This window comes from Rhinopithecus roxellana, chromosome 15 (assembly GCF_007565055.1).
Source record: "Rhinopithecus roxellana isolate Shanxi Qingling chromosome 15, ASM756505v1, whole genome shotgun sequence".
NCBI lineage: Eukaryota > Metazoa > Chordata > Mammalia > Primates > Cercopithecidae > Rhinopithecus > Rhinopithecus roxellana.
In genome coordinates, this window is record NC_044563.1 from 118,926,538 (window position 1) to 119,070,716 (window position 144,179).

A 144,179-nucleotide genomic window follows, 5' to 3' on the forward strand; every position below is an offset into this window, starting at 1 on the left:
CTGAGATCCCCAGTGATTCATATGCACATTAAAACTAGCAAAACATTAAAATGGGTTGTATAGGTTTGTGGTTTTTCCTTCATTAAACAATAGTCAGACCCCATAGGATGGATGAAAGAGCACCGTTTCAGCTTATGAAGGTTTTCACTATGTTGTGCACAGAGAATTTCAAGTCATGCTAAAGATTCGAAGATTTAAATACATAAAATTATGAAGACTTGGCTTTCTGGGTCCACTCAGCTAAGGATTAATTTTATGAGAGATTAAGAGAGAGCTAATCTAGGTCTGTGTTTAAGAGGAAGTAATCACAGAATGTCTGGTTCTGGGATCTGTTTGTATTTCTTTCTGATCATTGGTTTGAATATTTTCTCACTGACCAAACCTGATGTTTTCGTCTAATAACCCCGCGGAGATTTGTGGAAACTGACTTGTTGCTATCAAGCTCTAGAAATTTTTTTTTTCTTTTAAACTTTCCTGGATAGACTCACCCTCTTTTGTAATTGCCCACTCCAAGCTAAGCCCAGGTAGAGTTGGCAGTTGGCTTGTTACTCTTACTTCTCTGGGTTTTTCATAAAGAGTGGAATTATATTTATTTTTTCTTCTCCTCCTTTCACTCAGAGCCCAAGGATGAAAACAGAGAAGTAATTAATGGCAGGTTTCCTTGGGCAAGAAGAATAAATAAGGAATTATCTTACAAACAGGTACTTCCCATTCCCCTGACCAGCTACATAGTCACGTCAGGCGTCATGATTCGAGACCAGCCTGACCTACATGGTGAAATCCCATCTCTACTAAAAATATAAAAATTAGCAGGGCCTGGTGGTGCGTGCCTGTAATCCCAGTTACTCAGGAGGTTGAGGCAGGAGGATTGCTTGAACCTGGGAGGCGGAGGTTGCAGTGAGCTGAGATCACGCCACTGGACTCCAGCCTCGGCAACAGGGTGTGACTCGGTGTCAAAAAAAAAAAAAAAGAAAAGAAAAAAAAAGAAAAATGCTGTTTCTGTCCTTAGATGATTCTTATGAGCAAATTCTCTTTCCAAGTAGTTTGCAAAATTGATTTAATGAAAGTCCATATGCTTCAAACAGACTCCTAAAGCCTCAGATGCCAGGTGGGTGTTGGTCTTTTCTGGGAAAGATGTTTCACAACCGGCTGTAACCTCTCATTCCAGTGTTCCAAATCCTTGCCCCAGCCAAGGGAGGTGACTGTTTTCTTTAGGAACTGAGTGACTGCTTCTGAGGAAACTTGACTGAATGTGAGGTTGGCTTCTGTTCGATAAACACGTGGCACACAATGGGGACTTTTGGGTAGAGGAGACTGCATGGGTCATAGCTGGTGGCCTTCACCAAATCCTGAAGTTAAATTTAGGGAATCAGACCCAAGAACACTCAAAGGATTAGGGGCTCTCCACCTGTCTGCCTTGGTCTTGCTCTCTATGCTCTCAGGTCCTCACCCTTGTGGCCACAGTGATGCTAAAAGGACAAAAATGCTAGGGTAGGGATGGGGCAGGGATAGTGTGAACTGTAGTGGTTTTCAAAATGGGCAACATCAATATAACCTGGGAGCTTCTTAGAAGTGCAGATTCTCAGGCCTGCCGAAGACCGACTGAATCAGAAAATCTAGGGGTGGGACCCAAGACCTCCAGGTAATTTTGATACATGCTAACATACGTGAACTAGCATTCTAGAAAGTTTTTACTACTTAAAGAAAGTCTATGAAGCAACACCTCCTGGGAACTTGTTAGAAATGCAGAATCTCAGGCCCCACCTTCTGAGATTCAGGTTTCATTGGTCTAGGGTGGAGGAGCCCAGTTATTGGTCATTTAAAAAACCTCCCGTGTGATTCTAACTTTGCATCCAGAATAGAGAATTATTGCTCTAAGGAAGAAATTGTTAAATGCATTTTATGTTTTCCAGGAGAAAAGATGGTCCCTTCCACATAGACATTAAAAGATATGAATGGTTTTTCTTTGTAGATTCACTGGAGTTCCAGTAGAATAACTCAGTTATCACATCTTCCTCCAAAGAGGGGTAGATTTCAGAGTTTCAGCAGTAGAAGAAAGCTGGGAGGAATCAAGCAGTGTTGCAACATCAATATCAGTTATATTAGGCTGTTCTTGCATTGCTACAAAGATATGTGAGACAGGGTACTTTTTGTAAAGAAATGAGGTTTAATTGGCTCACGGTTCTGCAGGCTTTACAAGAAACATAGTTCTGGCATCTGCTCAGTTTCTAGGGAGGCCTCAGGAAGCTTACAAGCATGGCAGAAGGCGAAGGGGGAGCAGGGACGTCACATGGCTAGAGCAGGAGCAAGAGAGAGAGAGTGAGAGGAGGGTGGCCGGGGGAGGTGCCACACACTTTTAAACAACCAGATCTTGCACTAACTCATTATCATGAAGACAGCATCAAACTATGAGGATCCGTCCCCATGATCCAAACACCTCCCACCAGGCCCCACCTCAAGTACTGGCGATTACAATTCAACATGAGATTTGGGTGGGGACAAATATCCAAACTATATCATCGGTCAGTGATCCTTTCAATTCCCTCAGGGGAATGCAAGAAAGAGCTAAGAGGAAGTTACTACCAGTGTGATGAGAAAGCCATGAAGCACTGAAATATGGAATAAGAAAAGGAGGGCCCAGCAGTCCAAATTCAAGTCCAACCCAGCCCTGGGTCAACACCTGCAATCAAGGGCTCTGCCTAAATGTTGGGGACCAGGTTAGCCAGTAGGAGAAAGGCCCAGCCTAGGGGAGAGGAAGGCAGTCCCTCCAGGTGAGCTTCAGAACTGGCCCAGCCAGCTGTCTGCCAGTCAGCACTGGGCTGCAGCCACCATAGGACACTGAAAGGAAACTGTGTTGGGCATTCAGGCTCATCAAACTGACTGTGTATATATGATATCCTGAGGAAGCTGCAGCTCTGTGATTGTGTGAATGTCTGCTCCCATGAAGACCTGCTTCTAGTGTCCTATATTCTTTGGAGTGACTGGCTGTTACATCTTTGTGAAATTTTAAATTTACTCAATGTTTCTCTTCTTTGGATTGTGTAAGACAATAGGTTGGATTTTAATATTCTCCAAATTACCACTGGTGCTTTAGGCTTGGGTCTCATGGAATAAATGCAGGGGACATGAAAGCTTGAACAAGATCATGGAAGTATGACCGTGAGATTTTTTAATCTCAATCTCACATATATTCTTTTAGTCCTTGTTGGTATTAAATACTTTACTGAATATCAAGATGCTGAAGACTTGTTCCCATCATTTAAGAAGGGGGTCATAAGGATTAAAACACATAATCTTCAACAATAAAAATGTAAGTTGAAAAGGCAAAGACTGTTATGTAGAAAAGAATACAGGACCAGTAGCCAGGGTATCTAAATATGAATTGCATCTTTTTTCTCAGCTAATTGTATATCTTAGTCTTCTTTTCTATAAATGAATAAAATGAATTTATCACCCCGGTATTTTTTTTCTTATCTTGAAGGATTATCTTGAGAACCAAGTAAGTTCATGGATCTGAAAACAATTAGTGAAATAGGAACTTTTCCATTCTTATAAAAATTTTCATTTTTGAGATGGAGTCTTGTTTCATTTTGAGATGGAGTCACCTAGGCTGGAGTACAATGGTGTAACCTTGGCTCACTGTAGCCTCTGCCTCCCGAGTTCAAGGGATTCTTATGCCTCAGCCTCCCAAGTAGCTGAGACCACAGACACATGCCACCATACCAGACTAAGTTTTGTATTTTTATTAGAAATGGCGTTTTGCCATGTGGGCCAGGCTGGTCTCAAACTCTGGCCTCAAGTGATCCACCTGCCTCGGCCTCCCTAAGTGCTGGGATTACAGGCATGAGGCACTGCACCCAGCCAGTGAAACAGAAACTTTAAATTGTCACTTTTGGCATTCTTTACTCACGTAACTCTATGCAAAATAACTTGCAAGCCAACATTTTAAGTCATTTTTATTACTGTGAAATAAGGGAATCCCAGGCCAAGAGGGTGCAGAGTTACCCAGAGTCTCTGACAGCTGCATTCTGTAGGACTGTCTTCACGAACTGATGCAGGCAGCGTGAGGTCCACCATAACCTGTGTTACCATTGGGTGTCATTTGGTGTGTTGTTGGATTGCTTAATGGGGAATAAACTGCGTTCCTTCTTCTTTCTTTATTGAGAAAATAAACCACAGTAACCATGAAATTAGAACTTCGGTAAAACGTGTTGCAGAAGAACCAGGAAACACATTGCAATTGAGCCTGCTGGGTGCTGCTGCAAGTTTGGGGGTGAACAGGAGAATCAGGTTCTTATAGGTGAGCAGACAAATGTGTAGAAAGGCTTTTTGTTTTGTTTAATTTTGAGTTTTGGCGGTGAGTATGGGGCATGATAGAGTATCAAAATATGAGAGAGTATCAAAATATGAGAAGATGAAAATATAAAAATATAAGACAGAATTTGAATTATAACATTTATCGTGTGACCTTGGGCAACAAATAATCTGTAAGCATCATTTCTCCATTTGTTAAATGGCAACAATGCCCACCCCTTATAGAATTGTCATTAGCATAAATGAGATAGCACAAAGTAACTATAGCATGCTGTGTTTAGTAAATATTATTATGATGATTATTTATAGAACTAGCTTGAAGATAAACTATCTTTCACGGTACAGAGAAGGACTTAACAATAAACAAACTCATTTTTCACTTGAGTGTTTGTCGCAGAGGAGGCATGCCACTCTGAAATATGTTGTTCTTGTCACCAGGGGTGAAGTCTGCAAAGTAGGATGTTTTCCTAATTTGAATACAATGAGTGAGGTGGAAAATGGTCAAGTGAGTTTTTGGAAGAAATACTTTCTCTAATATAAAATTTTGAATCGATTCTTTTTGTTGTTTCTTAAAACAAGTCCTATTCCTACAGAAAAAAGAAAAAATGTCAGTAATGTTTATAATACCCATTAAAATAAAGTCTCAGTAGCCCACAAGGCCCCCAAGAAACTCAGCTCAAAGACCATTTAGAAGAAGGTAAGGCAGCATTCTCCTACATTGTATACAACAGATCTTTCTCAAGATGGCAGGATCAAAGTTTGCTCATTTTGTAAATATTTCTACATTAACAAAAAATGTATAATCTTTTTGTATATTTTCTAAATACAACCATGACCTACATTAATGTCATGAATGATTTCATATGCTTTTGCATGTTCTACTTTTTTAAAACTTTTTTTATTGAGACAGGGCCTTGCTCTGTCACCCAGGCTGGAGTGCAATGGCACCATCTCGGCTCACTGCAACCTCTACCTCCCGGGTTCAAGCAATTCTCATGCCTCAGCCTTCCAAGTACGTGGGATTACAGGTGCCCACCACCATGCCCAGCTATTTTTTTGTATTTTTGGTAGAGACAGTGTTTCACCATGTTGGCCAGGCTGGTCTCAAACTCCTGGCCTCATGTGACCCACTTGCCTTGGCCTACCAAAGTGCTGGGATTGCAGGCATGAGCTGCTATGCCTGGCCTCTACTTATTTAACATATGAAAAGTTAGAGGCTAATTCTTTCCCACCCCTCCATCCCTCATCCTGCAAAATATGCCCATACTCTGGTTTGGAAAATCCGCTAGAAGGATTAAGAGTCCTGGTAAGTCATGCAGAGTGAAATAGTGAGCTCAGTGACACACAGCATGGAGAATGGACACCCAACAGGAAGAATATGCCCATATGCATAAATGGAGTTGCTGTGGGGATTAGGAAATGTACAACAAAATTGATCTTTAATCTGTTAATTAATGATTGGGGGTCAGTTCTCAATTTTCTCGTCTCTATCTGGTCACCACCTAAATGACCTAATCCAATTCTGTATTTCTACATAATGACAACTCCCAAATTTATATCACTATGTTTAGACTCTTCTCTATACTTTAGACTTATCTGTGCAACTGCATATTGGATATCTTGAATTCCTCTTCAAAGTTGTTCCTTCCCCATGCTTTATCACTGCAGTGAACGGACACTCCATTTTTCTACTTGTTCAGGAAAAAAAAGTTGGGTTATATCTGACTCTTCTCTTGATATCACATCACACATACAATCTGTTAGTAAATCTTGTCATCTCTACCTTCAAAATATAACCTCAGACTATTTCTTACTTGCTACCACCGTCATCTGCTGTCTGGATTGTTACAGTAGCCTCCTAACAGATCTCCAGTTCCTACTTTTTTGCTCCTATGGTTTACTGTCCTCAGAGCAATCAGAGTGATTTTTCTGAAATACAAGTCAAATAATATTGTTTCTGCTTAAATCTTTCTAGAGCCAGGCAGAGTGGCTCATGCCTACAATCCCCTAGGAGGGAAGGACAAAGGCATCCATATCACCTGGCCACAGTGGTTGTGGTGGAAGCTGTAGCACTGAAGAGACGCAGCCCCACTACAGATGCTGCCAAGAGAGGGAGACAGAGCTACATCTAGCATCTCCCTTCCTCCTGCCCTGGTGCCTCCCTCCTCCTGTTCTCCTGTCTCCCTTCAGCTTCCCTCTGGATGAAGGAACTGATGCTGAGGCTTGCACTCTACCTCAGGGGCAAGCACCCACCACCCTGTTCCCAGCCCTGGAAGGGCAAGGAATGAATCTGAGGCAAACAGGCCCAGCACTGGCACAGTCTGCTCGATTTTCCCTCAGAGCATTTATCTTCCTTGACATATTTATAATTTTTTGTTTATTTTTGATTTCTCTACCTTGACTAGAATGTAAGATCCACAAAGGCTTGGGCTTTGCTATTTTGTTCACTATGTCCATCGCTCCTATAACAGTGCCTAAAACATAGTAGGCAATCAATAGATACTCTTTGGATAAACAAATATGCCTCAACAGTGAGTCAGACTTATAGCAGACATTGAATAAATATCTATTGAATGAATGAGACTAACAATTTACTACAAAAGCAGGTCTTACGTGAAATATGACAGGGTTGACATCTTAACTGAAATCCATCTTGAGATATATGTTTTTTTAACCCACCAAGACTTCTGAGATCACATTCATTTTAAGAACCTTGTATTTTATGATGCATTTTTATATGTGAATTCTTTGAAACCCTGCTATCTTATTTCCTGAGGGGTTTTAGACTCAGCTATTCTTCATTTCATTTTTATACATTTGTGCAGCTGAAACGCTTCCTACTTTATTCTTTTGGTTTCTAAGTTCCTAAAAATAGTTCAGAAAATCCAAAATTCTGAACTCAATTCATCCAAAAAAATGAAAAAAAATCAAATAACCTTGAAAATAAATGTTTTCACTATTTATTGCTAATAAAATTGGACACTATAATCCAGAAAAACTGAAATATTAAAACCAAATGTTGCTTTATGATTGTATTAGTCCATTTTCACACTGCTATAAAGATACCACCCAAGACTGGGTAATTTATAAACAAAGAAGGTATAATTGACTCACAGTTCTGCAGGGCTGGGGAGGCCTCAGGAAACTTACGATCATGGAGGAATGGAAAGCAAGCGCCGTCTTTACAAGGTGGCAGGAGAGAGGAAGAGGAGGGGAAACCACCACTTATAAAACCATCAGACCTCGTAAGAACTCACTCACTATCGTGAGAATAGCATGGGGAAAAGTGCCCGCATGATCCAGTCACCTCCCACCAAGTCCCTCCGTCGACATGTGGGCCTTATGATTCTGATTACAATTCGAGATGAGGTTTGGGTGGGGACACAGCCAAACCATATTGGTCAATTAAGCGATAAATACTACAAACATTTCTCTGTTTGTAGTCAAACCGAACATTTCTTTGTTTCGGAAACTTTTCACTTTAAGAAAGTCTTAAATTCATTGTTGATTATCTTGTTCACATTTTCTCGATAACTTCTAGAGATCAAATTAGGACTGATTTGTATTGATAAAGTTGGATTTTGATTTCCTGTATGACTTTGGATAGATTTCTGGGTGGTGAGTGAATATAGACTTAAAATTTAAGAAAGTGCCTGTTTCCAGCTTCTGGCTGGAGGCTACACCTCCCAGCCTGTCAGAACAGCCACCCTGAAAACTGCAATCCATTATGAAAAATAAAGCTCTCTTTTTTAAATTTAAAAGAAAAAGGAATTACAGTGTAGGATTTGGTGACCAATTTAAGCATGTTAAAGATATGTTTTGGCTACTGAGCTTCCTCTTTGAGATTCTTTATACTCAAACACAAACAAAGCACTGAATTTCAACTTGAAAATATGTCGTGTTTCAAATAACTTTAAGAACAACAACAACAACAAAAATCTTCTTATTTTCTGGGAAAAATGATTCATTTCAGGTAAAGCCCACGACATATTTTCAGGTCACCAAATCCCACATTTTAATTCCTTTTTCTTTAGGAGAATCTACCCATGATAAATAATACGAAGACTGTAATGAGTTTCTCTCTTTGTCCTCAGGCAAGAAGAAATTCAAATACATTCTTTCTGTGTGAATTCATTTCTTTTCCACCTCAGCTTTTCAAATTTCCAAAATGAATATCTACTGCTAGCACTGTCTTGTTCATGCTTGTTTTCAAAACTGTTTCTTTCTTTTGAGACCTAATCGCAGGCCCTTGAGAAAACCAGAAGGAACAAGGCAAGTGTCAGTTATGTTTGTTGTTCCAGCTAATCTGTTTCTGTAAGTGTATGATATAGGACAGAGAGAATTGACCCATATTTTATTTCAGTTTTGAGAAACTCTGAGCTTAATTTCTAGTTTTTCCAATTGTTTTTACTTAAGAATAAATTGCATAACATATATAATTATAATAATGATGGCTCACATTTACCGCACATTAACTACATCAAGTACTTATTGTAAGCGCCACATGTGACCAGTTGCCAATTGTTCAGGCTCTGAGCTTGGATCTGTTAGCATTCTCATTTAACAAATAGAGAAACTGTGGCACAGAGAAGGAACTTGCCCCAGATTCCATAGCGAATAAGTAGAGGAAGTGCTCAATGAGCCTAACTAATCTGGGTTGAAACCTCACACTCTTACCCAGCCTCCAAGGATAAAAGATATCTTGATAAACTGTTTTTCCAAGGAATGGGAGGCTGTAATGATACGTTTAAAGGAGACAGTAAACATGTTTACATAACTAGTTTACATTTAAAAAGAAAGATAAAGAAACAGGAACTTGGGTTCCTCACAGAGGTCAGAGAAGGGAGGGGTCAGACAGAACAGCAGACGATTGGGATCTGTGGGGAGGTCACTGTGGGGAGATGATTTTGGAGGTGGGTTTGCCAAAGGATGTTAATAAGATTTTTCCCCCTAATTGTTTGATGGGGAGCATTAGAATCCCCATATGATTTTGGAAGTCATGTTTATTTAAATCTCAAAGGATGAGTGATATCACCTTACTTTTGAGTTATAAATCATTAATATAATTCTAATATTCAACATATGCTTTGAAAACTGTGTTTTTAGATTTTCCACTGAATTTGAAATAGGATTATTTTTATAGTTGTATCTTGTCCTCTCCTACAAGTCAATTTTTAAGAATATATATCCTGGAAAAAGTAACTGCCCATAAGCAAACATGAGTGCAATTTCTGGTGCTCTCCTAAGTGTAATATCACAGGTATTTGTGCTACAGAACAAGAATAGGTACAAGGAAAGAAAACAAGCTTGACCAACATTTGAGAATCTACTACATGTTAAGTAGTAAGTCACACTACTTTTAAAAATCCACTTTATTGAAGTAGAGTTAATATATACAATTCACTAATTTTACTGCACAGCCTTAATATACATACAATAGCGTCACCACTGCACTAATCATGGTACAGAACATTTCTATCACCCCAGAAAGTTTACTCATGATCCTTTGTAGTCAATCCCTCCTGCCACTTCCCACCTCTGGCAATCAGTGACCTGCTTTCTGTTACAATAGTTTTGTCTCCTCTAATTTTTCATATAAATGGAATCATATATCATTAAGTCTTTTGTGTCTGGTTTCATTCACTTTCCATATTGCTTTTGGGATTCATCCATATTGTTTCATGTGTCAGTCATTTCTTCCTTTTCGTTGCTGAGTATGGACATTCCAGTTTGTCCATTCGTCAATTGATAGATATTTGGGTTGTTTCTAGATTTGAGCTATCATAAATAAAACTTTCATGAACATTTATGTGCAAATACTTATTTGGGCAGGTTTTCATTCTTCTTGGGTAAACATTTAGAGTAGCATCATTGGGTCACATGGTAAGTCTGGGTTTAATTTTATAATAAATTGCCAAACTGAGTGAGGAAGGAAGAAAGCAGTCAGGCAGTCAGTTAGGGTGGATCCTCCACTAATGTCTTTCAAACAAAAGAACAGCCTGCAAGCACTGATAAGGGAACTTGCACAGGGGGCCTTGCCTAAGATATGCCCACAGCTGCATAGGTAAGAAAGTCTACACAGGAGACTTGCCCAGACATATCTGCAATGGAAAATTCCATCCTTTGACACATGCACAGTAAGGGAAACAAAGCCAATATGGAGTAACTCAAGCTAAGGGCTTGCATGCGCACTAGGAGGACTGGGTGGAGTGACCAGAAATTTGCTCCTTATGCAAATGAGACACCCAGCCCTCACTGGTTTCTTATAAAAGTCTCTGTATTCAACTGGGAAATGGCAAGCCTTTTTTGGGACCCCTTTCTGTGGCAGAGAGCTTTCTTTCTCTCTTTGACTTGTTAAACTTGCAGTGGCATGATCTTGGCTCACTGCAACATCCACCTCCTGGGTTCAAGCGATTCTTCTGCCCCAGCCTTCCAGGTAGCTGGGATTACAGGTGCATGCCACCACGCCTGGCTAATTTTTTGTTTTTAGTAGATACGGGTTTTCACCATGTTGCTCAGGTTGGTCTCCAACTCCCAGCCTCAAGCAATCCACCCACCTCGGCCTCCCAAAGTGCTGGAATTACAGGCATGAGCAACCACACCTGGCCAGTTTTTAAATGTTAACCATCTTATTTATTTACTTATTTTAAAATGCATCATAAACTATTTATTTCAGTGAATGGAAGAGTTTGACAGCAACACACCTTTGAAAGCAAACATTGAGAATATGTTATCAGAGCATGTTTCTTTCTCCATTGAATGGTCACCATTTTACTGGGTATTCAGTAGTATCTCCTTGTGGTTTAGCATTTACCTAATGACTAATGATATTGAAAAATCTTGCTGGGTGCGGTGGCTCACACCTGTAATCCCAGCACTTTGGGAGGCTGAGGTGGGCGGATCACGAGGTCAAGAGATCGAGACCATCTTGACCAACATGGTGAAAACTCTGTCTCTATTAAAAATACAAAAATTTGCTGGGCGTGGTGGCGCGCACCTGTAGTCCCAGCTACTTGGAAGGCTGAGGCAGGAGAATTGCTTGAACCCGGGAGGCAGAGGTTGCAGTGAGCTGAGATTGCACCACTGCATTCCAGCCTGGGCGACAGAGAGAGACTCCATCTCCAAAAGAAAAATCTTTTCATGTACTTATTTACTACTCATATGGTGAATATTTTGGGCATTAAAAAAAATTTGAGGTTGTGTGCGGTGTCTCATGCCTTTGGTCCCAGCACTTTGGCAGGCCTAGAGGAGTGGATCACTTGAGATCAGGAGTTCGAGACCAGCCTGGCCAATATGGCAAAACCCCATCTCCACTAAAAATACAAAAATTAGGTGTGGTGGTGTACACCTGTAATCCCAGCTGGTCAGGAGGCTGAGGCATGAGAATCACTTGAACCTGGGAGGTGGAGGTTGCAGTGAGCAGAGATGGCGCCAGTGCACTCCAGCCTGGGAGGCAGAGTGAGATTGTGTCTCAAAATAAATAAATAAGGCCGGGCGCAGTGGCTTACGCCTGTAATCCTAGCACTTTGGGAGGCCAAGGTGGGCAGATCACTTGAGGTCAGGAGTTCGAGACCAGCCTGGCCAACATGGTGAAACTCCGTCTCTACTAAAAATACAAAAATTAGCTGGGCACGGTGGCAGGTGCTGTAATCCCAGCTACTGGGAAGGCTGAGACGGCAGAATCGCTTGAATCTGGGAGGTGAAGGTTGCAGTGAGCCAAGATCGCACCACTGCTCTCCAGCCTGGGCAACAGAATAAGACTTTTTCTCAAAAATAAATAAGTAAATAATTTAAAATATAAACATTCATTAATTTTTTTAAAAAAATTGAGGGGATGACAGGGGTAGTGCCTCATGCTTGTAACCCCAGCACTTTGGAGGCTGAGGTGGGCGGATCACTTGAGTCCAGGAGTTGCCAGCCTGGGCAACATGGTGAAATGCCATCTCTGTGAAAAATAGAAAAACTAACCTGGCATGGTGGTGTGTCCCTGTAATCCCAGCTACTTAGGAGGCTGAGGTGGGAGAATTGCTTGAGCCCAGGAGGGAGAGGTTGCAGTGAGCTGAGATTGCACCACTGCACTCCAACCTGGGCAACAGAGTGAGACCCTGTCTCAAAAAACAAAAGAAAATAGAATGAGCTGTTTGTCTTATTTTTGAGTTGTAAGAATTCTTTATATATTTAAGATACAAGTCCTTTATCAGATATATGTTTTGAAAATATTTTTTTCCCCAGTGTATAGCTTGACTTTTGATCCTTTTAATTTTTTTTTTTTTTAGACTGAGTCTCACTCTGTTGCCCAGGCTGGAGTGCAGTGGCGTGATCTCAGCTGACTGCAACCTCTGCCCCCTGGGTTCAAGTGATTCTCCTGCCTCAGCCTCCCAAGTAGCTGGGATTACAGGTGCCTGCCACCAAACCTTGCTAATTATTTTTTGCATTGTTAGTAGACACAGGGTTTCACCATCTTGGCTAGGCTGGTCTTGAACTCCTGACCTTGTGATTCACCTGCCTCGGCTTCCCAAAGTGCTAGGATTACAGGCATGAGCCACTGCACTCAGTCCAGCAGTTTTTTTTTTTTTTTTTTTTTGATGGAGTCTCACTCTGTCACCAGGCTGGAATGCAGTGACACAATTTCGGCTCACTACAACTTCCACCTCCCTGGTTCAAGCGATTCTCCTGCCTCAGCCTCCCGAGTACTGGGACTACAGGCGCGCGTCACCAAGCCCAGTTAATTTTCGTATTTTTAGTAGACAGGGTTTCACCATGTTAGCCAGGATGGTCTCAATCTCCTGACCTCGTGATCTGCCCAACTCAGCCTCCCAAAGTGCTGGGATTACAGGTGTGAGCCACCACGCCTGAAAAAAAATTTTTTATTTAATTATTTATTTTATATAGCGATAGGGTCTTGCTATGTTGGCTAGGCTAGTCTTGAACTTCTGGCCTAACGCAATCCTCCTGTCTTGGCCTCCCAAAGTGCTGGGATTACAGACATGAGCCACTGTGCCCAGCCAACTTTTTATTCTTTTAATATTGTTTTTTGAAAGCAAAGGTTTTAAATGTTAAAGTTTAATTCATTGATTTTTTAAATAGTTAACAGTTTTTATGTTCTACCTAAGAAATCTTTGCTTAGTCCAAAGTCCCAAAATTAAAAACAAATTTTTTTGCAAGTTTTGTAATTTTATTTCTTATATTTAGAGGTCTGTGGCCCATTTTTATTAATTTTTGTGAATAGTGTGAGGTAGGGGTCAACATTCTTTTTTCATGCATATGGATATTCGATTATTCCAACACTATATATTTTTTTCACACAGACTACTATCTACTACTTGCTGAGTGTTAAGCTGTACTTCTTAAAATTTGTGTTTCAAACATACAATAACTCTTTTACGCACCCCTTCTTTTAGGAAACTGGAAACACTGAACTCCAGGGAAGTGGGGACCAACTGTAGGAATTTGTGTGATTTTCTATGCCTATTTTCTATCAGTTGACATATACTCAATATATCACCTCATCAGAAGCAAGTTCAACTGACAATCTCCCATTTTCTGGATCAAAAATTGTATTAAGAACTTTGCTAAGCACTTAAGTTTGAGGGTATAAAATAAAATCAAGCCATAAGCATTTAGGAAGTCAACAAATCCATGATGGAACAAAGAGTACAGAAACTTCCTACCCATAGGCTCAGATGATGCACATATACCACAAACACAGGATGAAAATCCCCACATTTCTTGTGGCTGAAATCAGTGTGTAGAAAACTTAATTTTGTATCCCTAAGGAATGTTTAACTGCATTGGTCAATGTTTGTCAGGCTGTGGGAACACTTCTCTCCTACTTCTGCTAGTTCCTTACTTGTCAGAGAATCACCTCTAACGTAACTCACCCTGCATCTATCCAGGCTGTCACCCTTCTCTTTGGGAGGTGGAGTAACTTATTTGATAGATGGATTCAGAACATGCATAGGGATGAGGACTATAGTTTATTTGGGCTCTTAAACTCCAAAGGTCCAGACAAAATAGAATGCTAAAGATTGGTTTAATAAATATTTTAGTATTTAGTTGTAAGACATGTCTTCTCCAAGTCCACAAAGCATGAAATAGGCTTAAGGTACAGTCACAGATTTTTGTTTCTACATAATAACTTCCTATTAAAAGAATCAGGCAGCTCAAAATGGCTATTGAATTTGGATATTTAGAACTAGGACTAGCAACTTGTTAAATAATGGTTCTATTCTATTTTGAAGCAGAATTTATATTAAAAGACCTGTTGAGGTTTATTTTAGGTCTATGAATTTATTGATAAATAGTGTTTTTCAGCAAATGAACAATACTTAAAATAAACAAGCTTAAACTCTTATGATGCGATATCTTTACACCTCCTGAATGTGCTTTTTCCTTGTTGATATCAAAACCAAATGATGAGTTTAATGGTTCTTTGCATTGAAACCAAGTATTAGTTCTCATGATTCGGGTAATATTCTTTGTCTTAATGTCATATTCAAATTGCTTTGATCCACGGCTGAAATAGAAGAATCCTAGAGACAGAGAATCAGGATTAGTTATCTTTCATAACTATATAATACTTCCATACTTTTAAATTTTATAAAAGTGGAAAAAAATAACATTATGGAGAGCAAAGAAATTTGTGGAATCACATACATACATTTTAGTTTTCTACTGTCATGTGGGAAATCCTATTGTTTTTATTTCCCTAAGGAGGAAGTCAATGTTATAAAGTGTGAGTTTCAAGGGACTTTTTACCTTTCTAGCCAGACTGCGGTCTATGCCAGAGGTTCTCAAACAAGGCTTCAACAAAGTGTTTCAGCAAAGGGGAGAGGTCCCTGTGGATATGGCCTTGGTCTCTATATCCTCGTTTTCTTAGAGCTGTTCTACTTTGCTCTGTTTTAGGTTACGAGGTTCTGTGTTAGATTTCATTGTAGTAATAGATCGTGTCACTCAAAAATATTTCTAGACATCTGATTACTCCACGGTCTAGGTCATTGTCTTTGATGATAGAGTTGCTGAATTGTATGCATTACATTGCCTGAGGTTCTTTTAAAACTACAGGTTCCTAGGTATCACTCACAATTCTGCCTCAAATACTTTGTTTCACACACAAACCCCAAGCTATGTACATTAAGCTACATACATTAAAGTTTGAGAATCATTGTTTTGTTCATGTGCTTACTTTGTACACTTTAGGGAATATCTTTACTTATCAATGATGAGTAAAATGGATTTGGTACTTTTTACATAGATTTGAGATAGTATAACAGAGAGTATAATTCAGGATTTATGAATTCAGTTTGTGATAATGCTTGTGGGGTTAATGTTTATTATTGTATATACTTAAGAGTAGTAAAATTGCATTAAAATAGAAGCATTTAAGTTTTTGTGCTGTCTTTTTTCACAGTCAACACAGTCTCACAGCTATCCCAATCAGTGAGGCATCCATGCTTACCTTTGTACTGGAAAGCAGCATCAACACGGATACTGATTCCAGGAAAGTGTTTTACCACCCTCTGCGGGAACCCTTTGTCCATGGTTTGGGTCATTTCATCAAACCTGCATACAAGGATATGAAAGGATACCAGAGGATCTTTGGTTTGGGGAGCTTAATTTGTCCGCTATGCAACTTAGAGTCAAGCAGGGATGTGGGGAATACATAGGCCTAGTAGAGGAAAACTAATTGGATCTATAGTAAAAATATAGTAAAGATTATGTTTGGTTGAATCACTGATAGAATCTTCCAAACAAGAAATGATCAGGGAAAAAGGCCACAGCATTTGCTAGATTGGTGCTATTCAGAGAAATTGTTACATCAGATTAAAGGCTGAGCTTGGAGCGTTCAAAAATTTTCACTAGATATGTTTGTGTCATTGGCAATCTGGTTGGGGTCATCAACTTTTTCTTTTATCTTATCTTTATTTTTGAAGTTGAAGGAAAGTCATTAGACTCATTGCAATCTCTTTCGGCTTGATAAATGTCATTCTCTGCCTTCATTATTCACTTTAAGAAGACTATGGGCTGGGCGTGGCGACCCATATCTGTAATCCCAGCACTTTGAGAGGCCAAAGCGGGTGGATCACTTGAGCCTAGGAGTTCAAGACCAGACTGAGACTCATGGTGAAACCCCATCTCTACAAAAAGTACAAAAATTAGCCAGGTGTGGTGGCACATGCCTGTAGTCCCAGTTACTTGGGGGGTGCTGAGGCAGGAGGATCGCTTGAATGCGGGAGGTTGAGGCTGCAGGGAGCAGAGATTGCAGCACTGCACTCTAGCCTGGGAGACAGAGCAAGACTCCATCTCAAAAATAATAATAATAATAATAAATAGAAAGTATTATGGATTCATTTTATTTTTGTCTGTGTCAAAGTGATGCTATTGTGAATATTTTTCTCCATAATAAAACAAAGGGTCAATCGTCTATAAACTTACCTCCAGCACCAAATACCCACAAAGAAGTAGGTTTTTCTTGTGGTCTTATCACAGACGGCTGCATCTACTTTCTTCACACGTCCTGGAAAACCTAATGTATGGATGGATTTGGGATAATCTGGCAAGATAGCATATCCTCTGATCATCCAGAAGTTTTCATCTATTAAGAGAGAGAGTGATTGCTTAGAGATTTAATAATCTTATGTCCACATTCATTCTTACCACTTTCTTTAGCTGCTCATATTATTTATATTACACAAATAATACATACCGGTAAAAGTCAATAGTGTGCAGACCTTTGTCAATTGGTTTCATTGTATTGATTGCTTTTAATTGGCTAACTGTCAAAACAACCAAGTAAGCAATGCATATATGTATTAAAACAACACGTTGTACCCCATAAATATGTACAATTATTGTCAATTGAAATTTTTAAAATGAATTATGTTTGAACAAGTTCTGCTAAGTTTCAGCCTCCAAGTGCTCTCAAAAGGCTAGTAATCTGATAACATCATATAAAAAGCGGGGTTGCTAGGTTAAACATAAAATGTCAGTTAAATTTGAATTTCAAGTGAACAATGACTAACTTTGGGTATAAATAAATACAAAATATTTTAATACACCAAAAAGTTATTTGTTGTTTATCTGAAATGTATAGTATCCTATATTTTTATTTGCCAAATCTGGCAATCTTAGTAGAAAGTGAACATTAAAGAGAGATTAATTACCTTTATTTGGCAGAAAAAGAGACTTTTTTAGTTCTTATCACACAGGTTTATTTTAGTCCCTGTGCAACTAGGATTGTGTTTATCTTCACAGCCACAGAGAATCCTGGTTTGTTATACTCTTTATGACAGGAACCTAAGATGAGGGCAAAAGCCCTGCGCATTGGCTCAGGCAGGAAGATTTTATTTCTTACACCAAAATACCCACTGGTTAGTTCAGGCAGCCAGAGGGAGAAGAGGAATCAGGATGGGCAAGGTTACCTTTGAAAACCAGAATCTTATCTCTGGGGTTCTCATATGCAGCTTGCAGATCAGCTGGCAGAGATGGCCAGAATGAAGCAATTAATTCAAACTCAACATCCGTGATATCATAATAGATTCTCCATAGGTGCCTGTGTTAAACAAAAAACACTTTACACATGCAGCCTATTTCCATGTCAATGAAAACTTCGCAATCTTACGCTTGCCTTTTATCTAATTGGTTGGTATCTTCCTTAAATAACTGAGATAATTAGCATAATTTTCCTCAGCAAATTTAGGTGGCTGTGAGTTCAGTTCAGTTTGGGACTCCCAAGTTCAGGACATGCCTTTGTGCCCACTCTCTTGGGTCCGTAGAGTGCAAACTCTTCATGGAATTCTTATTCTGAGTTCCGAGTGCTAAATGGTTTTGTTTTTGCCAAAGCAGCAACACCCAACATTTTAAGCCAACACCAAGCATTCCTAAGGAGAACTTTTTGAAGCAGATGCTCGCTGGAATGAAGAAATGTAATCATTGATGAGCCAAAACACTTCCTCAGTATTTCCCTTCTGGCTGCAAAATTCCCAGTCTATGAATGAGACGTTAAAAGTCCTTATATTCCATTTTCCTCCACATACACGCCACTCCTCTCTGACATTCAAGATGGGTAGCCTCTCAGCCTCTGCTGATCAGAGAATGGTGGTGATAACATGGATCGTAACATGATATATTCATGGGTGAAAGGAGTCCAATTTTAAATACCTATATCTTTGTCAATGGTGTATGTCTTGATATTTTGCTATAAAAATATGGTCATGGTCTACATAACTGACACATCATACTGCAAGTTAAGTTCAATAAATTTTAGTGAGAGAAGGGATTTCCCACTACAGCTAACACTTTAATGATGCAACTTTAAGAAATGTTCAGTAAGGTGCTGACCCGTATTTAACAACTGGCTCTCCAGGTGGGAAGAAGACATGACTTTAATCATTTGCTGATTTTCAGACATAAATACTCCAACCATGGCCAGTTTCAAGCTGCCTATGTGATGTGAACTGGTTTGCAAAATTCCTGAAAATGTAACAGTAGGCTCCTGTAATGGAGTGTAAGTTGGCTTCATTAGGCCACTGGGATTGGTGGACTCTTCTGGCCAAGAAGTCACTGAAAGTAGACTCTATTTCCCCTTCTTATGCAATGGCAATTTTAAAAATTCCTTAAAGACTTTCAAAAATTTATCAAACAACTACAAGACACACGCATATGGTAAAGCATTCAAACAGTATGTTCAGCTATAAAATGAAGATAAAAGGCACACATTTTCATTAGCTCCATGACTACCTCTTTATCTTCAAATCCCTTGAAAAGAAAAATCTTCATAGGAAGTTGAGGTGTTTCGGGAAATGAGTTTACCTGCCTTTAAAGAACATTACTTCTCTGCGGAAAGTGGTGATAGCATCAAAAGTCAACTCAGGGTCACAGGCATGGGGTATAGTGGGTTCCTTTGGCTTAGCAGGTACCTTAGGCAGACCTCCTTTGATGAGAAAAAAAATACCACAATGGATTAAGAGGGCATGAAGAAATATGCCTACACAAGGGTCTTACGTAAGTGAATATTTGCTTCATGATAATATTTCAAGAAGTGATTTTCTTAACTTCCTTTCTGAAAAGCTTCCTATTTAGTTCACATATATTGAGATTTATAATTTTGCTCACCATAGATGGATTGGATTCCATTGATATCATCCTGAGAAAGTGGGTATTTTCTGGGATCCAGGGAGACATAATTTGGGAACATCAAGGCTGTTTGATCACTGGAGTGAGAGAGCCCCAGTGCATGACCAAATTCATGAGCAGCCACAAGAAACAAGTTGAATCCTTGATAACAACAGGGAAAACACGAGCACATGACTTAATAAAAAAGAGAATGGTTGCATCTAAGATTCGAAAGTAACTAAGGGGAATGAAATAAAGGCTTGCTATACAGCAGATAATTCTCATATGTACCACCATTTATCTGGGAAATATTTCAATACTAATAAAGTCATGTGTTGCTTAATGATGGGGATATGTTCTGAGAAATGCATCATTGTGCAAACATTATAGGTGCACTTACACAAACCTGGATGGCACAGCGCACTACACACCAAGGTTACATGGTATAGCCTCTTGCTCCCAGGTTACAAACCTGTATTGCACATTACTGTACTGAATATTATAGGTAATCATAGCACAATGGTAAGCAATTATTTAGCGCAATGGGAAGTATTTGTCTATCTAAACATATCTGAACATGGAGAAGGTACAGTAAAAATATGGTATAAAAGATAAAAAGTAGTACAGATACGTAGGACACTTACCGTGAATGGAGCTTGCAGGACTGGAAGTTGCTCTAGGTGAGTCAGTGAGTGAGTGAGTGGCGAGTGAATGTGAAAGCCTAGGACATTATGTAGACTGTATAAACACTGGACACTTAAGCTACACCAAATTAAAAATTATCTTTTTCTTCAATAATAACCTTCGCTTACCGTAACTTTTTTATTTTGTAATTTTTTTTGAGGCAGGGTCTTGCTCTGTTGCCCAGGCTGGAGTGGTGTGATCACAGCTCACTGCAGCCTCAAACTCCTAGGCTCAGGCAATCCTCCTGCCTCAGCCTCCTGAGCAGCTGGGACTACAGGTGCATGCCACCATGTCCAGCTAATTTTCTTATTTGTTTTTGTAGAGATGGGGAGCTCACTGTGTTGCCCAGGCTGATCTTGAACTCCTGGGCTAAAGCAATCCTCCAGCTTGGTCTTTCAGAGTGCTGGGATTACAGGTGTGAGCCACCACGCCTGGCCTAAACTTTTAAATTTTTAAAATTTTGGACATTTTTGTGACTTAGCTTAAAACACAAACTTGTTATACAGCTGTTCAAAAATATTTCCTTCCTTCAATCAGAATCATCTGTATTACTGTCTTCCACCTCCACATCTTGTCCCACTGGAAAGTCTTCAGGGACAATAACATGCATGGAGCTGTTATCTCCTATGGTAACAATGACTTCTTCTGGAAGCCCTCCTGAAGGGCCTACCTGAGGCCGTTTTACAGTTACCTGTTTCTTTCTTTCTTTCTTTCCTTCTTTCTTTCTTTCTTTCTTTCTTTCTTTCTTTCTTTCTTTCTTTCTTTCTTTCTTTCTTTCTTTCTTTCTTTCTTTCTTTCTTCTTTCTTTCTTTCTCTCTCTCTCACTCTCTCTTTCTTTTTTTTTTTTTTTTTTTAACAAGTAGGAGTATATTCTAAAATAACCATAAAAGGTATAGTACATTAAATACATAAACCAGTAACATGGTTGTTTAATATCAAGTATTATGTACTTCACACAATTGTATGTGCTGAACTTTTATATGACTGGCAGTACGGTAGGTTTGTTTATATCAGCATCACCACAAACATGTGAGTAACGTGTTGTGCTATGACATCACTAGGTGATAGGAAATTTTCAGCTCCATCATAATCGAATGGGACTACTGTCATATACATAGTCCATAGTTGACTGAAATATGATTAAATGGCACATGACTTTAATTGGTATTAGTCACATCATGGAAAAATATAGCCTAGGATAAGCAAATGGCTTGAAACTGGTGTCTCAGAAATGGATAATATTTTTTAAAAAATAGAAGTCACCAGTTTGGGGTTGTTGCTAGACTATACTATATGTGAGCATGTTGCTCCTACTTTTATTCTTCAGAGGTTCTGTTTTGGCTATAGGATAAAGTCCAAACACCTTCACATGACCCTTCACAGTCTAGTCCCTGCCTTTTTTCAGCCTCATATTTTATTTTCGTATTCCGTGAGCTAACTATATTAAATCACTGGCATTTTTCTTCTGTGCCAGGTTCTTTCTAATCTCTATGTCTTCATACCTTCATCTCTTTGCTAAGAATATATCTCTTCTGCTTTCTCTTGGCTTAACTACCCTATTTATTCCCCAGGACTTCCCTCTAAAGTCATTTCCTTCATGTAACCCTTATCCCTCCAGCTCTTATCCAGGTTGAGTTAAATGCACGGCTCCGGCTTCCGCAGACTCAGCATTTGATTCTGTCATAGCCCGTAAGGACTGCATTGTTTATTTCTGTCACCCTGGGTACAGGAACCATGTCTTAATTATCTTTTATACCTAGAGACTGTGACTGCTTAATAACGATGAGTGGATGTCCAGGTGTTGTCTGAATGAAAAAATGGTTAGATGTGCTTCCTAGACATGACCATAGTGCCCTTTCCAGAAGTCTTACCAGGCATGTTAGAATTGCCTTTGTCTTTGTCCGCCTCTCCCACTAGTCTGTAAGGCTCTAAGTATAGGAGACCGCCCCCTTGGGCCTGGCATGGTGGTTCACTCCTCTAATCCCAGCACTTTGGGAGGCCAAGGTGGGTGGATACCTTGAGCTCAGGAGTTCAAGAGCAGCCTGGGCAAAAAGGAGAAACCCCGTCTCTATTAAAGAAAAAAAAAAGTAGCTCGGTAAGGGGACCTGTGCCTGTGGTCCCAGCTATTTGGGAGGCTGAGGTAGGAGAATTGCTTGAGTCCGAGAGGCATAGGTTGCAGTGAGCCGAGATTGTGCCACTGCACTCCAGCCTGGGCGACAGAGTGAGACCTGGTCTCAAAAACTAAATAAATGATAAATAAATAAATAAATAAATAAAACAAAAAAAATAAAAAAAGTCCATCCCTGGATTTGCAACTAAGTGTATGGAGCCTAAGGGAAGCCTCAGCTTCCCTGATGGAAACTTGCCAAGTGATGTTTGCACTAAGCAAACATAAAAGGGCAAAGAATTATGTCATGGTCTTTGACACTTCTCTACTCTTGTCTTTGCTCCTGCCCCTTGCCTGGCTGGCTATGTCACTGTGTGTGCTTTTGGACAAGGAACTGGAAAAATGGATATTGGGAAAAATAATTCAAGCTCGGGTTTTCTAAATGAAGTCCAGACCTTTATTCTGGCTTTCAAGACCCTCTGCAATCTGAATCCTATTTGCCATTTCAGCCTTGTCTTCTACAATTCTATTCCTTATGTTGGATTGAACTATTCTGTTCAGAACACTCCTATTCACCCTCTTTACCCTACTTTGTCTTCTTAGTTCCTGCTGAGCCTCCAGTTCTCAGGTTTGACATAGCTTCCTCTGCTGACCTGTGGGTCTGGATTGGAATTTCTTCTGTGTGGACCTATTACATTGCCATAGTTTCCTTTATCTCAGTCTGATACTGCTGATTTTAGTTGCCATTTAATTGTCTGTGTGTCCCTTAGACTGTAAACCCCTGGAGGGCAGCTTCTGTGTCTTATATACTAGGGTATATTTCATTTCTATGAGAGAGCTTGAGTCATAGTGGATGTTCAACAAATGATCGTTGAGTGACTTTATTTACCAATGATTTGTAGAGTATTTCTCATGTGCCAACAGTGTTATCGGCCATATGACACTAGTAAAAGATGACAAAAGTCTCTGTCTCATGGAGACATGACTAAATAGATAAATTTGTGCATTATACATTCATAGCTTTGTAAATATTTTTTCTTATGTCTAGAATGTAATTCCACTCTAGTTATCATTATCATGGTCAATACTAATAATTGTCAACAGAATCTTTAATGTCAAGCATTTCTGAGTGTTCACTATGGACAACTGCTCTGAAAGGTGTTTTCACCTTTATTAACCTAGTTAGGGTAAGGGTAATTTATTTCACCCTCCTAAAAGAAGAGCATTATAATTATTTTACAGGCAAAGAAATAGAGAGTAAGAAAATTACTTGACTTGACCCGGGTCCCTCAGCTGGTAAATGGGAAGCCCTTAAAGGAACCAGTGTCTGCCAAGCTACAAACCATTGCTTTTTCTCTTTCCCAACACTGCATCTGTAGCAGTCTCTAAGGCCTGTTCAGTTGTCTGGTCCACACATGTCTGCCACACACACACTCACAATAGGCTTGGCACTGGCTTTGCCTTGAGAGACTCTCAGGAAAATCTCTGTATGTGCTTAAAGTCCTCTAACATCCCCATGCGATGACTCCGAGGAAGCAGCCTAATGGCATCATTGGCAGATGCTGTGTCTGTTGCACTTAAGCAAGTTACACCAAGACTTTTGCCACCCTTTCATAGAACAGAGCCTCCAAATTGCAATGAAAGAGGTGATCATATAGGCTATTGCTGAATTTCCTATTTTTAAAAATTACAATTTTATTGGAGATTATGTTTGCTTGATGTTTTTTGTTTCCATTGGAGAACAAGAAGATATTTTCCCCTTTAGTGTCAGTGAACTAAGAGTTATACAATTGGATCACAGAGGGCCCACAATTTCTACTCTGAGTGAATGTAGTAGTAAAGTAGTCAGAAGACAATCCTTTTTGGAACTGCTGCCTGGTTGCCCACCCAGAACTTGGTTGAGGACTGTATTTATCTCCTGCCTTGCTCAAGCAAGCCATACCAATGTGGAACCCAGATACACTGGACTTAAAAAAAAAATAACTTACCCCACACATCCCCTTTGGCAGAGGGCTTAAAGCAGTATGGGTAAGAGTAACTGCTACTTAGTATTGGATTTAAGAGACAAAAGGATAGTGAAATCTTTGATCTCTGCCTCTAGATATGAAAGTAAAGCCTGGCTGAGCAAGGGGAATCATTCTGATTTTGGCAAGTGCTAGGATATTTCCTGTAACTGTTTGATGAAACATATCCTCAGTGTCTTCAGACTAGTACCAAACAAATATTGAAACATATCTCAGGAGAAGATACACAACAAGCTTGGTTCATTCCTCTCCTCTCTTGCTTGGGTGACAATGTTATCTTACCTCCTTCAATTTCTTGTCTGCTTGTGATAGTAAGTCATGTGGCAATGGCAGCAGCCAATCCTAGATTTTGCATGCTGCTGCCTGAACCTCAGCCAGTACTGACTTTCGCCCTTTTCACTGGCACTTGGAAGAACAGTTGCATCACCTGTTCTGACTGAGCAGTGAGTGGCCATGGACTATTTTGTGTCACAGGCTTTCAGTTTCACAGACAGTGCAAAGCTGACCTATACCGATTATCTGGAGATACATGGTCAGGAATGACCTGTATCCTTGTATACTATCCATCAGGACCACTACAACCTGTGCTTTCCTGTGACTCTGGAAGCTAGACACCAGACCCAAGGTGACTATTGCCAATGACAGAAAAAAAGAATGGGGGGCTCAAAAATCTACTGAGCTTACTCTTTTATTTGAGGCATACACTGCTACCTGTTAATATAGTATAGTTTGATATTTTTGTCAGAACAGTAGTAAAACACCTCGAATGCCAGGCAGACCCATTGAAAAAATAAACTTAACTTGGTTTGAAGAAATAAGTCAAATATAAGCATTAAGGTCTGATTCCTTTGTAGCTGGGCAAGAGTTAGAAAAGGAAGTTCATGCTTTGAAATAGAGCCTCTATGGGCTATGAATCCATACACTGTCCTTTAATTGCTAACTCAAAATTACCACCTCCCTAGAGTCTTCTTTCAATCCTCAAGCGACAGATGACTTCTACCACTGGTACAACACAAAACATATTCTGCCTTATATGGCACGTATGTGGGCTGGCCTTGTGTACCACACAGGATCATGAACCTCTGAAGGCTTACACTTTTCCAATACAACTTTGGGGTCCATAGGACACCTTGTATAGTTCTAGGCACACAGTGGCCCCTAGGACGTTATGGGTGTATGGATGAATGTATGAATAATGAAGAATGCTCTGATCATAATAGAATTAGCAAATTTATGAGGGTGTATTGAACACTTCCATCAATGTCATCTTGGAATATGGAAAATTGTGGGGACATTGGGAACTTTAGAGTTAAAAAGCGACTAGTTATTCTTTTCAGGGATTCTTTAGAGTAATAAAATTTTGTTCATAAAGAAAATTAGACTCACCTGCTCCATCCTTGGTCCAGTTTTCATCCTCATCAAAATGAGTGTCACCACCCAGACCCGGACCAGGAGGAAAGGCATGGCCAAGCACTCCCAGGGGACCATCAAAATAGCGAGGACACCGACCATGGACTGAGACACAATTTGTGGGAGGAAAAAAGATCAGTTTCCTCAAAGCTCCTGAGATGAAAATAGCTTTGCTCTCTGTTGAAAACCTTACCTCGAGTCCTGAAGGCAATCATGATGTCTGCAATCCCCTTTGAAATCTTGGTGAATTGTAGTGGAGTAACTTTGCTCCACACTTCTAAACCTTCTTGGATAGCCTCATCCACAGCAGTTCGTGCCATATCTGGAGTATAGTTTATTATTCTTAAAAATTAACAAAAAGGTGTCAATTTCTGGTTTATTCATGCATGCATATACACATATAACTACAAAAAACATTTCTAGCTTATCAATAATGTGCTGCAGTAACTTTGGTGTGGTGCAATTATCTTATAGTTGCATAGCACTTTATTTAAATGAAATACTGTTACATATACTGTACAATTAAATTCCTTTATCTTCCCTATGAATCAGTAGGATTGTAACACTTCAACAAAGGAGGCTCAAAGAGGTTAAATGACTTCCCTAAGATCACATCCCTAGACAGCATTAATCTCATGTACGTGTTGGCTTGTATATGAAAGTATTATAAAGACATTCTTAAAAAGAATTGAGAATCTTTTTTTTTGTATGGCTTTTGGAAATTAGTCTTGTGCATGTATCATATATTAAGAATCTTTTTTTTTTTTTTTTTGAGACAGGGTCTCACTCTATCCCCCAGGCTGGAGTGCAGTGGCGTGACCTCGGCTCACTACAACCTCTGCCTCCCAGGTTCAAGTGATTCTCTTACCTCAGCCTCCTGAGTAGCTGGGACTACAGGTGAATGCCACCACGCCCGGCTAATTTTTGTATTTTTTAGTAGAGATGGGGTTTTGCCATGTTGGCCAGGCTGGTCTCAAACTCCTGACCTCAGGTGATCTGTTTGCCTCAGCCTCCCAAAGTGCTGGGATTACAGGCATGAGCCACTGCACCCGGTCCATATATGAAGAATCTTACATGAGAACCACAAGAATTGCTCAGGAAAAGATCTTTCTCTTGTTTATGTTCCCTATCTTGCTAAACTCATTTTTATCTCAAGTCCTAGCACTCAGTAAGATGAAAGAAGAACTATCAGAAAGGCTCTAGAGTGGTGGTCAAGGTGACTGCCTCTGTCTCAGATCGAGGGCATACCTCCTCCTCTTCCTGCCAATGAGCCAGCCAGCCCCCTTTTCCTTGAGATGTCTGAGGGAAACACCTTACTTTGCTCTGGGGGGCTCATCTGAGATTTGGCAACTATCTCTCTCACACACACATGTCTCTGACATAAACTGGTTGTGTTCCAGGATCTCCCCATTTTCTCTTCAGCACCCTTCATCCATGCTGTCAAGTATCTGCAGTCAGATGATAGTATTTGCTCAGAGCTTAGATGATGGTGGCAGAGGCTAGAGATGAGAGCATGTCTGCTAGAGCCAGTAAGAGCTGTGTGAGCTCAGCCATGGTAAATAAACTTTTGTTTCAGTTTCTCTGTATTTAATGTGGTGGTAGCAGCAGAGCCTATAGCACAGGTTTGTTGGGAAGATACCATAAATGGAGCCTATGATGTGCTGTGCACACAGGAAGTGCTCAGTCAAATGAATGAATGTTATTCTGTTCCTCGGAAATTATCTTTATGTTCCTTTGGATTAGGTGGAAATGAGCTGACAGAAGCATTACCTGTAGGTGAGGTTGTATTTTCTCCACCCAGGAAGGGTGTAGCCATACTGGCCCACATCAGGCACCCCACACCTGGGTGTCTTCATGATCTCAAGGGTGTTTGAGTCCAGTTTTCCAGTCACTGTCAATCCAAAAAATGCTTGCATTTCCCGAATTTTGTCATCTATGAGACTCCTGTTCTTGCTTTGAACAAGATGATTCCCTTCTATTTCAAGAGAGTAGAACTGGTTGAGATATGCCTGACCAAAAAGATAAGAAAAAAAAAAAAAAAAAAGAGGCACAGACTACAGGAGAGCAAATCTCCATCTCAGGATAAAGCAAAATTGCCTAAAATTTCTTTTGGCAATAGGAAGGGGGGGGGGGGAAGAAGTAGTGAGAGAAAGAGAGGAGTGAAGGAGGAAAGAAGGACACAAAGAGGAAAATAACAAGTCACTCTGCTCTTTCAATTTCCAAGACTTGGTTGACTTACGAGTGCCCAGAATTAGCCAAAGCACACAGCTCATAAACCTTCGTAGAAGAGAATGAAGCTTCGTCTATCTGTTAAATGATGACATATCTTACATATTTTTGCTGTTACTTTCATTTTAGTGTTTCTTTGAAACAAATTCTAGAAGAAATAAGTGGTTATCCACTTTGCACATGTATTTGATTTAACCAAATATAAAAAGTTAACTGAACTGATTTTTAGAGGGAATCTGTAAAGCAATGTATTATTTTCATACAAATAGGGATTAGGGCTCCAAATTGTAGACTGGGTCCACCTGGTAGTCTTGGAATGCTTCTATAGCGATCTCCATGCCTTGCAGGGCTCTCTCCTTTCTCCTCTCACTGAACATCCCTTCATTTGTGACCATTGCTAAAAGTTATAGCAGATCCTTTCCCCCTCCCTGGCCCAGCCCCCACCCCAACACAATTTCTTGATATCCTTAGAGCTAGACAAATTAAAAGCAGCTCCTTCTCACAAAAAAGTTCAGGACTCTTTTGCAGGAATGTGTTTTCTTTTTAAGTCCCAAGAGAATCAATAAAATAAGCTTTATATCAATAGTCATCGATATCATTTATTAAGACAGTACCTGAGCCAGTTGCGTGTTTTCTTCATTTTCCATCATTCGGACTGTGGGAAATGCAGAAGAAAATGTTATAAAGAACAAAAATAGAAGCAGAAGGCGCTTCATTCCTCTTTTTCTTCAGCTGAAGCCGGTTCTGTTAGCAGAGAATTTAGAAAGTAATAGTGAGACGTGGCATGAATTGGCTTGTATCATCATTTAATTAATAACAGAAAAGGACACTTGCCATCAAGTGTGTCATGATTTGCTTTTTTTTTTTTTTTTTTTTTTTTTGACTGAGCTGATTTTGTAATCTTGGTCTGCAGTTATTTAGTAAACACAGTTAGCACTTATTACTGAATTGAATAGACTGGGAAGTGAGCCTCCACATTATTTTTTTTCTTGCAAAGTTTTCTTTTGAAGGCAATCTCAAAATATCTTGGTAGGATGTTATCATAAAAAGACAAATGAATCAGGAATCAGATTACCCTTATTAATTAAGGTAATCTTCAAATGTTTATTGAATTCCTACTGTTTCCTTGCCCCTGTGAATGCAATCTTGTTGGAGAATTCAGACACATGCAGAAATTAATGTAGTGGAAGCAAGTGGGCAAACACACAGTACAGATTATAAAGACTAAGAAGGGCCAAAGGCAGATCACTGCTTATGAGTGTGGCCTTGAGGTTTTACACAAGTTAAATACAGCCTGCACTGGGGCTTGCACTAGTGCTTGCTCTGGGTTTTGGAGAATGGGTAGAATTTGGTTTTACAGAGGAAGAAAGAAGGAGTGTGAGTGCAAAGAGGCCATGGGAAGGAGGTAACACAGGAGAAATGAGCCATAGGAAATCTGGTCTGACTGGAACAAAATCTATATGTAGACAGCTATGGAAGATGGGATGGAGGGTCTCATGGACAAGACAGCTGACTGGGAAGATGAAGAATCATAGAGGTCATGGATGATGAAAGCCAAAATTAACATCAGAAGTGAGAGTATAGTCAGTGAGAGCCTTTTGGATTAATTTTGATATATTCTTCTTTACTTGGGCTACTTTTAGATGAAGGAACACTATTAGTTACAGCAATGTCCTCCCTCACTTATCCTCCTCTTTTCTTCTACCAGTTATTAAATTTTTCTTCCCTTTCTTCCCAAATGTTAACTCGTCAATTGATAGACCTTTCCAAATCTTCCTTGTCCATATCCTAAACAAAATGTCCATGACATAGCTGTAGAACTTATAGGCTGTACGTAGATACATACTTTCTTTGCATTTAAAGCTCATCCAAATTATAAATCCTGTTTCAAAAATATTATTATTCACTGTTTTAATATATGTGTATAGTTTAAATAGTTTAATTGGTCTCTGGAGAGATGGGATGAAGTGGAGTAGGCAGGCATGATCAAGATTTGTGTTATAATGGTATTAAGTACAAGTATGCTAAGTACAAGTATGCTCACTGTATTGTTCTTTTTTGTTTTTTAAACTCTAAAATATTTCAGAACAAAATTTTAAAAAATAATAGTCAACAAAAAATGGGAAGTCAAATGGTGCTATCTTGTTATAATGAAAAAGCATCTCTCTGCCCCAATCTTTCACTCCTTTAAGTCCAGCTCCCCAAAGGTAACTTCTTTAAATTATTTTTATAACTTTTTATCTTTATGTTTAGCTCCACATTTGTAAATAACATGCTTATGCTACTATTTTTTGAGTTTTCAAAGTTAAATGTTATTATTAACATCTTCCTATGGAAGAGAAGGACTCAACACTCCTTCCGCTTTCCTAATTTGGTTATAGGAATGTTTAAGCCAGTAATCAGCGTTCATACAATTATGACCATGAAAATATTATTCACAAGAGAATCATGTAGTATGCTATGATTATATCTCCTTTTTTTTTTTTTGAGACAGAGTCTTACTTTGTCACCCAGGCTAGAGTGCAATGGCACAATCTCGGCTCTCTGAGACCTCTGCCTCCCGGGTTCAAGCAATTCTGCCTCAGCCTCCCATGTAGCTGGGACTACAGGCATGTGCCACCATGCCTGGCTAATTGTTGTATTTTTAGTAGAGACGGGGTTTCACCATGTTAACCAGGCTGGTCTCGAACTCCTGACCTCAGGTAATCCACCCCCCCCTCCAGCCTCCCAAAGTGCTGGGATTACAGGCATGAGGCACCATGTCCAGCCTTACATCTCCTTTCTTATATAGCCTTTTTCCTCTGTAGTTGATAGTTGAATTGATTTTTACATGCTAATTCTTTACCAAATTCTTCCATAGAACTCTTAAACTCTTCTCAGAATAACCAAACATGACAGGAAATCTAGCAGCAGTTTTTTTTCCCTTGAACTCATCCATCTGAGACGCCTTGCTTGCCTTCTCCAGTCTGGGTCTGTCGTAGAACTGTCATCCTCTCATCAACCAGAAAATTTGTGTTGTGTCTCTGTGTTAGATCTCTGGCTACTGGGTTTCATTTCTAGCTATGTCTTGATTTACTCCCTTGTTTTGATGCAACATATCTCTCAGTAGTTTTCTAAGAAAGAATATAAGGAAAATAAATATTCTGATTTTTTCATGCCTAAGAATGCCCTTTATTTCATCCTCACACTTGATTGAGTGTATGACTGGGTACAGAATTTCAGCCTAAAATAAATTTCTCTGAGAAGTTTGAACAATAATGAAGATTCCATTATTTTCCAGACTCTAGTGCTGCTGTTGAAAAGCTTTATACTCTGATTCTTGATGTTTTTCTTTTGAAAGGTTTTGGAAATCTTCTGTTTACCTAGATATTTATAAATTTTATAATTATGTCTCTTGATGTAGGTCTTTGGTATTAACAGTTTTGGGCAGTAAGTGGGCCTTTTTGTCATGGAAACTTCAATTAACGTAACTTTCTAATATAGTTTTGTTTATAATTTCTTCTCATTCATTTTATCTTTTTCTTTCCAAAATGTATATCCATTGGACCTCCTAAATTGAGTCTTTATGCTTCTGATATATCCTATTTTCTACCAACTTAACTTTCCAGCCCACCTATTGAGTGTTTAATTTCAGCTATGATATTTAATTTCCAAGAACTCATTCCAGTTCTGAGTATTCTTTGACATTTTTAACCTTTTTTTTTTTTGCATTTCATTAGTGTTTTTGGATGTAAAATATGTCTTATTTATTTATTTAAATAAATTACTAAATAATTAATAGTACATAATTCATAACTAAATAAATAAGAAATTATTAAATAAATAAGACATATTTTCCATCCAAAATTATATTCTTATATTTAATTCTTATATTTTTTTTGTTTAAATAAATAAAATAAGGCATACTCTGTCATCCAAGCTTGAGTGTGGTGGCACAATCATGACTCAGTGCAGCCTCAAACTCCCGGGTTTGAGTGATCCTCCTGCCGCAGCCTCCCAAGTAGCTGGGACTATAGGTGCATGCCTATAGTAGCTGGACTATATTACCCCAGCTAATATTTTTATTTTTATTTTTTGTAGGGACAGGGTCTCACTATGTTGCCCAGGCTGGTCTTGAATGCCTAACCTCAAGCAGTCCTTCTGCCTCAGCCTCCAAAACTGTTGGGATTACAGGCACAAACCAACGTACCCAGTCTCTTCTTATTTTTAAATAAGGTTAATGTTTATTATGCTTAATAAACTTAATATTATAAGTTTATTATAAAATAATAAACTTAATGTTAAGTATGCTTTAGTGTATTTTGACATTTTCTTTTGCTCCTACAAGTGTCTCTAGTTCCTCAAAGTCTCTCTTTTGGTCTCTGTTTTTCACACTGCAATCTTTTCAAAAATATTTGGTGACTTTGTGTTGTCTGCTTAAGAATGAGAGGCAAGAAAGCAGACTGACTAGAAGCTCTCATGTGTATAGGCAGGGCTGGTGAATTGATGACCTTCACTGCAGGGAGGTGGGGCACTTCCCACACCCTTCATGTGATGTATTAGTCAGGATGAAATTTGGTTGAATGTAATACAAAAACCCAAAATAACAGATGCTTAGTTAAATACAAATTTATTTTTGCCTCACATGAAAAAAAAGTACCCAGATTTGTAAGCCTAGGTTTTATATGACAGCTCCATATCATCAGGGGTAGGCAGCATCTACCTTGCTATACCACTCTCACTGTCCAATGCCTCATGAGTCAGGTGCTTTCTCAACCTCTAGCCATTATATCTGCATTACAGGCAGAAAGAAGGAGGATGGAAGAGAAAAAGTAATTTTCCAATCTCTTTCCAGAAGCCCCACACAACATTCTGCTCAGACATTTTGGCTATAAATAAACACATGGCCATATCTAGCTGTAAGCGTAGCTGTAAGCAAGGCTACAAAATAGGATGCATTGCTACCTCAAATGAAATTGGAGTCTCGTTGCAGAAGAATTGCAGAGTGGAGGTCAAGATAGGTCATTAGCAGCCCTGCCACAATGAGATTTCTCCAATGTTGGTATCTGTAAATTTTTTTTTTCTGGGGTTGGTAAGTTACTCCAGAGAAAGCTCATCCAATTTGCCATCATTTAAATCTCCAAGGAACAAAGCTGTAGGAGATTCTTCTGATGTCCTCTGTCACATACCCACAGCATTAATTTAGTTGCAGAAGGCGTGGACTGGTTTGTGTAACTCACTTTGCTCTGACAAAGTGCAAAAGTAATTGTGGTTAATTTTGCACCACCCTAATACACACAGGCTGTGTGTGTTTTTGCTTTCCGCCCAGAGCATTGAGATGCCATCAAGCCTGCCAGGTCAGCATGAGAGTACAGCCTGGAAGTGTAAAGAAGTTAACACTCTCAGGGACCATCTTCATCCAATGGGGAATGGAAACTGAAGGATGAATGTTCCAGCCTCCTGCTCACTGGAGATGTGAACAACTGGAAGTTGGTCTGCGGGCTTCTCAGAGGCCGCTGGTGGAATTGAGCTTCAATTGCCCATAGCAGAAACCTTGGTAACACATAATTGTATTGGCTTTTCCTCCTTCCCTGCCTCACTCTGCTTGCTACCTCACTCTTGCTTCCTGGGACTGTGTCCTAAAAAAAATAATTGCACCAATGTCTTCACTTAGGCTTTGCTTTTGAAGAAACTCAGCCTAAGATAAATGGGGACCTCATTGTTTAAATTCTAGCTTAGGCAGGGTGGCATGGTGGCTCAAGCCTGTAATCCCAGTACTTTGGGAGGCTGAGGGAGGTGGATCACCTGAGGTCAGGAGTTCGAGATCAGCCTGGTCAACATGGCGAAACCCCCTCTCTACTAAGGCAGGAGGATCACTTGAGCCCAGGAGTTTGAGACAAGCCTGGGAAAGCAGTGGGACCCCACCTTTACAAAAGAAAATAACTGAGTGTGGTGGTGTGTGCCTGTAGTCCCAGCTACTTGAAAGGCTAAGGTGGGAGCATTGCTTGAGGCCAGGGGTTGAGGCTGCAGTGAGCTGTGATTTCACCACTGTACGCCAGACTGGGTGACAGAGCAAGACCCTGCCTCAAAAATAAATAAATAAACAAAAAATAAATGAATACATTCTAAGCTTAGGTCTTTATATCTCTTGTGCTCATTCAAAATATCAGTGTAACAGCTGGAAAATACTACATGTTGTCAACAAGATAATTTTTTTTTTTTGTTTGTTTGAGACAGAGTCTCGCTCTGTCGCCCAGGCTGGAGTGCAGTGGTGCGATCTCGGCTCACTGCAAGCTCCGCCTCCCGGGTTCACGCCATTCTCCTGCCTCAGCCTCCCGAGTAGCTGGGACTACAGGCGCCGGCCATTTCGCCTGGCTAGTTTTTTGTATTTTTTAGTAGAGACGGGGTTTCACCGTGTAGACCAGGATGGTCTTGATCTCCTGACCTCGTGATCCACCCGTCTCGGCCTCCCAAAGTGCTGGGATTACAGGCTTGAGCCACCGCACCCGGCCGATAATTTTTTTAAAAGGAATAACTCTTTGAATTCTTTATTACACTTCATATTATAGTTCACTGTCTGTGACTCTGTCAAATGTGGTTAAAAAATAGTATGAGATCAGTTCTCATCTCAAAGATGTATAGATGAGGTTTGAGCCAAGAATCTGTCATACCTAGCACAACTAGCAGGTGTTCTGAGAAGATAAGACTCTCATTTTCATGCCTGCATTTTCCTAAAACTTTCATAACTGATATTATAGAAAGTTTTGGGAAACATCATAGTCTGAAATTGATTCTACTATTAAAAATGGAATATTCAATTCTTATAGGTCCTTTTGTACTTGTTACATTGATATGATGAATTGCTTATACATCTCTCTCATTTTTCTTAGCACAGTCCCTGAAACATAATTCATAGTAGGCAGTTAATTCTTGCTGAATAAATCAAGGAATGGAATGAGAGTATATACTTGTTTCAGTTTTCTTATTTTGTAAAATAAGTTGAGAATAATGTGTTAACACACTTGAGGAAATTTTTGAGGACCTCAAATATTTATAAAATATTTCACATACTCTGAAGCAATATCTAAAGTTTATTATCAATATTATAATAATTCTGACACAGGAATTATATATCTGCAAATACATCTAAAATTTGCTATTCCTTTTTATACTTTAGATGAATTATGTGGTAATATTTTAAGAAATTAAAAGCAAATCACAAATCAGTCATTTAAAATAAAAATCTTTAATATGAACTTATGTAATAGATTATTTTAATTTTTGAACAAGAATAAAGTTGCCAAATTAGTTATCTGTGGGATTTAAAAACTTCAACAGAGAAAGAAAATAGGAGGTACTAGTGAGAAATACATTTTACGGTCCACATATTTATTGTATAATAAGCTATATTATATTCTAGTAACAGCAAATATAACATTATAATGATTTTGACATCTGGACTAGCTAGACATGGTCCCATAAATCCTATAGTTCTTAACAAAAAAAACCCATCAGTTAGCAAACTTATGCATCTAAGCTCAATTTAATGCAACTTAATGAGACATTGAATTTTATGCAGCAAACCCCAGTTATCTATAGTGTGTGCCCTCCTGAGTACCCCAGGAAATAGAAGCAAAGAACTGAGGAACATCAGATCCAACTGGCCCATTTGGGTTTGAACTCTAGGAGAGAGCGAGGAGGAGGCAAGAGAGGAAGTGGTGGTTCTCTTTTGTCTGCTATTCTGGGAAGATGCCCAGTAGTTCTTAGCAAGGGTTCCACTTCCGCATTCTGTGTTGATTCATTTTTGTAAGGGCAGATGTACTGTGTTTAGTACCTCATGTCTAGGGTTGCTGTAACAAAGTACTGCAAATTTGGTGGCTTAAAACAAAGGAAATTTATTCCCTCACAGTTTTGGAGGCTAGAAGTCCGAATTCTGCAGGTGTCAGCAGGTTCACGCTTGAAGGTCACGCTTGAAGGGAATCCTTCCTTGCCTCTTCCAAGTTTCTACTGGTAGCTTACAGTCCTTGAAATTCCTTGGCTTGCAGATGTGTCACTCGAATCTCCGCCTCTGTCTTCACATGGCCTCCTCCCCTAGGTGGCTATGTCTCTCTTCTTAAAAGAACAACAGTCATAAAGGATTTAGGGCCCACCCTAATTCAGTGTGACCTCACCTTAACTTAACTAATTACATCTGCAAAGACCCTGGTAAGCGCAGATTCATAGGTACCTGGGGTTAGAACTTCAACATATCTTTTATGGGGGACACAATTCAACCCACAAAATATATCATCCACATTTCTTTCCAAGGGTAGTAAACAGCACCACACTTTCTGTAAAGGCAAAGGGTATTGCTAGATTGTTTATAACCCTTACTTCTAACCAAAGTGTAGTTCTAAATTGCGTGTAGAAGATATACATAGGACATTTAAAGAGACTAAGGGATGTATGAAGTCAGATAGGCAAGTAATATAACAATAAATTCTAGAAGTCAGATATGTAAGTATTGAAATAGTAAATATTGAGATGACAAAAAGGCTTACTTTCCTTCTCTTTGATGGATGCACTAATTTAAGATGGAATGTGTAAGAACTGAATAAGCCTCTGCAAACAGTGGAATATTCCAAACATATTTTCACTGAGGACAGGCAGAATGGATACAGTGATGGGAAACAATGACTTAATATTGAGAAAAGTATAGGTGGGACACAATGTAATGAAAATGCATGCTGAACTTCCCTTCCACATTCTGAAAATGGATACAGCCACATTTGATTTCGCTTCAGCTATATCTACAGTTAAGCCATTTATTGGCTCTTGCAACTCTGGTAACTCTCTCAGCAATAAGATCAAATGCATAATATCTTGGTCCACTGAAGAAAAGGAAGAAGTCTATAAAAAAAGAGAGATAATTTATTGAATTAGCTTACAGAATATCTCAGATGTCTTCAGTTAGAAAACCTTGCCCTTGTTCCAACATAACATTCCAATGCAAACATGCTATTTAAAAAATTTAAACACCAGTTGCGGTGGCTAACGCCTGTAATCCCAGAACTCTGGGAAGCTGAGGTGGGAGGATTGCTTGAGGCCAGGAGTTTGACACTAGCCTGGTCAGCATAGTAAGACCATGCCTCCTCTATAATAAACAAACAAACAACACATTTATTAGTTTTTTTTTTCCTACTTACGTTCTTGCTGGAAAACTGCATCAACTTTATTCTCTATTCCTGGAAAGGTACCTGATATGCTTTTGGGATAACCTGGTTCCATGAATTGTCTTTGGTTATCATATCTGGTAAAAACAAAATGTCACCAGATTTAACACCAATACAGAATACAACGAAAATATTTTTTAATTGTGTATAATTTACAAAGTCTCCTTACACATATTTCTTCATTCAGTTCTCACAATGCCTTGTTTACTAGTATTAAGAATGGTTAATTTCCCTACCTAAGGGTACACATTTATAAAACATATGGGTATCATTAATTCGAAAACAGGCTTGATGGCTGACACACTGTTATTTCCCAAAGTAAGCTTATATTTTCAAGGCTTTTACTTAATTGGTGTATAGCATAACTCCCTCTGCATGTGTATATATATAAATGTACATAATAGGTTCAACTTGGGAACCAAATTCTGCAGGCTATCTGGATAACATTTGCTTGCATATGTCTGAATTGAACTCATAAGTGAGAATTAGCCTAAATCTTTCTTTGTATCTCACCCTAGTGCTTTGTTAAGGATTTCTGTTTCATGATGCAGAATCCTCAATACTATTGCATAGAGATTTTAATGTTATAAAAATGAAAAATTTCAAAAGCCATGGTAACATCAATCATCCTGTAAAAACAATATATTCTCGGTAAAACCTACTAGAGACTACCTAGATTGTTTTAAACCTTCAAATGCTTGAAGGTTTGTAAGCAGTGTAGAGAAACACAGATTTCAACCTATAATTGAAAAAATAGTTTACATTACCTCCAGAATTGGTCATTTACAAAGAAGTATGTTTTACTTCTGTAGAAAACAGCTGCGTCAATTGCTTGGACACTGCTGGGGAAGCCATAGTTTGATATATCCCTGGGATAACCTTGCTGAATGTCATAGCCACTCACAGCCCAGTACTGGTTGCCTGTCAATGATTCAGGTTAAATGTTAAATAAGACATTTCCATTTTTGCAAAATAATATATATACCACTTCTTGGTCTTGCACATAGACATGAAAATGGAACAAATAGTCTTTAAAAGATGAAGATGATAAAGTTAAGTTCGGGGGGGCTGTGAGAAGCTTAACGGTTCCCCAGCGCCTATAAAAAATTAAAACTTCTGAGGAAGACATTCAAGGCCCCACAATTTGTGTGACTTTTATAGAGAAACCAAATTACAGCCTTGAGGAGTCTTAGAGAATTATATCTGGGATGAGGATGGAAGAATGCGAACGACAGTCTAGTGTGGTCTGATTTTGTTGGTGAGAAAACCGAGGGCTGAAAAGCAAGTAACCCACTCAGGTTCACGCAGTAGTTAGTGGTCCTGATGGGGCCCAACCCTAGGCTTCTGGCAAAAGCCTGCCCAGCTTAATGCTGTCATTAGCTCACCATGAACCTGGAAGGGATCACAAAGAAGTCCTGCCCCCTTCCTTCAGGCAGAATTAACATAAGATGAAAACTTTAGGAAGTTACCTTTGAATAGGAAAATGAGGTCCCTGTCAAAATCCTCATAAGCAGCCTGTATGCCAGTTGGAAGGGATGGCCAGAATAGAGAAATAAAATTCATTTCGACTCTTTGTAGCTGAGGATGCCTTCTCCAGAAGTACCTAACGGGACATAAGGGAACACACATGCACACACTTGCACGTAACAGTCTAAGTAGGCAGTTCCTGTGACTTTTAGGCTAGCGATGGTCCTTGCAGGATTGCTGGGAGAATATAACAATCTAACTACTGCAAAGTTCCTAGCACAGTGACCAGCATATGGCTAAGCTTTACGGTGATATTGTCCATCTGGAGAGTACATCACAGCTTTCAGAGGAGTTTATGGGAGGAGTGATCTTATTTGATTACATTTGGCATTGTCCTGCCTTGGACATTGAAAAATCTTACTTTGCAGTATCTTTCCTTATTGCTCCCACTAAATGCTGAGAACATATTGATAAAAGCAGCAGCACGTACACTCAGCCTGTGATTGCATACTCACAAAATAGCCAATGGACAAATAAAAAATTTTGCTCAGTTAGATGATTTGCTGCACAGCTAGCTAAGCGCAGGTTCCATTTACTTGACTGATTTTGGATGGAACTGAATGGTGCTTTAGTGTTTCAGCTCTGGGGTTCCCAAGCAACTGTAGCCCATGTCTGTTTACATCACCAAAGGCATCTGAATGTTTGTGAATGTTTTCGTGTTTTGTTTTTTTTCCTGGATGTTTTGAGTTACCCAGAAAATACTCGATTGCAAAAATTCAGTATAGACATAAATATGGTACAAATAGTCTTTAAAAGATGAAGATGATGAAGTTAAGCTCAGGGTCTATGATAATCCTAGTGGTGCCCCAGAGCCTATAAAAAATTTCGATGAGAAGCACAAGTGTAGAATTCAAGGAAAAGGTGACTAACGTGTGACCTAATTTGAATCCAGTTTTAAGGTATATCAGTAAGAGGAATCAAAGGAAGAAATATTTCAATTTTATACTCGTCTTTAAAGAAAAGTATTTCTCCACGGAGTGTGGTGATAGCATCAAATGTCAATCTGGGGTCGCAGGATTTGGGTGTGCTTGGTCCAGTAGGTTGGATAGGGTTACTTGAAGTTCCTGAAAAAAAAAAAAAAAAAAGAGTCTTTTTTATGAGCATAAGTCCAGTGTGACTCTTGAGTACATCAGAGACTTCTCAGAAAGGTGAAGGGTCTTCATGTGAGGGTAAGTGCTACAAGACTATCCCATAAAGTATTAAAGTAACTGTATATTTCATCCTTTTAAAGTTTTTGTTTCTTTAATAAGAGTAATGATGGTTTTCAGGGTGAGTTCCAGGTCAAACTGTGAAGTAAAGAAATTTGAATTCTATGCCCCTTCCTTCCCTTTTAATTCTAACTAATTCTTCTCTGACCTCTCAGTTTCTCTTTCTGCTTTTTTGGTTACACAGTATCTATTGCCTCTCTCCTCACCGAAATCCACTTTCAGGAAAGAACGATGTTAGTTTTTTACCCTATAGCATGCATCTAAGTCAAATTTTAGCAATATTTTTTCTGTAAGTATTGAATTTTCATGTGTTTTCTCACTGTGGAATGAAATGCTATAATAATAGTTAAGATAAAAACACCGGTGAACAAAATAAGGGAGTGTTGTTAGGGTGGGCAGGAGGAAGTTGGGGAATAGAGGCAGTTAGGGTAGGCTCAACATTTCTGAAATAGCTACAATCACAAAAAAGTTCCCTGGTTGTGGCACCCTGGCATGCTTGCTTGATTTTATAGTGCTGTCCCACCAGAGAGGGAAAAGGGCTTTCCCCAATTTCACTCCACTCCATTCCACTCCATTCAATTACATTTCACTCCAATCCACTATTGCATTCCATTCCATTTGATTCTAATCCATTCCATTCCATTCCACGCTTTTTTAGAGAGCAGTAAATCCCTTATTGGTTTCTTGTCTTTATTCACAGCCAACTAGGGAACAGAAGGGCAAGCGTGAAGAGAGATGTAATGGTCTTATCCAGGCAATATGGCAAAAGGCCCCTATACTTATCCTTGAAATGTATCAGTAATGCCTTAAAAAAGTTTCTTTTTTCTCTCCATGCTCTACTACCATTCCTCTTCTTCTTCTTGAAAATGCCTTGCTTTGTTTATACACATTTTAAATTTACATAGACTTATATATTGTGTAATTTAATTAGTACATTGTGCAATATATCTCATTCTATTTCGTTTTCACAAAGTATGAAGTTTTAAAGACCCATCTGTACTGTTGCCACATGTGCATCTAGTACCATGCTTCTGACTGCTGCACATCACTTCATGGTGTGCAACTACCACAGTTTCTCTGTATAGTCTTCTCCTAATAGACCCCCAGATGCCTTCCAACTTCCACCACCACAAACAAGACTTCCGTGAACATCTTTGGCATGATTTGTACATGTTCCCTTATGGATCTATATGAGAATTTCTTTGATAGATACATCTAGGAGCAGGATTGCTGTAGGAAAAAGAATAGTCATGTCTTTTTAGAATATTTAAAACTGGGGCCAGGTGCAATGACTCCTGCCTGTAATCCCAGCATTTTGGGAGGCTGAGGTGGGCAGGTCACTCGAGGTCAGGAGTTCAAGACCAGCCTGGTCAATGTGGTGAAATCCCTTCTCTACTAAAAATATAAAAATTAGCCAAATGTGGTGGCAGGCATCTATAATCCCGGCTACTCGAGAGGCTGAGGCAGGAGAATCACTTGAACTTGGGAGGCAGAGGTTGCAGTGAGCCAAGATCATGCCACTGTACTCCAGCCTAGGCAACAGAGTAAGACTCCGTCAAAATAAATAAATAAATAAATAAATAAATAAAATTGGTAATTTGGGAAGCCTAAAAAAGAAGAAAAAAAAAATTCCCACCATCCAAAGACAATAACTGGGAAGAACTGTAGTTCATTTCTTCTTAAACTTTTTTTTCTTTTAGGGCAGCAATAGAGGCTCAGCCCCTCACACCTTCTTTGTTAATGCTATATTACTGGAGAATTTCAGAGTTCAGTTTTATGGAAACTGCAGTAGTGCAAAGGAAGAGATATTCAGATCCTGGGAGTGTTCGCCTATTCCCAGGTCCCACCATGTACTACAACTCTCTTTAGAAGACCTTACCATAGATGGCCTGAATGCCATTGATGTCATCTTGTGGAAGTGAGTAGTTGCTGGTTTCCCTGAAAGCATAATTGGGATACATCAAGGCACCAGGGTCAAAGGAGTGAGCGAGCCCCAAAGAATGGCCAAATTCATGAGCAGCAACAAGAAATAAGTTGTAATCTGAAATTCAAACATGGGTGGTAAACAGCTCAGTGTGGATCCCAGGGTGGCAGAAACATGATCTCAATGAATGCAACCTCTAAGCCAAAACTGCTCGGGGAAATAGCCCTTCCCACGGCTGTCTTTTTCATCTTTCTTTCAGATACCTGAGAAAGTGGACATTGAGAAGAATCAAGATAGTAGTCATAGTCGGGAACTAGGTGAGTACGGACTTCTTATAAACTCTTAGAACCCAGAAAAGTTGCATTTATTCCAATTCTCGTATTTTACAAATGTGCATCTTAGATTTGGAGAAGTGATGGCAGAGTCATCATGACTTTGGGAACCCTTCTTCTCTTGCATTCCCACATTCACCATCTCCAGTGTCCCAGACCCTCAGTCTCATGAGTTGAGTCCTTGTGAACAAGTAGTTAGAAGAGAAGCCAGCCCATCAGTGGAGCAGCCTCAGATGGAGGGCTGGCTCATGTTGGCTCCCTCATCACCCACCCCTTAGCACCAGCTCTTCTCTGTTTCTGAGCTTTCTAAGATGCTGTAGGAATTCTCTACTGAAGAGAGACAAATCCTACCGCTTATTGCTCTCTTTCTACATGTTTTAACTTCCACAAGCATAGTGCTGTTCACAACTGGGAACTTAAAACCTTCCCAGGATCCCACTTCTTATGAAATAAAGCCCAACCTCTTTTGTCTGGCATTCAAGACCTCCTCCATTTGTCTCCAGCAGATATTTGAGTGCTTGCCTTTTGATGTGAATCCTTCAGTCCAGCCAGTCTATATGCTGCCTCACAAACACACTGATGCGTTTTTGTACATGCCTGCTTTTTTCAAAAAGCATAATTGTAGAGTACCTACCACATACTAGGCAATCTAAAGTTATGTAATCCTCATAACATTGTTCTGAAGTTTTATTAGCAATATTTTTATAGTAAAGTGACTGATGCCCATAGATTTTGAATAGCTTGTACTTCATCTTGCAACTAGTAAGTGACAGATTGGGGTCAAACCAAGGTATAATGGCAAGATCCATGCTCTTACTACAATGTTCAACTTCCTGTTGATAATTAGCCTGCTAAAATTCTACCCATGCTCTAAGAATTGTTTCTTATCACATCCTTTTTAAATTATGCATTCATGAGTGCATTTCAGAAAAATATCTTTGAATGCCTGGAATACCGTGAAAGGAACTGTGGGCAATTTGTTGTGGTTCTCTGCTCTACATGGAGTATGTAGTCTAGAAGAGGAGAGATGTGTGCAAACAACTTGAAAGCACACAATGAGTGATGACAGAGAAGGAGATACAAAAGCTGTCAGAATTCTGCAGAGGAAGTTCTCATTTCCAGCACAAGGCAAGATAGAAGGTGGCCTTTGACATATATAGCATGTTAAGATGAGAGAGATTTTAAAAGATGGTGCTTGGGGCATGGGAAGAGTATTTCAGGGAGAGGAAGCAATTCAAGCAAATGTGAGGAAAATGAAAAGCATAGGGTGTGACCTAGAAACAGTGAATGTACAATGTGGGTATTAGCCCAATGTGAATGGTATATGTGAAATAAGAAGACAAACCAAGAAAGAGAAAGATGAACAATCACCAAGAGCCTTCAATACCAAGGGGAGGTATTTGGACCTTATTTGGTGCAGAATATGTAAACATTGAAACTTTTAAGCATGAGAGTGATGTGATCCAAGATGGGCTTTCCAAAAACAAACCCTGCTGCAATGGTAGGAAAAATTAGAGGGAGCACAGACTGGAGATGGAGAGTCCAGTTAGGAATCTAGATCATTCATTCAGGTAAGAGGTAATGAACATCTGAACTAGTGAGGAGGGCAATAGTAATGTAGAGGAGCCGAGGGTTATTACCTATCTTTGGCTACACACAGCTCCTAACATGTGGACTTAGATAGAATAGACCCTCGTAACATACCCATGTTGAGAAAATGGCAGGAGGAACAGGTGCCAAGCAAAGGTAAAAGGTGCCTTTCTGATTATTTTCTGAAAGTGCTCTCTGGCATATTGTTACGCCATGTTCTGGGAAGTATCACACAGTCTGGATATACCTGTACTCAGCCTCATTTCTTCCCTTCATGCAGCCCAGTCCTTCTTAATAGGAGCCTTCTCCTGAAACGAGTGACTTGCTGCACAGAAGCATACCACTGAAAAAAAGCTCCAAGAAGATGAACTAACTAGATGAGAGGGAAGGTGGCTGCTCTTTTCTGAATAGACTGATTTCTAAATGAATTTCCAAAAAATGGAAAAATAGGCTCTTTTCAAACATCACTAAATTTGGGAATATTAAAATAAAGATATATCCTAAAGCAGGATCTGTAAAGAACCAGGTAGTAAATAATTTAGGCTTTGTGAGCCAAATGATCTATGTCGCAATTACTCAGCTTGCCATTGTAGAGTGAAAGCAGCCATGGATGATATATAAACAAATAAATGTGGCCCTGTTTCAATAAAATTTTATTTATACAGACAGGGGCCAGGCAGGATTTGGCCATAGTCTGTAGTTTTCTGATCTCTGCCCTAAGAAGTAAGGTCAGTAATCAGATTCAGCATGTCTTTTTCTTTCTTTCTTTTTTTTTTCTAAAGCCAAATTGAATTAGTATAGTGAGGTAGCAACAATTTCAAATGATCATTTTTTGTGAGTTTGAAATATGATGTTACCTTTATTGCGTGTGTGTGTGTGTGTGTGTGTGTGTGTGTGTGTGTATTCTAATCTGTAAAAGGTTAATTCAGAAGCTGTGTGTGGACATAATCTTGATTAACTTACTTGTGGAGTTTGTGGTCCATGTTTCTTCGGCATCAAAATGAGCATCTCCTCCAATGCCTTGGCCTGGCTGAAAGGCATGAGCAAGGATTCCATTGGGTCCATCAAATGGAGAATTGTCACCATGATCTGAAACCAGAACATTTGTATTAGATCCTTGCCAAGTTTCAGGTTAGCCAAAGAAAGCAAAACTGAGCGTGACTGCTTTGCACCTACCTCTTTGGAAAAAAGCAATGTTGATATCTGCCTCTCCCTGTGAAATCCTGGTGAAGGTGAGAGGTGACACCTTACTCCAGACTTCAAAGGCTTTCTTAATAGCTCCTTCTACATCAGTCTCTGACAGCTGCGGTGTATAGTTTAGAATCCTTCAAAATGAGAGGATGTATGAAGAGTTAAATTTTATTTAGAACAGTAGTCCATCAATGGATGAGTTGTTCTGTTTTGAAGTGAGTTGCATCATGGTGTGCTCTCACTGGAGAGGATAAGGAGGGAGTGCAGGTCTCAGGGTGGAGGACAGATGTGGGTTCTGAACAAGTTAATACATGTCTTTAAACCTCAGTTTCTTATTCATAAAATGAGGATACTAATATAATATCCCTCTCATAGGGCTGCTGTGGGGATTAAATACATATAAAGCATTTAGTTCATTACTTGTAAAATAGTAATATTCCACAGTATTAGATAGTATTATTATTATTAAAATGTATGAAAGGAGGGACTTGACTCTCTCCAGTAATGATTAAGCCTTTGTTGGGTCCTAAAGTAAGTGCTTAGAGAGACAGCCTAACATTGCTGTAGTCCTCTTTAGATTGTTGGAGAAGGAAGACTAAAACGGGAAGCTTTGGAGTGGAAAGAATCCATGGTATCTCAACATTTTCATTCCCATATTCATTCATTATTCATACTCTACAAAGGCAGGGATATTTATCTACTTGTTCCTAGTGTATCCCAAGAACAGTGTCTGTCATATAAAAGCCCAGTCCATACTGGATGAATGAGCGTATCCTGAAACCCTAGAAATATCACCTGTAGGTCAAATTAGTGTGTTTCCACTTGGGGTTTCCTGGGGTTAACATAAAATCACCAGTGTCAGGCACTCCACAGCGAGGCTTTTTCATCATGTCCAGAGTTTCCTCATTTGGCTTCCCCGTCACATTCAACCCAAAAAATCGTTGCATTTCTTTAAGCTTTTCAACAATCATACTAGTGCCATTCTTCCTTGTAGACTGATACTGGTTGCTTGGTAATTGGTAGAACTTTTCCAGGTAGTCCTGGACAAAGACAAGCACATAAGGGTCTTGCTGTGAAAGTACTTCCAGTTCTCTGGTCATTTTGCAACCCTTTCTAAGTTACTACAGAGGTCTAATAACCTGGGAGCCACCCGAACAATAACACAAACTAATTCGTAGGCTGGCTTTGAGAGAACAATGCTTTTTAGAAAGAACAGTTTCTCCACTCAGTGCTCCAGTTAACGGTTATGCATTAAAAAAGTGCCATATCAGGGATGAGGATCACATCACACAGGTAAAGTGCTACTCTACAGTCAGGAGACTGTCTTCTTGTTTTTATAAAAAACTTAGAACTAACATTAATTGACTTCTCTTGAGGTATTTGTTGCATCAATGCAGTCCCTCTTTTTTATCCTCTTCATTACTGTAGAAAAGGCTTAATTATTCTTGTGAACAAATGGAAGTACAGAGAATTAAGGAATTTTCCAAGTGATGATTCAGATTTTAACTCACCATGTTGCCTCTCAAATAAGAACTGATAATTTCAAAATAATTCCAAATATCTTTTTGGGGAACAGCAATATCATTGATATTAGCATTTTATTCACCAAAGTAACTCTTTGGAAGTGTTAAATTAAGTTTAGTCAAAATCCAAAAAGTTTAGCCTAAAAATTATCTATTTTAAGTTTGGCTTAAAAGTTTCTTCATACATAGTGAACTGTAACCTAACTAGACCTCATGCTGCCTGTGAACACCTAGCACCTTGTCAGGGTCTTAGTCCATTTTCTGTTGCTATAACAGAATATGTGAAGCTGGGTAACTTAGACATAAAAGGGGCTTATTTTCTCTTGCAATTCTGGAGTCTGGGAAGTCCAAGATCAGGTGGCTGCATCTGGTTGGCTTCTGAGATGGCCTTGTGCTGTGTCATAACATGGCAGAGAAATGAAAGGGGAGCAAGCATATGTGAAAAGGGGCAAAACACAAAGGGCAGCCCCTCCTTATAATACCCATTCTGTTAATAGCTAATCTAGTTCTGCAAGAGCCAGAACCCACTCCAGCAAGAATTAACCCAGTCCCACCAGAGTGTCATTAATCTTTCTTAATGACCTAAGTACTTCTTAAAGGACTCACTGTCACACGGGCTACTCAGTCTTTAACACATAAATTCAAGGGACACACGCTGACCACAGCAGTAGGTGACACTGACCAGATCACACACTTTGGAATTAGATAGGCTTGGGTTCAAATCTTAACTCTGCCATGAATTAACTGTGAGCACTTGGACACATTATTTATCTGATTTAAGATATTTTTGTCTCTGAAATGAAAATAATAATGCTCCAATAAGGTTCTTGTGAGGATTAAATGAGATATTTGTGAAACATGTAGCAGTTGCCTTGCATAGAATAAGCACTCAATGAATTTTACATTAACCCGGGGGTTACAATTACCATTGTAAAAGATAACCTCTTAATAATAATAATAATAATAATAATAATAATAATATTTTCCCCAAACTGTAATGCTAAGAAAACTGTGCATGAGAGATTTGTGGCAGAATTCCCTTGTGTTTCTTAAAAATTCGGCTTCACTTTCACGTTGTGAAACAATGGAAAAAAACTATTGGTTCTGGTTTTATAATGCTTCCAAGAGTTTATCAACAGTTCGTAATCTGGTGCTGGGAAATATGATTATACTATGTACTGACTTCTAGTTCATTATAATCTGCCATCCTCACATTATTTTCTATATCTAGAATTTTTGGCAGCAAAGAAAATGCCTGTGTGGAAGCATCAGACATATAGTAACTTGATTGCAGATATCCTGGAAGGAAAAACCTTAGGTAAATGAGAAAGAAAATAATATCATTTTATAAATAAAATCATTTCTTCTACAAAAGTTTCCCAGCTAGAGGTAACTCTACAGCAGTATTTTCCCAGTCTTTAAAGAATTCAGCTTGTTTTCACGTCCAGCTTTTAAAAGGCCTAGTCCTTACCAGCTTGGAACCCTCCAAATCACTAAAAGGAGGTGTTCAACCTCAAACTAATCACCCAAATAATTTCTTTCAGGCTGTTTTAATTAGCAAGAGAAAACAACCCACACTATTTCCTAATAATCAGCAAATCAACCATCACCTAACTGATAGTTCATTTACCTGAACAATTTTTGTATTTTCCTCTTTAGAAGATACAGGAAAGGCCTTGGAAATCTGCACATGGAGTAAGAGCAGAAATGGAAGCGTCTTCAGGGAGAACATGATATTCTCTTCAAATTCTACCCCTCCTGGCTTTCTTTCTGCCCCTCTGGGTAGGGCCCTTCCCTGGCGAGCACCTTGACGTTCACAGCATCATGTGTCACAGCTCTCTTGCAGTCCTCTTTAAAGCCATGTCTTAAACAATTGCTGTATCAGGAATGTGAAGCAACATAGGTTAATTACACTCTGACAGTTTTGAAATTTTATGATGTGATTTAGTACCCCAAAATGGGGGAGTCTTTCAACAGTCTTTCAAAACTCCAACTTTCTACTCTTTGCTTTTGGGTGTTTTAGTTATTTCCTTTTACAAAATTGGTCGAGAAAAAGGAAGAGGGGACTAATCCTGAAGTTATGTGGATACATTTTCTGGCCATGTAAGATGTTGAGGTTGAATTAACTTGTGCAGGGGAATATTTTGAGGCTTGTGGTAGATATGTTGGGACCAAGGAGCCCAACTAGAGAATCTCTGTACTTATCCTCCCTCACTGTATGTGGAGAGAATGAGTGACTGACTGGGTTATTACAAAGCAGGCTTTGTATGGGGGCCTTGAGCTGCTTCTGGAGGATGTGGTTTGGTATCAATGTATTAGAAAATCCCTAGTTTGTAAGCTAGACTTTCCAGGGAAAATATAAAGAGAGCAATACTGATGATGAAAATAATAAACATTTGCTAAAAATATATGATCCTCCAGACATTTGTACTGTCTTCCATGTATTACCCCAATCCATCTTCACATAGCCTTGGGAGGGAGATGCTCTTACTATCTGCATTTTACAGATGAAATCAAATCCAGAGACATTTAGATGACCTGTTTAAGTCACATGCTTAGGTTGTGGAGGGGCCAGGATTCAACCCCAGAGGGTATGTTTAGAGAGACTGAGGTGGGAGCTACTACAGGCTCTGCATGGTAATCTCCCACTTGAGTCTCTGGCTGGCCCATAGTGGAGCAGCAGCTCTAGGCCTGCAACAGCTGGATACTTTGGCTTATATTCACGGGGAGAAGACAAGGGAGAGGGAGAATGAGATGTTGTACATCTTCAAGGAGTAAGACACTGAGAGATTTCCAGACAATATGGCTACACAGGGGACTGTTGGTCAGAGGCCCCTGGGCACGCTTTTCAAATCACGTAACCCGCTCCCACTTACTCTGACTCCACATGCATGTAGTTTGTTACCATACACAGTTTTGTGAATATTCATTTACATATATGCATACATATTTGGTAAAGGCAGGTATTCTTGTGTATAAATGCATATGTCTGCAAGTATGATATATAACATGTACTAATATATAAAGAGTGTATTTGAGATGTTATTATAAGGAGTTCAGATCTTTCCTGGGGTCACTTAGGAACTTTGAAAATGATCCAAAGAAATGTGTCTTGGGTTAGAACAAGCTGGACAGCAGATTAATGTTAATGATGTATATTCCTGCATTCATTCAATAAACATTTTCTGTCATCTACTACATGCCACATGCTGTGATGGGTGCTAGAGTATTGGAGATAAATTAATAGAGGTTTGGATAAAATGCTGCGGGTGTTTGGAGGAAAGAGCAGTGGTGAGGAGGGAGTGAAATAAAGGAAGGCTTCATGAGGGAGGTGGAATTTGAACCAGGTCGTGAAGAGGTAGAATGTAGACATGCAGAGATGTAGCAACCAATTCTTTGTATTAATGTAAATGTGGCAGTTTCCTGCCAAATTGTTCAGAGATCATGGTCATGTTCATCCTCCTTGAGTGCATGGCTTAATGTGGCTTTCTTTGCATTAGGTCTTTAGTGAAAAAACCTTTTTCCTTCACGAAAATGCCTTAACATTGATCTAACTCTATGTTGAGTTATTGTGATGCAATGGCTTGCTTTCAAGGTTTATAAATGTACTTTCTTCTGAACATAACAGCAAGTGATTTAGTTGAGAATCTAAAACTTCAGTAAACTTAGTTTTTGGTGTTTGGATAAATGCTATGTTAAAAAATTGAACTGTTGAGTCTGGATCCCCGCAGCAGGCCCGGCCCTGGTGCAGTGGTGGAGAGGGCTATACTGCATTTGCTTTCAGGGCTCCAGCTTGTGCCTTCTGAATCCTTTCTCCACACTTGATCACTGTCTACCTCCATGGTGTCTGTGCCTCACCTGCTTCTGGTCCCTAGGACTGAGAGTTCTCTCAGGCTGTCTCCCCCAATAATCAAATCGGTCATTTACACTTCAGTGTGAACAAGTTGTTTGCCTGCTGAGTAGATATCTTGCTAGAAAAAACAACAAACAAGCAAAAAAATTTTGTAAAATGAAAGTGTTGTTCATTATAACATGAGTTTCAAGGCAAGTTAAGAAGATGAAAGAAATTTAGTTTGCACAGAAATCACACAAGGGAATGTAGGATTTTTCTGCCTCTCTAATACTAGCCTCCCTCCTGCCCCTTCGGCAGCAGTCTGTTCTCATAAGGATAAGGATATTCTCATAAGGACAATGATATAGATGCGTGTTCTACAGCCACATAGCAGGTGTATTTTTATAGCTCAGTTTTGCTTTATAGGCCTGAGGAGATGACACTGATTACATAGATATAGTCTATTTGTTTTTTAGTTATAAAATAAAGGATGAGTTGAACCAGCTGGGGTGAGCACATGTGCCTGAATCTTGAATGATGAGTAAGAGTTGCCAATGGGGAATGTGATCCAGTAGAAGGAACAGCGTCCACTGAGTACAGAAGTATACCCAGTGAAGCCATGGCTCATTTGATTCACATAAGCCAAGGCAAAATGTTCTCAGCTTCATGCCTTTCTGAACTCTCATGATCAGAATGGATGTCCATATACCCTGATCAAGTTAACAGAATAATTGTTGGGGCCAGTTGTGGTGAAAGGTGAAGAGCATTTGGGTTGAAATTAAACTTACTGGGTTCAAATTGTGGTCCTGCCACTTCCCACTTATGCAACTTTTGGCAAATCTAAGTTCTTCTGAGGTTCGATTTCCACACCTGTAACACTAGTGCATTAACATCTCCCTCATAGGGAATCAAGGGGATTAGATGAGATCATATATGGAAAAAGTCTGTGTAAACCCTTCACTGTGGTGTCCTGTTTGTATTATGAATATGGTGAAATTATAGCCATGTTAGTTCATGTGTCCGTTCTGTGAATGAGTTAGCAATGCTGAAACGTTCTTCCTTTCCAGAAAGAGAAGTGCTTCTAAGTTAAGACACCAAGTGAAGTAACTTCCATGGAGCTTCCTTTAGTAGCGAGTGTTCAAGTTCAGCCAGGGAACATATGATTTATGTGACTCACATCCTTTGCACAGAGTATACATGTATACACTCAGAACTCACAAGTCATTATGGATTAATCACTGTGCTAAGTCTTAGATATTCAGTATCTATTACCTTCCTTAAACTTCATAACAACCCAGAGAAGTAGGAGTTATTATCCTCATTTTAAAGAAGAAAACAGATTCAGAGATACGATTCAAATTTACCTTTTCTTTGACTCTTCCTAGGAATCCCCTTTGTTCTCTCAGTGAGGAAAAACTTTTAAAAAAGTGATTATTCTCAGTCTTGGCACTACATCAGAATCTATATTAAAAATACAAGTAGGCTCCTTTTATGGACTAAATGTTGTGTCCCCCAACCCCAAATTTACATGTCGAAATCCTAACTCCCAGTGTGACAGTATTAGGAGGCAGGGCCTTAAGGAGGTGAGGCCTTATGAGTGGAATTAGTGCTTTTACAAAAGAGAGCCCAGAGAACTCTCTTGCCGTCTTTCCACCAAGTGAGGATTCAATGAAAAGTCAGCAGTCTGCAACCCAGAAGAGGGCCCTCACCAGAACCTAACCATGTTAGCATGCTGATCTGACTCCCATCCTCCAGAACTGTGAGAAATAAATATATTTCTGTTGTTCATAAGCCACTTAGTCTATGATGTCTTGTTTGGCAGCCAGAATGGACTGAGACAGCTCCACTCCAGCTACTGAATCAGAATCTCTGGGGTGGGGCCCAGGCATACACAAGTTTAGAAAGCATCCCAGGTAACAGTGAGGATGAGTTGAGAACCTCTATTGTGAGAGAGGATGGAGAATATACAACAAGAGAAGAGCCACGTTTTAGGATTTAAAAAAAGGAACAATCACATTCTTTTGGGGAGATCCACAAAGTCTTCATAGGGGAAGTGGCCATTGAGATAAACGTTGAAAGAAGGATTGAATTTTGGCATTGAAATTAAGTTAAGTGAGAGTGGGATTAGAGGAAGTAAAAAGCAAAGATATTGTGATAAGATATCTTGGATTGTAAGTGAAGAATAACCAGGCTCTGGGGGAATCAGCATAGAGTATATAAGGAGAAGCAGATTGGAATGGTAGGCTAGAACCAGATAGTGGAGGGGCAGGAATTAAACACCAAAAGGCCAGCAATGAGCAGACATCATTGGTTTCTGAGCCATGTAACAATCTATGCTGACTTAATGAAACTAACAGGGCCACAGTAACTAGGATAGACTGGACTGAAGAGAGGTGATAAATAAGAAGAGCAATTAAAAGGTGGAGTAAGAGTTTTAAGTGAAAGGTCGTGATGACCTGGCCCTAGTGGCTGGTCATGGATCTTCCTCTTGGTGTGGGGATGGATGGCGAAGAAATGAGGTTAAGGAAGACAGGAGGGAACCTGAGTCATCACACCACACATCTCCAAGGAGCACCCAATCGCATCACAGATACACATGAATAAAATGAAAGTTGCCTTGAGGCTGGGCACAGTGGCTCATGCCTGCAATCCCAGCGCTTTGGGAGGCTGAGGCAGGCGGATTACCTGAGGTTGGGAGTTCGAGACCAGCCTGACCAACATGGAGAAACCTCATCTCTGCTAAAAATACGAAATTAGCTGGGCATAGTGGCACATGCCTGTAATCCCAGCTACTTGGGAGGCCGAGGCAGGAGAATTGCTGGAACCCAGGAGGCGGAAGTTGCAGTGAGCCGAGATCCTCCCATTGCACTCCAGCCTGGGCAACAAGAGCGAAACTCCATCTCAAAAAAAAAAAAAAAAGTCGTCTTGAGAGTCAAAGAGTTCTCTTGAGGATGACAGATGGAATCAAGGCTAAGGCTGGAGCTGAAGGAAGTGGAGATCGAAACTGTGGTAGTGAATTCACCCCACAGATGAGGCTGATTAAAAGGCCTGCTGAGCAGCTGTGATGGTCCGGGCAAGTGAGAGAGTAGCTAGAGTGAGCATGGAAGAGCTCATCCTTATGGTGTTGATTAGCCCCAAGCATTTCCATTTCTGCCCCTGTATCTATTCTCCTCCCAACCAGAGGGTGTTGAGGATAAGAGAGAATGGAGAAAATGACCCATTCAGAGTCAACGACTGTCTGGAAACCAGTTTGACAGAGACCCACGAGAACAGATGGCAGAATAGTTAACATTTCCATTCCAGGCCACTCTGTGGTCTAGAGGCAGGAAGCTGCTAAGTGAATTTTGCCAAAACTCTCTTTTCTACTAAATCAATCCAGTTGTGTGGCTGGAATGCCTCCTTTTTCATTTTTCCTGAGGCACTGTCTTTTCTAAATCTTCTCCATTCTTGATTTTCTAACAATGTCTAGCTATAGCAAGATATTACTTCCCACTTCAAGTAAATGCCCTCATTTTCTCTCATTTTTACCACCAAAGTATTCAATTTCTTAGTGTGTCCATGGGGCTCTCTCTGTATCTCCACACCAGAACTATTCTCCATACACGTTCCGCCTCTCTTTCCTTTCCCTCACTGGCTGCTTCCTGTTTGCCTACATGGTTTCTCTGGTAAAACAAAATAAAACCAAACAAGACTTCTTTCTACTCTGCTAACGACTTGAGTTACTGTCCTGTTTACTTTTCCTCACTGTCAAATTTCTTGGAAGCCCAGTCAAGTGCCTCTACTCCTTCACACCACACACCCACTCCTTCTCACATCACACAACCATTCCTCCTCACACGACACAGCTGCTCCTCCTCACACCACATACCCAGTCCTCACACCACACATCCACTCCTCACACCACACACCCGCCCTCACACCACATACCCACTCCTCGCATCATGTACCCTGGTCCTGACACCACACACCCGCTCCTCACATGACACAGCTGCTCCTCACACCACACACCCACTCCTCACACCACACACCCGCTCCTCACACCACACACCCGCTCCTCATACCACATGTCCACTCCTCACATCACACACCTGCTCCTCGCACCACACACCCACTCCTCCTCACACCACACCCACTCCTCCTCACACTACAAACCCTCACACCACATACCCACTCCTCACACCACACACCCACTCCTCCTTACACCACACACCCACTCTTGACACCACACACCTGCTCCTCCTCACATCACACACCCAGTCCTCACACCACACACCTGCTCCTCCTCACACTACACACCGACTCCTCACACCACACACCTGCTCCTGACACAACACACCCACTCCTCACACTACACACCTGCTCCTTACACTACACACCCTATCCTCCTCACACTACACACCCACTTCTCACACCACACACCCACTCCTCACACTACACACCCACTTCTCACACCCACACCCACTCCTCACATCACACACCCACTCCTCCTCACACCACACATCCACTCTTGACACCACACACCTGCTCCTCCTCACACTACACACCCACTCCTCACACCACACACCCACTCCTCACACCACACACCCGCTCCTCCTCACACCACCCACCTGGCTCCCATCACCCTTGGAGCCCAGCCAGCTGTCACTCACATAGGCCTGTTGGAGTCTGTTAGAATTCATCTGAATAAACTCTGTCTTATATCTATATAGTCCCCACAAGATTCTGTTCTCACTCCTCTTAATCCATGGTTCTCAATCTGATTTTATTTTCTAACCTAAAATGTCAGAAAGACACCACATATGCCCTTTGGTGACAATGGCTTGTCAGGGGCAGTGGATTAGTTTTCCGCAGCTGCTGTAACGTATTACCACAAGTCCGATGGCTCAAAACAAGACAAATTCATTGCCTCACAATTAATTCTGCAGGTCAGAAGTCTGGTGTGGGTCTCACTGGGTTAAAATCAATATGTTGGAAGTGCTGTGTTCCTTCCTGAGAGCTATAGAGGAGAATCAGTGGCCGTGTTGTTTCCAGTTTCTAGAGGCTACTGCATCCCTTGGCCTGTATTTCCACTTCTGCCATCTTCAAAACCAGCAATATCACTTCTTTCTAACCCTTCTTCCATCTTCATGTCTCTCCCTGATCACAGCTGGGGAAGGGTCTCCACTTTTAAGGACTCAGGTGATTTGATTGGACCCACTGAGATAATGCTAATCTCCCATTTCAAGGCCCTTAACCCAGATCACACCTGTAAAATCTCTTTTGCCATGTAAGCTAACATGTTCACGGATCAGGATGTGAGCATTTGGGGGACCATTAATCTTTCTGTTACAGGCAATAATACTCAATGAGAAGAGATGTGGGTAGTCAGTAAATGTGTAGACTGACTGCACAGGGAAGGGCACTTCAGGATTTGTGGTCTGCATGTGGTTTGAAAAGCCCTTTAGGAGATCATGCCCTACAATGCCAGGATAACCTGCACCCACCCTGGTCTCCAGTTTGACTTTCCACGCCAAGAATATATCACGTGAGTATTTACTGAATACTCATTATAAGTGAGGTACTGTCATAAAGGCTTTCATAAAGGCTTTTGCAAAGTCACTTTTATGTAAAGTTCTTAGGTATTGCGTCTTTTTAAGGCAATACAGAAACTGAGGATCAGAGAAGTTAAGTGAATTACCTGAGAGCATACACTAGTGGATGTGTTATGTGTGGCAGAATTTGGGAATCGAAGTTTGGTTTAATTTCAAGGCTCTTTCTGTTCAATCTCCACAAAGTCTTCTACTGGAGTTGACCTTCTGCGTAAGTAGCTTCTTTAGTTTAAATGTCAAATTAAGGTCATTATAGGACGTTCTGAACATTCAGAATAGGAACATTCTGACTCTTTCTTCCTCCAAATTCTACAGATGTGGTTGGTTCATACATGAGGACCGAACATCAGAGGACCCTGAAGTGACAAGCCTAAGGTACTCACAGACAGTCAGTTTCTCCTTAGCATGGGTAATGGAAATCTGAAGACCTGGGTTTGACCCCTATCTATCATTTTCTTGACTTTGCACAAGTTTCTTCCTCTCTCTGTCTTGATCGCACATCCCTAATTGGCCACTTATTGCTGTGGGACCCTAGACACTTCACTCACTTCACATCCCTAAGTTTCAATTCCTTAGGGTGTAAAATGGTGGTAACAATAGCCCCAACATCTTAGGAATGTTGTGAAGATTAAATATGGATGTATAGAAAATGTTTAACACACAGCCTGGCACAGAGTGCAAAATAACAGATAAAAATTACAGTTCTCTGGCAATTAGATATAAAAAAAGCTTCACAGGATAGGAGCACTTTCTATATTACTATATTGTTTTACATTCTTATTTCAAATTCATGGGCTTTAAGGAGGTAATGCATGAAAGGCAATATAGAAAGTGTTGTTCAAATGATTTATTTTGTTTTAAAAATCACTTATTTTTAAGTAATCTAGTAGTACAAAAATATACGCTCATTAAAAAATTTTTTTTCAAACTATCAGAAGAAGTACGGAAAGTAAATGTGAAGCTTTCTAACCCCTTTTCCCCCTACTTCACTCTCCTCTTCTAGAGGTAACCAAAGTTAAGATTTTGAAATGTCTCTGTCCAGATATTTTTCTATGGCTTAATGCTTCCAGAGTAGGCTGGTGTAGAGCAGACACAAACCAGTGGCCTTCAATGAAGTCATGGATGACTGAGACCTGTCACTCTTAGCCACGCTAGTGGTCATGATGCCCCTGTAAAACCAGCAGAGGGTGTCATAGTCTACTGGGGTATTTGGAGGGTGAACTGTTCAGTCAGATCAACAGTCTTCTTTGAAATAAGAATGTAAAACAAATAGATGCGATTTATCTCATTAAGTAAGGATGAGACCAGGGTTTGAACTAGGTAGGTTAGTGGGAGAACTGGACATTGGAGACTTGGCCAGAGCTCATTAAAATGAATAGTTTGCTTTAGGTGAGAATACAGAATGAGAAACTCCACAGTGGTCACAATGTTCCTAAGCACATGATGTTGTCCTCTGTTAACAGATTTTAATGCCAGGTTGTGGGTGGCAGTTTTAGTTTACTTGATAGGGCTATCACATTCCAAGTGTCAGTTCACCAACAATGGCTATCCAGGTGGTGGCTAGCTTCCCGCTCTCACAAATAGTTCTGTCATGGCTGTCCTACAAGTCTCCTGGGGATCACAGTCAGAACAAATACTTACAAGTGGGACTACTGGGGTTAGAATATAGGTATTCTTATAATACAGCCAGATTTTGCTTCACAATGGTTGCACCAATTAACAATTTTGCCCACTGTAAATAAGGGTTCATAGTCCCCATGTTTTTATCAGCACTTAATATAACCAGAATTTCTAATTTCTGCCATTTTTGGTAGGTATAAGTTGGTATCATTTTACATTGATATTTCATTGATTACTAGTAAGATTGGATATATCTTTATATGCTGTCGGCTACCCAGATTTCCCCTTCTATTAATAGCCAACTTATTTCCATGCCTGCATTTCTACTGGATTTCTTATCTTTTTCATGTTGATTTAAAAGAATTTCTTCTCTGAACCACCTATAAATCTTTCCTTAGTTTTGTATGTTGCAAACACTTTCTGTTTCTCATTTAATATAATTATTTAATTTCAATGTAATCAAACCTATCAGCTTTGCCTGTTATGATTTATGCTTTTTTGGTGTTATTTGAGATGTTCTTCCCCACATTATGATGGTCAAAATATTCTCCTATGTATTTTGTTCAATTAGTTTCACATTTCATATTGAAGTCTTTGATAGATTCAAAGTATAATTTTATGCATGGTCTGCATCAGAAATAATAAGCAAAATTATACTTTGATAATAGGTCCTGCATCGTTTAGTCTCATAAGACGGCTTAAATTTATTTCTTGCTTATGCTACATATCAATTATGGTTTGACAGAGGTCCTCCCTCTGTGCATGGCAGTGACCCAGTTTCACAGACCTCCAGAGAAGCTGTGATCTTGAATTCTTTCTGTTGTCATGTTGGTTGAAAAAAACATTTCTAAGGGTTTTGCACAAGCAATGAAATGTTCCAGCCCAGAACCAAGCACAAGTCATAGTCCAGAACTAGTAATGTGGTCCCATCCCACCGCAAGGAGGCTAAGGAGTATAATCCTTTTATGTGCCCAGTAGCTGGAATCCCACGGTGAAGCGTATCTGTCACTTGCACTTGATGGGATACAGAATTCATCTTTATTTTTTCCATGTAGTGCCTCCAAACAATTATTTGAGAATTCATCCTTTTTTTCTTCTAATTTGTAGTACTACCTCTATCATACCAAAAGCATGTTTCTGGACTTGTATTTAGTTCCATTAGCTTATATCTCTGCTCCTGTGTAAGTTTTGCACCACTGGTGTCACAGAGGTTTTGTAAAATATCTTAAAATTTTGTGGGACCCTCTCCTTCTTTGTTCTTTGTCAAAATTCTTGGCTCCTAGTGTGTATTTTTTTTTTAAATAAATAAAAGCTTTGAAATCAGTTTTCCTTTCCCAAATAATGCCATTGGAATTTAGTTAAAATTGCATCCCATTTACAAATTAATTTTAGAAAAAATGTCATCTTTAGAGTATTAGGTCATTCCATACATGAAGATTATATTCTATTTTCCTTGTATATCTGTAATAGAGTCTTAAATTCCCATTTTTAAGGGGTTGTTCTGTTTTTGCTATGTTATTTCCTAAAGAGGTAATAGATTTTGCTGGAGCTATTAATATTTTATTTTCTATGTTTGACCTACTTGTTTATTGTGCATATATAGAATTGTAAATGATTTTGATGTGTTGATATACTTGGAAACATGGCAATTTTTCTCATCTTAAGAGTTTTGATTCTATTGAGGTTTTCTATGTAAATTATCAAATTATCTACAAATAATTATAATTTGGACTCTTCCCTTTTGATCTTTATACCTGTTGACATTTTCCTCAGCTTAATTTTTTTTTTTTTTTTTTTTTTTTTTTTTTTTTTTGTGGTAATGAGGTCTTAGTGATGTTGCCCAGGCTGGCCTTGTAATCCTGGGCTCAAGCAATTCTCCTGCCTTAGTCTCCCAAAGGGCTGAGATTACAGGCATGATTCACTGTTCATGGCCTCATCTCAGTTTTTGACAAGACTTCTAGGACTACATTAAACAAATATCAGTGACAGCAGGCATCCTTCTCTTATTCCCAGTATTAATAAGAAAGTACCTAAAGTTGCTCCGTATGTGCTATATGGTGATGATGGAATATGTACTCTGTTTTCTCTGAAAGAGTTTGTGTAAGATTGGAATGATCTATTCCTTGACATGGACCTTTTGGCAAAACAAACCAATGAAACTATCTGGGCTCAATGTTTTCTTTGTGGGAAGATAGTTAAACCGTTAAAAAATTATTTTAGTAGTTATAGAATGATTAAGACTTCCTTTTGCTGTTAGTTTCTTTTTTCTTTATATATTTTTGAGATACTATTGACATATAGTGAAGTACACAAGTCTTAAATACACCGTTCAGTGAGTTTTGACAAATGTATAAGCCAATGTACCCCATATCTCATGAAGGAAGAGAATATTTCCATCATCTGAGTTCTCTGAGTTCTTTCTCACTCAAACAAAGTCCCTCCTCAGTGTCAACCACTGCTCTGATTTTGTTTCCTATATATTACTTTTTATAATCTTAAAGTACATATAATGGAATCAAAAGTATATATTGGCTTTTGTGCCTGGCTTCTTTTGCCTGGAATGATGTCTCTTAGGATAAGATAGACATTTTAATGGTTTTCAGATTAATCCATGTTGTTGTATATAGTACTAGTGGTAATATTCTATTGTATGAATATGCCACTATTTTCAGATTTGGACTATCATGAATAAAGTTGCTATAAAAATTCTTGAGCAAGCTTTTTTTGGTGTATTTATGTTTTCATTTATCTTGGGCAAACATGTAGAAGAAGTCATAGGGTGGATAAATTGTGAGCAATTTGATATTGTATGAGTCTTCCAGATGGTCTAGCTCCTCATCGATGTTTGGTGTTGTCAGTCTTATTAACATTAATTATTTTAGTGGATTTTTTTAGTGATACCTTATAAGAATTTTATTTTCTTGATAACTAATACTGTTAAGTAGTTTTCGAATATGTTTATTGGCCATATATATGTCTTTCTTTGTGAAGAGTCTGATTAAAACTCCCATGCATTTTTAATTGCATGTGTCATTTTATTATTAATATGCTAGATTTCTTATACATTCTGAATAAAAATCCTGTAGGGTCCCCCAGTTCCCCTCACTTTTTTTTCTGTGTCCTGACCGAAAATCAGAGTGCTTTGACCACCCTGTGACCTTGCCAGCTGCAGGGTTTTCACAGCAGTCTTGAAACCAAACCAGGAACTTGAAAATTCCCTGGTAGTGATAAAGATATCTAGGTTTACTGGAAAGAAACTGGCCCTGGTCCTTAGTCAAATTCTTTAAATCCTCATATAGACATATTACCCTCTCAATGAAGACATTATCTATGTAGGACACCCCTCTACCCTGATTGTTCTTTGACGGGATACACCGAAGAACTCTGAAAGTAAATACGCCTAATAAATGTGTTGGCCTTATCACCCTGGCATTTAGTGCTTCCTTCTTTGGAATCTCAACTGGCCCCATCTGGAGATAGTCTGGGGCACTTCCTTCAAGGAATTCCCTTGTTGCCACTTTTGGGGAACTCCAGTCAGGAGTTCAGCAGGATGAAACAAGTCCTTTGACAGACGTAGTTATTACAAGTGCATATTTCCCCTGAGATCTCATATTTCCATGGTACTATCAGTTTCCCTGGAATCTTTGAATAGGTGAAGGGCTGGTCTTGGCTTGTGCCCTTGATGAGCTTAGGGCTGGGCTAGAATTGAGGTACCTCAAGGCAGGGTGCTTATTGGTAAAGTCTAAACACAACCACTCTGATTTCTCATCTTCACTGGTGGGTTTTCTCCCCAGGAACCCATCAGAAACTTGGTCTTAGGCTCTGAGCATTTCTGGGGGCTGCTGCAGTGTCTGTAATATTCTAGCCTCTGAACTAAGGAAGACAAAGCCAAGATATTTTTCAGGAGCTGGTCAAACTGACTGTATACGTTTTTATTAACTTTCCATCTTTTCTGGAATCCAGCGTCAATTCTGTATTAATTTATTTAAAAACTTTTATTAAATACTTACTTGGATCTTGCATTATATTAGTAAAACAAACAAACAAAACAATAATACATAGCAAGTCCCCTGCCCCTTCCCCTGCCACATATCCTGATGGAGCTTCCACTGTAGCAGGGAAAGACAGGCAATAAATAGTAAAATGACAGGGCAACAGCTAGTATCATACTAAATGGGGCAAAACTGAAAACCTTTTGTTTAAGATCTGGAACATGACAAGGATACCCACTTTCACCACTGTTATTCAACATGGTACCAGAAGTCTTAGCTAGAGCAGTCAGACAAGAAAAAGATATAAAGAGCATCTAAGTTGCAAAGGAAGAAGTTGAATTATCCTTGTTTGCAGATGATCTAATCTTGTATTTGGAAAAATCTAAAGACTCCACCAAAAACTGTTAGAACTGATAAATTCATTAAAGTTGCAGGATGCAAAATCAACATACATAATTCAGTACCATTTCTGTGGGACGACAGTGAGCAAACTGAAAAAGAAATGAAAAAGTAGTCCCATGTACAGTAGTCACAAAACTAAATACCTAGGAATTAATCGAAGAAGTGAAAGATCTCTGTAATGAAAACTATAAAACACTGATGAAAGAAATTGAAGAGGACACCAAGAAATGGAAAGATATTCCATGTTCATTGATTGGAATAGTCAATATTGTTAAAATGTCCATAATACCTAAAGCAATCTACAGATTCAATACAGTCCCTATGAACACACCAATGACATTCTTCACAGAAATAGAAAAAAAAAAAAATCCTAGAATTTATTTGGAACCACACACACAAAACCCAGAATAGCCAAAGGTATCCTAAGCAAAAAGAACAAAGCTGGAGGAATCACATTACCTGACTTCAAATTGTACTACAGAACTATAATAACCAAAACAGCATGATACTGACATAAAACAGACACATAGACCAATGGAATAAAATAGAGAGCCCAGAAATAGAAATAAATCCACACACCTACAACGAACCATTTTCAGCAAATGTGCTAAGAACATACACAGGGGAAAAGATAGTCTCTTCAATAAATGTTGCTGAAAAAACTGAATATCCATAAGCAGAGGAATGAAGCCAGACCCCTGTCTTTCCCCAATGTATGTTCTTGGCACTTTTGTCAAAAGCAAGTTTACTGTAGATGTATGGTTTTACTTCAGGGTTTCTTTATTTTGTTCCATTAGCCTATGGGTCTGTTTTTATGTCAGTACCATGCTGTTTTGGTTACCATAGCTCTGTAGTATAATTTGAAGTCAGGTAATGTGATTCTTTCAGTTTTGTTCTTTTTGCTCAGGATAGCTTTGGCTATTCTGGGTATTTTATGGTTTTGCATAAATTTAATACATTTTTTTCTATTTTTGTGAAGAATGTCATTGGTATTTTGACAGGAATTACATTAAATCTGCAGATTGCTTTGGGTAGTGTGAATATTTTAATGATATGGATTCTTCCAATCCATGAACATAAAATATCTTTCCATTATTTGGTGTCCTTCTCAATTTCTTGCACAAATGTTTCATAGTTTTCATCATAGAGACTTTTCACTTATTCTATTAGGTTTATTTCTAGACATTTTATTTTATTTGTAGCTATTGTAAATGGGATTGCTTTCTTAATTTCTTTTTTAGATTGTTTGCAGTTCACATATAGAAATGCTATCGATATTTGTATGTTGATTTTGTATCCTGCAACTTTGCTGCATTTGTTTATCAGTTCTAATAAGCTTTTTGGTGGCATTTTTAGGTTTTTCCAAATATGAAATTTTATAATCTGCAAACAAGGATAATTTTACTTTTTCCTTTCAAATTTGGTTGCCTTTTATTTCTTTCTCTTGTCTTGTTGCTCTAGCTTCCTTCTTAATTTCTTCATTGACCACTGGTCATTCAGGGGGATATTATTTAATTTCCATGTGTTTGTATAGTTTCTAAGGACTTCCAGTACTATGTTGAATAACAATGGTGAAAGTGGTCATCCTTGTCTTTTTCCAGATCTTAGAGGAAAGGCTTTCAGTTTTTCCCCATTCAGTAATGTAACCCACTAGCTGTGGGTATGTCACATAGGACTTTTACTGGGTTCAGGTATATTCCTTCTGTACCCAGTTGTTTGAGAATTGTTAACATGAAGAGATGTTGAATTTTATTAAATGGTTTTTCAGCATTAATGGAAAAGATCATATGATTTTTATCCTCCATTCTGTTGATATGATGTATCACAGTGATTAATTTGTGTATGCTGGCCCATTCTTGGATACCCAAGATAAATCCCATTTGGTCATGATGAATTTTCTTTTCAATGTGTTGTTGAATCCAGTTTACTAGCATTTTGTTGAGGATTTTTGCATCAATGTTTATCAGGAATATTGGCCTGTGTTTTCTTTCTTTGATGTGCCTTTGTCTGGTCGTGGTATCAAGGTAATATTGTCCTCATGGAATGAGTTTGATAGTATTCCCTCTTCCTTTATTTTTGGAATAGTATGAGTCAAATTGGTATTAGTTCTCTTTAAACGTTTGGTAGAATTCAGCAGTGAAGGCATTGGGTCCTGAGCTTTTCTTTGTTTGGGGACATTTATTAAGCTTTAATCTCCTTACTTATTATTGGTCTATTCAGATTTTGGATTTCTTCATGGTTAAATCTTGGTAGGTTGTATGTGTCTAGAAATTTATTCATTTATTCTAGGTTTTCCAATTTGTTGGCATATCGTTGCTCATCATAGCCTCTAATGATCTTTTTCTGCAGTATTGGTTTTAATGTCTCCTTTTTCATATCTAATTTTACTTACTTGGGTCTTCTCCATGTTTTTCTTAGCGGGGCAAAAGATTTGTTGCTTTTGTTTATATTTTTGAAAAGCCAACTTTTTGTTTTGTTGCTCTCTTGTATTTCTTTGTTTCAATTTCATTTATTTCTGCTCTGATTTTTATTTTTTCTTTTCTTGTATTAATTTTGGGTTTTATTTGATCTTGCTTTCCTAGTTTTTTAGGAGGCATTATTATGTTATTTATTTGAAGTTTTTCTACTTTTTTGATGTAAGCACCTACTGCTATAATCTTTTCTCTTAGTACTTCTTTACTGTATCCCATAGATTTTGCTATTTTGTATTTCCACTTTGATTTGTTACAAGACATTTTTAAATTTCCTTCTTAATTTCTTTATTGACTCACTGGTTATTCAGGAGGATATTGTTTAATTTCCATGTGTTTGTATAGTTTCCAAAATTCCTTGTTGTTGATTTCTGGTTTTATTCCATTGTGGTCAGAGAAGATAATTGATATTATTTCAACTTTTTTGAATTTTATAGACTTGTTTTATGCTGTAACATATGATCTATCCTTGGGAATGATCCATGTACTGAGGAGAAGAGTGTGTATTCTGTACCTGTTGGATGAAGTGTTCTGTAAATATCTATTAGATCCATTTGGTCTATACTGCATTAAGTCCAATGTTTCTTTGTTAATTTTCTGTCTGGAAGATCTGTCCAATAGCATATAGAAGTCTCCAGCTATTAATGTGTTAGGGTCTATCTCTCTTTTTAGCTCTGATAATATTTGCTTTATATATTTGGGTGCTCCAGTGTTTTGTGCATATATATTTACAATTGTTATGCCCTCTTGCTGAATTGACCACTTTATTATACCATATAATGACTTTCTTTGTCTCTTTTTATAGTTTTTGTCTTGATATCTATTTTGTCTGATGTAAGTGTAGCTACTCTTGCTCTCTTTTGACTTTTGTTTGTATAGAGTATCTTTTTCTATCTCTTTATTTTCTTTTTTGTATTTTTAGTAGAGACAGGGTTTCACCATGTTAGCCAGGATGGTCTCGATCTCCTGACCTCGTGATCCGCCCGTCTCAGCCTCCCAAAGTGCTGGGATTACAGGCTTGAGCCACCGCGCCCGGCTATCTCTTTATTTTCATTCTATGTGTGTCTTTAGAGGTGAAGTGTTTCTTGTAGGCAATAGATCACTGGGTCTTATTTTTTAATCCATTCTGAATCTTTTGACTGGAGACTTTAGTCCATTTACATTTAGTGTTATTATTGATAAGTAGGACTTACTCTTGGTATTTTGTCATTTGTTTTCTGATCTTCTCTTCCTTCCTTTGTTCTTTCCTATCTTCCTTTTAATAAAGATAATTTTCTCAAGTTGTATGTTTTAAATTCTTGCTTTTGATTCTTTTGTATATCTGTTGCATGGTTTTTGATTTGAGGTTACCACGAGGCTTGCAAATAATATCTTACAATTCAGTATTTTAAACTGATGACAACTTAACACTAACTGCATAAACCAGCAAAAATAAAACTAATACAAACTGTACATTTTAACCTCATCACCCCACTTTTTAACTTTTTGTTGTTTCTGTTTATATCTTATTATACTACATCTTGAAAAGTTGTTGTAGTTATTATTTTTCAAAGGTTCGTCTTTTAGTCTTTCTATGCAAGGTATGAGTTTACACACTACAGTTATAGTGTTATAATATTCTGTGTATTTTTATGTATTTACTATTACCCGTGAATTGTGTACTTTCAGATTATTTCTTACTACTCATTAACATCCTTCTTTTTAAGATTGAAGAAATCCATTCAGTATTTGTTATACGACAGGTTTGGTGTTTATGTAATCCTGCAGCTTTTGTTTGTCTGGGAAAATCTTTATTTCTCCATGTTTGGAGGATATTTTCACTAGATATACTATTCTAGGATAATTTTTTTTTCCTTCAGCACTTTAAATATGTCACGCCACTCTCTCCTGGTCTTTAAGATTTCCACTGAGAAGTGTGCTGCTAGACATATTGGAGCTCCTTTGTATGTTGTTTCTTTTCTCTTGTTGCTTTTAGGATCCTGTCTTTATCCTTGTCCTTTCAGAGATTGATTACTAAATGCCTTGAGGTACTCTTATTTTGGTTAAACTGCTTGGTGTTTTATAACCTTCTTGTACTTGATACCTTTCTCTTGGTTTGGGAAGTTCTCTGCTATTATCCCTTTGAATAAACTTTCTACCCCAATCTCTCTCTCTCTCTCTACCTTCTCTTTACAGTCAATAACTCTTTCATGTATCCTTTTGAAGTTATTTTCTAGATCTTGTATGTATGCCTTTTGCTTTTTTCTCCTCTGATTGTGTATTTTCAAATAGCTTGTCTTCAAACTCATTTCTTTGGCTTGATCAATTGTGCTGTTAAGAGACTGATGCATTCTTCAGTATGTCAATTGCATTTTTTAGTTCTAGAATGTTTGCTTGATTCCACTGAATTGTTTCAATCTCTTTGTTAAATTTATTTGATAGGATTCTGAATTTCTTCTCTTTGTTATCCTAGATTTTGATGAGCTTCCTCAAAACAGTTACTCTCCAGGATTGGTTTGTGGTGCCTTATTTAGTTTATTTGGTGAAGTAGTGTTTTCCTGGATAATCCTGATGCTTTCAGATGTTCATCAGTGTCTGGGCATTGAAGAGTTAGGTATTTATTATAGTCTTTTTAGTCTGGACTTGTTTGTACCTGTTCTTTTTGGGAAGGCTTTGCAGGTATTCTAAGTGACTTGGTTGTTGTGATCTAAGTCTTTGGTCACAGCAGCCATATGTCCTTTATGATGCACCCCAGGCCCAGTAATGCTGTGGCTCTTGTATACTTGTAGAGGTATGACCTTGGTAGTCTTAGGTAAGATCCAGAAGAATTCCCTTGATTACCAGGCAGAGACTCTTTTTCTCTTTCCTGACTTGCCCCCACCCCCCGACCCACCAAATTGAGTCTTTCTCTCTTTCTGTCTTTCTCTCCCTCTGTGTTTCTTTCTCTCTCTCTTCCTCCATGGGAGCTGACTGGGTTCTGCCTGGTGTTGCTTTCCACTGTGACAGGGCAAAACTGAGTTCCAATGCAAAGTCTCAGAATCACTGCACACTCCCTCTTCCCCTAGTGCGGATTCTGTCTTCATGCCATATGGCTGCTGCTGGAGGATAAGAGAGGGCTGGTGTAGGTCATTCAAGACTGTCTTTCTTACCCTTTTCAGTGCCTCTTTCCTAAATATGATGTGAAAACCAGGTAGTGTGATTACTCACATGATTTTGGGTTCTTATGAAGGTGCTTTTTTGTGTGAATAGTTGTTCAATTCGGTGTTCTTGTGGGGGTGGGCGGACAACTGTTGGAGGCTTCTATTCAACTATCTTGCTCTGTCTGCCCTGAAAGCACTATTTTTTATAGCCCCAAATTGGAAACTACTTACATGTCCTTCAACATAGACTGGAGAGATAAATTGTGGGAAATTATTCACCCGAAGGAAACTGTACAGCAAAGAGAATAAATGATCAAAAATTACATAGAAATATATTGATGAATCTCATAAATATTATGATGAGTGAAAGAAGTCAGATACAAAGGTATATAATGTATAATTCCATTTGTTATAATACTAAAAGAGATAAATCTATGATATTAGAAGTTAGGATAGTGGTTACCCTCAGAAAGGTTGGTACCTGGAGGAGGGCTTTGGGGATACTGGTAATTTTCTTTTGTGTGCTGATTACTTGGTTGTGTTGTGAAGAGTCATAAGCTGTATACTTATGATATATACCTATTCTGTATTCATATTATATGTTGATAAAAGTTACCTTTTTTTTTCTTGATGCTGAATCTTGCTCTATCGCCCAGGCTGGAGTGCAGTGGTGCAATCTCAGCTCACTGCAACCTCTGCCTCCCGGGTTCAAGTGATTCTTGTGACTCAGCCTCCCAAGTAGCTGGGATCACAGGTGCTCACCACTACACCTGGCTAATTTGTGTATTATTTTTTTTAGTAGAGATGGGGTTTCACCATGTTGGCCAGGCTGGTCTTGAACTCCTGACCTCAAGTAATCCACCCACCTCAGCTTCCCAAAGGGCTGGGATTACGGGCATGAGCCACTGTGCCCAGACATCTTATTTTTTATACTAAGTTTAAGTATCTGTTTTCTTTAATATGTGACAGTGTTGCCATGTACATAAAAGGATGATGCCGGTTTATGCTGTTTTTCTTTGTTGAAGCGGAGGGCTGTTATTACCTTGGGTGGACTGAGATATGCATGCCATATGTGCAACTGCTCAGGTTAAAGTCAGAGTCTTGGACTCTAGTAAAAAGCTTTTTTCTGTGAAAACCTGAGGATGACCAGATGACCTTGACTGACATCCATTAGTACTTGCTTAAAGCTAAATTGTATAAGTTCATGAAGCAATACATTCTAGTTAATATAGAATATGTTCAGATTGAGGTTAAATAAGATTGTATTTATATGTCTCTGCCTTGTGCTACCAAGAGACTAAAATAAAATACTAAAATACCTGGTTCCTCAGAAAAGCACATATTTTGGGCTCATTAAAAATACTTTTTCCTTTCTGTTTTGTGATAGTCAGCCATCAGTTATTTCTGCACTTGAACCAGCTGTTAGTCTTCAGAAGAGTCAAAATTCACTTCATTTTAGGATCAAATTCATACTGCCTTCTTCTACAAAAGAAATGGAAAAAACCTAGACATAAAATGTAACGCAATAATCCTATTAGGAAACTAGATAATGATTTTCCACATTAACTTTTGAAAATATCATATTTTTGTGTACACAGTTTACTATCTTATCTATGTAACACTAAATATTTAATTTTTATGATAGCAAAATGAGGAAATTGGATGGTCTTTACTTTCATTTTTCAAAACAGCTCAGTTTATGTACTAATTCCAGGGAAGTCATCAAGGATTTTGGGATAACCTGCATCCATGGACTGCATATCTTCATCATACCAGGTAATAAAAATAATTAAAAATATCACACTGTGATTAATATAAAAACTATAAATAACACTTAATTTTCATGTAGAACTTTCCATGTACCCGTCACTGTCCTAAGTGCTTTTTATATGAAAATTCATTTAATTCTTACAACAAATCTGAGAGGTAGGTAGTATCTGTACCTCAATTTTGCAAAACCCCAATGGCTGCTTTTCAAAATTATGGGTGGGTACATTGTTGGCACGAAACTATTAAGAAATTTTAATTGGAAGGAAGGGTGGGGCAAACTAGAAAAACTCTAAGATATGATCAACAATAAAAATCTGATTCAAATTTTCCCTTGGGCTCTATGTTCTGTCCTATCAAGGAGAAATGCTTCATTTTCTCCTTTTTGGATGCCTCTAGTTCCTTTTGTGTATTCTGCTCTTTATCTCCTTTTCAAATGCAAGCCAACAAGTTCCTTGCCTTTCTAGGCAGCAGTGTAATAACAGGTATGGGACTGAATGACTCTGGGCCTGGCTGCATTCATTTTCAGAAAAAAGGAAAGTTTCAGTGCAATTTGAGAACAATTTTAAAAGGCAACTCTCCTTCCAACAGAGTGATCTGATTTCCCAAGATTTCTGAGGGTACGTCGTTACCTCCAATACTCATTGGCAACAAAGAAGTGTGTTTTTCCAGTGTCCTTCTCATAAATGGCAGTATCAATTTTCTTCACCCTTTCAGGTAAGCCAAAGGAACTGTAGATGTCCCTGAGGTATCCACTCAGCAATTGATCCCCCTGAACGGCCCAGTACTTACTGCCTGTCAACAAAAAAATCTGCCATGGAAAGATTTGCCTGGAGTCTAGTAGATATTAGACAGAATTTCCTCCAGACATTTACTTCACAAGAAGTAGATGGGGAGTTTCATTCCAAAGTAAGGTGCACTTGAGTAAGATCTTTCTTCTTAGTATAACTGGGTCACTTCTCAAGCTGCACAGGTGTGTGTGTGGTGGGCACCCTGCAGGACTGCAGGGGTGGTAGGGGGATGGACACCTTCTACAGAAGACACTTCTGAGCTTTTGACTAGGCTGACACCAGACAAAGGATTCTGTATTTGTTCATTTAGTTACTCCGGAATGTCAATTCATCTTACATCATGAAGCCAGAGTATCTCTGCACAAATAGAAGTTACCACCTCATAGAAAGGCAGTTTGAAACTTCGTATATTTAAAAATCCTCCTTATTGGCAAGATACACACACCCCTAGCTGTAGAGAAGTCATCACCTCAGTGCTCCTGGTGCCTCCTGCCAGGGATCCCCTAGTTGACTCAGTAGCCTCAGAAACAGGAAAGGGGTACTTCTGATAAACTCAGGAAATCACCATTGTGATCACTGGGATTGAGCAAGAAATTACACATGACGTCATCTTCATGAAGACTCATACAATAAGAAATCTGGTGGTTATTCAGTATAGTGCTTGACAACAATTATGTCAAATACCGAATGCTTTACTGAAACAGCAATCTGTGTGTATGTCCAGCAAACAGATCAAATTTGCAAACAGATAAAAAAAAGCAAAGCACAATAGTAGTGCTTAAAGTAGAAGCACTGAACTCTAGAGACTCACCTTCTAGAGACTACTACTTCTCCCTATATTCCCTCTAACATAACTCCCAAATATCGTGGAAGAATGGAGCAAGTTTAAAAATCACCAATCTAATAGAAACCCCTCGCTTGTCAAATGAGGAAACTTAGAGACATGGGCCTTCTATCATTTGTTCCAGATCATGCATCTAGTGAAGAGCACTAGAATTAGAGCTGTTGCTTTCTATTTCCAAGTCTAAGCCTGCTACACTAAGAATTTCATTTCATATCAATGAATCTAACCTGGATTAGATTTTGTTTTCTGCCAAATATCATATTATTTAACTTATTGGAATTCTGTGGTATTTTGTAGCTTTCTTAAAGGACTTCTCATATTTTGCCTTGTGCTTGACTATCTGTCTTTGTGTACAAAATTTTTTTTTACAGGGTAGAGATGTATTGTTATAGACATGTGTTTTATAAGTTGCGCTAATACAACAATAATCATTATTTCCCTGACTTCAAAAACTTACACTGTGATCAGGTATTATATGGAATAAATGGTAAACAGAGATGCTCAGAGAAATGCAGCCCATGTCCTTGGTGTGTAACGGGGGAGAATGTGTTCTTATCCATCATGTGTTGGAGGTCTATACACACATCACTATTGTACGTAAGGTAATGCTTGGGTCACTGGCTAGAGAACAGAGACTTCTTACTCTAAAAGAAAGAATATAAAGAAAGCTATTAAAAATATAAGACAGCATGATACAAACCCCAAATGACTGGCATTCTAAATTGCTACCCTGAAAATTCTGAAAAATTGTATAATCATGGGCTTATGGAATGTTGAATGGGAGACAGAACTTGAAGGTATGCTTTTGGGTATGAGGTAGATAGAGAGTTAGCGGGTAGAGATTGGAAATCCAACCCTACTCCTAACTGGGTATGAAGACTCAAGTTAGTTCAATTCTCTTGACTAGAAAATTATAATAATAGTAATAAAATTCCCCCCAATCCCAAAATGGTTTTCAGAAGAATTAAACAAAATTATACGTATAACATATATCTACTTCGGTATTTGTTACAGAGTATTTCATGATTGCTATTTTTTTTCTTAGAGTTAAAAGATACTTTTAAAAATGTATAATTATGGCCGGGTGTGGTGGCTCACGCCTGTAATCCCAGCCAGTTTGGGAGGCTGAGGCAGGCGGATCATGAGGTCAGGAGATCGAGACCATCCTGGCTAATATGGTGAAACCCCGTCTCTACTAAAAAATACAAAAACAAATTAGCCGGGCGTGGTGGCGGGAACCTGTAGTCCCAGCTACTTGGGAGGCTTAGGCAGGTAAACAGCTGAAGCCAGGAGGCGGAGGTTGCAGTGAGCCAAGATCGTGCCACTGCACTCCAGCCTGGGCGACAGAGTGAGACTCTGTCCCTCCACCAAAAAAAAAGGTTTTAATTATAATCGGTGTAAATATACAGTTAGATAGAAGGAATAAGATCTAGTTTTTGATAGTACAGTAGGATGACTATGATTATAATTTGTGGTATAGTTCAAAGTAGCTGGAAGAGAAGAATTAGAATGTTCACAACATAAAGAAGGGGTGAATGTTTGGAGTGATGAATGTCCCAATTGCCCTGGTATAAACATTATACATCGTATCCATATGTCAAAATATCACATATACCCCCAAAATATGGACCACTGTTCTGTAACGGTAAAACAAATAAACAAACCACAAAACCTAATTAAACTCCCTTACATTGCAAATGAGGAAACTGAGATCTTGAAATTCTTAGTTGTTTTATTTCTTAGAAAGCAAAACAATGTGACTATGATTCAAGGGACAGGATTAGTTCATTTTAAGGGGATTTAAACTCACCACAGGAAATGACTCTTGAGGAAATTGTTGCTGTGCAGTTAAATAAAGCAAGGATAAAACAAATAACATCTGCTGAATCTCCATAAGAAACCAAGTTGAATCATCTGCTTTAGAGATTTGGGAGCATTGCTCAAGAAGCAGCTGTGTTACCAGGTATTGCATCATTGTATAATCATCATTGTTATCATCGCCATCATCATATCTGTGAGCCAAATATGATTTTAAGAACAATTGTGGAGGTGGCAAATTTCCAAGCGAGATAACTTACACTCTAAATTCACTTACCATGCGTTTGTCACCTTTTATTTGCAGCTAATGGTGATGCAGTGACATTCCATTAATTTGGCTGGGAAGGTCTTACTAGTATGCATAAATATAAATCTGCTTCTAAATATAAGTAGGTCTGTGATTCACCATGTCCTTGTTCTAGGGAAGAAGTTAAAGAATTGGATTTCCTATTGACTTTGCAGGGATTAAGAAGGTTGTATGTATCTTCAGCTACCTCCTTTGATTTAATCCTTAAGAAACCAAGCAGGCTGGGAGCAGTGACTCTCGCCTGTAATCCCAGCACTTTGGGTGGCCTAGGTGGGAGGATCGCTTCAGGCCAGGAGTTCGAGACCAGCCTGGCCAACATGGTGAAACCCCGTCTCTACTAAAAAAAAAAAAAAAAAAAAGAAATATATATATATATATATATATGTGTGTGTGTGTATATATATATGTATATGTGTGTGTGTATATATATGTATATGTGTGTGTATATATATATATATATATATAAGCTGGGTGTGGTGGTGGACCCACTACTTGGAAAGCTGAGCTACTGAGAATCGCTTGAACCTGGAAGGCGGAGCTTGCAGTGAGCCAAGATCGCGCCACTGCATTCCAGCCTGGGTGACAGAGTGAGACTCAGTTGCCAAAAAAAAAAAAAAAAAAAAAAAAGAGAGAGAGAGAGAGAGAGAGAAAAGAAACCAGAGTATTTCTTTAGTGCATGCTTGTTTAATTGATGAAGTAATTTTTCCTTCCTATTTTATTGCTGCTGAGAAAATATACTACACAGGTAGTGGTAACGTGTGTTACTTAGCTAAGTGAGTGGGCAATTTATTTCTTATTTATGTTTCCTACTTCAAAAACAGATTTGATGGGTGCAACTCATTATTAAATGAGTAAATGTGCTAAATGAGTGACTAAATGAAAAACAATGACTTACAAACTTTGGGAAGAAATTTTACTCTATTGTTTCATTTACTGAAATCTTTCATTAATTTTATACTCAATCACACAGAAAGTTGATGCTTCATGTATTTTCTCTAAAACAAATTAATGTGACTCCCTTTCTCTGATTCTCTCAGAAGTTCCCTTGAGATCCCTCAAACATATCCTTTAACATCTCCATGCCATTGTGTATGCGGCTTGCTTCCCTTGGAATGCCCTTCCTCTCCAGACATCTCCAGATACCTGTCAACTAAAACTCATTCTTCACATTCTAAAATTGACATTACTTTCTTCCTAGTTCAGGGGAGCTATGCATGCTTTCATTTAACAAACAGAGATTTACAGAGTAGCTACCACGTGTCAATCTCTGAGTTACAGTGGAAAATATCCAAAGGAAGTTGCAGTCCAATGTAGGATGAATTTGAGGGGATAGTTAAATAAAGAGTGGTAAGTGCTGTGATTGGAGTATATCTTGGGAATGTACAGGAAGTACATGCAACGCAGCTCACGAGGGCCAGAGAGTGCATCTCAGCAAAGAAAAGTTCTGCAGCCAGTCCTGAGAAACAAGTCAGTAGCCAGGCAAGCAGACGCAGATGGATGTGTGGGAAAGCTTTTGCTGTTGTGGAAGTTTTTGTTGTTGTTTATTTGCTTGGTTGCTTGTTTTTTGTTGTTGCTGTTTCTTGCCACCTTTTAACTAGAAACCATTGAATTGGATGGGGTGTTTATTTTACAGAGTCAGAGGATTTTTTTTTTTTTTAATACTTTACTTCTTAAGTTCTTGCCCTTTGGCTCTCCATATAGATGCCTACTAATCTTGGAAGCCCCCTCATCTCTCAGCATTGGGGGCAGAGCCCCTCCTTGGTGATCCCACAGCTCTGTGTGCTTCCCCCATTGTGGCCATCATGCTTGGTAGTGTATCACATAGACTGCTTACTTCTCCATCTCCCTCTGGAGAATATACGCTCTGTAAGAGTGTGGCCATGTTTGTGAAGCTCTGTGCCTCATATGTTAAAACATGCAGGTTTGTCACATATATATATATATACATGTGTCATGTTGGTGTGCTGTACCATTAACTCGTCGTTTACATTAGGTATATCTCCTAATGCTGTCCCTCCCCCCTCTCCCCACCCCATGACAGTGTGTGATGTTCCCCTTCCTGTGTCCAAGTGTTCTCATTGTTCGATTCCCACCTATGAGTGAGAACATGTGGTGTTTGGTTTTTTGTCCTTGCAATAGTTTGCCGAGAATGATGGTTTCCAGCTTCATCCATGTCCCTACAAAGGACATGAACTCATCCTTTTTTATGGCTGCATAGCATTCCACGGTGTATAGGTGCCACATTTTCTTAATCCAGTTTATCATTGATGGGCATTTGAGTTGGTTCCAAGTCTTTGCTATTGTGAATAGTGCCCCAACAAACATACGTGTGCATGTGTCTTTATAGCAGCATGATTTATAATCCTTTGGGTATATACCCAGTAATGGGAAGACTAGGTCAAAAGGTATTTCTAGTTCTAGATCCATGAGGAGTTGCCACACTGTCTTCCACAATGGTTGAACGAGTTTACAGTCCCACCAACAGTGTAAAAGTGTTCCTATTTCTCCACATCCTCTCCAACACTTGTTGTTTCCTGACTTTTTAAAGATTGCCGTTCTAACTGGTGTGAGATGGTATCTCATTGTGGTTTCGATTTGTATTTCTCTGATGGCGAGTGATGATGAGCATTTTCTCATGTGTCTGTGGGCTGCATAAGTGTCATCTTTTGAGAAATGTCTGTTCATATCCTTTGCCCACTTTTTGATGGGGTTTTTGTTTTTTCTTGTAAGTTTGTTTGAGTTCTTTGTAGATTCTGGATATTAGCCCTTTGTCAGATGAGTAGATTGCAAAAATTTTCTCCCATTCTGTAGGTTGCCTGCTCACTCTGATGGTAGTTTCTTTTGCTGTGCAGAAGCTCTTTAGTTTAATTAGATCCCATTTGTCAATTTTGGCTTTTGTTGCCATTGCTTTTGGTGTTTTAGACATGAAATCCCTGCCCATGCCTATGTCCTGAATGGTATTGCCTAGGTTTTCTTGCAGCGTTTTTATGGTTTTATGTCTAACAGTTAAGTCTTTAATCCATGTTGAATTAATTTTTGTGTAAGGTGTAAGGAAGAGATCCAGTTTCGGCTTTCTACATATGGCTAGCCAGTTTTCCCAGCAGCATTTATTAAATAAGGAATCCTTTCCCTATTTCTTGTTTTTGTCAAGTTTGTCAAAGATCAGATGGTTGTAGATGTGTGGTGTTATTTCTGAGGCTTCTGTTCTGTTCCATTGGTCTATATCTCTGTTTTGGCACCAGTACCATGCTCTTTTGGTTACTGCAGCCTTGTAGTATAGTCTGAAGTCAGGTAGTGTGATGCCTTCAGCTTTATTCTTTTGGTTTAGGATTGTCTTGGCAATGCGGGCTCTTTTTTGGTTCCATATGAACTTTAAAGTAGTTTTTTCCAATTCTGTGAAGAAAGTCATTGGTAGCTTGAAGGGAATGGCATTGAATCTATAAATAGGAAGAATCAATATCGTGAAAATGGCCAGAGTCAGAGGATCCTTATAAACTAACTAACAAAAAGCTTTGAAGCTGGAGTGGGAAGGAGAAGTTGATAATCCCTAATTCCTTCTTCAGCTTCCTCTAAAACCCTCTGTTTCACCGATTGTGTCCCACTTTCTACCTAATTGACTAGTGTTAGACACTGGGTGTGGTTAGAATTCAACGGTTGCAATTCAGCCGGATGCATGATGAGAGTACTCTCTGGCCACAGGTTTCTGCAGTCTGAATGCTACCTACACCCAGAAAGAGCTTCTAGTAACAGCTCACTGATTCTTCTTTTCCTTGTCTGTTTCATCCAAAATCCTCTAGACTGTAATTTTTCTCTTCTTCCTGTATGCTATAGGCAAGTGCTCTTTAAAGCATGGTCTGTGAATCAGGGATGATTCATGAACTGTAATTGGTGTGTGATAAGCTCAGCAATCCAGCATGCTTTCACAACAGTTTGATAAAGTAATTTTATGTCTATTGGATCTAGTCTAATAATATAAAAACTGAACATTTAAAAATGTCTTTGTCATCTCATTTTCATAGTAATTCCCTTTCACTGTATTTTACAAAAGTGTCCATGATGAACTGGAAATGTAAGGAACTGGTCCTTCACTACAGATGGCTTGAGAAGCACTGCTTTGGGCCATAGAAGTAATCAACACTTTCCAATACTCTTATCTCTCTCTGCCTGGACCACCTCCCTCCTTCTTACCTCTTAAGTTCTTGCCCTTTGGCTCTCCATATAGATGCCTGCTACTCTTGGAAGCCCCCTAATCTCTCAGCATTAGGGCATATGCCTACTATACATATGTTGCCTACTACACGGTAGATATTCAGTGGGTATCTGTTAAATGAGTGGATTAATCAATGAATGATGGAGTGGAGGAGGAACTGCCACTCAGCCTCCCAAAACCCACTCCATGCAAGCACTCCCTTCCCCACTTAGATAGAGAGTAGTCAGGTGGACCAGCTTGAACTTTCTCTGCTCCTGGTCCTTAAGGCATGAAGGCCTGCCTGCAAGGTTGTCTGCTACACCCCAGGGCTTAGCATGAAACTGCTCTCCAGTTTACTCTCCCCTCCCTGATCTCCAGACTGCCCCTTAGGTGGCCGGTCCCAGTGGAATTTCCTAATGCGGTCTTACATTATATCACCTTAACTCTTTCCTTCTTCACTCCCTTTGCTCCTTCTCCCTCCACTGATCAGATTTTTGCTTCTCAGCCTTCTCATACCTGAATCATCTTCCTGCAATTCAAATACAGTTCACATGTTCTTCCCTACACTTGTCTTATCACCATTGTGTCACCCTTTCCCTCCTCTCTGTCTCTCTTTGTTCATCTGCCTGTCTTTCTGTGTGTGTGTTTTGCTCTAACTCTACTACTCTGTCTCTTAAAACATGCATATTTACCATATGTCCTAATGTTAGTCAATAGCAAGAAAGGAACATTTATAACTCACACACTCTAAACTTATTATCATGCATTATTTTATTAATGACTGCAAATTCTGTGTTCTAGTGCTGCTTGGTGCCTGGAAAAAGTGGTGAGTAAAATACAGAAAGATAAGAGGAAGATACCCCAAATAAAGTGAGAGCATTAATGGCTATTTATTTCTACTTCAACATTTTGCCTTGAAGCCCATCCTAGACACAGTCATGTGTCTCTCTATGTCAGGTGTATCATTGCTGGTTATGAGCTCCAAAAGCAAGTGGGATATTTCTGCCTCCAGACTTTCTTTAGCAGAAATGGATTTTGGCCTGAATCATCTGGATAATTGCTATGTAGCTGAGGCTCCAAATAAGGCAATCACCCAACGTATTAGATATCTATTGCTGAGTAGAAAATTACCACATGTGCACATGCGCTCTTATCACCCAGGGGCTTCCACATACAAAATGGCAGCAAGAGAATATTCTAACAGGAGGGTGAGAGTGAGGGTGAGATGAGAAATTAAGTCTGCAGAGCAGGAAAGGAATCCCAATAAAGAAAGATTTGGGTTAAAACAAGAGGTGAGTGGACTCTAAACTAGTTTTATTTTCCCACCTGTAAAATTGTAAAGTCTGTTAAATAATACGCCAGGTTCCCAGGCTCTAACATTCTAGAGTTCCATTTCTCCATTCTGCTTCGATCCTTCCTAGATACAGGACAACTGTTGATTTACCTTCTTTGTTAGGTGTGTAAGGAACACTTACAATATCTGTGAGATGACAAAGAAAGATCCTGTTGGTGCAGAGAATAGGAGAGGGTATGTGACAGCCACATGGCTCCTTTATAGAGTGTGTGATCCTACCACATCTACTGGCAGAGTATCTGTCAAATAATCAGTCCCCAGTGTGGTCAGGGTATTGAACATGAATTGTTCTAGAAAGTAAGGAACAGGCCCAAAATAAAACTTTTTATTGAAGAAGTAATAAAACATCTATGGAAATACATCCTCTCAGCTATTGCACATGAGTATTTCTTAATTCTGTTGAATGTAATTCAAAAGCAAATGAAGCACTCCAGAAACATTCTTCATGACACATGCAGATGTCTGCAAGGCTCCTCTTCTTTAACCATAGAACATGCAGGAAAAATTAATCATTTTGGCTCATAATACATTAAATGAATAATTATTAGATTTATTTAAAACACCCATATCAGTCTTCCCCCATCTTGTCTAGCAATGTAACCAGCTGTTACTCTTCAGTATGTGTGTCACCATCCTGGCATTGGGGTCAAACTCAAACTGTGATGATCCACTGAAGAAATAGAAAAATCCTGTAAATATAGAGAAGGAAAATGATGAGACATCTTCAAATATGTCATTTTGCAACATATGTAACTTAGATTAAGTACAAGTTAATAATGGATGGCATTTATTAAGTGATTACTCTATGCCAGGCAGTGAGCTAAGTGCTTTACATGTTTAGCTCAATTACCCTTACAAAAAAGTGTAATGTGTTATTAATGAGAACAAAACTAAAAATTAGGACGGTTTTGTAATTTTAACAAGGTAGCATCTGTAAGGAAGGATGGAGGGAGGACTCCATCTCATCTGACTCCAAAAGAAGTGCTCTAAAACATTATGTTATACTGGTTCTAAATATATAACATTCTATAATATTTTAAAATCTTGTTTTCCTTTCTTTCCAACCTCTTCTCTTCTGCTAGGTCCTAAATTACAGCTTAGGAGACAACTAGACCCAAGAGAATCAGACAAATGATAAATGAGCCAGAGGTCCATTTCCTGCTTTGCATCCATCATGGTTAAGTCATTTTAGTAACAAGATCATCAGCCTCATGAGCACTGGATTGTCAAGCACTGGCAGCTCCCGCCAAAGTTCCTTCAGAGTAATCAAGAACAAGTTTTGCTTTCCTATTTACCCATTACCATGAATCACATTTTACCTATTTTGAGCATATGGGAGGGCTACTATTTTTTTTACAAATGACTAATGTAGGAAATTGCAGACTGCAACAGAAGCCCAGACAAGGCTCCCCCGGGATGGGATAGAAGAAAAGGGACAACAGGATGGGATAGAATAGAATGACAACCAGCCATTAGTAAACTTGACTCACACAGATTGTATTTTTATACCAACATAGTGACCTGAAAGATAATGGCTTCTGTGTGAGAAAGTATCCTTTGATTTTATGTGCAGGTATGAAACAGAGACTTGGAAGTCATTCAGGAAACACACACACACACACACACACAGACACACACACACACATACACACAATTTAAACCCACTTTGCATAAATTGGAAAGTTAAGATTTTCAGGAATTTGGAGTAAAAAAGATATCAGACTGAATGATTTAAAAACGGCTTTGATTCTGTACATCATTTTGAAATCATAAAAATGCCTGGAGATTCCTGCACTGGCAATGAAATAAGGGTCTTCTTACCAAATGCCTGTAATACCGCATCGACCTTAGGCTCAACTCCTGGAAAGTCATCAGCTATTAGTCTAGGGAAGCCTTGCTCCATGGACTGGCTATTTTCATCAAATCTAAGCCAAATGAAAGAAATACAGTTCAATGTTGTGTAGTAGTCCCATTACACACAATGTTATAATGTGATGTTAATTTTCCAGTGTGGAATCCTAGACAAACTTTTTAAGTTGTGTAAAAAAGTGTTAAACATTTTTAGAGCTACAAGAATAGGTTACTTTCCTGGGCTTACAAGTTTAACATAAAACAATATTTTCCCAGAAACAGGAACATTCTGTCATTTTACAGAGGTAAAATGTATGTCTGAGGTAAATTTTCTAAGCCTGGACACACAGAACCCAAATTTCTATGCGTCTACCACAAATACATAAAGACTGTGTAGACATAATATGCAAAATGAATTAAATCACTTAGCTAAAAATAAACCTCTGGTTCTCAGTCACACTGGGACCCTGTAGATCTTGTCTCCAAAGCCTGCCACACCTGGGCTTCCTATGGCAGCCACATGATGACTGGAAACGGGATAAGAAGGGGATGTCTTTGGACCTCAGCTGGCCTCTCTTGATGTCTTTTGGTGTCTGAGTATATGGCCCAGTGATCACCGCTCTGAGAGCCCTTTGTATCCAGGAAGTAGAACAATAAGCTGTCTTCCTCATAATCATAAATTTTGAAGTTAGAGAAAATTAGACCGTGGGGGTAGGGAAACATCCTGAAAGAAAGAAACTAATTTTCTTAATCAGGCTTCATAGAAAGTCCTTTCTCTTGCATCTCACCTCCAGTATTTGTCCTCTACAAAGAAGTATGTTTTCTTCTTTTCCTTGTCAGAAACAGCTGCATCAATTTTCCTTATGGTTGGAGGAAAACCCAGGGTATGGATACCTCTTGGGTAACCTGCTTTTACCTCATTTCCTCTGATGGCCCAGAACTCATTTCCTGTTGAAAAAATAAATCCAATAAATTTTACATGAAGCCATTGATTTTAAAAATGATTATAGTGCATTGTTGTGGTAAAGAGGAAGTCTTGGTTTTAATTCCAACCTAATAATGACCAGTTCACAGCCAGTCTTTAATAAATACTTCCTGAATGAGTGAGTGAAAGAATGAATAAATGAGTAGGTAACTCTGATTCATTGCCCTTTCTGTGGCTTATATATTTGTATCTATAAGTTATAGTTTATTTATAAATCAGTTTTAGTTATTTCTTATAATTGCTGGTGACTTTTTAACCTGAATTTCTCACCTAGACTTCTCTCTCTTAAATTTCATACCAATAGATCATTGCTTATTGTACACTTCCTTTGGGATATTTCACAGTCACCAATTCAAATCTGTGTTTCTTCTGAACACTATTGGAATTCATTCAAATTCTAGTGAGTTAGGACAATAAAATCCCATCCATCTCTCTGCCTTTACTTTGTTACATCACTCTCCAGGACCCTAAGCCTGAATTCCTTCTTCACACTACTGCCAGATTCACTAATCTAAAATGTCCATCTGCTGTTTATCTCTCTTGCTTCATCTGAACTGAATGACTTGTATCTGTCTGAGCAGTTCCAGATATGCTCTTACTTGGCAAAAACAATTTCTTCTTTCTTAAAGACCTTTGTACTTCCTGTACACCCAGCCAATCTCTGCACAGCAAAAGAGAACTTCAAGACCCATCCTAACATCACCTCCTCTAAGGGATCTTTGCTGAGCCCTGGATATGAGTCAGATGCTCCCATGGCACCCTTCCTTCTCTCAGTACCAGCACTTGTCATACGTAGGCTGCCTATGGCTTCATCTCTGCTGCCCCTTCTAGAATATGAGCCCTTTTCAGTCCTGACCTCCACTACTGAGCATAGTGTCTGACACAGTGCAAGTGACACGTAAATGTGAGATATATTACTGGATAACAATATGTTAGAGTTATAATTTTTTACAATTTCTATTGCAATTTCACATTCATTTAATCTTCACAAAAGTGAGATTGCCAGAAATAAACATTTTTAAAATCTTCATAAAGCTTGACATTTAAAAATATTCCAATATCACCTATAAGTCTAGGGGAAAAATAAAAATGAGAAATTAAAGAATTAAAATGGAACAAAATGAAAATACTGCATATCAAAATTTGCTGAATAAAAAAGAAGAAATCGTTATTTATAGGTATAAACGCTTATATTAGAAAAGAAAAAAGTTACAAGTTAATAAGGTAAGTATCAAACTTAAGCTATAACAATAATAACAGGATCAATTAAAAGTAAACAAAAATTAAGGCAACAATAAGGATATGAACAGAAACGAGTTAAATGGGAAATCAAAATATAATATAGAGAATAAATAAAGCCAAAAGTCAGTCTTTTGAAAAGATCAGTAACATTATCACATACATTATGAGACTGATGGAGAAAAAAAGAGAAAGGCAAAAGGGTTCAGTATTGGGAATGAAAAAGAGAACAAAACTTGAGCAATAATTCAAATTACAACAAAATAATTTTCCAAAAACTTTTTACTGATGGATTTGAAAACACACAAAATTGGCAAATTTTTAGAAAAACATGTTAACAAAACTGACTCAGGAAGTAATAGAAACTCAAATAGCATATTACTAATAAAACAAATTGAAACCATAGTTTAAAAATCTGATAAAGAAGCTGCCATACCTGAATAGCTCCATTAGTTAATTTATCTCTCCCTGAACTGATACTACATCTTACTGATTAAAGTTTTATAACATAGGGCTTTTCTCCTTATCTAATAAGATGGGTTCACCAGGAGCATCCTGGCTATTCTTGGCCTTTGCTCTGCTGTATAAATTGTAAAACTAATTTGTCAAGTTCCATGAAAAATCTTTTGGCATTTGAAATGAAAATGTCTTGTATCTATAGATAAATTGACATTTTTACTATATTGCATTATTTATCCATGAATATGGAATACCACCTATTTACTTAAGAGGTCCCTAAAATAAAGTTTATAATGTTCTTTGTACAAATTTTATTTAAGTGTTAGCACAAGGTCTTGCAGTAATCTAAACTTTAATATAATGGAGAAAACTCATGTCGATAAAATTTTCTCAATAGGATTTATTCCAGCAAGTTGAAAATTCTTATATAGTACTCACCTTTAAAAATAAAAACAGTATCCCTGCTATTAACTTCATATGCAGCATCCAAATATGACGGGAGAGAGGGCCAAAATGCAGAAATCAAATGAAATTCAGGTTCAGAGTTCCAGTGGGATCTTCGCCAAAAATATCTGTAATACATAAAATTACTTGCAATTGTCTTTCTCCTTTAGCTATGTGAAAAAAAGTATTAAAAAAAAAATCCATGCTAATTCACCCATTCATAGAAATCTATATTAAACCATCCTCCTGCATGTGATTCCAGGGTAATAAAATTGATGGCAGGACTTGTGACTGGTTCCAATAAAATTATTTAGCTTGGTTCCATTCTGAAAGTCCATAAACAGTGTGTATAGTATGTCCTAATATTTTAAAAAATATTATGTGTGTATTGATGCTTGTATATGAATAGAACATTTCTGTAAAGAGTTAAAGGAAATTGGTAGCAGTGGTTGCACATGTGAAGGTAGCTGGAGGACTGTAGGCCAAAGACTGGAGAGAGATTTTTTAACTCTGTATCTTTTGGTAGTGTTTAAATATTGTGCCATAAGCATATATCACTTTTTTCCAAAAGTAATTAATTTAAGTAGTAGCAATTTTTAGCAAAGGGAAAGGTTCCACCCTGTTTCTAAGGATTCACCAGTGCTTTCTGAAGAAGTTCCATGACTTATATTTTAAAAAATGAACAAAACAGATATAATTCCCTGCCTTAATCAAGCTTACAGTCTAGAATCATCCCTTGTAAGTGTAAAAAATGACCTGGACAATTCTAACAGGATGTTAAAAATTCAACAAGAACTAGATCTGAATGATTTTAAAATGTAGAGAAAATTTTGTATTTAAAAAAATCTCTGTCAAGCAGAAAAAGTAACTACTAGGTACTAGGTTTAGCACTGGGATGACAAAATTATCTGTACAATAAACCCCCATGACACGAATTTACCTATGTAACAAACCTGCACATGGACCCCTGAACCTAAAATAAAAGTTTTTTTAAAAAAACCTCTATCACATTTCTGTTTTCCTTTCTAAGCACTGTACATCAAAAGAATAGATAGAAAAATATAATTTTCTGGTCTGACCTGTCTTTAAAGAACAGATATTCTCCCCTCAGAGTGCTGATGGCATCGAAGGACAAAGCAGGGTCGCATTTGGCTGGCGTCCCAGATCCTGAAGGGACGGATATTGTGGGCACCAGGGGTTCCTCAGTAGAGGCAGGGGGAGGTCCTAAAGGAGACAGATTTGGGGATGCAAACATTTAAAAAATGTGATGCATCTGTCAATTTGTATGCCTTTCAAACATTCTCAAAGTGCTTCAAGCTAAATCAGAAATACTTTAGGTAACATTGGAAAGCTTTCTTGAGGACTGTCATTGTAGAGCTACAATGCCTAATTTTTCCAGCGTCACTCACCGTAGAGAGACTGAATGCCATTCACATCATCTTGTGAAAGGCGGAACCGGACCAGCTCTGTGAATGAATTGTAGAGTGGGTACATCAAAGCTTCAGTGTTGGCTGAGTGGAAGAGCCCCAGGGAGTGGCCAAGTTCATGAGCAGCAACGAGGAATAAATTGGTGCCTGTATGACAACCATAAATGTTCAGAATCCACCAGCTATTTATTCAGTAAATACACATACAGAACATATGCCAGCTGTGCAGGCCATCCTTGAAACCATAATGTCTTTTCAGTATTTGTGAATTGGTTCATTGATTGGCATATTCCATACTTTATAGAAATTAATGTGTTTTTCAAGTTTGACTTTAAGTCAATATATAAGACAGTTTTTCGACATATCGCTCCCTAGATCCCTCCCTGGTCAGGAAAACTAAGACACTTTTCCTATATTGACAAATGAGAAGCATTATTTCCAAAGATTTTTTTTTGAAAGAACAAGACTAATAGATGTCAATAAATATAACTCTTCGTTGTCTAAAAGTAAAAAGTCATTGTTCAAATTTAGGAACATGTGCCAGTTGCAACCTCGGTTAAAATTAATCATATAACATTTACGTTGCTCCTCAAACTTTTAGGCCACAAGACTGCAGTTATTTCTTGTGGAGTTTAGTCTGATTTGCTCTTCCTCCTCTTCATCATACTCAAGTAATTGTTTTTTTGAGACAGTCTCACTGTGTCGCCCAGGCTGGAGTACGGGCTCAAGCGATTCCCATGCCTCAGCTTCCTGAGTAGCTGAGATTACAGGCACGTGCCACCATACCCGGCTAATTTTTATATTTTTGGTAGAGATAGGGTTTCACCATGTTGGCTAGGCTAGTCTCGAACTCCTGGCCTCAAGTGATTCACTCACCTTGGTCTCCCAAAAGGCTGGGATTACAGGCATTAGCCACTGGTGCTCAGCCATAATAAAATAATTTTTGGTTGTCAAAAATCTTCCCAGTAATAAGTGCCATTGGATGTGTGCAATCTTTAGTTTAAAATAGAAACATGCCCAATAACAGTTTTCTGCAGCACAAGCACAGCTAGATTCAGCTTTTTAAAAAATATTATAGAGTTTTACTGAATTTAGTAGTAGATATTATTTGACCAAGGCTCCAAGAATTGTGCAGAAAAGAACAATTGTTCAAATAAAAGGCAATCATTTCATGCAACACAAATTTCGGTCTTCTGAGACAGAGTCTCACTCTGTCGCCCAGGTTGGAGTACAGTGGTGCAATCTCGGCTCACTGCAGCCTCCATCTCCCAGGTTCAAGCGATTCTCCTGCCTCAGCCTCCTGAGTCTTGTACTCAGGAAAGATGTTCTTTGCATTTACATTAAAAATCCCAGGCACTCTCAGAAATAGTGATTGTTTCAACAGTGTGTTTCTAAACTTCAGAAGCCATTTTAAAAATTAAATAGCATACAGTTAATTTTTGTTGTTATGTTTAGATGTAAAGTGTTTCAAAGCCAATTTAGGGGGAAAAAAACCCCATCTAAGCTAGAGATAGTGACATGTTTATTTAAAAAGATGACCTAACAGTTTTTTTTTTCAGTTCCTGGCATTTTCTCCTGATCTCTACTTTTAAGTAAAAAGGAGGCCAATGAGAAGAAAGAAAGAAAACCTAAGGGCAAATTTTAGGATTGAAACTGATTTAATGGAATTCATTCTACCCTAATCATCTGTCATTAAAGTGATGAAAAACATTAATTATGCTGATCCTCAAACCCCACAAGATCCTGAGTTGTGGAGATAAGTCTGAATGGCTTCTATAATATTGTACTTGGTGGGGGCAAACATGAAAATACAGACATTTTATAAAATTCTTCAATAATGATGGAAACAAACAGTACTTCTGTTTAAAGCTCAGGCAATAAAAAAATTCAGTTACTAGTATATTCCATTTATTGCTCATTCTAGATAATCCAATTATTTTTGGGTAGGATTAGACATTATTCCTGAAATGTTCCTGAGAGGTTTACGACCCACCTGATGCATCTTCTGTCCATTTTTCATCATCATCAAAGTGGATATCTCCATAAAGCCCAGGTCCAGGTGGATAGGCATGAGCCAAGCTGTGTCCTGAGCCATCAAAAGGGTAAAAGTCCCCATGTTCTGATAGGGAAAAAAAATTAATGGAAATATAAGTGTTCAGAATTTATTTTTACCCTGTTCCAATAAAACAACAGTAGATGCTATAGTCTGAATGCTAGTGTCTGCTGCAAATTCATATGTTGAAACTCCATATTCACTGTGATATAGTATTAAGAGGTTAGGTCTTTAGGAAGTGATTAGGTCATAGGTGCTCTGCCCTCATGAATGAGATTAGTGCTTTTATGAAAGAGGCTTGAGGGAACCTCCTGGCCCTTTCTATTGTGTGAGGACACAGAAGGTACCATCTATGAAGAATAGGCTCTCATCAGACACGAAATCTGCTGACACCTTAATCTTGGACTTCCTAGCCTCCAGGATTGTGAGCAATAAGTTTCTGTTATTTATAAATTACACAGTCCAAGGTATCTTGCTCTAGCAGTCTAAACAGACTAATACACCAGATAAATGGATGCTGTATTTGATTACCTTTAACTGCAAAAGAGATCATTATATCAGCTTCTCCTTCATACAGCCTGGAGAAAGTGAGTGGAGTCACCTCTTCCCAGACTTTCACAGCTTTCTCAACAGCAGAATCAACAGCATCTCTTGGCAAATCTGGTGTATAATTCACAATCCTGGAGGAGAAAAATTGAAGAGGCTATTATTTTCTCCTGCCATTATGAAAACTTGTTAAAGAAAACTTTGTGTTACTTATCCAAATATGACAAGTAACTTATAAAGTTTCAATATTATGTGAAAACTACTCTGAACCATTACCTGTATGTAAGGTGGGTTTTCCTCCACTTCGGGATGCCAGGAAAGGTGTGGAAGTGACCAACGTCAGGAACTCCACACCTGGGCTTGCGCATCACCTCCAGAGTGTCAGAGTCCAGCTTCCCTGTTGCTGCCAACCCAAGGAACTTCTGCATTCGCCGGATTTTTTTAACAATGAGATTACTCTCCTTTCTTCTAAACTGTTTCACATCTGTTTTGAGGTTGTAGTAGTTTTCTAGGTATTGCTAATGGAATAATGAGTATAATTTTTAGGTCATTTTTTACGATTTTCTATCACTTACCCAACTTTTATAACGCATCTTAATTTTCCTCTAGTTTCTTAAAACAAAAGTCGATAACACATTTAATTTGACTTTTTTCATTATGACTCCCCATTTCATACAAATTTTTAAATTTTATTGCAGTGTTAGTTTGCTAGTCAAGTAAGGAATTTGGGATTGGAAATTCAGGTCTAGCATTACTTTTGTTTGTTTTTAAAGAAACCCTCCTTTAACATAGTTTTGTGAAAAGTTAGAATACTAACCTTTTTCACTTACATTGTTATTATAGACTTAGTTTAAGACTGAAGTGAGGTAAACTCTTTTGTCCAAATATGACAAGTAAAAATATAAAAACTGTTACCTGTTGTGATTTAAAGATCAAACTTAGCATGCTCCCCCTCCCCAATAATTTTAACTAAACAAATTCTAAAGCCAGAAGGGTTTCATATACTCTCCATGTGTTCTTTTCACTTAGCCACAAATATACTGCTATTATTTTATTATAACCTTATATATGCCCTTTCTGAAACTTTCTTTTCTTCTCTGTTAACTTAAAAATAATTTCCACCTCCAGCCTGCTAATTATTCTCTGGTGCTACAGTTTTCTAACAAAGTGATCGCTAGTCTAATCATCCTGCTTTGTGTTGGAAGACCAAGTAGACACACTTGGGCTGGCCAGTAGTTGCATTAGATGCCACCATTAATTACCTGGGCAAGATCCCTGTTGGAGTCCTCCTGTTTTGCTGCCCCACTCAGAGGATAGGCAGAGCAGACTGGCAGACACAATAGCACAAGGAATACAAGACGCATCTTTCTCACTGTCCTTATCTTCTCTGTCTACTGGGCTTCTAGCTCTACCCGCTAGTGGCCTTTCTTTTATACAGAGACAATGCTTAGATCACAAACAGCATGATTCATGCATATATTTTTTAAGTCTGAACGTTCACAAACTTTTAATGTAATGGTGATACAGCCTACTTTGGTATTTTCCTTCAACCTTCTAAACTTGAAAGAATGATTAATCCCCAGGAAATGATTTCTGTGTTTGTAAAGACAAGAAAGAATTGACTAATAATTCATATCTGTGTATTTACCTAAAGAGAACTGGCAAGGTTGGTAAAATGCCATATGTTTAGACATTTTAAAATCAGTGCAATTTTCTTTTAATAAGACTATGTTTTAAACTTAAATATAAGCAGGTAAGAATTAAGTAGGTCAATGGAAACAAATTCCAAATATAGTTGTGGTCTAACTGTGGAATTGCTATCTACAAAGATATTACAACAAATATTTCACTTACTGAGTCTTTGTTTACAACAGCTATTACTGATTTTCAGATGGATTTATTGGCCATGGAGTAGGGGTATTGTGAGAAGGACATGGAACATGTAAAGAAAAGAATGCAAAGAGTGAACCTTTGGTGTTCACTCATTCTCCATTTCCCAGTGTATAATTGTGTTCAAAGTAACTGCTCCATAAAACTTGTTAAATGGAAAAACTTAAACTGCATGTTAGTCCACAATGGTCCTTCTACCTTCCTCCTCTTCTTTGCTTTAAAAAATTCTTTTCATCCTTTCTTTCTCCTCTTAAGGTACAAAGGAGGAGGTGGATTGAGACCTGTAATGGGAAAAGATTTCAAATCCTCCATTTCTTTCACATGTATAACGATCTACCCCTACCCACAAATAGTATTTTCTTTCTTGTTTTCTCAGTCAAATAAAATGCTTTTTACACAGTAACACAGTAAGTCTGCAATAACTGTTTTGTCAAATTAACCTGTTAGTATAAAGAACCCTGAAATTCTTGTAGTAAAGAACTATGTTTTTCTCTTGCTAAAGATAAATTAATTCTACCATGTCTGAAGTATATAATTGCAAAGTGATGAGAGATTAAAATAATAAGTGTGCAGGAATGGTCTTTTCAGTATCACCCACCATCCACACCCTACTTAGGGTAACCTGGACAGGTGGGACTTCCAGGAACCAAGAGGCTCTGAGACTTCCAAGCCAGAGTTGGGGAGAAACTGGGATATACACTGAGCCAGCCAAGTCAACTTGTAGCTTACTGTTGCCAAAGAGTTTGCTCTACAGTGTGGGCACATCGGCTTGAATATCAGAGGGAGAAGGACTGATAACCAGACTCAAATGAAGTCAGCCGGACATTGAGCAAGAACAGTCAGGCACTGCATAATGTTTCAGTCAACAATGGACCACATGTATGATGGTGGTCCCATATGATTATAATGGAGCTTGATATGGTTTGGATCTGTGTCCCTGCCCAAATCTCATGTCGAATTGTCATCCCCAGTGTTGGAGGTGAAGCCTGGTGGGAGGTGATTGGATCATGGGGGCGGATTTCTCATGCCCACTTAGCACCATCCCTTCGGTTCTGTTCTTGTGATAGTGAGTGACTGAGTTATCATGAGATCTGGTTGTTTAAAAGTGTGTAGCACCTCCCCCCTTTCTTTCTTCCTCCTGCTCTGGCCATGTAAAGTGCAGGCTCCTCTTTCGCCTTCCACCATGATTGTAAGGTTCCTGAGGCCCCCCAGAAGCAGGTGCCACCATGGTTCCTATACAGCCTGCAGAACCATGAGCCAATTAAACCTCTTTTCTTTATAAGTTACCCAGTCTCAGGTATTTTTGATAGAAATGCAAGAACAAACTAATACAGAGCTGATAAGCACTCATCAGCTATTGTCATTGTAGCCATCATAATGTCAGAGTACAATGCATTACCCATGAGTTTGTGATGATGCTGGTATAAACAAGCCTACTGTGCTGCCATATAAAAGTCTAGCACATGCAATTGTGTACAGTATGTAATTCTTGATAATAGTAATAAATGACTGTTTATGCATTTACTATACATTTTGTCATTTATTTTAGAATGTACATCTTTTTTTTTTTTTTTTAAAGTTACCTGTAAAACAGCTTCAGGCAGGTCCTTCAGAAGGTATTCCATGGTTAGTGCCCTATACACACATTGTTACCATAGGAGATGACAGCTGCGTCAGTGTTATTGCCCTGAAAGACCTTCTAGTGGAACATGATGTGAAGGTGGGAAACAGGGATATTGATGATCCTGATCCTGTGTAGGCCAGGGCTAATGTGTGTTTTGTGTCTTCACTCTTAAAAAAACAGTTTAAAAAATAAAAAAAAAATTAAAGATAGTAAAAAGCTTATAGAATGAGGATATCAAGAAAAAATATTTTTGCACCTCTGAAATGTTTGTGTTTTAACATAAGTGTTATTACAAAAGAGTCAAAAAGTTTGTTAAAATTAAAAAGTTTATAAAGTAAAAATGTTACAGTAAGCTAAGGTTAATTTATATTGAAGAAAGAAAAATATTTTTATAAATTTAGTGTAGTCTAGGTATACAATGTTCATAAAGTCTACATAGGGTACAGATTCACTCACCACTCATTCACTGACTCACTCAGAGCAACTTCCAGTTTGGCAAGCTTCATTCACGGTTAGTGCCCTATATAGTTGTACCATTTTTTATCTTTAATACCATCTTTTTATTGTATTTATCTATGTTAAAATATGTGTAGATACACTAACACTTATTATTATGTTAAAATTGCCTCCAGTATTCAGTTGAATTTCATGCTGTATAGGTTTGTAGCCTAGGAGTAAGAGGCTTGCTGGGCATGGTGGCTGACATCTCTAACTCTCAGCTACTTGAAAGGCTGAGATGGAAGGATCACTTTCCCCAAAAAATTTTTAAAAGGCTATACCATATAATCTAGGCATGTAGTAGGCTGTACCATAGAGGTTTGTGTAAGTTTAATCCATGGAGTTTGCACAATGGAGAAATTGCCTAAGGACCTGTTTCTTAGAATGCGCCCCCATTGTTAAGTCACACATGACTGTGTATAATTAATTCAGGCCATTATTTTGTCATCTATAAAATGGGGTGGATGTAACCACACTCACAGGGTTAATATGTATACTTTATGCTGGGGAACAAATCTCTTTTTATTTCACTCCAACACCTTTAATAGACAAAGCTTGTTGGCCCAACAAATCTATGACAATGCCCCTAGGCACTAATTTGACAAGTTGTGAGATGCCCATTTTCGCTTGAGTCATAACTTTATTAGTGTTGACACATCCTGTTAATGGATTTTATTATGTGGTAATAACACAATCAAAGTTTACATTGTAGTACTAGCTACAACTATAATTGGAAGCCTATAGGGTAGCACATGCCTCACAGAAACGAGGTCAGTATGTAAACTTGTCCTGCATTAAACCATGACACTTGGAAGAAATTAATGACCTGGAGCAAGTGAGTCCTATGTTTGTCTTTAAATAATTAATTACTTGTTAAACCTACTGAAGTATGTATAGGGTCGGGCAAGGAAGCATACACAGCTCATACTTAAAGAAAGGTGAAACCCCTAGTATTGAGCTTCCACTGTATGCCAGTTCTTAAATGTGAGTTATTTTTGAACTTCAGAACAACCCAACAAAGTTGAGATTAGAAAAATTGAATAACAAGCCCATGATCAAGAGCTAACAAGTGGGAAGAGATTATTCAGAACTGCCGGAAAAAACTTTCAAGACTACAACTTGGACGTTTATCAGAAACCTCTTGACTTCATTCCATATCTTTGCTATTGTGAATAGTGCTGTGATAAACATGAGTGCAGGTGTCTTTCAACATAATGGTTTATTTTCCTTTGGGTAGATATCCCACAATAGTGGGATTGCTGGGTTGAACGGTAGTTCTATTTTTTTGGTCTTTGAGAAATTCACATGCTGTTTGGAATACTATGCAGCCATAAAAAAGAATGACATAATGTCTTTAGCAGTAACATGGATGGAAGTGAAGGCCATTATTTATGTGAAATAATTTAGAAACAGAAAGTCAAATACCACATGTTCTGATTCACAAGTGGGAGCTAAATGACGTGTACACATGGATATACTGTGTGGAATAATACACACTGGACACTTGGGAGGGTGGGAGTGTGGGAGGGAAAAGAGGAATGAGAAATTATCTAATGGGGGCACAATGTCTTCTATTCCAGTGATGGTTGCACTAAAAGCTCAGACTTCACCACTATGCAAAATATCCCTGTAACAAAACTGCACTTGTACCTCCCAAATATGTTTAAAATAATAGTAATAATAAAAGTTTTAAAACAATCTCTTGGCTTGGACCTTGGCTCTTCCCCGACTTTTTTTCTTTTATGTCTTGACACTTTATCTCTCATTCTTGAACTTACCCCTGAACATGCCTTCAATTTATCTCCTTAGCTTCTCTTCTTTCTCCCAACTCTCTGATCATCCTGCTAATACAGCTACTTCATTTGATCTATGTTTACCTGTTCTGTCACTTGCAGCTCCTCTTGGTCTGTGCTGCACGGATGTGATCCAGGCAGAATGCAGGTCTACAATCCATTGCAATTTCAGTAACTGACTGAGAAATGCGTAATGGCTTTTCACTTCCAGTTTATCCAATTCTTGGGAAAACTGGTTAGCTATTAATTTTCAACACCCAAATACCTCTGATTTTAAGGTTGTACACATACACATATAATGTTGGGTCAACATGACCCAACGTGACACTGACTTCCATGTTTTGCAACTTCTTTTGTTGGAAACTACTGGTTTTTACACAGACTCATAACAAGTGAAAAGTTCACCTCTTGCCCACGCTTTTAGTTCCAATTTGACTGCTTCACAATGGGAACACAGTTTATTGTTCGATTTTTGTTCATTTTTTCTCTATTCTGATAGTTTAGCCAAATATTGCAGGTTACTTATGCTTGCTATAGAAAATACTATCAATCAAAGGAGGCAAAATATCAAAGTAGGGGTTAGACAGACCTCAGATTCATGACTTCAGTGTTGTGAAGATTAGAAAACATAATTTTATATTGTGTCCTATAATGGCCATTATTATTTTAACAATACCTAAACACATAAAATAATGCTATATGAATGTTGTTACTGTATTTCCAATGTGTAGGAAACACAGTAACAATGTGTTAGGTTAATTGCTCTGTTGATTCCTTGGTGCAGTGGACTTTTCTGGTGGGAAGAGCCTCGTTGGGGAGGAAAGAAGCATTGAAGAAAATTTCTGGCTTTAGGGGAATATGCAAAGGAAAAGGGAAATTATCATTTGTTGAATATTTTCAACATGACAGGCACTGTGCTAGGTGATCTAACCTCTTCTATCTTTACCACAACCCTGGAAGTTAGTATTATTTTCCCTTTACCACAGAAAGGAAATGAAGATTCAGAATGGTCAAGATCACAAAGAGTTGAGTGGCAGAGCAGATCTTGCAACTTTGCACTGCAATTCATTGGCCAGAACACTTCCTCCTTAAGACACATGGGATACGTCTGGAAAAAAGCTACAACTTCCCCTTAGAGTGGTGTTTGGGGTTAAATTCTCCAAAAGGATTCAAACTGGAAGGCTAGAGCCAAACAAAACCCAAACAAGCCAAACCCCTACTTTCTAGTGCATTTCTGCACTAGAAAGACAATAGGGGAAATCTCTAAACACTCCTCTTGAATCACTCTGTATCATGTTTCTGAGGCTGTGTTAATTTGCTCTAGTAAATAAATACTGTCTGAAATAGTAGTCACCTGCCAGGTGACTAGGTAAGTCCTCACCTAGTGGGTAAGACTCACCCACTAGGTAAGTCCACCATCATGATGTATTTGGTTTATGCAAGGGCTCCAATGATTAATTGAATGAGGTTGTGAGAGGATTACCCTCCTTGTTGCTTTTAAATCTCTGATGGTGTAACCAGTCCGTGCAATCCTCCCAGGATGTGACATTGGTTTTTTGCTGCTTTTGGTTTACTATTTTGGTCAGAGTTCAGGAGGAGCAGTTTCAGGGGCTTCTAATTGGTGCTTCCTACCATAAAGATCTTATTCCAGACGTCAGGGAACGACCACAAGGTGGTCTGTGGGCCCATTGGGCCCACTGTGAGATGACCTTGAGTCAGAACTCTATTTATCACTTTCCCTCATATGCCTCCTTTCTAAACTGGAAGGCCATTATACCATTTTGGGACCTGTGATACCAGGTCAGTTCAGATCTGGTATCCAACTGTCCTTGCAAAATCTGAGTACTGTTCTTCCCCAGTGCACTGTTACCCTGGTGGATGGCCTTATGTCCCTTTATGAGGATAATTTAAAAGATATATGTGATCCTTGGTATATAGTGGCATCACAGTTACTAAGATATGTGTGTGTGTATGTATATGTGTGTGAGAGAGAGAGACTAGATCCCCCTGAAGGAGGATTTCTCTCTCCATATATATACATACATATATATATACACACACACATACACATATACACATATATGTATGTATGTTTTGTATGATTTATGTATACATATGATACCTATACATATTAGGCATGTTTTGTATTATTTGTACATACATATATGACAAGTATGATTTGTATATACATATGTATAGGTATATATAGTATATGTATGTATATAAATGGAGATATTTATGTATGCATATATACATACATATGTATATATGTATATGTATATGGATGTGTATGTATGTACATGTATATACGTATACATCTGTATGTATGCACTTTTTCCATTCTACTATCCCATCATCTTTAATGATACTAGAGAGGCCAATTCCCCAGAAACACCTCATACTCTTAACCCACCCCACAGAGAACAGCTACCACCAGATATCTCTCAGACACCAGTGTGTACCCTCACTAGTGTGGTCCTTATGGCTTCGATGAAAGCCAATGAAAGGCGTGCCCTCTGGGCCTTCCCAGGCAACAGAGTATGCTGGTGGGTTCTTCACTCTCATGTAATAGATTCATTTTAAGGTTCAAATCTCTCTGTGCCTTCTGCCTTCTTCCTCAAAATCATGCCACAGAAATTCTGGCATCTCCACCACATATACCATAGGACATCATTGTGTCCAAGATTTGAGAATCCATGTCAGCAGAGTATTAGACAAGCTCCTGGTTTCCTGTCTAGAAAATTGATTCCCAAGTCAAGAATGTGTGTATCTATGTCAATAAATTCTTCCCTCTCCAGCCTTACATCCCCCAACTTAATCCAATGCCTTTCAGATTTACTCCCACATGTGTTTCCTTGATTTCTGATGATACTTAATGCCCGGGTCCAATAAGTCTTTTGGTTAGTAGCCTATTTCCTACCATGACTAGGATCTGAGCTATGCTGAGACCTGATCTTAGTCATTTGCTGAAAATAATGAGCAGAGGGAAGAGCAATTTGGGAGGAGGGCAAGCATTATCTTGTGAGGTTTTTGTCTCAAATGAGGTCTTTATCAATTCTCCATGCAAGCGTAGTTTCTGCTCCTCTGGCAAGAGGGAGGTACTACTTCTACCTTTGCAGAGCTTGCTTCTGCCTATGTAAAACTACTTGCAAGACTCCTGTCTGCATAAACTTTCTTCCCAAATTAGTCATCATAAACTAGTGATTATCTTGACAAACTATATTATGCAGCATTAACCAAATATAAAATCTTATATTTTATATTATACTTAGCAAATAATACTATTAATATAACATGATAATATTATATTAGCAAACAAAAGTTGTATGTATGTTTAGAGACAGAATCTCACTCTGTAGACCAGGCTGGAGTGCAGTGGTGATATGGTTTGTCTCTGTGTCCTATGCAAATCTTGTGCGGAATGGTAATTCCTCAGTGTTGGAGGAGGGACCTGGTGGGAGGTAATTGAATCACGGGAGTGGATTTCCCCTTTGCTGTTCTTGTGATAGTGAGTGAGTTCTCACAAGATCTGGTTGTTTGAAAGTGTGTAGCACTTCCCCCTGCTCTCTGTCTTCCTCTTGCTCCAGCCACGTAGGACATGCAGGCTTCTCTTTCACCTTCTGTCATGATTATGTTTCCTGAGGCCTCCCCAGCCATGCTCCCTGTACAGCGTGTGAAACCATGAGCCAATTAAACTTCTTTTCTTTATAAATTACCCAGTCTGAGGTAATTCTGTATAGCAACGTGAGAATGGACTAATAAAGTGGTGGGATTATGACTCCTCTGAGTAGCTGGGACTACAGGTGTGTACCACTATACCCAGCTGTTTTCAAAATTTCTTTTGTAGAGGTGGAGCCTTACTATGTTGCCCAGGCTGGTCTCAAACTCTAGGCTCAAGCAATCCTCCTGTTTCAGCCACCCAAAATGCTAGGATTATAGGTGTGAACCACCATGGCCAGCCTAAAATTTGATTTCCTACTTAAGCAAAGTCTACTGAGGTTTGTGTAACTATTTAAAGCAGTTATTTCCAGCAATTCAGCTTGTTCTGTCTTGTGGCAACTCTCTCGTGATATACTTCTACAACCACCACAGAAGGACAGAAGGAGTAAACTACTAGAGAAATTTCCACCAGCAATTAAATGTTCCAGTCTGAAAATGATATTTTTCACTTCTTCACTCAACCCACTGGTTAGAAGTAGTCAGATGCCCCACTGCCCACCACCCAACTCTGCAAGGAGTTGGACTGTGGGAAAATGGAACCCTCCTATATGTTCAGAAGAGAGAAAATGACATACGCCTAGAATGCTCTACCATGATGTCACTGATTTTATCTAAAACTGCTTTTGGAATCCATATGTGGGGCAAGGGAAATGGATTCCCCTCCCTCACCCCAGTTTATATAGTATAAATTCCATGTGAGTAGAGAATATTTGAGTTTTTTGTATATCCTAATTTCCCACATGAATTTTTTTTATATTGTCTACTTCCCATTTCAAATTTGAAAAGCAGTCTTTGTAAGTGTGACTGTGTCATCAGAAAATAACTAATAAATATAGAAAGTATATAAAACATTAGAAACAAGGTTGACTTTATTTCAAACATAAAACTCTTTATTTTGTGTAAGAAGAGTTATCCCTTGCCTATCCAGGGTGACACTAGTGACTGCATATGTGTTCTTGAGCTGCTTTTCCTCCAGTGAAGACTCATGTCTCCTGTCTCTTTCTATCTTGAAAAGATATGTTTGTCACTGAAGCTGCTCTCTGGGATCAAGGTCAGAATTGTATACTCTGGAAAAGATCTTTGCAACTCTGGCCTATATGAATCCATAAGCCATGAACTTGACTTTTCGTACCCACCATTTGTGGAACTAAATTATATCAGTACAAAAAGGGCTACATTCTAAATTGTAAAAAAAATATGCAAAATGAGGTATAAATAAGATTATATTCTGTGTATCAGTGATTCTAGAGGTTAAAAATGACTGAAAAATAGACAGTTCTTCAGGAAAACACCTCCTTTGGACTCACATAATGTATTTTCCATTCAAATTAGTAATGTTCAATTTTTTCTGCAGTTGAACCAGCTATTAGCTTTCTGGAGAGTCAAAATTCTCTTCGTTTTAGGATCAAATTTGTATTGCCTTGTTCCATGAAAGAAATAGAAAAATCCTAGAAACAAAACAAAAGAGACTTACTACATTATGCGAGTAGTTTCTAGGTTTAACTTGAATTCTTGAGAAACCAATTCATTTGTGAGCGCAGATATTTTTGGCATTTGTTGTTCTAACTAACAATAATGATGCTATTGCTATGGCAATGAAATGGAGGAAATACATGCATATTTGCTTACCATCTTTCATGAAAACTGCATCAACTTTGTTGCCAATTCCAGGAAAGTCATGTGCTATCATTTTGGGATAACCTGGGTCCATAGATCGTTTATATTCATCATACCTGGTCAGAAAAGAGTTAAGAATGTCAGACCTTTTGCTAAACATGTACATTCTCAAAATCATTACAGAAAATACACCATGAGGAATTTAACCAGAATATTTCATTTTATAGATCATTTGTGAAATGGGGAGTAGATGGGGTAAGGTGGAATGTTGGGTGAACTAAAAGGCCTTTAAGGCCCCTCTGAAATCCAACATCGAATTCTCCAGTAGGTTCTATGCTATGTCGTACTGAGGTAACATACTATGGAAGATAAGTAACTTTTGGCCAAAGTAGCTCTGTTAAGATGAATGCCCTCAATTCTACATCCTTTTAAAATTCATCCCCCTACATTCTCTGGATTCCCAGTACAGGCATTGTGTGATGACTATTGGTCAACAGACTAAATAGATGATAGATTGGCACCAGCCATTTGCAGAAAAGGATGCTGGTCAAGGCAGTTTGAGACTCACTTTGAAATGGGGTGTTCTAGAACTTTCTATGTAGAAAGAACTGAGGCCCTAACATTCTCTGCACTTAAACTTACCTCCAGTATTTATTAGCAACAAAGAAGTAGGTTTTTCCAGTGTTTTCCTCAGAAAGAGCAGCATCGATATGCTTCACAGTTCTAGGGAAGCCAAAGGAGCTATAGATGTCCTTGGGGTATCCGCGTAGCACATTCTGCCCCTGAACAGCCCAGTACTTATTCCCTGCCAATCAAGAAACACTGATGAAAACACTTGCCTAAGACTTCACTAGGCAGTAAGTTAATTTCTAGGTAAGTTCTTAGTTTCACATGCTAGTGCAGTGCCCTGGCTGCAGATTAGAATCATCTAGGGAGATTTTTGAAAATACTGATGCTGGGACCCTATCTCAGATTTGCTCATGGACTGTGGAAGTTCAAACAATTTGTATAATAAAGGGCAGAGTGCTGTAGTGACTCACAACCTGTAAGAATTTGCAATCCTGGGATTCAAATCACTGCATTTGACTAGAAGACAGTTCCAAATACTTGAATTAATGCTGTGTCCAGTTTCCGTGTTTATACTCAGTAAGCCCCTCATCACATAAAGCTGGTCTCATATACTAAAGCCAAGATTTCTCTTATTGTACACACGTGCTATTTACCCCTCATGAAAAAGGAATGTGAAACTTTCTGTCTCTAACATCCCTTTAATTTCATAATTTAAAGGCTAGAAATTCTGTTTCAAAGCGTTTGGCCCACCTGACCTGCATTTAATTCTTTGCCTTGAGTGTATGGCTGAGTCAAATGTCTTACTCATTGTACTATGCTAAACACGTGTTTGTAAAAATACTTGTGCATGACACAGTGTCTTCAAAGTCCAGGAGCTGATCATTGGATTGTGTTTCATTCTGACAGAATGGAAGAAGTTTCTCCCAATCAATTCACAGTATTCAGAACTTCTCATAATTTGATGTGCATATGAATTGCCCACGAAACTTGTTAAAATTCAGATTCTATCTGAATTGATTTATTAAAACAGTGAAAAATAATTAGAAGGATTACCTTTGAAAAACCGGACTTCATCTCTGTCGGCAAATTCGTAAGCAGCTTGAAGCCCATTTGGCAGTTGTGGCCAGAAAACAGAAATGAAATTGAGCTCAACTTCCGGGTAGAAGGGATTTGTGCGCATGTAGAATCTGATTAGAAAAAAAGAAAGAAACATTTCCATCTAATTTCTGGTAATCTCTGGCAGACATCCAGCTCCAGCTCCTTCTTGTTGCTGGCACTAGAGGTGTGCTGGTAAATGTTTAACATTCAGCTCCCCAAAGGAGGGTTGGTTTATAGCATTTGCTGATCTCACTAGGTTGAAATACTCCCATTATGATGAATTTCACGAGTCTCAGTGGAGCACCGTTGTACAGCATACAAATAAAATAGGCATAAGTAACTTTAAGAACATAAACAAGTAGAAAAATGCAGTAAAATTATGACAAAGAGATGAGTTTTAATTATTTTTATTATCTTTTAATGTAATTTAATTTTGTTTATATAATTTAAGTTTTATCTATTTATTTTTTATTTATTTACTTTTTTGAGACAGAGTCTCACTCTGTCGCCCAGGCTGGAGTGCAGTGGTATAATCTTGGCTCACTGCAACCTCTGCCTCCCAGGTTCAAGGATTCTCCTGCCTCAGCCTCCTGAGTAGTTGGGATTACAGGTGCAGGCCAACACGCCCAGCTAATTTTTGTACTTTTAGTAGAGACAGGGTTTCACCGTGTTGGCCAGGCTGGTCTTGAACTCCTGACCTCAAATGATTCCCTCACCTTGGCCTCCCAAAGTGCTGCGATTACAATTGTGATCCACTGCACCTGGCCTATAATTTAATTTTTAATAATGGCTATGGTTCACAGTTAACATGCAAAATTCTTCAAAATTTAACAGTCAGCTTTGGTGAGCCATTAGGGATCGGCTGTGCACATTACCAGCTGGACCATGACTCTAACATGCTATATTTAGTGATGACTTACAACACACCAGGCCCAGTCCTTACATCAGAGCTTATCACAAGGACACTACAAAAGAGTATCTGAGGATGAGAAATTGAGGTCAGGGAGATAAGGGAGGTGTCTAAGGCCACCCAGCTGGTAAGAGGCTAAGGTGGATTTTTAAACTGAGGTCTGGCAGCCACTCCCTTTGTTGTCCCTTGGTTAGTAGTACTTACACAAAGTGGATTATAGAGTTTATAGGGACTAGGGTAACAGCACAGCATGGACTGTCATGTGGGCTGACACAGAAGAGCTCCAGATTCCAGGCCACAGGGAAACTTATGGCTTTGGCTGTCAGAAACCTGACTTCTAGGTCCCATCCTACCTCTGCCTGGCTGTGATGCCTTAGGCAAATCAGTTACTACATCTATCTCTAGCATTTCATGTCTCCCCGACGTGGCAACATTTAAATGATCTCTGTGTCCTTTCAATTTGGCAAATTCTCACATTGGTCCCCTTCCATCTAGTACTATTCGGTTTGATAGATGTGTCCTGCTGTACTGAGAGGTTTCCTTTAACACATCTGTTTTCTTAACTTGTTCCAGCATTGAACCACACCCTGTATAGTTTACCTCCAGCCTTATCTTTTACACTTACAAACTAAAGAGTGGGCAGAAAGAATTATGAGCCAGTGCCCAGAATTCTAGGAGAGATGCGACTACAGAGTAGTAAAACAGTGCCACAGCACTTGAAAGGCTGCAGAGAACCAGCCTTTCAGACTACCCTGAATTTCTATGTGTTGATCATTCTGTGGACTACATCATTCACCAAATGCAGTGTGCAATAATACACCAAAAGAGTGTGTTATTTTGCCTGATCCTTTAGGAATCACTATGGTACAGACAGCAGGCCTCCTCCTTGCATGTGAGATGACCCCAACCTTTTTGAGTCCACATGCTGCAGAGGAAGTTCTGGGATTCTTCTCTGAAGAGGGAAGCTCCATGTTACCCCTATCTGTCCCAGGAGGGATTACATCAGTTCTTGGGGACTTTCCCAGCATTGGCTCTGTCCCATCTCTTCTTCTCTGGGCCTCCAGGGGGCAACAGAAACCCTTCAAGAAAACAGGCTTTGGGAGGGCCATTTTTCCAGGCTGGCACGGGAGATAATTAAAGGATGGCTATGCGATCCTTTAATTATCTTATCAGCGAGACGTTGCTATGGAAAGGACCACTTTCTCCTAAGAAAGTCCTATGATACTTATCATCATAAAGCGTCGCATAATGAAAAGAGACCTGAAGTAGCGGACAGAAGACCAATAACTGCTCTGCTACCAATGAGCTCTATGCCCCCAAAAGATCTCTTTCCTTCTCTCTGACTTACTTTGCTGATCTGTAAAACAAGATCATACACACTGGTTTTCTAAATTAACTATATTTTCTGAGGATCAGATAACCTAATGTTTTCTACCTACATGTAGAAAAACAAAGTTGTTACAAGTACATTATGTTGTACAAATGCATGCAGTTGCTACCATATAATTATAGATGTAAATCAGTGTGAAATAAGTAACATGTGAAGCATAATCATTAATAACCATAGTAGTGAATGTTGTGATTATTACAAATGCAGATCACAAAGTAGAACTGACATCTTACCTGTCTTTAAAGAACATCACTTCTCCCCGAATCGTAGTTATAGCATCAAAGGTTAGCTTACTGTCACACACTTTTGGGGTTTGTGGGCCGGTGGGCTGGACAGGATTTTGGGAACCTCCTAAGGAAAACAAAATACCTGCAGTTAGTTTTGCCTAGCGTTAGAAAACTACATAAACAATGAAGACAGCTTCTTCAAGGATATCGCTAATGACTGTTTTATTTGAAATAGGTATAAAGACCACCAGGCCCTTGTCGGTAATGCTTTTCTCCATACTCACCATATATGGCTTGGATGCCATCAATGTCATCCTGAGCTAGCTGAACATCACCACTGAAGGTGTAGCTGGGGTACATCAAAGCCCCGATATCAGTAGAATGAGAGAGTCCAAGAGAATGACCGAGTTCATGAGCCGCAACACGATATAAATTGTACTCTAAAAAGGCCAATACATCCATTTGTAATTATTTGAAATGTATTCAGTTTTGAGGCATTTAACTAATAAATAATTTACAACTACAAGGAAGAATGCTTCTATTTTATCAGTGACTTTTTGAAATATATGTCTGTATATCTTTTTTCCGAAGGCAGAAGGCACGCATTTATTAACAATGAAGAGACAGGTTAAAATCTAAACTCTATGATTACACTGATACAATTAAAAGACAAATTCAGCTGACTGAAAGCCCACTATGGATTAGTCAATATTATCAATGATTAAATGACATGTATTATTTCGCAGAGAAGCAATAAAGTTCTATTAACTTTATATATTTTTCTTTTTCTTTTCTTTTCTTTTTTTTTTTTTTTTTTTTGAGATGGATTCTTGCTCTGTCACCCAGGCTAGAGTGCAGTGGTACAGTCTCGGCTCACTGCAACCTCCGCCTCCTGAGTTCAAGTGATTCTCCTGCCTCAGCCTCCTGAGTAGCTGAGATTACAGGCGTGTGCCACCATGCCTGTCGAATTTTTATATTTTTAGCAGAGACGAGGTTTTACCATATTGGTCAGACTGGTCTCGAACTCCTGACCTTGTGACCTTCCTGCCTCGGCTTCCCAAATCACTGGGATTACAGGCATGAGCCACTGCGCCCAGCCTAACATTTAATATATTTCTTATTTACAAAACTGATAAATGTTGACTGCTGGAAATTTTGGAAAATACAAAAAGCCTTCATTTTCTTTAATTTCCATGTAAGTTTATGACCACTGTTAAATGTTGCTGTTTTCTTCTAATTAAGAAGATTTAATGTTGATGCCCACAAGTAAAACATCAAAGTTTTCAACATTTTCTTAATAAAAATTTTAGAGTAGCCTAGTTGTCACTGCTAAGATGTTGTTAGCTAGCAGAAAAGACCTTTCACTTTTCTAAATATATCACTGATTTTCTGAGCGGTAATAGAAAAATATATGCTTCCACGAATGATTCTTTCAACTAAATCAACCAATATTACAATGAAACATGAAAGGGAGAGGGGAGAAGTGAGAGAGGCAAATTTGATTGACTTACCTCTGAAATTGTTGGTCCACCTTTCATCTTCATCAAAATGAGCATCCCCCCCAATACCTGGGCCTGGTTGAAAAGCATGAGCAAGATTTCCTCCAGGGCCATCAAAGGGAGAATTGTCCCGATGATCTGAAAGAAACAGAATTCAGTGAAGTTTCCTTGTGGTTCTTATGTAAGCTAAGCCAGAAGGGCAAGCATTAGCTTTGTTAAGAGGCCAATAGACTTCCATGAAAAGTGATGCAGTTTCCCTTTTTGAGCCCATAAAATCAACATTCCTCTTAAACAAGCAATTCCGGTTGCACAGCTACGAGATTTAAGGGCAAGGTGAGGTTAAGGTTCTACAAGAAGAACTTACCTCCCCTGACAAAAGATATCATTATGTCTGCTTGCCCCTCAGAGACCTTGGTGAATGTCAGAGGTGTGACATTACTCCAGAGTTGAAAGGCTTTCTCGATGGCACGGTCCACATCTGCTCTTGGCAAATCTGGCGTGTAATTTTCAATCCTTAGAATGAAACAAGATAGAGGCACATTGGACATGACTTGTTACCACTATCGTGGGAAATAGCTCTCTCACTCTGGCCCTCCATCTGCCTACCTGTAGGTCAGATGTGTTTGCTCCCAGCGAGGGTTCCCCTCCGTGAGAACAAACTGAGCCACATCAGGCACTCCACACCTAGGCTGCTTCATCACCTTCAGGGTTTCAGCATCTGGTTTCCCAGTCACTTTCAGCCCAAAGAATTCCTGCATTTGCTTCAATTTTTCAACCACTGGGCCACTGTTTCTCTGCTTTTCAACTTGTCTCCCATCATTCTTCAGGTTGTAGTATTTTTCCAGGTATTTCTGACAAAAGAAAATTGTCGAAACACTGCATGGAAAATCTTTCTCATTATTCTAAAAATTGATGGCGTTAAGTTTTAGCCAGAACAGAGAACTGCTTTTAAAGCTTGTGTTTAGATTTTGCAATTGCTTTTATCCTTATTTTTGGTGAGAAATGAAATTTCAGAGTAGAAATGTTCCTATTATTAATTACTGTGAAGTAAGAACTTCATAGTAGAGCAATTTTTATAGAGCAAGATTTGCATACTGTCACAAGTCTACAATTTGTGGAGAGAGGTTTGGATGCTGTTCCTTTAGTTCCCTCTCACCTCCAAATGGAAAAGGAGAGCCTATGCATGGCTAGATACGTTTTTGGGGGAGGGTGCTGTTTCTAGCAAAAAAAAAAATATCTCTTTATAGGAAATCCATCCTTAAAAAACTCTATTATATTACTGCAGAAAAATACAAACTAAAGATTTGCATTATTGTCAGATGCAATGTAGCATTTACCTGGACTAAGTCCACATCTTGCTCTTGTGTTTCTAGAGTCGCTGGGAAGCCGTGAGACACCACACCCCAGAACAGCAGCAGCAGCAGTGGAGGAAAGCTGTGCATACTGGCCCTTGTCTTCTTTCTCAGCCCAAGGTAAGTGATGACTTCTCAGCTTCCTGCTGCTTCAATATCTCAGCTAGGAAGCTCCCTCTGTATATATAGAGTCCTTGCTTTCTAGAAAGCCGGAGGCTGTGTGACTCATGTTTTGCAACATCCTCTTGATTAGCTGTGAATAGACTAAGCAATCATTAGAAATGGTGACTCTTAGCAGATTGCTTGGAATCACCTGGTGTTGCAATGTCATGATTAAATTCAAACAAGACGTGTGTGAAGGAGACACACTCTGCCATGTAAACAGTGGTTTCCTCCAATTCATTTCTATCCGATTTGAGAAAGGCTCTTGTTATATACACAGGTCAAAGAGTACTCCATGACCTTTTTGAAAAAGACTTAATTCTGATGGTCATAAAGTGCTACAGGTTTCCCCACACACCTTGCTCCCAGGGCAGAGGGTGGAATTGCTAACACGGCGCACCTTATGGCTGTTCATCACCTGTGCTGACTGAAGTTCAGCTCCTCCAGCACTCACTTTATGGTGGCTCTTTGGGGTTCTCTGAGGTTCCCTTCTCCCTTTGTTAAGCTGCCTGGTACCATATTGCGATAGCACCACGGCTTCCCTTAATCTTTACTCAGAGCCAGACATGGTGGCTCAAGCCTATAATCTCAGAATTTTGGAAGGCCGAGGCAGGGGAATCGCTTGAGCCGAGGAGTTCAAGATCAGACTGGGCAACACGGTGAAACCCCACCACTATAAAAAACAAACAAACAAACAAACATTTTTTAAAATTGGCCAAGCATAGAGGCATGCACCTGGAGTCCCAGCCACTGAAGAGGCTGAGGTGGGAGGATCACTTGGGCCTGGGAGGTTGAGGGTGCAGTAAACTGTGATCGTGCCACTGCACTCCAGTCTAGGCAACAGAGAGAGACCCTGTCTAAAATAAAATTTGAAAAAATTTACTCAGGCCTAGGATTTAAGAGCCTTACCTGAGAAGACCCCTCATCTACAGGTGGAGTATGAGATAACTCCCCACCCTCTGTAGGCCTTGCCCATCATCATCATGGGACAAATAGGATCCTTCTCTGAAACCTGTCCGAATGTACCAGATGATGAAAAGGCTGGAAAGAGACTGAGCATGACTCTGGGGTCTTATTTTTAATCATACTTGTTTCCCCTAATACAAATATATCTTTGCTCCTTGGTGCTAGACAGCATTTATTTATTCTTTCATGTATGCTTTCATTCATATATGTATGCATTCCTCCATTCAAAAGATCTTATTTAGCATCTCCTGCCCATTAAAATAACTACATGGCTCTGTAATGAAAGATGTATATTCATGTACTTACCTTCCACATTAAGTTGTCTTGGGTACTACCAGTGCTATCTGTAGCATTCTTGGTGAGAAAAGTTGGTCTATCTCTGTAGCTCCTCCACTCATGCCCCACTCTCCTTCCTTGGAAGCATTTAGCGGAAACATACAGTGGAGAAACCCTGGCCTCTGTTTTATCACTCCAGCACCTTATGGTGTCTCCCACCTTTTCCACTGTATCAGGTTTGCTTTTCAAGACTTTCCTCCCCTTATGGATTCCTGTTTCCTTGCTGCGCCAAGACTGATATCTTACTCATAAACAGTACTTCAATATATCTTGGATTGTTTTGAAATAAATCGTATCCTCTCTAATAATTTAACCACAACTTCTTCATCTAAGTGGAGTGACATAATTTCAAGAGGGTAAGAGGAACAGGAAGAAGTTCTCATGAAAATGAAATCCTCTCGTTCTCACAGGCATCAGAGGGAGGGTGGGGCAGAGACCAAAGAACACTTGCCACTATAGTGACTCCAGCATGGACAAGGAAAATAGTGAAAGGGGCTGTTCACATTACAGGGTGAACATAGACTATGTCTTAAAAGTCAAGGAGTGGCAGATATACTCGATTGTGAGGGAGTCTAGTTAGTGTGAAGAGGTTACACCCCTAGTTCTACTGAGGCCTGGGAAACAAGGGTCAGTTAATAGGTTAACTCAGGAAAGCAGCATCATGACCATCTGCGATTGGACAGGAAGTTGCTTAAGACGTCAGCCTGGAAGAGTCTCATACACTGTCCCATCTGGCAAGAGCCTGCACATCCTACAGTCCAGGAGTTTTCAAACTTTTATAAACTTCTGTATCCTTTACTTAAACAAAATCCCTTTTGGAAAGCAAATTTGAAAACCAGGTGGAAACAGAAGTTCTCTGATGGAAGCTGGAAATAGAGCCTTGGAGTTCCCCACAACCCCCCACATCATGCCTGCTTTGTCCTCCCTTCTCTAGCAAAGCTCCCCGGTGTCTGAGTCCAGAGCTCTCATGCTAAATGCTCATGGTGTTTCATTAAATGTCACAGTTGCTGACGTGGATTGGAAACTGGTTGCTTGAAACAGCTTTTCATTATTTTTTTTTCAAAAAAAGCAAAAAAAAGTTTTAAAAGCAAAAAAAGTTAAATTAAGTTTTGGTTAAGCAGCCAGCCTAGATTCACACGGCCCTGAATCTTGCAATTTCCAGTTAGGTATTCACGGAAGATCTTCTAATGCAACATATGTAACTTTGCAGCTGGTGCTAGCATGTGATTTATTTGAGAGTAAAAAAGAAAACAAAAATTTAGAACAGAAAGCTTGGGATTAAATCCTACCAAATCCTAGCAATGCCTAGACTTAGCATAGTTTCCAGGAAGCTCAAAACATGTTAAATTTGTATTTGCTCTTCACATCCAGATTATTTGTTTCCTCTGGGAGCATCTTCTTCCCCCATAATTCTTTTTTTTATGTAATTTCTGAAATTATTCCTCTACTCCTTATGACAAGCATCAGAGGGCTCTCATGAGTGTGGCTGTGTCAGCTGACTCCAGACTATTTCCAGGCAGGCAAATTATTTCCACGGTTTTCTTGGTTGATTCATGCTGTCCGCTCTGTGAAAGTCCTCAAATATATTTATATTTTTCCATAATTAAACTCAGTCTTGAAATTTCAATCTTGCTTCATATTTTTGTAAGCTTGGGAATTCAGCCTTTTTAATTTTGTAACTCCATTTGGGTGTCAGATTTTTTTTTTCTATTTTTTTTGTCCTGCAAGTCTTGAAATGGTCTTTAGCCAGAAACATTAAGTATTTAATGCTATTTTGTTGTGAGAGTTACACGTGGGAAAAATTTGCCCCACCGTCTGTGTTATTCCTACATATGGCCATACAGTAGCTTTATGGATAACCATTGACCAGACACTTAACAGACACTTGGTACACACTGGTTCCATTAGTCCTCATGGTTACCTTCCAGGTAGAAAGGATTGATCAATTAACCCCGAGTCCCAGGGCACACAGCAGAATGGTAGTCACTTGTTGAACACAGCTCTGTGCCACTGCAGTCCAGACATGACACATACATACTCTGGGGATAGAAATCTTGCTTTCCTAAGAGAGAGAGAGTGTCTGGAGACACGAGGACTATCACATTAAGTCCACAATAATGTCTCCATGCCACCACCCGTTCCCACAGGCCTGAAAGAATCTTCCCCTTCAAGCTGTCACTCAATCTCCCTTATTTCCCTTACCAAACTTCTTGAATTTGTAGTTTATACTACCTCAACTTAGTAGGTATCTGCAAATGATTGTTACATGAGTTAATAAGTGAACAGATCAATGAAGAAATAGATACTTAAATGACACTTAAATAAAGGGTCTATTTCTCATTAGGTTGAGTTCTTTATAAGAAGTCTTATGCCCATGACTAGGTTTTTATGTCTTTTACTCTCCTAAGACTAAAGTTTTTAAAATTACCATGGGAAGAATTTGGACATATCAACTGACTGGAGATTCAGTTAACTAATTTTTTTATTTAGTGACAAGGTCTTTCCCTGTCGCTTAGGCTGAAGTGTAGGCACCTCAAACTACTGGGTTCAAGCAATCCTCCTGCCTCAGACTCCCAAGTAGCTAGAACTAGAGATGTGCACCACCATGTCCCATTAATTTTTAAATTTTTTTGTAGAGTTGAGGTCTCACTATGTTGGCTAGGCTAGTCTCAAACTCCTGGCCTCAAGTAATTCTCTCACCTCGGCCTCCCAGAGTGTTGGGATTATAGGCATGAGCCACCACATCCAGCCTTACTGGAGATTTTATATGAAGCATAGCACATTAATTTTTGGTGATTTGCATGCCATGCTACAAGCATTTAGTATCTGATTATTTTGAGCATTTTATTAATGTGTTTGCCAATAATATTTTCTTATCTGCATAGTTTATTAAACACTGTGGAAAATGCTTATAGTTAGCACATTTGTGAAACAGATTTTTGCAGTTGTATCTCCTTTTAAAGGAAATTCAAACTAAGAGCCTTTCTGGGAATGAGTGTTACTCGTACCATAGCTCAGTTCAGCCCTGTCAAAACCATCCTTTCTCAGCTCTTATATCTGTGAATATGAATTTCAGATGGATCTTAAATATGTGAGGAAGCTTCCTGTGAGATTTTATCATGTACCCAGACTATGACTTGCTTGTTTGGAGTCTCTGACATATACACATGTGTGGTCTGCAGAGCTTTTAGTCCATGATTCAGAATTCAAACTATATTCCATTGTTGCAGAATTTAAACTATATTCCATTTTTGCAGAATTTTTCTGTTTTTCACAAAGTGAAATGTTCTCTAAGCCTACTACCCAGTTATTTTTAATTACTCTTAATTATTCATGCCTCAGCTATAATTCTTTTTTTATTATTATTATACTTTTTTGAGACAGAGTCTTGCTTGGTTGCCCAGGCTGGAATGCAGTGGCATAACAATGGCTCATTGCAGCCCCCACTTCCTGGGCTCAAGTGATCCTCCCATATCAGCCTCTTAAGTAGCTGGGACTATAGCTCTCGTACAGCAACTGGGGGACTACAGGTGTATGCCACCACGCCCAGCTAATTATTATTATTATTATTATTGTAGAGACAGGGTCTTGCTATGCTATTCAGGCTGGTCTCAAACCCCTAGCCTCAAGTGATCCTCCCTCATTAGCCTCCTAAAGTTATAATCATTTATGATGACCATTGGGTTGGTCAGCTGGTTTTCCTTGTATCAGTCAATTCTTCTTTTTTTTAATTTCTATTGAGACAGAGTCTCACTCTGTCTCCCAAGCTAGAGTGCAGTGGCATGATCTTGGCTCATTGCAACCTCCACTTCCAAGGCTCAAGCAATTCTCCTGCCTCAGCCTCCCAAGTGGCTGGAATTACAGGCATGCGCCACCATGCCTGGCTAAGAATCAGTCAATTCTTATGAGTTCTCACTGAAAGAAATAACATTTAACCTTTACTGGGCTCTCTATACCATTAACTTACAAAACTATTTTATCCTCACAATAATCCTGTGGAACAGTTAGGGTGGATACTATTATTTCTATTTCATAGATGAAGAAACTGGGACAACTTTCCATGACTAAGTCTTTTGTCCAAGACGGTTCCTCTAGCAAGCAGTAGAGACAGAAACTTGAAAAAGGTCTTTGGCTGCAAAACCAGGTCATTCAGCTCTTAATACAAAACATTAATCCCTGCAGACATCTTTTTATACTTGACACTGAGATGCATTTTTTAGTTCTAATAGAAAATTATCGATGAAATCACCAATAAGACTGCACAGTCCCCTCCTGTGAATTATACCCTTCTCTCTCAAGGGTGTTTCTTGTACTTGGCACTGATTCTTTCCCTTATCCTGTGAACATGGCTGCTCTGTGAAATAAACGGAGGAGCACAACCCTAACAATTGTTGCAATCCGTAACTCCTTGAGTGTCACTTCTCTTTATCATCAGCCTTATTACTTAACTTTGATCTTGACCTTGAGCTCACCCCCTTGTAGTACATTTTCAAACATTACTATTAACACCTACCATTTTAAAAAAGTCAAATGGCTTTTCTTCAGTTCACATTTTCATCAGTCCTTTTTAGCGTTCAATGCTCAGTCTTGGAAACCCTCAGCTTGGAGTTTCTGCACTTTATTTTTCTCCCTGTACCTTTCTGATTACTTCCCCTCCTTTTCTGGCATCTCCTTCCTTTCCTTCCTCCTGAATTTAGCCATTCACCAACGTCCTGTTTTGAGTCTTCACTTTTCTTTTGGTTTTTTTTTTTTTTCCTTTTTTTTTTTTTGAGACAGAATCTTGCTCAGTCGCCCAGGGTCTTGCTCAGTCGCCCAGGCTGGAGTGCAGTGGCGCGATCTCAGCTCACTGCAACCTCCGCCTCCCGGGTTCACACCATTCTCCTGCCTCAGCCTCCCGAGTAGCTGGGACTACAGGCGCCCGCCACTAAGCCCGGCTGATGTTTTTGTGTTATTAGTAGAGATGGGATTTCACTGTGTTAGCCAGGATGGTCTCGATCTCCTGACTTCGTGATCCGCCCGCCTCGGCCTCCCAAAGTGCTGGGATTACAGGCACGAGCCACCGCGCCAGGCTGAGTCTTCACTTTCAATCTCTGGCCCCTATTTCCCCAGGACAGTCTCATCTATTCCCACAACGTCACCCAACATCCCCACAAAAACTGCCTTCCTAAACTCAAGCCCTACTGTTTTCCTGAACTCCTGTCCCATAGTTTCCACTGCCACCAGGACACTTCCATCTAGAAAGATCTGGTTTCATTTTCTTTTAAACCAAGACTCCTATTTCTCCTTATATACCTCTTACCCATCACAGCTTGCTAAATCACAGACCCGGGTTCAAATGCCAACTCCGCCAGTTACTAGTTAAATGACCAATTAATTATTCAACCTTTTTATTTTCTCATCTAAAAAATGGAAATAATAACAGCACCTGCCTTAGATGGTCGTTTGGAGACTAAAATAATACATGTAAAATATATTAGTACAATGACTGGCACACAGTGAACACACACAAACTATTTGTAATTATTTTTATGAATAAAATGCTTCAGCAGTGTCCATTGTCTAGCATGGCAAAAGGAACAGTCAGCAGAGTAAACAGACAACCCATAGAGTGGGAGAAAATCCTCACAATTGATATATCTGACAAAGGACTAATATCCAGAATCTACAACAAACTCAAATACATTAGCAAGAAAAAAACAAACAATGGTCATCACAAAGTGGGCTAAGCACATGAACAGACAATTCTCAAAAGAAGATACACAAATGGCCAATAAACATATGAAAATATGCTCAACAGCACTAATGATCAGGGACATGCAAATCAAAACCACAGTGCGATACCACCATACTCCTGCAAGAGGGCTATAATCAAAAAGTCAAAAAACGGTAGATGTTGGCATGGATGTGGTGATCAGGGAGCACTTCTACACTGCTGGTGGGAATGTAAACTAGTACAGCCACTACGGAAAACAGTGTTGAGATTCCTTAAAGAACTAAAAGTAGAACTACCATTTAATCCAGGAATCCCACTACTGGGTATCTACCCAGAGGAAAATAAGTAAATTATATGAAAAAGATACTTGCACATGCATGTTTACAATTTGCAATTGCAAAAATGTGGAACCAACCCAAATGCCCATGAATCAACAAGTGGATAAACTATGATATATATATATAGTGTGATACATATGATATATATAGTATATCTCTGACATATATATCTGTGATATATATAGTATATATATCTTATATATGATGGACTACTATTATATATGATGGAATACTACTAAGTCATAAAAAGGAATGAATTAATGGCATTTGCAGCAACCTGGATGAGATTACAGACTGTTCTTCTAAGTGAAGTAACTCAGGAATGGCAAATCAAACATCATATGTTCTCACTCATAAGTGGGAGCTAAGCTGTGAAGATGCAAAGGCATAAAAATGACACAATGAATCCCAGCACTTTGGGAGGCCGAGGCAGGCAGATCACGAGGTCGGGAGATCAAGACCATCCTGGCTAACATGATGAAACCCCGTCTCTATTAAAAATTACAAAAAAATTAGCTGGGTGTGGTCGTGGGCGCCTGTGGTCCCAGCTACTCGGTAAGCTGAGGCAGGAGAATGGTGTGAACCCGGGAGGCGGAGCTTGCAGTGAGCCACTGCAAGATGGCGCCACTGCACTCCAGCCTGGGCCACAGAGCGAGACTCCACCTCAAAAAAAAAAAAAAAGAAAAAAAAAAATTACACAATGGATTTTGGGGACTCAGAAGGAAAGGGTGGGAAGGGGGTGAAGGATAAAAGACTACAACTTGAGTATATACTGCTCAGGTAATGGGTGCACTAAAATCTCACAAATCATCACTAAAGAACTTACACATGTAACCAAACACCTGTTCCCCAACAACCTATAGAAATAAAAAACTAAAAAAAAGCAAAACAGATATAAACTAACTTTAGCACTTAAGACCTTCCATGCTCAAGTCTAAAAATGACTTACCGGTCCCACTTCCCTCTCATCCTACCCCCTTACAAACAAAGTGAATTACATTGTTTCCCAAATGTGCCTTGCACGTGTCCTGCCTTTTTATGTTTTTTATTCTCCTCTATTTCTACTTAGTACAAGTCTACCCATTCTGCAAGGCTCAGTCTAAATGTTACTTCACTGACAATGTCCTCCATACCTTTCTCCCTTTGTGTGATAGTTTTTTTTTTTAAAGAAAGCTTTTAGTTTTCAATGAACTTGTAAACAAAAAAAGTTCCCATTTCAAAATAAAAACAAAATCCCAGATCATATAGATGTTTACAGTGATTACATTTATCTAAGCAACGTACATACATGTTTAGTTGTAAGATGTTAACTAAATTTCTGTGACAAATGTGCTTTTTTAAATAATAAGAACATTATACAATTAATGCAGAGTCCTAAGAAAAACCTAGTAGTCACTAAGTTTTTCTTACATCTTCACTTTGGATGCTGTTATTTCTAGCACAAGTGAGCAGGCAGAGTCTTTCATATGTTCAAACAATGGGATATTTGGTTGCTACCATATCAATTGGCTTTCAAACAACAGGACAACCATTTTAAGAATGTTTTAAGTGAAGACCTTGCAAACCCCAGAGATGGAAAAATGCTAAGAAAGCACAATTGTGAGCACTTACAACCGTCACAACTGTGGCTGAAGACTTTATCTCATTCTTCTTAAATGAAATCTCAAAGTAGTATAGTTTTTAAAAAAAAGGTTTTAACAAAAAATTGGCATATGCCCAATTTCTCCACTAATTTGTGTGAGTCAAACATTCAGTTAATTTTTCCACTTGAAAAAAATGCAATAGAAAACCGGATACCATGTTTCACTATCTCAGTTAATATTCACAATTACAGCAGCTGCAATTCAGGATACAGCATTACCAGTGCTGCCCAGAGTCAGTTCATACTGAAATTAAGTTCCTAACACCAAGTAAATGGTTGCAACTACCATGGGCCAGTGTACATATGAAATAAAATTTCTAGCAGCAACAAATGCGGCTCCGATCATCTGCTCTGCTTCTTCTGTTCCTCAGCTCATGCTTAGAAACCTATGGGGGTTTGGGCCTGCTAACCCTGCCCACTGGAAGAGGTGGTCTGCTGGGCTACTTTCAGCTTTAACATTGTCCAATAAAACGTTTAGTCATACTGGTGGCTCAGGGTCCTCGAAAGAATGCGGAATAGCTGTCTGAGATACACCTCATCCAGGACTTCCTCAAAGTGTAGCCCGCGATTACAGTTGGCAAGTTCTGCAGGAAATTTACCGCATTTACAGCACATGGCAAATTCTGCAGGAAACCCCTTACATAAAACTTCAACAGGAGTGGGCATCCTCTTTTCACTAATCTTTTCATATTTTTGTTTCTTTGTTGCGGACCTTAGTCCTTGCCATGGCAAGCTGGTTCTATTAAAATACATCAAAACAGCCTAAGGATTCCACGTCATTTCTGTAACTGCTCAACACCAAGATGTGCACTGATGCTGGCACATCAGGCAGTGCTAGTGAGGTTTTTATCTTATCTGCACAGTATGTGTTGCCTTGTCTTGCTGTTGCTGTATTTTTTGACCAAACCAGAATCAATAAAGAATAACTCACTACAGTGATGCCCAATACCTTTAGGGAGTTTTCTGTTTTAATGTCTCTGTGTATAAAACTGTTTGTATGCACATACTCAATTTTATTGATAGTCTGGTCAGCTAACATAAGTACAGTTTTCATTGTGAACCTTCTTGAAGAGAAATTGAAGAGGTCTTCGAGGCTAGGTCCCAGAAGGTCTATGATTGGTACATTGCAGTCTTTTTCCTGATCATACCACAGTGTAGGGGGGATGCCAACCCTACCTTGAAGAATCTTACAGAGTTTGCTTTCCTACAGCAACTGGGGATGCCTGGTCTTTTGAGATTCTAGCTTCACTGCCATTTCCTCGCCATTGGTGATGTTGATGGCCAGATAAAGGTCCCAGAAGGAGCCAGACCGGATCTTCCTTACTAGTTTATATTGCCCTCAAACAATAAATTTGGCCTTGGATCCGCTGCTGCTCGCCATCCCAAGAGATGAAGATGGAGGCTGAGGCCAAGCCTAGACGCCTCTGAGAGAAGGACGGAGGCCTCTGGGGCTCCTCCACGGCGGAAGGTGGCAGGAAACGGGACATGGAACACGGAGGCCTCCCTTATATTCACGCCCCAGAATTGACTGAGGGGGAACCTGATCATTAGACAGGTTTCTTGTTGCCAGACTCAGTTTGGAAAGGGGTTCTTGCAGTTACGAGGCTGGGCCACTTGTTTCTGGGCGGCGCCACTGCCTTGCTGTCTCAGCTATGTACAGGCTGGAAAAAGGGGTGCGGTGAGTTAGGGCAGGGGTACCATTGCCACCACTGCCAGTGGCTGCAGCCCGGAAGGACCCCTGGCCGTCTGCCGACGCCGCCATCTTGTTACTCCAGCTCCAGCCCAATAGTTTCACTCTGAATTTTCTTAGAACATTACACTTTCTTAAAACCCTTTTCATATTTTCCTTATCTTCACCTCATTCTCTTAATGAAAGGTAATTCGTTGAAAAAAAGGCTGATGTTTTCATTGTGTCCCTGCCCGTTCTCCAAGGTTTACCAGTTGATTTGTAGAAAGTTGTTCAACAGGGGAAATGTTAGGTTACATGCAATAGAATAGAAAAAGTGGCACTCAGTGCTTTTGAGGGTAGTGTCCCTTCTTTCAGTAAGAGTTCTCTCACTTTGCAAGTCTGAGGGGGAGCATAGTCACTATGTATGCTGAAGTGGTTTGATATGGTTTGGCTGTGTCCCCACCCAAATCTCATCTTGAATTGTAGCTCCCGTAATTCTCACATGTCTTGGGAGTGATCCTGTGGGAGGTAATTGAGTCATGGGGGCGGGTGTTTCCCATGCTGTTCTCGTGATAGTGAATAAGTCTCCCAAGATGTGATGGTTTTAAAAAGGGAGAGTTCACCTGCACATGCTCTCTTACCTAGCACCATGTAAGACCTCGACTTTGCTCCTCATTTGCCTTCTGCCAGGATTGTGAGGCCTCCCCAGCCATGTGGAACTGTGAGTCAATTAAATCTCTTTCCTTTTTAAATTACCCGGTCTCGGGTATGTCTTTATTAGCAGCGTGAGAACAGACTAATACATAGTTAAACCCAAGAAACCATAGTGAACTCTCAAAGAAAATATATTTATCAGACTGTCTCAGTATATGTGGACAACACGTTAGTCAAGTATCCCCTGGACTTTTGTCTGAACAAATTGAAAGTAGACTGAGCTCACTCCCACTTAGTAAGTAGGTCTGATCTGCAAGGCTAGAAATTGTAAAAGTAATCAGACATCAGTTTAACTCTTAGAAGTTAATTCGCTCATGAAATGGATGCAGCCTAATTATTGCATAAATTATTATTTCTTCAAGTAGCTGTTAAAATCTTAAGTGTAATTCCATTTATGCCAATGAATATTTATGTGGGTATATATCTCCAAAATTATTATGAAAGACAGGGAAAATAAGATTCAAAATGCAAGTATGTACTTTCTAGGCAATTTATCCAGAAATCTGTTAATGGCTGAAACAAATTTAATCAAAGTCCTTTTTTACTACTCTTTTAGTTCTGGCACTTCTTACTACTGATAATAGATCTTGTCGTATTGGCATAACTAATATCTGTTGGGCATTCTTGGAGAGTTAAGTGGAGAGGGACTTATAAGGATCTGTGTGGTTAGACAGCTATCTGGACTATTTCAATAAACCCTGCCTGCGAGGGTCCTTTGTTGGGTCTTGGGGAGCTGATAAAAGTGAATGATTCTTAAGCCATTTTATACACCAGAACATGAGTAGGTATTTGTTGGGATTTGGCTTAAGGCTGAGGACATGCAACTAGTCAGCTTCAGAATCACATATTGCATTGTGGAGAATTTTGGAGATTCATTCTATTTCAGAAAGGAGACCAAATTACCTACTCTCTGAATTGTCTCATAAAAAATTTTAATCCTAGAGATCAATTGAAAAGGAAATCAACTTCTGCTTCCCTATTTCATATTAATGGTCCTTGAAGTTAGGGTAATATAAATGTATTATTTCCCATTTAAATCACGTGCAATGAAAATAGTTTCTGACACAGAATAGCGGAATACATGCTAAATAAGAGTTAGCTTTATTATGTTTATTTTTGTGTGTGCTTTCTCAACTAAATTCAATTTCAGGTAAAATGCAGAGACAGCCTTAGCCTATCACCCTGCAGCAAGGCTCTGTGGGTTCTGCAGCGAAGTTGATAAAAGACAGTGTCCTATCTTTAGGCACAGCCTAGTTCTCCTCTGTGGTCTTGGGAAAGAAAACTAGGTTTCCAGGCCACACAACTTTCAAAAATAGAATGCCTATGGTGGAGTGGAAGAATGTATATAGATAGAATGCATGGAACAAAATCATTTTTATAGAAAGCTCTAAGGATTATAGCCAGAACCCCTCAGAAAACTCTATCTTAAAGGCTACACAACTAGAGCTTCTGTTTGTTTTCTTCCCTGGCATTAAGGCTCAGCTTGAGGTCATAAGCCCCCATCAGGTCCCCCAGTGTCTTCTGTTACTGAGCTCTCCTAGGGCCCTGCTGTCGACGTTGTAAGAGCAAATCTACATACTATTTACATGGAAGGTTAGCACAGTCTTTCTATAAAAAGGTACCAGTGCATGTTGCACACTTGGATCTTTATGACTTAATATCTGTAAATATACCTGTCTATGTAACTATACATATATAAATGTACTTAACACAGTCCTAGCAAAAGAATATATACATATAATTCTATAGGCAGAGTATGTCATAGGATAATATATTGAGATATAAAATTATAATTTCCTCTATATTTTTCCCTGACTTTGCCAACATCTATGTATCTCCGAGTCTCAGAGTTGTCTTCAGGACTTCAATTGAAGTCTACATGAAGGCACTATCTCTTTCCAACTTTTGGAAAAGCCTGAGATCATAGGAAGGGTTTGTCAGATGTCTTCAACTAAGAGGGGTAAGGAAAAAGTTTTTGGGGAGGCATGAGAGAGGGAGAGGTTTCCTTGAACTGAAAAGAGGAACATCTGAGCTGTTTCCACCAGGCATAAAGACCCGTGCTCTACTTCTAGGTCCTTGGAAACCCCTTGGGTAGTTGTGAGGTGGGCCTAGGGAGGCAGGATCCCGCAGATCTGGATCCTTAGAGTGTGTGAGTGAGGAAAAATGGAAACTCATACGTTGTCTTCTCCAAAACTCCAGTAGGTGGCAGAATGGAAATTTAAACCCAGGTCACATTCCAAAGTCAACGCACGTTCCAATCTCAGTGCTTTTTAGTTGTAGTGAGTGAAGATAGTTATCTCGTATGTGGAAGGGGGATGTGTAGGGGATGTATTTTTCAAGTATTCTCCAAAGGATGTGATAGACAAAGTGCAGAATTTGGAATTAAATGATACAGGTTTGAATCACAGCTGAGTAACCTTGGATGTTATCTGCAAAAAGGAAATAATAATGCTTACACCATTTATTTATGATATAATTGAACTGATAAGTATTTTGCGAATTGAATGACTACATATGTTGTTTTTACTGCCTTCTGACCTTTAAGACTGTTTCTCATTATCAGGTACTACACAGCAATAAAAGGTAAACAGGAATTCACAGACATATAACTCATTTTCTTAGTCTATGGCATTTTCTTGAACTAAAAAAAGAAATTTGTATCTAGAATATTAATCAAAATACTACCTGTACACATGTATTACAAATTCTATATACTCCCATTCACTATACTCTAAGCAGCTTGATTACAAATGTTGAATTACCAGATGTACACAGAAACAGAATATAGAGCTGGCAACAGCATTCTTATGTGAAAACAAAATTGATTTTTGTATAAGGCAGATTTGGATTCAAAAACTGATTTTGCAACTTTTGAGACTTATATTCTTGGATATGTTAACCTCTCTAATGCTGTCTTCTCATCTATACAGTGGAAATAATAACATTAATATCCACCATGACAGTTTTGAGGATAATTAAATCCCCAAATGCAAATGTACATCATGCTTGTCACATAATAGCAGCTCAATAAATGTCGATTTCTCTTAGAGTGGAAAGACATCTAAAATCACCTACTTTATTCCTCTTACATTGCAGATGAGGAAATTGAGCCCCTAAATTTTCATTTGTTTTTATTTCATTGGGAGCAAAACTTTTTGAAACTGCGGCTCAAGTGTCTTGATTAGAATGTTTCAACACACTAAATATTGATACTAAATGATTTTCTGGAACATAAATTAAATATGATTCTTGAGGAAATTGTTATAATGCAATGAGGTAAAGCAAGTCCATTGGAATGTAATTTTCTGTTAAATGCACGTCATGAACCAACACAATGAGTTACCTTCTTTACTAATTTTGGAATCTTGCCTGAGAGGCAGTCATATGATAAAGTGTTATATTGTCATCATCATCACTTTCATTGCCGTGAGTTAAATGTGATTCTAAGAATAAATGCAAAGGCAGCAGATTCCTTAGTTGCATAAATCATGGCCAGGAAGTCATGCATCATAATTCCCACCTTTAGTTTTATCTTCGGAAAGTTAAAATGTTCCCTTAATCATGAGGATTCTTGATGAATATAGTTATATTAAGAATCGGCTTCCTGTTATGCTGTGATCTGTCACTTATGAGGACCGTACCCCAGGGTAGAATCTTCCGAAGAGCAGCTCTTTTTTCTACTGACCTACAGGGATTACGTGACTTATGTGGATCCTCACATACCTCTCTTTGGTAAATTCTTGAAAGGCTAGGGTGTTTATGGCCGATATTTTTTACCTCTTTATGAAGCACCTTTATTCTATTTCAGAAATGCTTTAGACATTTACTTTTTGTGCAGGGTAAATTAGCGAAGTATGCTAACAGTTTAATTTGTTGTTGATAATCTGACTACTTTCAAAATAGATTTGCTGCTGCAACTGAATAATTATTCACGACTGAATTAATTGATTAATGGGTTTTAAGGATAATTTTCTCATTTGTTACATTTATTTAATGAAATTTAATGGTCATAACCTCATAATTAGAAAATTACTTCATATTCTTCCCTCTATACTATAACTCAGAAAAGATCATCTTTCCTACTGTAATAAAACCCTGTAATTTCCTAGATATGACATGTTCTCTCATATCTTAATGCCACTGCCTATGCTCTTTCTTTCCTCTTCACACTTGGCCTGATAGACTTCTACTACTTCTTCACACCAAGGATCAAACATTGCTGCCTTGCCAAACTTATTCATTCATTCAACAAAAGTTTAATAAGCATTGACTAAGTCAGGGGATTGATGCTGGGCATCGTCCAACGTGCCCATGTGGGGTGCATTTCAGTGGACAGCTACAGTGTGCTGTGTGTGAATGGAAGCACATAAAAGGAGGAATGAACACAGCCAGTGGGCAGAGTTGGCAAGGTCTCAGAACATCCCCAAAGGTCATAACCCTTGAGCTGGGTCTTTAAGTGCAAGACAAACAGGAGAACAGTGTGATCTTTTCATCAGGAACCATTTGATAGGAAGGCAATCCTTCCATTTGATTGGAATGCCAAACTGAATTAAAGGGAGGATTATTTTAAAGAATCAGAGGAATCTGATGGAATCCATTAATGAGAAGCGCTTTGAAGGGAGGCATTGGGCAAGTGGAGTTAGATTACTTTGAACCCTCCACCAGCTTTCCTCACTGGTCTCTAACCCATTTCTTACCACTCAGAACACTAACAATCCTGTTACCATCTGGGTGGGGCAGAGCGTTCAACTGTTGCAATTCAGCCAGGTGCATGACTAATTTCTAGACACATCTTGGGTAGCCTGAATGTGAATAACAGGTTGTAGGCCTTTTCTTTTATTTTTCCTTCCTTCCTTCCTTCCTTCCTTCCTTCCTTCCTTCCTTCCTTCCTTCCTTCCTTCCTTCCTTCCTTCCTTCCCTCCCTCCCTCCTCTCTTTCTTTCTTTTCTTTCTTTCTTTCTTTCTTTCTTTCTTTCTTTCTTTCTTTCTTTCTTTCTTTCTTTCTTTCTTTCTTTCTTTCTTTCTTTCTTTCTTTCTTTCTCTCTCTCTCTTTCTTTCTTTCTTTCCTTCTTTCCTTTCTTTCTTTCCTTCCTTCCTTCCTTCTTTCTACCTTTCTAATTATACTTTAAGTTCTAAGATACATGTGCAGAACATGCAGGTTTGTTATATAGGTATACATGTGCCGTGGTGGTTTGCTGCACCCATCAACCCATTATCTACATTAGATATTTCTCCTAATGTTATCCGTTTCCTTGCCCCACCTGCCAACAGGCCCTGGTGCCTGATGTTCCTCTCCCTGTGCCGACATGTTCTCATTGTTCAACTCCCACTTATGAATGACAACATGAGGTGTTTGGTTTTCTGTTCCTGTGTTAGTCTATGGAAAATGATAGTTTCGAGCTTCATCCATGTCCCGACAAAGGACGTGAACTCATTCTTTTTTATGACTGCAGAGTATTCCATGGTGTATATGTGTCACATTTTCTTTGTCTAGTCTATCATTGATCGGCATTTGGGTTGGTTCCAAGTCTTTGCTATTGTGAATAGTGCTGCAATATACATATGTGTGCATGTGTCTTTATAGTAGCATGATTTATAATCCTTTGGGTGTATACCCAGCAATGGGATTGCTGGGTCAAATGATATTTCTGGTTCTGGAACCCTGAGGAATCACCACACTGTCTTCCACAATGGTTGAACTAATTTACACTCCCACTAACACTGTAAAAGTGTTCCTATTTCTCCACATCCTCTCCAGCATCTGTTGTTTCCTGACTTTTTAATGATCGCCATTCTAACTGGTGTGAAATGGTATCTCACTGTGGTTTTGATTTGCATTTCTCTGTTGCAATTCAGCCAGGTGCATGACTAATTTCTATACACATCTTGGGTAGTCTGAATGTGAAAAACAGGTTGTAGGCCTTTTTTCAGATGTTTGTAAGCTTTTTTTCCGATGTTTGTTGGCCACATAAATGTCTTCCTTTGAGAAATGTCTGCTCATATCCTTTGCCCACATTTTGATGGGGTTGTTTGTTTTTTTCTTGTAAATTTGTTTAAGTTCCTTGTAGATGCTGGATATTAGCCCTTCGTCAGATGGATAGATTGCAGAAACTTTCTCCCATTCTGTAGGTTGACTGTTCACTCTGATGATAGTTTCTTTAGCTGTGCAGAAGCTCTTTAGTTTAAATAGATCCCATTTGTCAAATTTGGCTTTTGTTGCCATTGCTTTTGGTGTTTTAGTCATGAAGTCTTTGTTCATGCCCATGTCCTGAGTGGTATTGCCTGGGTTTTCTTCTGGGGTTTTTTATGGTTTTAGGCCTTACATTTAAGTCTTTAATCCATCTTGAGTTAATTTTTGTATAAGGTGAAGGAAGGGGTCTAGTTTCAGTTTTCTGCATATGGCTAGCCGATTTTCCCAACACCATTTATTAAACAGGGAATTCTTTTCCCATTGCTTGTTTTTGTCAGGTTTGTCGACGATCAGATGATTGTAGATGTGTGATGTTAACTTCTGAGGTCTCTGTTCTGTTCCATTGGTCTATATATCTGTTTTGATATCACTACCAAGCTGTTTTGGTTACTGTAACCTTGTAGTATAGTTTGAAGTCAGGTAACATGACGCCTCTAGCTTTGTTCTTTTTTGCTTAGGGTTATCTTGGCTATTTTTGGTTCCATATGAAATTTAAAGCAGTTTTTTTCTAATTCTGTTAAGAAAGTCAATGGTAGCTTGATGGGGATGGCATTGAATCTATATATTACTTTGGGTAGTATGGCCATTTTCATGATATTGATTCTTCTTATCCATGAGCATGAAATGTTTTCTCCATTTGTTTGTGTCCTCTCTTATTTCCTTGAGCAGTGGTTTGTAGTTCTCCTTGAAGAGGTCCTTCACATCCCTTGTAAATTCTATTCCTAGGTATTCTATTCTCTTTGTAGCAATTGTGAATGGGCGTTCACTCATGATTTGGCTCTCTGTTTGTCTATTATTGGTGTATAGGAATGCTCCTGATTTTTGCACATTGATTTTGTATCCTGAAACTTTGCTGAAGTTTCTTGTCAGTTTAAGGAGTTTTTGGGTGAGATGATGGGGTTTTCTAAATATACAATCACATCATCTGCAAACAGAGACAATTTGACTTCTTCTCTTCCTATTTGAATGTATTTTATTTCTTTCTCTTGCATGATTGCCCTGCTATCTTTCAATATTACCCTGCAATAACTTTCAACACTATGTTGAATAGTAGTGGTGAGAGAGGGTATCCTTTGTCTTGTGCCAGTTTTCAAAGAGAATTCTTCCAGCTTTTGCCCATTCAGTATTATATTGGCTGTGGGTTTGTCATAAATAGCTCTTATTATTTTGAGATACATTCCGTCAATACCTAATTTATGTAGTGTTGTTTTTTTAGCATGAAAGGGTGTTGAATTTTATCAAAAGTATTTTCTACATCTATTGGAACAATCATGTGGTTTTTGCCATTGGTTCTGTTTTATATGGTGGATTACATTTATTGATTTGCATATGTTGAACCAGCCTTGCATCCCGGGGATGAAGCTGACTTGATAATCACGGATAAGTTTTTTAATGTGCTGCTGGATTTGGTTTGCCAGTATTTTATTGAGGATTTTTGCATTGATGTTCATCATGGATATTGGCCTAAAATTTTCTATTTTTGTTTTGTCTCTGCCAGGTTTTGGTATCAGAATGATGCTGGCTTCCTAAAATGAGTTATGGAGGAGTCCCTCTTTTTCTGTTGTTTGGAATAGTTTCAGAAGGAATGGTACCAACTTCTTTTTGAACCTCTGGTAGAATTCAGCTGTGAATTTGTCTGACCCTGGGCTTTTTATGGTTGGTAGGCTATTAATTACTGCCTCAATTTCAGAACTTATTATTGGTCTATTCAGGGATTCAACTTCTTCCTGGTTTAGACTTGGGAGAATGTGTGTGTCCAGGAATTTATCCATTTCTTCTAGCTTTTCTAGTTTATTTGCATGGAGGTGTTTATAGTATTCTCTGATGGTAGCTGAATTTCTGTGGGATCAGTGGTATTTCCCCTTTATCATTTTTTATTGTGCCTATTTGATTCTTCTCTTTTCTTCTTTATTAGTCTGTTTAGTGGTCTATCTCTTTTGTTAATCGTTTCAAAAAACCAGCTCCTGGATTCTTTGATTTTTTGAAGGGTTTTTTTTGTGTGTCTATCTCCTTCAGGTCTGCTCTGATCTTAGTTATTTATTGTCTTCTGCTAACTTTTGAATTTGTTTGCTCTTGCTTCTCTACTTCTTTTAATTGTGATGTTAGGGTGTCATTTTAGATCTTTCTGGTTTTCTCCTGTGGGTACTTAGTGCCATAAATTTCCCTCTTAACACTGCTTTAGCTGTGTCCCAGAGATTCTGGTACATTGTGTCTTTTTTTCTCATTCTTTTCAAATAACTTATTTATTTCTGCCTTAATTTCATTATTTACCCAGTTGTCATTCCGGAACAGGTTGTTCAGTTTCCATGTAGTTGTGTGGTTTTGAGTGAGTTTCTTAATCCTGAGTTCTAATTTGATTGCATTGTGGTCTGAGAGACTGTTTGTTATGATTTCCATTCTTTTGCATTTGCTGAGGAGTGTTTTACTTCTAATTATGTGGTCAGTTTTAGAAAAAGTGCTATGTGGTGCTGAGAAGAATGTATATTCTGTTGATTTGGGGTGGAAAGTTCTGTATATGTCCATTAGGTCCACTTGGTCCAGAGCTGAGCTCAAGTCCTGAATATCCTTGTTAATTTTCTGCCTCATTGATCTAATATTGACAGTGGGCTGTTAAATTGTCCCACTATTATTGTGTGGAAGTCTAAGTCTCTTTGTGGGTCTCTAAGAACTTGCTTTATGAATCTGAGTGCTCCTGTATTGGGTGCATATATATTTAGGATAGTTAGCTCTTCTTGTTGTATTAATCCCTTTACCATTATGTAATGCCCTTGTTTGTCTTTTCTGATCTTTGTTAGTTTAAAGTCTGTTTTATCAGAGACTAGGATTGCAACCCCTACTTTTTTTTTTTTTTTACTTTCCATTTACTTGGTAAATATTCCTCTATTCCTTTATTTTGAGCCTATGTGTGTATTTGCATGTGAGATGGATCTCCTGAATACAGCACACCAGTGGGTTGACTCTTTATCTTATTTGCCAGTCTGTGTCTTTTAATTGGGGCATTTAGCCCATTTACATTTAAGGTTACTATTGTTATGTGTGAATTTGATCCTGTCATTATGATGCTAGCTGGTTGTTTTACCCATTAGTTGATGCAGTTTCTTCATAGTGTCTATGGTCTTTACATTTTGGTATGCTTTTGCAGTGGTTGGCACTGGTTTTTCCTTTCCATATTTAGTACTTCCTTCAGGAGCTCTTGTAGGGCAGGCCTGGTGGTGACAAAATCCCTAAGTATTTTGCTTGTCTGTAAAGGATTTTATTTATCCTTCACTTATGAAGCTTAGTTTGGCTGGATATGAAATTCTGGGTTGAAAATTCTTTTCTTTAAGAATGTGGAATATTGGCCCCCATTCTCTTCTAGCTTGTAGGGTTTCTGCAGAGAGAGCCACTGTTAGTATAATGGGCTTCCCTTTGTGGGTAACCTGACCTTTTTCTCTGGCTGCCCTTAACATTTTTTCTTCTATTTCAACCTTGGTGAATCTGATGATTATGTGTCTTGGGGTTGCTCTTCTTAGGCAGTATCTTTGTAGTGTTCTCTGTATTTCCTGAATTTGAATGTTGGCCTGTCTTACTAGGTTGAGGAAGTTCCCCTGGATAATATCATGAAGTGTGTTTTCCAACTTGATTCCATTCTCCCCATCACTTTCACATACACCAATCAAACATAGATTTGGTCTTTTCACATAGTCTCATATTTCTTGGAGGCTTTGTTCATTCCTTTTCATTCTTTTTTCTCTAATCTTATCTTCATGTTGTATTTCATTAAGTTGACCTTCAATCTCTGATATCCTTTCTTCCACTTGATTGATTCGGCTATTGATACTTGTGTATGCTTCATGAAGTTCTTGTGCTGTGTTTTTCAGCTCCATCTGGTCATTTATGTTCTCCTCTAAACTGGTTATTCTAGTTAGCAGTTCCTGTAACCTTTTATCAAGGTTCTTAGCTTCCTTGCATTGGGTTGGAACATGCTTCTTTAGCTTGGAGGAGTTTGTTATTACCCACCTTCTGAAGCCCACTTCTGTCAGTTCTTCAAACTCATTCTCCATCCAGTTTTGTTCCCTTGCTGGCGAGGAGTTGTGATCCTTTGGAGGAGAAGAAGCATTCTGGTTTTTGGAATTTTCAGCCTTTTGTGCTGGCTTTTCCTCATCTTCTTGGATTTATCTACCTTTGGTCTTTGATCTTGGTGACCTTTGGATGGGGTCTTTATGTGGGTGTCCTTTTTGTTGATGTTGATGCTATTGCTTTGTTTGTTAGTTTTTCATCTGACATTGAGGGCTCTCTTCTGCAGGTCTGCTGGAGTTTGCTGGAGGTCCACTCCAGACACTGTTTGCCTGGGTATCACCAGCAGAGGCTGCAGAACAGCAAAGATTGCTGTCTGCTCCTTCCTCTGGAAGCTTTGTCACAGAGTAGCACCTGCCAGATGCCAGCTGGAGCTCTCCTTTATGAGGTGTCTGTTGACCCCTGCTGGGAGATGACTCTCAGTCAGGAGGCATGAAGGTGAGGGACCCACTTGAAGAGGCAGTTTGTCTCTTAGCAGAGCTCAAGCACTGTGCTGGGAGATGTGCTGCTCTCTTCAGAGCTGACAGGCAGGAATGTTTAAGTTTGCTGAAGCTGTGCCCACAGCTGCTCTTTCCCCCAGGTACTCTGTCCCAGGGAGATGAGAGTTTTAATCTGTAAGCCCCTGACTGGGGCTTCTGCCTTTCTTTCAGAGATGCCCTGCCCAGAGAGGAGGAATCTAGAGAGGCAGTCTGGCTACAGTGACTTTACCGCGCTGGTTTCGCAACCAGTTCAAACTTCCTGATAGCTTTGTTTACACTGTGAGGGGAAAAACAGCCTACTGGAGCCTCAGTAATGGTGGACGCCCCTCCCTGCACCAAGCTTTAGTGTCCCAGGTCAACTTCAGACTACTGTGCTGGCAGTGAGAATTTCAAACCAGTGGGTCTTAGCTTGTTGGGCTCTATGGGGGTGGGATCTGCTGAGAAGACAACTCAGCTGTTTGGCTTCAGCCCGCTTTTCAGAGGAGTGCATGGTTCTGTCTGGCTGGTATAGGCACTTGAGGAATCTCCTGGTCTGTGGGTCTGTGGTTTACAAAGACCCTGGAAAAGCATAGTATCTGCTCTGGAGTGCACCTTTCCTCATGGCACAGTCCCTCACAGCTTCCCTTGGCTAGGGGAGGGAGTTCCCCAACCCCTTATGCTTCCCAGGTGAGGCGATGCCCCATCCTGCTTCTGCTCACCCTCCATGGCCTACGTCCATTGTCTAACCAGTCCCAATGATATGAACCACGTACCTCAGCTGGAAATGCAGAAATCACCCACCTTCTGCATTGGTCTCGCTAGGAGCTGCAAACCAGAGTTATTCTTTTTCCGCCATCTTGCCTCTAAGTCTCAGGCCTTCTTTAGTGTTTTGACTTATTTTACTTATTTACTTATTTTCTATAAGGAAATCTGGATTATAACATGTTCCTTTCATTATAGACTTTAGATAATGAGGAATAACCAACACCTTCAAATACATTTACTTTTTATCCAAAGACCTTAAAACTTCACCCTCAGGAAGCCCATGGCTTGGGTTCCAGGACACAGTTTAATACAGATGGCAGGTAATCAGCTGATTTTTCCCCCTCCTCAAGTACTGGCTTCACTTTGACATGGTATTTTATGGTGCCCTCCAGGGACCCCCACCACCAATTCTGCATATCCTCTGAAGGTCTGTAGCTTGCCAACCCACTTTTAATTTATGTGTAAGCTTAAAATCTTTTTGTTGGGAGATCATTTATAGGGGATTTATAGTAAGGAACTTGGGGATTCTCATGGAATCTAGTCTCAGGACAGCCTTCTTGAGAAATGGAAAGATTACAAGCTCAGTCTCTGTCTCTCTCATTCTCTCGCCCATCCCTCTGCCTTCTCTGTGTTTCTCTCTTTTTCTTACATAGACTTAACCTGAATGTTTGCTATTTTTTCTTTCTGTAGGCCCCTTCAAAGTGATGCTCCCCCTCAATAACATCAGTCTGTGTGTGACTAGGACTTGCTATGGTCCTAATTCTGGTTCCAATCCTAGGTCATCTTATGAATTCGATCATGGACATGTGTTCTGGGTCTATCATATCTAATTCTGGGAGAGAGCACCTGACAGGCTCTGCTTTATTCTTGTGTTCATCTCTAATCCAGTCAACTAGAGTGACAGTGGTAAGATTGCTGGTACAAGCATTATTGCCTAGGTCTGCCACATCCATGGGGACTTTGGAGGACATGTCTGAGAAGGAAAAACAAATGGGCATGCATAACAAACATATCATTCACAATATTCCAGGCAGTGGGTACAGCGACCTTGAGGGCTGGAGAAAGAAGAGAGCTTGGTACATATAGGGAACTTCAAGTGGTTCAGAATGGCTGGAGTGTAGTATTTGGGGTAGGAGATAATAAGGGATAAGATGGAGCAGTAACCAGGGCTGGAATTATGATGGCTTTGATACCTGCTAAGGAGTCGAAGTAGATAAAAATCAGGTTTTCTCTCCTTTCTTGGCTTTTACGTCCTACACCATCTATTTGGAAGAGATACCACCCCTCCTTTCCTTGACTTACTAAGCATTTGCCCTTTGGGTCTCAGCTTAAATGTACCTTTTTGAAAATCCTTCCCTGATCTCCCAAGCCTGGTTAGTTGCTATGTGTTTCCCCAGCTCTGTGTTCCTGCACTAAACAGTACTCTTATCCTGTATCCTGCTTGCCTGTTCACTTTTCTGTCTCTCCCGCTAGAGTATAAGCAGGAATCTTGTCTGAATATATCTTTTACCTGTAGCACAGTGCCTGGCAATCACAGACATTCTGTAAATGTCGTGTTTAAGGAAGGAATACATCAATGAATGAATGAGATGGACACAAATCAAGCAACCTCAAGTATCCCTTTCCTTGCTTGAAGTTAAGCCTACCTTTGCTTCTTGGTTAGACTGACTGAAGCCCTCTCAGCCTCTAATCCTTGAGGAATGAAGACCCTCCTGCAGATTCTCTGGTCTCAACCTGGGGACTCTGAATATTTTCCCCAGACACCACTCTCTTCCCTGCTCCTTCCTCTGGAAGTTTCATCCCAGAGGGGTGAGAAGGGTCTTAAAAAGGGATTTCCCTGCACAAGCTCTCTTTGCCTGCTGCCATCCATGTAAGACGTGACTGCTCCTCCTTGCCTTCTGCCATAATTGTGCCAGATGCCAGCCAGAGCTCTCCTGTATGAGGTGTCCCATAAACCTGCCCACTTCCTACATGATCAATCTAGATTAGTTTCCTAATGTCATTCTGTATTTTGCTATCTTAATCCTTTCTCTTTTCCAATCACTTCTCCCTCATTTCCTTCCTTGAGAAAGGAAATAAGCTTACACAGTCCTCCACTCATCACCTGCACATCCTAGGAGCATCTATGAAGGGTTCACACTTTTCTGTCCCAAACTGTCTGTCTTACCAGCACATCACATGTATATAAACATTGGACACATGTATATAAATGTATATATTATAATTCCTACTGTTGACTCTCACAAATATCAACAAGCAGCAACCTATAATTGTAGATTAAACACATGCAATCCATATAGGTTATATAGATTATATATAATATATGCAATCCTGCTTTATTCCATTAACGATTGTGATGTTGCATTCTAGTACGAAGGAAGAGTGGTAAAATATGAACTTATATTGCAGATGTTTTCTAATTCAATATTGAAATGCCTCGGGACTCAGTCCTTGGATCTCTTCGTTTCTTTATTCTTACTATGTTGTTAAACTCATCCATTCTCAAGTCTTAAAATCATCTATGTGCTGATAACTCCCAAATTTATGTCTCTAATCCAGGCCTTTTCCCTAAACTACATACTCATATATCCAACATCTCTACTTGGATGTCAACTAGACCTTTTAAACACACAATGTGTCCAAAATGGAACTTCTAATCTTCCCCCAACTCCCTGCTCCACCCACAGCCTTCCACATTTCAGGTGATGGTAACTTGGCAGCTTCACCCTTTCAGTTGCTCAGTCCAAAAGACTTGAAGTGATCCTAAACTCCTCTCTTTTTCTCACACTTCCCAGTCAGCCTGTCATTAAATCCTGCTGGTTCTACCTTCTAATACATCCTTCTCTCCATTTCCACTGTTCCCATCCTGATTGGAGTCACCATCCTCTCTTGGCTGGAATACTGCAGTAGCTTCCTCATAGGTCTCTGTGAATCTATCTTTTCTCCCACACAATCTAATCTAGCAGAGCACCGGGGGCTCTTCTGCTCCACACCTTCCAATGCCCACCTCCATTTCACTCACAGTGAAAGCCGGTGTTTATATTGGCCCAATACCCCCACACACTTGGTTTCCACCTCAATCCTTATCCCTGGGACTTTATCTTCTAGCACTTCCACTTCCTTCCCACCTATTTTATTGCTGTGAGTAGTCCTCTTGCCGTCCTTTGACCATCATGAGCACACTCCATCTTAGGATCCTCCACTCTAGCTGTTCTTCAGGCTGGACTGCTTTGTTCCTAGATTCACTCGGCAAGCTCTCTCACCTTCTCCCAGTCTTTGTTCAGATATCACCTTCTCCACGAGACTTACTTTGAGCACCCTACTGCAACCATCACCACCCCAAACCCTCTTCACTTGCAATCCCAACCTCACTCTACTTTTTCTATTTTCCATAGTACTTATCTCCTTCTAATGTATGACATAATGTATTTATTTGCTATTATCTGTCTCTCTTGTTTGAATGCAAGTTCTAAGAAGATAAAGATCTTTTTTTTTTTTTTTTTTTTTTTTTCACTGATTGATATGGTTTGGCTGTGTTCCCCCGACAAATCTCATCTTGAATTCCCACATGTTATGGGAGGGACCCAGTAAGAGGTAATTGAATCATGGCAGCAGGTCTTTCTTGTGCTGTTCTCATGCTAGTGAATAAGTCTTACAAGATCTGATTGTTTTAAAAAGGGGAGTTTCCCTGCACAAGCTCTCTTTGCCTGCTGCCATCCATGTAAGACATGACTGCTCCTCCTAACCTTCTGCCATGACTGTGAGGTCTCCTCAGCCATGTGAAACTGTAAGTCCATTAAACCTCTTTCTTTTGTAAATTGCCCAGTCGTGAGTATGTCTTTATCAGCAGCATGAATACAAACTAGTACACTGATTTATCAAAGCTCTTAGAAATGTGCTTGGCACATAATGAGTGCTTAGTGAATATTGCCAAAAGAATGGATGAATGAAAAAACAAATTAATATCTCCTACCCTGTCTGCTCTTTATGTATCTCCATATCAGTGGTATAATTCCCAAATTGTGAACTCCCAAAAGGTAGAAAGCATTTTTGTCCTTTCTTAGCAGAGCAGGATTTTGAACTAAATTTCTGTGAACTGTAGTCTCATGGTTATGACTCTTTTCATAAGTTGATCACTCATTCACAAGGATGTAACTTGCACAAGACTGATGTGGGCTCGGAACATTGGGAGAAAGACTACTTCATCTACCTGACAGTCAAAGGGTGACACTTTAAGACTTGAAAGATAGTAAATTCAAAGGAAGTTCACACACAGAAAAATTTAAGATTAAACTGTCATTTCAGATAAATTTGTTAGGGATATTGGTTCAATATTCTGCAGCAGATGCATAAAATATTTCCATGCCTTTAAGAATCCATTTGTGGTCTCAGATACCACATGTTGTTACAGGAGTGTAGAGGTCCTACACAGTACTCTTTTTTGAGTCACTCAAGCTTCTCCCATGGCATAAGATTTTGCAGTGATTTTGTAATGGACATTTCCTAATTGATAAATTATCAGCTATTTTTGAATTATGAAATGGCTACATTACCTAGAAATAGGCCTTTGGGTGCACATGAGATATTTCATTACCAGGCTTAAGATTTGTTTTATTAATAGAAAAATAATATAAAATGGCACTTAAAGGATCTTATCAAAATTATGAACATTCCACTTCTGAATGCCTGTATTATACATCCATTCCTAGGTCACCTAAACTTACCCCTTTGACTCAACCTGCTACAAAGAACCAACCACTTCCTCTATTCCAGCTGTTTCTCTATTCCAACTCTTGCCCTATTATGTCAGTCAGGCTGTTCTTTGCTGTATCTCTTTTGGTGTTAATCACATTTATAGGCTGTATTAGTTCGTTCTTATGCTGCTAATGAAGACATACCCAAGATGAGGAAATTTGTAAAGGAAAGAGTTTTAATGGACTCACAATTCCACATGGCTGAAACAGACAAAATAAGAACATGATCTTTGAAACTAGAAGGATATGAAATTGGATCCTGGCTATGTACTTACTATGTGATTATGACAATGCTACTGAATTACTCTAAACTTATATTTCTGCATTATTGTGATCAACCACCAGCCTAACAGTTAAGACATGCGTAAGAACTATGAATCAGGTCTGATAGCACAGAGAAAATATTTTCCACCTCCTTCTCAGCACAATGTCTCCTAAGAATTATTTGAATCTGTTATTTCGACTTTCTCGCATTCCAGTTTCTCTTTGTAGTAGATGGACAGAGATTGGTGACTCAATGTCTTTCCTTCACCTCACTGTATAACAAAAACATGACTGCAGTGAAATCGACTGATCCTCCTTGCCATGGTGATTGGTCTAGGATGACCATGTGGTAAGGGATGGTCCAAAGAGGAGGACAGTCCAAACTCAGAACTATCCTTTCATGTTTGAAGGTGGTGATTTAAGAAGGTGTGTTGCCTGGACACTAAACAACATAGCTGTGTTGCTGCCATGAGGAAAGCTAGCCTCAAGGTAAAACTGACACAAGGACAGAATCAAGATAACAGCAAAGTGATGGAACCAGAACTCTGATCATGCCGAAACTAAAACCTGCCTTAGTGCTGTACTTTTAAGTAATATGAACCAGAAAATTCCTTATTTTTAAATCGGTTGAGATTTTCTGCTACCTATAGCCAAAAGCACCCTAACTTGCTAACTTTTCTACCAGCTTCAATCAGAATTCAGCTCTGTCACTTCACCAACGCTGCTGTTGTAAAGAGCATCAGTGACCCTCATGTTGGAGAATCCAACAAATAGTTTTCCAGCTCCTCTATCTCTGCTCAGTCTTTGAAGATTAGACTTTCCATCCAATATGCAAGTGTGCTTGAGGATATTCATTGTAGCATTGGATATCATAGCAAAATATTAAAAAATAAGCTACTGATACACTGAATACTGTAAATAATCTACTGATGCACACAATTTTATTTGATTTATATTTTACTATTTTTATCTTAAATATATTTTAATTTTAAATATAATACATAAGTATATTCAAATGTTATAAAATTTCTTTTAATATTTACACTTATTTCAAATTAATGTTTTTGTTATTTTAACATTTCATTTCTTTGGTTTTTGCATTTATTTAATATATAAATGTATTTATTCAATCACCAAGAGGGGACTGAATAAGCTACGTATGCCTTCCTTTGAGCGCAGCTGGTGCAATAAGCAGGAGCTCACAGAGTCCCGTGGCCGCGGAGGGGCGCCAGACTCCGGGGAAGAGCCAGGGCGAGCTACAACGAATCCGGCTCCGCTGGCGACCTGCCCCCTCTCCTTTCCTCCCTGGTGGGGCTGGAGGTGGATCACCACGGCCGCATCTGGGAGGCGACTCTTCGAATTCAAGATGACCAAGAAAAAACCCTCTTCCCCAAAGGGGAAACAGACTTGAAACGGATGGTCCGAGATGAATGAATTCTAAAATGGAAGCAATATGAAACACATGCGCAAGCTTTGGAGGCAAGAACGCTGACCTTAACCTCAGTGAAAACTAAAGCAACAGCAGCAAGAGTCTGCGCGGGGAAAACATCCTTGTGATGCGACTAGCAGACAAGAGGCAGGATATGCGAGGCGCCCTACCCGAATATAGTACCTCCAGCAAATCTAGTGGCCCAGCTTAGCCGGATCAACAACGGTTGACCGAGTCATCAACTTGTTTTCCTAAAAATGAAAGGTGATCTGGCCCTGACTGAAGACAAACTGGAAAAAGCCCAAAATGAACAGAGTGCCTGGAAGTTTACGCCTGGTAGGTAAACTCTCCAGTCATATTCTCAGTCGAGGTTTCCCTGACAGTCCCACAACTAGAAAGTCCCTGGGGGGACAGCCAAGTACTCGTTTCTACACCAACACTCAGACTTTTTGAGAGGAAAGAAAAAGAGCCACTTATTATTATTATTATTATTATTATTATACTTTAAGTTCTAGGGTACATGTGCACAACGTGCAGGTTTGTTACATATATATACATGTGCCATGTTGGTGTGCTGCACCCGTTAACTCGTCATTTACTATATCTCCTAATACTATCCCTCCTTCCTCCCCGCACCCCCCGGCAGGCCCCGGTGTGTGATGTTCCCCTTCCTGTGTCCAAGTGTTCTCATTGTTCAATTCCCACCTATGAGTGAGAACATGTGACGTTTGGTTTTTTGTTCTTGCAATAGTTTGCTGAGAATGATGGTTTCCAGCTGCATCCGTGTCCCTACAAATGACATGAACTCATCCTTTTTTATGGCTGCATAGTATTCCATGGTGTATATGTGCCACATTTTCTTAATGCAGTCTATCATTGATAGGCATTTGGGTTGGTTCCAAGTCTTTGCTATTGTGAATAGTTCCGCAGTAAACATACGTGTGCATTCTTATACTCCCCAGCTCCTAATGGCTAATGTGAAACTTACCAATGAACCTTGCACTTCAGTTCTTTCCCTCCCCATCCCTCTTGCTTCAGAGGCCTGGTAGACTTGCACTATCCCAAAGAAGCGGCCACCTCTGAAGAATTCCTCTTTGGGAACATGTAGATAATTGAGAAATATTTCTATTTGAAGAAAATAGAGGGAGAAACAAGGTCCTAAGGCAAACAATGTCTTAGGACAGTTTGGAGAAATGAAAACCTGGAGGCTTTAAATCATGAATTGAACATAAATTCCAGTAAAATGGAAAATGTACTATGCATTACTCTTACCCTTGAGCACAGTGACTTAGAAACTCTAAACGGCAGGTCCTCAAATAACATGGGTTAGTTATGATGTCAAAGAGAAAAAAAAAACAATTTCCGGTCAGGGCCGTGGTCTGTGGGGCGTTTTCAAGTTCTCCCTGTGTCTGTGCAGATTTTCTCTGGGTACTTGGTTTCCTCCCACATCCCACAGCTGTGCACGTGAGGCTCACATGGTCGCAGTCTGGCGAGTGTGAGTGGGTGTGAGCGTGCCCTGTGATGATGGAACGGCCTCCTATCCAGGGCTGGCCTGAGCTGCCAAGATGGGCTCCAGCCACTCGACACTCTGACCTGGAACAAGAGGGTAAATAATTATCTTACTTGTTTTTTATTCATTTTTCTTAAATGTATGCATAACTTGCATTTATTTCAATGTTTACTTTTTTTTTTTTTTTTTGAGACAGAGTCTCACTTTGTCACCCAGGCTGGAGTGCAGTGGTGCGATCTCGGCTCACTGCAGCCTCTGCCTCCCTGGTTCAAGCGATTTTCCTGCCTCAGCCTCCTGAGTAGCTGGGATTACAGGTATATGCCACCACATCTTGCTAATTTTTGTGTTTTTAGTAGGGACAGGGTTTCACCATGTTGGCCAGGCTTGTCTTGAACTCCTGACCTCAAGTGATCTGCCCGTCTTGGCCTCCTGAGGTGCTGAGATTACAGGCGTCAGCCACCATGCTGGGCCTACAGTGTTTACTATTTAGAAATGTTTTGGTCTTTATTTAGAAGTTTGGTGATGTTTTTGTGACTTAGAAATATGCCATAGAAATTTACCTCTTCTTTATATCAATTAGCCTATGGGAAAAATGGTTTCCTTATGCATCCCTTTGCTTAAAATCATAGTTTCCAATAACTTATCCAGACGTTAAATGAGGACTTTTCAACATATTGGTTTTGCCAGTAAGACTGTGGACTTCATCATTGTTGAACTGCTGGGTCAAACCTCAAATGGGGCAAATTTTGCCTTTAAAGGGATTATTTGCTAAAAACCAACCTTAAATAGTCACAGAAAATCAAATATTAGTTGTCAGTATAAGTAGTTCATATATTTAACCATTTAGTTTGAGGCTCTATATTACTTGATTCTTTTTTATTGATACATAATAACTATACATATTTATGGGAATTGCTGAGTCTTAAATGAATGTGGTTTTACTGTTTGCCTTTGAATGGTTGTAAATACTGTAGATAATCTTATTGAGAACTGAGCAAACATGAAGATGTGGTATCAAACTTCAGGTTTAAGCTGTTTGAAGCATTATAAATGTTCATTTCACAACCAGATTGCTTAAGGATGTTGGCTGTGATGAGACTCACTGGGTTATTTTTTTCAGGAGTGAACTTTATTAAATCCCCATTCCATTCAGCAGGCATGTGCTAAAAGAGCATTATCATTGGTGTCAATGGACAAATGTGTTTTTTCACTGTACTTGGGCCTTTTGTATTGTATTCTTGGTATTAAGTGCACCTAAAGAAAAAAAAAGATTGAATAAAGCAATTCTACATGTACTAATGTGGAATAGCTGCCAAGGTATGTTAAGTGAAAGAAATCAAAGAGCAAGACAGTGTAACTTTGCATGGTAGCATTTCTATTTTGAAAGATTATATTAATGCTTGGTATGCATAAGATAGCTCTGGAAGGATTCAAGAAAGATCTGCTTGGTTACCTCTGAGAAAAGGAGTTAGATGTTGGAAACACGGGTGGGAGGAAAATCGTTTATATTGCGTAATGTCTTTTAACTTTTGGATTTCGTGTTGTGGCTAAGGTATTACCTATTAGAAATAAATAAAATGAGGTAATTTTAAAAATAAAGAAATGCTGTAAATTTTGACCAAATGTTGCTATTCATTAGTTTTATCTTAAACTCTCTGCATATGATCTCTCCCATACTTCTGGCTTTAAGAATAACCTCAATGTTGAAACCTTCCATATACATATATGTTTCATATATATGTGTGTATATACATATATGTATAGAAATAAATAAAAATATATACATATGTGTGTGTGTGTATATATATCCTCTCTTTTGCATTTCAGATGCCTTTAGCTCATGGGTGCTTGAATTTCTCTAACACTTTTCAAAAATGGGCAAACATAAAAAATTCATCCCAACTCTTGCCTTTCTTTCACAAACCTTCTTCTCTCCGAGTGTTTCCCCATCTCAGTAAATGCCGTCACCATCAGCTCTTATGCTCAAGCAAGCTACCTAGGAATTACTCTGAACATTTCCTTTTCTATCGAACTGCATATCTAATCCATCACCGAGTCCTGTTATCTATCTCCTATCCATATATTATACTGTCATCCCTAACTCTCCAGTGTGCCCATGTGGTCCAAGCCATCATCTCCCCACTTAGTCTCCACACCCCCTTTCAAAACATTCTTCAATGCCATTCCCTGTAAAGTTCTTCTGAAACCGTCTGGTTCAAAGTAGATCCTCCTATTATTTTTTCCCTTTATAACTCTTATGAAATTTACAATTGCATATTCATATCTGTGGTTATCTGCATGTATTCCTTCTGCTGGATTATAATCTCAATGAGGGCAGGGGGTTGTGTCCATTATTTTCAGATTCTTATGCCTGCAACCAAGCATAATGCCTGGCACAGGGAATATGATTTGTAAATTACTTTCAGATGAATGGATAAGTTAAAAAGGGAATGAGCTCTTATCATATACCAGGCATTGTGCTAGAGACATTAGTTATGGATGATAAACCAATGTTAGAATCGTCATTTACCAATGGGCATTTACCTCCAGGCACAGGCAGATACAAAATGAGTACAAGAGTATATTTGAACGTGTGAACAGGGTAGATATGAGGAAGTTTGCTTGCTAGGTCAGAGGAGGGACCTGCACTGAGGGAATTTATAAGTAAAAGGAAAAGATCAAAAACAAGTTTGATTTCCTCATCCTGTAAAATGAGGTGTGCAAATGAGGCAATTTGCTATGAGTACAGGATTCCCTTCACAGTTTTTCCTAGAGCCTACTCTACAATGTCATGATCCCTCTTGATTTTTTGCCTTAGGTATGTCAGGACACATCAAATGTCGAGGTGGTAGAAATAAGCATCCCATTTGCAGGGTTCATGAGGAGGGCAAGTTGTAGATTCTCTGCAGTTCTGGAACCCATTGTGAACCCCAAGCCATGGAGACTCTAGTCTACTGACTGATCATGCTCAGCCTATAATGTGCCCAAATTGTGAGAACAACTTGCCCTTGAAACAAACACAACAATAAGATAAAATAACTGACAAATCATCTTTATTAAATAAGCAAATAATCTACATAGATACAGTCACTTGTCTGTTGCACATGACTGCTTCCCCTTCTCTTGGGAAAGATCACTCCACATGACAAGGTGCTAGCTAAGCAGCAGCCCATTTGAATGCCCTGTAATAATGTAAAGATGACCGGCAAGATACAGAGTTCACGCTCAAGTTCCCTTGAGTATGACTTGAGTCACAGCACAGGCAGGAGAAAACAAACCCATTTCAATTCACAGACTTAGGTGAAGAATTATCAGCTTCATTTAAAGTTCCCATATTGTGCCTTCTACATTATCTCTCTCAACAATTAAGCCAGCTGTTACTCTTAAAAGTGTGTGTCACTTTCTTTGCATTTGGGTCAAACTCCAACTGTGAAGATCCAGCGAAGAAATAAAAAAATCCTTCAAATACAGACAAGGGAAATAGTAAGATATTTTTTTCCAAATAAAGACATTTGACAATATACAAAACTCAGAGTCATAGAGAACTAAAAACAGAAAGTGTTTATAGAGTTTTACTTTATGTCAGGGACTATGCCAAGCTTGTTACATGAATTTATTTTCATTCATTTCTGCAACAACCCTATGAGATTGTATGTCTAACTCCATTTACAGGTTGAGCAAGTTGAGGTTTAGACAGATTCCGATGCTTGCTCAAAGTTACTCAGCAAGGAAGGATGGAGCTAGCACTCCATGCCAGCTCTCTCTAACAACAAAGCCAGGTTACAGGTTACAGGGTTATTCTGCTTCCGATCAGATAAATTCTCCACTTGCTTGGAAACTCTAATCACCTATTTCTTTCTTCCCAAAAAATCCTCCTCCCTTTTTCCTGCATTGTAGCCTAGGAAGCATAGCAACTATTTCAAAACACCAGAGAACCCTTTGGTACTCTGCAAACATGGTGATCAGGTTACCTTTCAATAAAGATCATCAGCCTCCACTTACTTACCTTGAGTAGAAAAAAATATATATATATATATTTATTTGCTTTTAAACTCTGGGCACATGGAAAGGTAAGTATTTGCAAATGACCGGCATGGGCAATGACTGACAACTCAGGAAAGACAGAAAAAAATCTCCCTGGGAATTAGCAGCAGCAATAAGATGGGGTGGAGGAGAAGGCCAGCTAACCAATATTAAATCTGGCCACACCACTTGATGGGATTTTTATGCTAACATGGTAATCTGAAATTCAAGCTTGACTTCACATGTTAGCTCAAGATGTGAATAAGTGACACTTGAGCACTTTGATTTTATCTGCACAGTTTTATATGCATGTATAAGATAAAGTAGCAAGATTTGTTAATTATCTTTATGGTTCCAAACAAGTTATTTTGTGAAGTAGTTCTATAATGAGTACAAATGTAGGCAAATCAAAATTTTGGAGAGGGAACTCATCTTAAAAAACACTTGTTATTAAAAAGTTTCAATGCTCCTCTTGTCTCTGATATCATAGAATGTTTCAAGTGCTCCATGGCCAAACACAGTAAGTATCCTCTTACCAAATTCTTCAAAAACAGCATCAATCTTTGAGTCAATTCCCGGAAAGTCTTCAGCTATTTGCTTGGGAAAGCCTGGCTCCATGGAATTTCTCTTCTCATCAAATCTGTACCGAGTAAAAGAAACAGCTCAGCGTTGCATAGAGGCCGTGTTACCAAACATCTTAGATCATGTTAGGTTTAATGTGGAATTTTACTAAACTTTACAAGTACTGCAAATAAACACTAAGCATATTTGGGACTATAGAAATATGTGACTTTAATGATACTGCAAAGAGTTCTTAAAGCCATATCTCCATCCAGAACAGGGGCAGCATCCTGCTGTATGTAGCACATGCTGTTTGTCATCATATTTCTTAAGCCTGGACAGAAAGAATCTTAATCATCTTTTTGTCACAAAGACATGAAAGTGTGAACATATATATAAAGTGAATTGAATCAACATCTAAAATGCAATTTTAATTCCCTACCACAATTGGCCTATATATACCTGACCTCCCCACCCTGCACATCTAAGTCTTCTATGGTGGCCTCCCGGGAAAAGCAATTAGGATTAGAAGCAAAGCACAGTAAGTGTGTTTTTAGCCCATTGCCTGGATATCAGATGGTCGGCCTCGATGTCTCAAAGTCTGGGCAAATGACCCAGGAATCAACCTGTCTGCGAGTGCTGGGTTGTATCCATAAACTGGACTGCTATTGCTCATCATCTCTTAAATGTGCCATCATTATCAGGCAGAGGTAACAAATGGGTGAGGTTAGAGGTAGCCCTTGGATATCATATAGTAGTGTTAGGAAGACAAGACAAAAGCACAATGAGACAGTAACAAACACCGTGAGACAGTGAGCCAAACTATAAGACAATGGGAAGGAAATGCTAAATGGTGGTCTGGATTCTCAGCACATTTTCCCAACGGGTCTAAAGTCCACGAGGGAAAGTTGCATGGAGGTGATGAGACTTGAGCCAGGACTTGAAGGATGGGCAGGATTTGAATAGGTTGAGGAGAGAAGAGGGGGCTCCAGGCAGTTGGGGCAACAGCACTAAGGGAAGCAGCAGCCAACTGCATTTGGGACTCAAAGCAGGAGAGCTTAAGGTGCTGCTGTTTTAAAATAAGAACTTTCCCACAGCTGTCTGAAGTCCCATCCTTCCTACTAAGAGAGAAGCAGGCCTAAGGTTGGGGTGGGGGATTTCCTTAGAAAAAGAAACTAATTTCACTAATTAGGCTCCATGCAAAGTCATTTCTTTTGCATCTCACCTCCAGTATTTGTCCTCTACAAAGAAATATGTTTTCTTCTTTTCCTTAACAGAAAGGGCTGCATCGATTTTCCTTACGGTTGGAGGGAAACCTAGGGTGTGGATGCCTTTTGGGTATCCAGCTTGTACCTCATTTCCTCTGATGGCCCAGAACTGATTTCCTGTTAAATATAAATAATTCAGAGTCATATTGAATTATAACAGTTAAGCCCTTTAGCTTTAGAAATACACTTTAGCATCTTTGATTTTCATGGTAAAGAAGTAGCCCAAATTTTAGATTTAGTCACCAGCTCATAGTGGGCTTTTCACAAAAATTTGCAGACTGAATGAATAAACCAAGGTCAAATGAGAGAATTTACGACTCTGGGTAATTTATCTTCCTGTCCTTATTTTTATCATCTATAAAATATAAATACAATCATATCAGCCCTGGTTATTTCTTCATTACCTTTGACTACTGTACTAGCCAGTACTTGATGTAGTAGGGAAAAGGAAAGTGTTGTTCAATTTCTTACGAGAGGGTTTATTTTAGCAAGTTAAACAAATGATGATGTAATAATTACCTTTAAAAATGAAAACAAGATCTTTGCTAGTAACTTCATATGCGGCATCCACGCCTGAAGGAAGAGACGGCCAAAATGAAGAGATCAAATACAATTCAGGCTCAAGCTTCCTGAGGGATTTGCGCCAAAAGTGCCTAAAATATATGTAAAAAGAAATGTAAATTGAAAAACAGTCTTTCATCTTTAGAATATTTTCCTCACCATCTTGCCTCATGTGACTTCCCCCATTCTTTCATATTTTAGGTTGGATGACAGATAGAAATCAGGTATATTGCCAATAGAAAATTTCTTTCCTTTTTCTTCAGAAGACTGCAGTGAGTCTCCTGTCATAGGTTTCCAGAGTAATGTCTTCTATGAAAGAAAAATTATTCTATCATGCAAATGAATTAGCCCAGCATAAGCTTAACTACCTGCAATGTGTGCAATACAGTGCGTATGCTATACCCTCTTCCAAAAGCTGGGCAGTGTGTATGTACGTGTATGTGCTGTATAAATATATTCTTATATACGCGTAGAAAGATTCTGGAAGGATGCACAAAAAGTCTTGACTCTGGATGAATATAGGGGGAACTGGGAATTAAAATTTTTAATTTTCTTCTCATTTATGCTGTTGGAATGTTTGTCATATGAGTATTGATCCATCAGTAGGTAAATTACTTGATTACATGTAATGTTGATCCTGATGTCATTTTTAAAGGAAGTAAAAATAAAAGTATTATTCTAGGGATCTACTCATGCCTTTTGAAAAGTAACCGCGACTTAAAACATTTGGAAATAGCAATTAGAAGACAGGAACCAGATCAGCCTGAGCCTTCAAAAATGAACCTGGCAATTTTAGGAAAATGTGGGAAAAGGCAGCACCAGATCTAAATGATTCCAAGCTCAGAAGAAACGTTTTTGTTTTAAATGTTTAAAAATCTCTCTCAAGTTTCTGTGTCTTTTCCTTTCTAAGCATTGTAGACTAAAATGATAGGAAAAGATAATTTTTCAGTCCGACCTGTCTTTAAAGAACAGGATTTCTCCCCTCAGAGTGCTGATGGCATCAAAGGACAAGGCAGGGTCGCACGTGGCTGGCATCCCAGGTGCTGGAGGGACAGGTTCCGTGGGTACCAGGGGGGTCTCAGGGGATCCAGGGGGAGGTCCTAAAGGGAACATTAGGGGAAATGTGATACGTTTCAATATATGCCCG

At 39.0% G+C, this 144,179-nt stretch overlaps 5 protein-coding genes, 1 long non-coding RNA gene and 1 pseudogene across 7 annotated transcripts in view; 1 reads left to right on the forward strand and 6 right to left on the reverse strand.

Moving 5' to 3' along the window:
* Positions 1-14,523: 14,523 nt before the first annotated feature.
* On the reverse strand, positions 14,524-28,653 carry MMP27 (matrix metallopeptidase 27). The gene is made up of 10 exons (XM_010379060.2): positions 28,497-28,653; positions 27,424-27,662; positions 25,847-25,995; positions 25,630-25,758; positions 19,429-19,590; positions 19,126-19,246; positions 17,736-17,866; positions 16,750-16,909; positions 15,773-15,876; positions 14,524-14,846 (listed from the first exon to the last, which is right to left on the reverse strand). The coding sequence occupies exons 1-10, from the start codon at positions 28,596-28,598 to the stop codon at positions 14,605-14,607; spliced, it is 1,539 nt and encodes a 512-aa protein (XP_010377362.1). The 5' UTR covers positions 28,599-28,653; the 3' UTR covers positions 14,524-14,604.
* A 4,556-nt stretch (positions 28,654-33,209) lies between these two features.
* LOC115893563 lies at positions 33,210-70,006 on the forward strand. 2 transcript variants are annotated; one of them, XR_004053586.1, is made up of 7 exons: positions 33,210-33,418; positions 41,992-42,049; positions 55,532-55,724; positions 55,837-55,999; positions 56,104-56,163; positions 69,107-69,168; positions 69,751-70,006. It is a non-coding gene; the product is annotated as an uncharacterized LOC115893563 (long non-coding RNA). The 2 variants fall into 2 exon arrangements; XR_004053585.1 differs by lacking the exon at positions 33,210-33,418 and adding an exon at positions 41,558-41,726.
* On the reverse strand, positions 35,089-48,215 carry MMP8 (matrix metallopeptidase 8). The gene is made up of 10 exons (XM_010379070.2): positions 47,999-48,215; positions 45,641-45,885; positions 44,831-44,979; positions 44,618-44,743; positions 41,688-41,849; positions 39,547-39,664; positions 38,543-38,676; positions 37,841-37,994; positions 37,047-37,150; positions 35,089-36,750 (listed from the first exon to the last, which is right to left on the reverse strand). The coding sequence occupies exons 1-10, from the start codon at positions 48,098-48,100 to the stop codon at positions 36,641-36,643; spliced, it is 1,404 nt and encodes a 467-aa protein (XP_010377372.1). The 5' UTR covers positions 48,101-48,215; the 3' UTR covers positions 35,089-36,640.
* An 8,754-nt stretch (positions 70,007-78,760) lies between the features above and the next one.
* MMP10 (matrix metallopeptidase 10) lies at positions 78,761-93,466 on the reverse strand. Its single transcript, XM_030917857.1, has 10 exons — positions 93,356-93,466; positions 87,743-87,984; positions 87,452-87,600; positions 86,861-86,986; positions 84,850-85,014; positions 84,520-84,664; positions 83,435-83,568; positions 81,102-81,261; positions 80,284-80,387; positions 78,761-79,151 (listed from the first exon to the last, which is right to left on the reverse strand). Exons 2-10 carry the CDS (start codon positions 87,892-87,894, stop codon positions 79,051-79,053), a joined length of 1,236 nt encoding a protein of 411 aa, XP_030773717.1. The 5' UTR covers positions 87,895-87,984; positions 93,356-93,466; the 3' UTR covers positions 78,761-79,050.
* Positions 93,467-97,833: 4,367 nt separating this feature from the next.
* On the reverse strand, positions 97,834-107,128 carry MMP1 (matrix metallopeptidase 1). The gene is made up of 11 exons (XM_010379062.2): positions 107,089-107,128; positions 105,640-105,918; positions 104,909-105,153; positions 104,667-104,815; positions 104,315-104,440; positions 103,088-103,243; positions 102,810-102,927; positions 100,232-100,365; positions 99,251-99,413; positions 98,621-98,724; positions 97,834-98,439 (listed from the first exon to the last, which is right to left on the reverse strand). Exons 2-11 carry the CDS (start codon positions 105,742-105,744, stop codon positions 98,330-98,332), a joined length of 1,410 nt encoding a protein of 469 aa, XP_010377364.1. The 5' UTR covers positions 105,745-105,918; positions 107,089-107,128; the 3' UTR covers positions 97,834-98,329.
* An 8,061-nt stretch (positions 107,129-115,189) lies between these two features.
* On the reverse strand, positions 115,190-116,192 carry LOC104674667 (annotated as a pseudogene).
* Positions 116,193-139,650: 23,458 nt separating this feature from the next.
* MMP3 (matrix metallopeptidase 3) overlaps positions 139,651-144,179 on the reverse strand; it is an 8,505-nt gene continuing 3,976 nt past the window's right edge. The window contains exons 6-10 of the mRNA XM_030917858.1: positions 143,988-144,132; positions 142,991-143,124; positions 142,429-142,588; positions 141,179-141,282; positions 139,651-140,078 (exon numbers count right to left, since the gene is read on the reverse strand). Coding sequence (XP_030773718.1) covers positions 139,978-140,078; positions 141,179-141,282; positions 142,429-142,588; positions 142,991-143,124; positions 143,988-144,132 — 644 coding nt within the window. The 3' untranslated portion in view covers positions 139,651-139,977. The remainder of the gene's footprint in view (positions 140,079-141,178; positions 141,283-142,428; positions 142,589-142,990; positions 143,125-143,987; positions 144,133-144,179) is intronic.

Coding starts and splice junctions, on each gene's coding strand:
- MMP27 (XM_010379060.2), bottom strand. CDS start 28,598: ATGAAGCGCCTTCTGCTTCTATTTTTGTTCTTTATAACATTTTCTTCT. Junction 19,591..25,629: donor CTGGACCAAGGATGGAGCAG/GTGAGTCTAATT, acceptor GTTGTTATCAAG/GATTCAACTTGTTTCTTGTG. Junction 16,910..17,735: donor TAAGATTCTGGTTTTCAAAG/GTAACCTTGCCC, acceptor CTCTCTTAATAG/ATGAAAACTTCTGGATGATC.
- MMP8 (XM_010379070.2), bottom strand. CDS start 48,100: ATGTTCTCCCTGAAGACGCTTCCATTTCTGCTCTTACTCCATGTGCAG. Junction 45,886..47,998: donor AAAATACAAAAATTGTTCAG/GTAAATGAACTA, acceptor GTCTTTGTCCAG/GACTACCTGGAAAAGTTCTA. Junction 37,995..38,542: donor CCTCATTTTCCTATTCAAAG/GTAACTTCCTAA, acceptor AATCATTGACAG/GCAACCAGTACTGGGCTGTG.
- MMP10 (XM_030917857.1), bottom strand. CDS start 87,894: ATGCAGAAGTTCCTTGGGTTGGCAGCAACAGGGAAGCTGGACTCTGAC. Junction 81,262..83,434: donor TACTGTTTTTATTTTTAAAG/GTGAGTACTATA, acceptor TTTTTTCAACAG/GAAATGAGTTCTGGGCCATC. Junction 80,388..81,101: donor GTAGAGGACAAATACTGGAG/GTGAGATGCAAG, acceptor CATTTGGCTTAG/ATTTGATGAAAATAGCCAGT.
- MMP1 (XM_010379062.2), bottom strand. CDS start 105,744: ATGCACAGCTTTCCTCCACTGCTGCTGCTGCTGTTCTGGGGTGTGGTG. Junction 100,366..102,809: donor GTGATGTTCTTTAAAGACAG/GTAAGATGTCAG, acceptor TTTTCTAATCAG/ATTCTACATGCGCACAAATC. Junction 98,440..98,620: donor TGCAGTTTTCATGAAAGATG/GTAAGCAAATAT, acceptor TTTTGTTTCTAG/GATTTTTCTATTTCTTTCAT.